Below are 133,892 nucleotides of genomic sequence, written 5' to 3'. Positions count from 1 at the left end.
TCTCGCAGAGCCTGTGGACTCTAAGAATTCTGCAGACGTTCATATTAGCTAAAGACAGATTATACAACAGTTCAAAAACCTTGAGAATATTACCGTTGACGTTTGCGTGCATTACACAGATAACAGCAAATAAATGCTAAACTCAGTTTTTATGAGAAGATGTAAAAATCAGAGTTTCTGTGCTTTGTGGATTCTGATACTTTAGCTTGTTGAGAGCAGAGAAATAAGAACACACACCAACACACACACACACACATGTTTGCTTGAACAGGGAAACAGTAGCTGCAGGGGTTGGCGAGCGGTGTGTGTGTGTGTGTGTGTGTGTGTGTGTGTGTGTGTGTGTGTGTGTGTGTGTGTGTGTGTGTGTAGAGGGGGGGTAGTGCACAAAAGAAGTTTGAAGTGGGACAGAAAGGGATTCTGGCCAGCTGAATCAAAGCAGGATGAGTGGAGAAGAGTCAGGGGGTGGGGACCTTGTGAAGGTCTGCCAAGGGAGCAGAGTGTAGGATGGAGGTCGGGGTGGGGAACAGGGGCTACACAAAAAACACAAATCCCACGTTCGAAAAGCATTCTGGGCACATTCCTGCACATCAAGCACACCATGCGTTCAAGAACTTGGGAAGCAACAACAAAAGACACCAAACAGAAACAGGTGGGGCCATCTCCATGGTTGGGTGTGACCACAAAGCAGGAAAGTTCAATCTACTAAATATTTCAAGCTAAATATTTTAGTCCTTTACTATTACAGAGAACCAAACTCTTTCTAAAAAAACCTGCAGTATGGGTAGTTATAGTCAAATGTGTCCATGTGAGGGCTTTGTAGATTTAGAATTCTTTTCAGTTTGTTAAATTTAAAAGCAAGTTTCATTTTATAGGAAGATATTGGCCAGAGGCTAAATTCTTTTGAATGGTGTGTGTAAAGAAGTATTAAAACCTCAGATGAAGGTTTTTGGATTTTCATAGCTGGAATTTTAATAAAATCTGGTATTTTTGACTAGTGCGGCAAAAACAGAAACTAGCTTACGGTCTAAGCCCTGGGCAGCTGGTGATGCTTCAAAAAGAGATCTGCAGAATCAGCTATAGAACACAACCCCCGACTCCGGTGTTTCTGCGTTAGCGTAATAGCAGAGAACAATGTATCATCAATCAGATGTAGCTTCTGAAGCCTCTGCTAGTCGTTTTGTTTTTTCTCTGGGATATGGCAACGAGAACGGATCTTGGATTACCGGAGAAGTTCAACCGAACTCCGACCCCGGTGCTGGCTGAATATCACTACCAGAGGTGCAGACGTGTTTCAGACCGTTTGACTCAGAAGACCCGTGACCCGATTTGGACACCGGGGAGGAGTCCGTTAATCTTCAGAACAAAAATCGGAAGTTTATTAAGTTTTGTTAAATATTTCATTTCTGTGCTCATAGCGCTTCTACCGGGAGCTCTAAGCTGACAAGTTTCTCAGCTGATTATAGGTCTTAGCTCCATCATACTGTCCCAATATAATTCAGTAACCAACAGATAAATTAAATAATGCCCTGCCAGTTTTACCACTGCGTGTATATATTGATATAACTCCATACAATATTTAAGCGATTGCTTACCAGAATAAATCTTCCTGATGCTGGAGTAACTCGTTAGTTTGACTCGTTGTTTGCACTAATCCAGGATGGCCCCAGGAGGATCTATTGTTGAAATATGGGCAGGGTTTCCCTTACATAGGCGTAGCCGTGGCAAGCCACCACGGCTGAAATCCCACCGCCACGCCTACAAGATCCCAAGTTTTTTTTTTTTTTTTGTGCTGTTTCCCGAAGAAGCAGCGGGAACTACTATGTTGTCGCTTGTGATCACAGCCGGCGGGCAGCAAGGAGGAGCAGGCAGAGCAAGGTGAAGTTACAGCATAAGTTACTGAGTTTAAAATTAGAAAGGTAGCAGTGGATATAATGCTTTTTGGTTTACATGTTTCAATAGCATTAAGATAAACGAGTGTTGACGATCTTGCCAGGTTTCCTCCCCCCACCAGGCTAAGCATCACTTATTCATGTAAAATTTATTTATTTCTTATTCATGTAAAATTTATTTATTTTTTCATGTCTGACTTTAACCACATCTAATACTGCATTAAGGCGTGAGCGGAACAGCGACAACTTAAGATCGATGTGTGAGCAGCGTGAGAGGTCGGGTGTTTTCATCTGAACCCTTAAAACCTCCAGTAGGCTACGCTGCTCTATTGACGTGTTAGCGCGCGGCGCTAACAACTTAGCGACGTGACATGTCTCGGAGAAAGCGTAAAAACACGTTGGACGCTTCTTCTGAAGTGGGAAAATAACGCTTCTTCTTAAGCAGAGCACGACGTCGCCTCGGCTCGTTCACAGCCGAGCCGGTACCGGACTGGGCTCGATAACTGACCCAGCACAGCCACTGGGTCGTTGGAGCTGCCCCGTGACTGCCTGATGGAAAACCAGCGGGTTTCATCAGACTCGTAGTTTCTTGTTTTTGCTGGGGACCCCCTGTATTTTACTGCTCCCTCCTGCAGTCTTCCCCTTTTAAAATTTAAAATGATTCTGTAAATTCCGTGTATCAATAGAAAAAATCTCTGCCAGCTGCAGTAAATGTAGTTTCCAAATAATAAATAAGAGGTGCATTCATCTGTGTATCTCCTTTGATCCGCATTAGTGATATTCTCAGCACCAGAACAGTGAAGCAAATAAAGATTCCTGAGTTTGTTATTTATTAGGTGCATCTGACCTGTGCTATTTTTCTCTGAAATGAGATCAAATCAGTGCTTCTATGGGTTGTCTCCAATCTGCACTGGAAAATTTTACTTTATTTAGAGATGTGTCAGGATTTCTCCCCAAGCCCCCTCCCCCACCCACACACACACACACACACACACACACACACACACACACACACACACACACACACACACACACACACACACACACACACACACACACACACACACCTGGAAAAATTCCTAGGGGAAACACTGATGGGTATCATCTTTTAGATTGTGGTTTTCCCAAATGACTTGTTTTTCCCTTACCGGAGCTAACAGTTAGCATTGTTGCTGCAGTCATGCTAACAGGACTCGTCTAGAGCAGTACCGGTGTGGTTCTAGATGGATTTGTAGATGTAGGTTATTATTTTAGATCAGACCGGTGTTATTTAAAAATGCGTGTACGACCCGGACATATGGCTCAGACATTTTGCTGAAGCTGTAAATGCAGTTTTCCATAATAAGTAAGAGCACGAAAGTAATCAAAGTACAGTTATTCACAATACTTGCAACAGCAGCTACGTTGTTTTACGTGTTGAAGTGACGTATGCGGAACACAGTCCTTCACTGTTTGGATGAGAAGATTTTGATTTTCTGTAATGATTTATGACAAAAGTTCTTAAGAAAATAAAAAACTGAACCCAGTTCATATTCATATAGATGGTTAAGTGTAGTTATACTGAATTTCTACAATTTTAATGCCGAGTCTGGCCAATACCATTAAACAGTGCTTGATGTGGAAGCTGGATTTTTGCGTACCATTAGCGAACACAAAACTGCAGAAAAGGTGTAGCCTTAACACACCCACCTGTGGTACTGTGTCTGGAGGAACTGGAACTCCTCTTTAATGCGATCCAGAGTTTCTGGGTAGGTAAGTTTCAGAGACTGGGGTGTCCCTGAAGCTGCCGCCGCCGCAGCCGCAGCTGCAGCAGCCACCACCGAGGCAGAAGACCCCGGAGGTGGCTGCAGAGGTGCCTGAATAGACAGAAAATACTACATTTAGAGACAACAATAAGCATAGTTGAAAAACATACTTTCTTGGCACCTAAATTAAAATTTTGTGATAGTAGCCTTGTGGTATTAGTGAGTAGCCTGGCCTGCCAGACTCGTCCTCTGTTTAATTCTGCACAAAGAACCTTTCTCTGTGCAGAATTAAACAGAGGACGAGTCTGGCAGGCCAGGCTAATTAGTGAGGACATTTTATGTAAAATATTCACTTGTTTGGTTAAAAAAAAATGTAGTTGTCATTTATGTTTATGTATATCTGTAAATAAGTCTGTAGGAGGCAGTTTAACACAGAAATCCAGGCAGAACCAGATGTGATAAGGTCAGCAGCAAAGTGGACTGAGCTTCTTAGCCAAATGAACAGACTGATGAACAAAAGAGATTAGAAGAAAGGAATAAAGAGCAAAATCCAGCAGCAGGCGGGTGAAGGAAAAGCACCTCATCATAGATGAAGAACCACCCCCAAACCCTTGCATATAGTCACTCTTCTCTGCAGGACTCAGAGCAATTAGGAAACTACAACTGTAGGGGTAATGCTGCAAGACAGGCAGACAAAAGGAACCAGAGAGCCGGCCAAAGAGGGTGGTCGGGGCTACCCATCTGTCTGTCTGACTGACTTTCAGTCAAAATAACCAAGCCAAGCAGCAGACACTTTCCAGGAGATGCAGTTTCAAGCTGGTGATCATTTTAAGTTACCATACTACGATGTTCTTGCAGCTGCCCACTGGCTCATTTCTGTACAGCTCAGACTTCCAAAAGGCTGATCACTTTTCCATGTACTGTCTCTCACTTTTCAAACACTGGTCTGAACAAACTATTGGTGGTCACAAATTCTACTTCAGTAGAATTATTTTTTACAAAAAGAGACTTTACAAGCAACCCAAAATCTGATTTCCAATGTTTAATCCCAAGTGGTTTTCACTATTGATTGTGCAAGTCACTATTCAGATCTGCAAGGTTAAAAGGGGGTGCAACTGCTTTTTAAGAGTGGACGCCATTAAACTCAGTTGTATTTTTTGCCAGATACATTTTTTGACTGGAGCCAAAGTTGATGTTTTGTTTGCAGCCATTTTTTCTCCTAAGAATGCACTCTATGTAGGAATTTTAACTACCGGTAGTTATCTTGTGTTGCTGCCAAAGGATTAGTTCAAAATGTTTCAACACTATCATGAAAAATGGGATAAATAGGTGAACTGTGTCTGCACGCAATTGGTCAGCGCTAGGACCACTAGAGCAACAAACATTCAGTGTGTTTACATGTGCATCAGAAAACCAAACTGTTGCCTTAAATAGACTGACATTTTATTTAAATGCATGTAAACGTGTTAGTCTTGCTGATGGCAAACTGGTTCTAATCGTGCTGAAGCACCCAACTTCATCTGCATGTAAATGACTCAGTCGGGCTGGAACTGGTAAAAGTGATCAGACTGCAGAAGTGGTCTTCTGATAATGTCATCGCCACAAAGTAACATGAGTAACACCATAAAACAGTACAGTACATACCAAATCAGCTGTGCTGCAATGTTGTTGTCCATTCCTTCGACCATCGTACATTTCCTGTTTTAACTTAATTTGCTTCAATACTGCCAGAGTTTGTTAACTATTTGTGTTGCCATACACTAACCGGAAGAATACACACAGGAAAGGATGCATGTCGCCTTCTATTCCAAAGTGGAACAAACTTAATTTGAGAGTTTGGTTTTCTTACACACATGTAAACTAGGACAAAGGGTTCCAGTTTATTACCTTAGACCAACCTAGATCAACTTAGATTCACTTGTAAACACACTGAATGTGAAATATTCATCACTACAGTAATCAGTCAACAGGGCAGTCTCCCATACACTATCAAAGAAGAAAAAGCAAATGCATCATTTTCTAAATAAATTACTTAAGTACCTCTTTCTGCTCATGTCTTAAAAAAAAGCGAAGGTCTAAATAGTCCAAAGTTGATGCCAAAGGCATTTCAAATGAGCACTGTTCCTGAGCAGGCATTGCCTTTGTTGGTTTTATCCATTGCAGCTCTAACGTTACGTCTGCCAACTAACGTAGAACTCTGATCGGCAAGACACAACATCACTCAGGCCAATGGTAGACCTGCTGACACTCCAATGGTGCACGGATAGATCGACCTGCAAAGCTAAATCTTTTATGACACCTGATTAAATTGGACAAGTCAGAAATGATTCCCAAGAAAAAAGATGCTCAACTAAAAGCATAAATCAAAACCAATATCTGCTTTTTCGATATTAGCAATGCATGATTAAATTCAGCCTTAAAAAACAAACTGCAAAAACACATTATATAGAATTAAGCCAAAGTAACTTCTCTGTCAAAAATAAGTGTTTTCTTGGTATCAAAATGTGTCTTTAAAACTCACGGATATCATATGTTAAATACATGGCACATATCAAACGGAATCCCTCCGTAGACTCCCATTTATGTTTTGGCCCGTATGGGACCCATAGTCCTGAAGTAGTAGGCATGACTTTATGGTGCGGTATGGGGGCCTAAATTAAGACTCATGCCCAGCAGCAGGAGGCTATATAAATTCTGAAGCAAACTACTGACCTGATTAATGATAAGCTGGCGCCGGTAACTGAGAGGGTGGCGCTGCTTACTGAGAAATAGCACCTTTACCAGCGTTACCACTAGATACGCTAGGGACTAGCAGACCTCGGCTGGTCATTGACTGGTTCACACACTCCCTCTGCTGTCCGTTAGCATGGATAGGCTAGCGTTAGCCTGGATGGGCTGGTGTTAGCATCGGAGAGGCTAGCCATTAGCGTGCATAGGCTGGCCACTAGCTGGATTTCCTACCTCCTTGACAGACCATTAGCATGGATAGGCTGGCGTTAGCATCGGAGAGGCTAGCCATTAGCGTGCCTAGGCATGCCACTAGCTGGATTTCCTACTCCCTTGACGGACCTTAAGCATGGATAGGCTGGCATTAGCATCGGAGAGGCTAGCCATTAGCATGTCTCAGAGAGTCACTAGTCAGCTAGTGGCCAGCCTAGGCACGCTAATGGCTAGCCTCTCCGATGCTAACGCCAGCCTATCCATGCTAATGGTCCATCAAGGGGGTAGGAAATCCAGCTAGTGGCCAGCCTAGGCACGCTAATGGCTAGCCTGTCCAATGCTAATACCAGCCCGTCGAGGCTAACGCTAGCCTATCCATGCTAATAGACAGCAGAGGGAGTATGTGAACCAGTCAATGACCAGCCGAGGGCTGCTAGTCCCTAGCGAATCTGGTAGTAACGCCGGTAAAGATGCTATTCCTCAGTAAGCAGCGCCAGCCTCTCAGTTACCGGCGCCAGCTTATCATTAATCAGGTTGGTGGTTTGCTTCAGAATTTATATAGCCTCCTGCTGCTGGGCAGTAGTCTTAATTTAGGCCCCCATACTGCGCCATATGACTTAGGCTCTGTCTTTTCTTTATATTACACTCAACAAAAATATAAACGCAACACCTTTGTTTCTGCTCCAATTTTTCATGAGATGGACTTAAAGATCTAAAATTCATTCCAGATACACAATATTACCATTTCTCTCAAACATTGTTCACAAATCAGTCCAAATGTGTGATAGTGAGCACCTGTGCTTTGCTGAGATAATCCATCCCACCTCAAAGGTGTGCCACATGAAGATGCTGATCTGACATCATGAGTAGTGCACAGGTGTACCTTATACTGCCTACAATAAAAGGCCACCCTGGAATGTGCAGTTTTTTGTTTTATTGGGGGTCTGGGGACTCCGAACCGGTCAGTATCTGGTGTGACCACCATTTTCCTCATGCAGTGCAACACATTTTCTTCGCATAAAGTTTATCAGATTGTCAATTGTGGCCTGTGGAATGTTGGTCCACTCCTCTTCAATGGCTGTGCGAAGTTGTTGGATATTAGTGGGAACTGGTACACGCTGTCGTATACGCCGGTCAAGCACATCCCAAACATGCTCAACGGGTGACATGTCCGGTGAGTATGTTGGCCAAGCAAGAAATGGGACATTTTCAGCTTCCAAGAATTGTGTACAGATCCTTGCAACATGGGGTCGTGCATTATCTTGCTGAAACATGAGGGGATGGTCATGGATGTAGGGCAGAACAATGGGCCTCAGGATCTCATCTCGGTATCTCTGTGCATTCAAAATGCCATCAATAAAATGCACCTGTGTTCTTCATCCATAACAGATGCCTGCCCATACCATATCCCCACCACCACCATGGGCCACTCGATCCACAACATTGACATCAGCAAAGCGCTCACCCACACAACGCCACACACGCTGTCTGCCATCTGCCCTGAACAATGTAAACCGAGATTCATCCGTGAAGAGAACACCTCTCCAACATGCCAGACACCATCGAATGTGAGCATTTGCCCACTCAAGTCTGTTATGGCGACAAGCTGGAGTCAGGTCAAGCCCCGATGAGGACGACAAGCATGCAGCTGAGCTTCCCTGAGACGGTTTCTGACAGTTTGTGTAGAAATTGTTTGGTTATGCAAACCAATTGTTTCAGCAGCTGTCTGAGTGGCTGGTCTCAGACGATCTTGGAGGTGAACCTGCTGGATGTGGAGGACCTGGGCTGGCGTGGTTACACGTCGTCTGCGGTTGGGAGGCCAGTTGGATGTACTGCCATATTCTCTGAAACACCTTTGGAGACTGCTTACGGTGGAGAAATGAACATTCAACGCACGAGCAACTGATCTGGTTGACATTCCTGCTGTCTGCATGCCAATCGCACGCTCCCTCAATGCTTGTGGCATCTGTGGCATTTTGCTGTGAGACAAAACTGCACATTCCAGGGTGGCCTTTTACTGTGGGCAGTATACGGTACACCTGTGCACTACTCACGATGTCGGATCAGCATCTTCATGTGGCACACCTGTGAGGTGGGATGGATTATCTCAGCAAAGCAGAAGTGCTCACTATCACACATTTAGATTGATTTGTGAACAATGTTTGAGAGAAATGGTAATATTGTGTATCTGGAATGAATTTTAAATATTTAAGTCCATCTGATGGAAAATCGGAGCAGAAACAAAGGTGTTGCATTTATATTTTTGTTGAGTGTAAAATGATAAAAATAGTAAATAGAAAAGAAAGTTCTAATCTAAACTGATTTTATAAAGACTTGTCTGTGGTAGTGGGTTCTAATAGTGTTCATTTTTAGCTACATACATCAAACCAATGCCAAATACACATATTTGTTTATTTCCTGCACTAATTTGCTAGCTTAATCTCACTAACCAACACAAAGCCTATTCAAAAGGTTGACTGCTTTAAAAAAATGTTTCCTTTCCAACAACAAGTGTAAGTTGCATATCAAAAATACCCGACAGACTCATTCAATGAAACTCCAGAAGTTCCCAGCAGGAGATTGTTGCCTTGATGTACAACCGTATATCAAATACGGAGGGGAAGAACACAAAGGAGGATGCATGGAGAAAAAGGCTTAGACAGGAGAATCAGAAGTGAAAGAAATGACTGAAAAAAGATAACCATAGAAGATGCATGATGCCACTTCTGAGAATTTACAGAAAGGTGTAAAACACTTTTTCCAGAAAGAACGAGACAGTGTTAAGGGTAAAAAAGGAACAAGGGCAAAAAAAAAAAGATAAATAGTAGACAGAAAATAGGCGTTGGCCTCATTATTCCCCTTTCTTTCCAACAAGCTGCTCCCAATCTGTCTGCCAGATCCCCCACCTAGAGTATGGAGCCACATGCACACACTTCTAAAACTAAACACACTCAAACCAGCCATTACACACTCTCCACCCATAGATAAACATGCCTGCTAGTCAGTCCTGCTCACACAAACGCACACTCATTTAAAGATGGTAGGTAAGACTTCTATGATTCATGCCATCTAGATGGATACATGTGACAGATACATGAACATATTGACCCTGGGCCATCACACATAACCTCTTTCCTGATTCCTTGCAATTCCCATTAACCAGTGCTATTAGTCTGTGCCGTCTCCTGATCTGGCAAACAGCTGAGCAGGTTTTAAAGTGTGAGGTCAGGCCATTAAGACGACCTGGTGACCTCAAGGGAATAGATCTAAGCAAAGAGTCTCACCTGATAATCCCACAGTCAGTTATTACCTCCCTCCCAGCTCGAGAACATGTGAGAGATGTACCGTCTGCCCTTGAACAAAGCTTACATGGAAAATCACCATTACACAATTAGAGGTTCTGCTGCTTAGACAAACGTAAAGTCAGCTTCCATAATACTGACCGAAGAAGAACATCACATGATTGGATGATGTGAGTTAATGCCTTTCTAAAATAGATTATTTGATTATATAAATGAAATTCAAATGTAAAGAAGTGTTGCTAACAGAATGTGTTTAATCTACATAACTATGAACCCCTTCTATCATTCTATCTTGTCAGCAAGTCTGCCGTTTTCCCATTTGGTAATTTGCACACACCAATCAGAGATGACTCCATCAACACTGCGTTGGTGTGTGCTTAAAATCATGAAGGAATCAAGGAACTTAGAGCAAAGTTGTTGCTAAGAGCAGTGTGTGGCTGATGCTGCTCTCCAATTCACACCTAATCCCTACCTTGGCTCTGTGACTACCCTCACTGTTGGCTAAGAGGCGCATTAGTAATGGATCAAAATTAAACCCCAATTTTGCCCATGACATTTCTAATGATGCTAAAGCAGAAAGAAAGTGGCTCAGACATGAGGTGATGGTGTGCGAAAGGGGCTACTGTCAACTCTTATGAGAAAAGAGGCTAACTGAAACAGCTAAAAGACAATTTATGCATCAAGGACATGGCTGAACACAAGGCTTTTGTGCTTTTTAGCATAAACGGTATATGCCCAAGTCTGCAAAATTTCTCACGGATTTCTCAGCTCATTTTCACCCCAAGCAAACCAAAACCTGTGTCTGCCTCATTTGTTCTTCAATTTCTCCGATAACGCATCCAGCTGAAAAAAATGGGTCAAGATGTTTTTTCGAATTTACTGTGATCATATAGAGATAACATTTGAGGTATTCAATAATAAATACAGCATTGTCCAATGTCCAGATTCAATTTATTAATTTGTGGACATTACAGCTTGCTCCATAAAGTTTTAGACTAAATGCTAAGTTTGATAACAGCTAACAGCAGTCTTGTTTGCAGCATCAGGCCAAAGGAGCTGAAGCAAGGTCATTGCCAATCCCCTCCCAATTCTGTGGCTTACACAGGGTCTCTCTAGGTTACAGGTCAGGACTCTTCACCCCACAAATATTTTTGCACAGATGTGACAGAGTGAGCTTCGTGTCACTGTATCCCGATTGATCATGTGCCCTAGCTACTTGGCCAAGGGAATGTCCCTTTGGCTGACTGGTTAGCACACATGACCCTCACCCGGGAGTCTGGAGATCAAATCCTGCCCAGGCCCTCGTTTCTTCACGTTGCCACACATAGAGCTCAGTCTGGTTAAAGGCAGTTGCAAGAGCAACACCCACAGAAGATGATATGGTGTACTAGTTGAGCAAAGGCAGTATGCAGTATGCCATGGCTAAGATAATGTGCAAAGACAAATCTTCACTTTCTGCTGTGATCAAGAACTAATGAAGGACATGAAGCTGTGGAGTGTGTAAAGCTGGATATCCAATGTATTGTTGGGAAAAACTGCACTAAAAAGAAAAGTACAAGGCATCAAACTTCATAAAACCTTAGATTCAAGCCTTGGGTAAAAGAAAACATTAGCTCGAAGCCAGATGTAGCCTGCTGTGGCCTGATGGTGTTACAGTGGCTCCAAGCAGCTCTATAAAGAATACAGTAGACGATGAGAGCATCAAAACTTTAAGGTAACTTCTTCACTGAAAGGGGGGCAAAGAGGTTTTTGTTTTGCATTTGACTGGAAATGGTCAGCTGGACTTAAGCTGGGCGTACACTGTGCGACTTTTTCACTTTTTTGAGCCGATTTTCCACTCGTGCGAGAATCCACGAGATCGGGGCGAGTTTTGTGCTGAGCGTCGTGTAGTGTACAGGGGGTTACGGGAGGCGATTAACACCACGTGACCAGCTACCGATCAGCAATCGTGAGCTCGCACAAACTTCTGGCGTGTTTGATATTTTGCTCGTCCCTCATGAGGGTATCACACTGTTGAAGCGGCGCAGCGAGCAGCTGCGACCCAAAAAGTACCAGAACCGCTCACGGCGCATGCGCAATCATGCATTGACACCGCTCGCCCGCTATTTCCCTAATATTACGTTGTTTGTTTTTATTTCTACACGTTTTTTTACTCACATAGATTGTCAAGAAAGCGTGTTTGTCGTGTTCATGTCAAATCAAACTGATCACAAAACACAGATTTACTTTCTTTATTTCGTTTTCCTCATCCAACCCCCATAAACCCCTGTGTGTCCTCCTGCAGCACTCCCGAAGGACAACAGGCAAAACAAGACAAAAAAGTCTGACGTGTTGTGTAAAAACTGCTATTTTTAGCATATTTTTAGGGCCGACGTGTTGCTACCAGGCGTACAGTGTGAGCAGTCAGGTCGCATCCGAGAACTGGGTCGTACAGTGTGAGCACACGACTCGTGAGATCTGCCCTGCGAGGAAGTCGTACAGTTTGAGCTGAAGCTGAACGCTACGAGTGGAAAAACTCGCACAGTGTCCACCCAGCTTTAGTTTGTTCCGGTCTCTTAACCTGAAAAAACAATTTTTCCAACAAAACATTTTTAAAGGTGCAGCATGTAAAAATATAGTGAGAATTTACAGTGAGTCATTTTGGATCCAGCTGGCCGCAGAGATTGTCAGTTTTTCTCCATTCAAAACTGAGGAAGGAGAGACATAACTAGTAAGTAAGTAAGTAAAAGTTTATTTATATAGCGCCTTTCACAGATATAAATCACAAAGCGCTGTACTACTGGTAATGTTTACTAGTTTACTAGATGGTAAACTACTGTTTACCATCAGTGAGTGTGGGGTTGCCATGTGTTCTGTGGGCTAATACTGTAGCGCCAACTATTGTAATTTGACGACGACCGATAAAAAGCTCCAGAGTTGTTTAAAGTGGTCGCAGTAACCAAATTTAACCACAGTACGTCATGTTTACATAATGCACCTTTAACGTAGATTTTAAAGCAACTCCCATGGGTCTTGGTGTAATGAACCATCCAGAAAAAGACAGCTCTGCATGAAAGAAAAATATTAATAAAATATATTTTGGGGAATAATTGCAGCAATAATATAATTCAATTCAAGTTTATTTATATAGCGCCAAATCACGACAAACATCGTCTCAAGGCACTTCACATAATAAACATTCCAATACAGGTCTATTCATTAAGCCAATCAGAAAAAAGTTTCCTATATAAGGAACCCAGAAAATTTAATCGAGTCACTGACTAGTGTCAGTGACTTTACAGCAATCCTCATACTAAGAAAGCATGCAGCGACAGTGGAGAGGAAAACTCCCTTTTAACAGGAAGAAACCTCCAGAGGATCCTGGCTCAGTATAAGCAGCCATCCACCACGACTCACTGGGGATCAGGAAGACAGAGCAGAGCAGAGCAAGCAGGCAGGCACGCACGCACACACCAAGTAGTGTTTCTATAGTTACATTGTGATTTCTTAGTACATATTCTATTTGGTGAGAGATAGACTATTGTATTCATCCTAGTGAATCTATAATTTAACGGGTAAACTAGTAGTAGCACATTCAATGTCAAGGAAAGTAAAGTGTTATCATCAGGAGAGGGAGAATGATTACCGTATTTTCACGACCATAAGGCGCACCTAAAAGTCTTAAATTTTCTCCAAAATGTACGCCGCGCCCTATGGTGCGGTGCGCCTATTGTGTTGTTGTGAGAAGCGAATGTAGTAGAAGACAAGGGGCGTGGCGTGAACGTGCGGACGTGAGCGAAGACAGACCTTTGGATTTGCCACATTGTCATCAACATCCTCGCCATTTGCCTCAGACTCCGGCTGTGAGTCTCCGTCCACTTCCTCTGCTTCCAGTTCCAAAAACAGCCGTACTATCTGAACTGCCTGGCGGACATTTGTCCTTCTCATCATCCTTTATTAAAACCTAATAAAAGCCTACTAAACTGCAGAGACAATATCTGTCCGGATCGCTCCAAAATATGAAGTTTACCGTCAATATCTGTCTAATAGTTTGTTGATACTCCGTTTGTGCCACTCCTTTCCCCGCGAAGCGGCTCCTTTTTGAGCACATCTCGTTACTCGTGCAGCCTTCCTCTCTCTCTCAGCTACATAATGATACTTTTTATCAATTGAACATGTGAGACTTCCACCAACAGCAAAAGGGTCTCATGTTTTTGTGGGTTTTTTATGTTCACAAGCACTTTCCCTCTCACGTTTTACTAAACTGCTGTTTTGACAAGTTATCAGATTGTCTAAAAATAGGTCGTTTTTTAGTTTAGTGTAACTCCGCTTTTACGTTGCCTATTAACAAAATTTAAAAACTGGGGTGTAGTTCATAATCACCTTTTTAAAGCTGAATTGAAACCGAAACTCAGGGAGGCGGAGTCTTGCTGCTACAGCGTCCCAAATCAGACCTGTTCTAAAGATGCAGAGACGCGTCCATGGACCCCAGAGGGTTAATAAAACACAATTCAAATCACACTATTTTCTTAGGCCTATTAAAAACACACACATGATTTTGTTCATGTGGAAAGTTTATGTGGTTAAATCCACCAACTACCAGTAAACACATTCTGAACTTCAACACAGCGCATCAGCGCTTGAGCGGCGCTGCGAGCAGCTGCGACCCAAAAAGTACCAGAACCGCTCACGGCGCATGCACCATCATGCATCAACACTGCTCGCCCGCCATTTCCCTAATAATACACGCCGTTCGTTTTTATTTCTACAAATTGTTTTACTCACAAAGATTGCCAAGAAAGCGTGTTTGTCGTGTTCATGTCAAATTAAACTGATCACAAAACACAGATTTACTTTCTTTATTTCGTTTTCCTCATCCAACCCCCATAAATCCCTGTGTGTTCTCCTGCAGCACTCCCGGTGTACGCCTGGCTTTAGTAGGAGGGAGACCCGCATGTCTCGTTGAAAATGAATGGAGGAGAGGCGAAGTTGCCTCCCGTGTGTCGAGCCCATTAGAAGAGCACGAGCCGTCAGCGCACGCAATGAGGAAGTGCACGTGTGCTCTAAACCAGGTCTGAACCAGGACTAGAGCAGTAAAGTGAAGCATGCTTTTGGTTGTTTATAATTTTCACAATGTCTGATTTGCACTGATGTGTTCCGAGTCCCGTGCCAGCACAGATGTTTTACCGGTACGTTTTACCATGCCCGCGCCATATAACCCGGTGCGCCTTTTGTATGTGTTAAAGACCAAAAAGACACCCATAACTGAAGCTGCGCTCTATAACACGGTGCGCCCTATGGTCGTGAAAATACGGTAAATGGTTAGCAACAGTGTTCAAGACGATGGCCCCCTCCATGAGGCTTCCACAGCTCAGCAATCAATCAATCAATCAAAGCTTTATTTATAAAGCGCCTTCCGCGACCCTGTCGGGAAGCCCAAGACGCTGAACATGGTACATGAGAAAAATGAAATATGATGAATAAATCGAAAATAAAAGCAATTCAAATATTACAAAAAAGGTAAAACAATATAGTAGAAGACAAATGGGTAAAACAAGGGATAAAGAGACCAATGAAAACAGGGAAATAAAATCAACATAAAAGAGGGCCAAATTCAAACACGTTCAAGGAACGTCAAGCGGAGGAGGTGGGTTTTTAGGTGACTCTTAAAGACTGGCAGAGATGGGGACAGCCTAACTGAGGGTGGCAACTGGTTCCAGAGTGATGGTGCCAGGACTGAGAAAGCCCGGTCCCAGCGAGTACGACACCTAGAACGAGGAACAGCGAGCAGGTCTTGGTCAGAGGAGCGCAGAGTGCGTGATGGGGAATGTCTGTTCAGGAGTGTGGCTAGATGGGGGGAGCACCACCCTGGAAGAAATTGTAAACAAAGACGAGGAGTTTAAAGTGTGAACATCACCACCAGTAAACCTGCAGTCTGACAGCAAAGTGCTCGGTTAGGAACATATGGAACAATCAGGTCACTGGTGTATGATGGAGATTGATTGTTAAGAGCTTTACAGGTGCTGGCCAGTAAATTAGAATATCATCAAAAGGTTGAAAATATTTCAGTAATTCCATTCAAAACGTGAAACTTGTACATTATATTCATGCAATGCACACAGACCAATGTATTTCCGATGTTTATTACGTTTAATTTTGATATTTATAGGTGACAACCAATGAAAACATCAAATCTGGTATCTCAGAAAATTAGAATATTCTAAAGGCCAATGAAAAAATGTTTGTTTCTCTAATGTTGGCCAACTGAAAAGAATGAACATGAAAAGAATGTGCATGTATAGCACTCAATACTTAGTCGGGGCTCCTTTTGCCTCAATAACTGCAGTAATGCGGCGTGGCATGGACTCGATCAGTCTGTGGCACTGCTCAGGTGTTATGAGAGCCCAGGTTGCTCTGATAGTCGTCTTCAGCTCCTCTGCATTGTTGGGTCTAGCGTATTGCATCCTCCGCTTCACAATACCCCATAGATTTTCTATGGGGTTAAGGTCAGGCGAGTTTGCTGGCCAATCAAGGACAGGGATACCATGGTCCTTGAACCAGGTGCTGGTGGTTTTGGCACTGTGTGCAGGTGCCAAGTCCTGTTGAAAGGTGAAGTCTGCATCCCCATAAAGTTGGTCAGCAGCAGGAAGCATGAAGTGCTCTAAAACTTCCTGGTAGACGGCTGCATTGACCCTGGACCTCAGGAAACAGAGTGGGCCAACACCGGCAGATGACATGGCACCCCACACCATCACTGACGGTGGAAACTTTACACTGGACCTCATGCAACGTGGATTCTGTGCTTCTCCGCTCTTCCTCCAGACTCTGGGTCCTTGATTTCCAAAGGAAATGCAGAACTTGCTTTCATCAGAAAACATAACTTTGGACCACTCAGCATCAGTCCAGTCCTTTTTGTCCTTGGCCCAGGCGAGACGCTTCTTGCGCTGTTTCTTGTTCAAGAGTGGCTTGACACACGGAATGCGACACCTGAATCCCATGTCTTTCATGAGTCTCCTCGTGGTGGTTCTTGAAGCGCTGACTCCAGCTGCAGTCCACTCTTTGTGGATCTCCCCCACATTTTTGAATGGGTTTGTCGTCACAATTCTCTGCAGGGTGCGGTTATCCCTAGAGCTTGTACACTTTTTTCTACCACATTTTTTCCGTCCCTTCGCCTGTCTGTTAATGTGCTTGGACACAGAGCTCTGCGAACAGCCAGCTTCTTTAGCAATCACCTTTTGTGTCTTGCCCTCCTTGTGCAAGGTGTCAATGATTGTCTTTTGGACAGCTGTTAAGTCAGAAGTCTTCCCCATGATTGTGGTGCCTTCAAAACAAGACTGAGGGACCTTTTAAAGGCCTTTGCAGGTGTTTTGAGTAAATCAGCTGATTAGAGTGGCAGCAGGTGTCTTCTATATTCAGCCTTTTCAGAATATTCTAATTTTTTGAGATACCAAATTTGGAGTTTTCATTAGTTGTCACTTATGAATATCAAATTTAAATGTAATGAACATTGGAAATACATTGGTCTGTGTGCATTGCATGAATATAATGTACAAGTTTCACGTTTTGAATGGAATTACTGAAATATTTTCAACCTTTTGATGATATTCTAATTTACTGGCCAGCACCTGTATATGTGAGAAGGAGGATCTTAAAATCTATTCTGAATTTAACAGGTAGCCAATGTAGGGAAGCTAAGACAGGCGAGATATGATCTCTGTTTTTAATTCTCATCAGAACTCTAGCTGCAGCATTTTGGACAAGCTGAAGACTTTTAACTACATTCTGTGGACTTCCTGAGAGTAGTGAATTACAGTAATCCAGTCTTGATGTAATAAATGCATGAACTAGTTTTTCAGCATCACTCCTGGAAAGGATGCATCTAATCTTAGAAATATTCTGAAGGTGGAAAAAGGAAATTCTACAAACTTGTGAAACCTGGGATTTGAATGACATGTCCTGGTCAAAGATAACACCAAGGTTCCTTACTTTGTTCTCGGAGATTAATGTAATGCCATTCAGGTCAGGTGAGAGACTAAGCAGTTTCCTTTTCTGGATTTCTGGTCCAAAGATGAGAACTTCCGTCTTGCCTTGATTTAAAAGCAAAAAGTTTAGAGTCATCCAAATTTTTATGTCCTCAAGACAAGCCTGTAATCTACCCAACCGATTAGGTTCATCAGGGTTAATGGATAAATATAACTGAGTATCGCCAGCATAACAGTGGAAGTTTATATCATGCTGTCTAATGATTTTACCAATTGGGAGCATATATATATATAGTCAAAAGAATTGGTCCAAGCACTGAACACTGTGTTACTCCACAAGTAACTTTGGAGTATGACGAAGATTTGTCATGTACGTTTACAAAATGATATCTATCAGACAGGTAGGATTTAAACCAGCCTAACGCCCTTCCTTTGATCCCTACACATGTTCAAGCCTTTCTAAAAGAACCTTGTGATCAACTGTGTCAAAAGCAGCACTGAGATCTAACAAGACTAGAACAGACACGAGATTCTTATCTGAGGCCATGAGGATATCATTTGTAACTCTCGCTAACGCAGTTTCAGTGCTGTGATACTCTCTAAAACCAGACTAAAATTCCTCAAACAGAGCATTAGTGTTTAAATGCTCACATACTTGGATGGCCACTATTTTCTCCAGGACTTTGGATAAAAATGGAAGGTTAGATATTGGTCTATAATTCATTGGGTCATCTGGATCCAGAGAAGGCTTCTTAAGTAAAGGTTTGATTACAGCAACCTTAAAATCCTGTGGTACGTATCCATTTACTAAGGATAGATTGATTATATCTAGAATGGGGGCAGTAACCAAAGGAAATGCTTCTTTAAATAATTTGGTTGGGATTGGATCTAAAATGCAAGTTGAAGGTTTAGATGAAGATAATATTTTTGATAACTCTGAAAGCTCAACTGGATCAAAACGGTTCAAGCACAGATGAGGTTCTACAGTTACCTCGGATGCTGCCTCACTTAAGCCCCCTTCAGACAGGCCATGAAAAACGGAAATGTTCCAGAATCTGTCCGTAAGACCTTTCTGTCTGAATACAAACATCCGGATAACGTGTTCCGGAATTTATCCGGACGAAGCCCCTAGTAACAGGTCCGGACTTGTTACGGACAGGGTGGCTGCTTCAGACTGGTGAGGTAAAGTTCCGGACAAGAGGGAGGGAGAGGAGGAAGGGACCGGGGGACGCCGTGCGCACCTAGATAGCCCGCTGCTGTAGCATGCGGCGAACCATGGCAGCTCGCCTCCTACGGTACCGCCTAGACGCGCGACAGAGCGCTTCACACCGCTTCTGTGATTCCTTTAACCATTGAGCTTCATCATCCAGGTCTCTTATGCGTCTTCGTGTGCGCAGAATTATGCTTAAGCGCCTCGTGATTTTTATCTTGAGAGGCGCTATAGAAATTATGTTTTCTTCTTCTTCTTCTTAACATAAGTCCGATCCCCACCCCCACCCCACCCCACCCCCCCGCCGCTGTCAGACATCTGGAACTTTTCCCTGCTGTGTGAACGCAGCCGAAAGGACAAGTTCCGGTACAAAAGTGGTGTGTCTGAAAACACAGTTCCGGTTAAAAACCGGATTGAATTGTCCGCAAATGTTCCAGAATGTCTATCTGAAAAGGGCTTTACTGAGGAAGAAGAAATCACATTAGGGAGGATGCTAATGCTTTTGGTTCTAATAGAATTAATTTTACTTGTGAAAAATGCCATGAAGTCATTGCTGCTGAGGGCTAAGGGAATAGATGGTTCAGAGCTATGATTCTGTGTAAGTTTAGCAACTGCACTGAAAAGAAATTTAGGATTATTCTTAATCTCTTCAATTAGCGATGAAAAATAAGCAGTTCTAGCTTGTCGAAGCTTATTTTTATAAAGCACAACACTATTTTTCCAGGATAAGTAGGACTCCTCCTGGTGTGTAGAGTGCCATGTTCTCCAATTTTCTAGAGTTATGTTTTAAAGTTTGTAAATGAGAATTAAACCAGGGAGCTAACTTCCTGTCCCTAATTACCTTCTTTTTTAAAGGGGCAACATCATCTAATGCCACGCGTAAAGAAGAAGTAACATTATGAACTAAAGCATCAATTTGTGAGGGGCTAGAAATAAAAACATTGCCCTCTGATACGTTCCACTGAGATGCTGATGATATTAAAGATGGAACAATTGATTTAAAAGATGCAACAGCGTTGTCAGATAGAGACCGACTATAGTGAAATTTACTTTCATGTCTCGAGAACTCAGTTATGAAAAACTCAAAGGTTATCAGAAAGTGGTCCGAGAGGACTGGATTATGTGGAAATATTTCCTCACACTCTATGCCATAAGTCAGCACAAGGTCTAATGGATGATGGCAAGAGTGGGTGGAGCTATGTATTCTTTGGCTAAAACCAATCGAGTCTAAGATATTACTAAAGGCTACGTTGATGCTATCATTTTCAATGTCCATATGAATGTTTAAATCCCCCACTACATTTACCTTATCAGTATTTAGCACCAAATCAGATAAAAAAATCAGAGATCTGATCCAAAAACTCAGAGTAAGGGCCTGGTGGACGATACAAAACTACAAACCATCGTGGTTTTACAGTTTTGCAATCTGGATTAGGAACACTAAGAATAAGATGTTCAAAAGAACTGTAACTATTAATTGGTAAGGGATTGATTAATAGGTCTGAATGAAAAATGGTTGCTACTCCTCCTCCTCGCCCTGTACTTTGAGCAATATGATGATTTAAATCATTTGAAGGAGTCTACTCGTTTAAGCTAACATAGGAGGCAGAGGAGTAACTAAACATCTGACACAGAGAGCAAGAGATAGGAGACGGAGAAGCAGAGACAGTAGTAGCCATAGCCGTGCTGAGGCTAAGCTAACTGGACGAGCAACTCGTTCAACACCAAATAAACTGAGTGCGAACTCAAATCGTTCCCTAAAAGCTAGGTGGAACAACAGAAAATGTGTGTTTTAGCGTGCTTATGTGCTACAATAACTCAGAGATATCCTAGTACAGAGAAATTTAATTAATTTTAGCGAGCCACAAACACCGAACAGCTACACGTAGTGCAACACGGAAAACAGGAAACGCCTTACCGCAGATACTGCCACCTGGTCTCCCCCGTGGCCATTTTCTCTAAAAGGTTACATTTTAAGGCTGGAATCAACTGGTGACTCCACATAAAGATCTAATTCCTTTACTTTTCTTATATGCAAATAATTTGGTTAACCTCTTGAGACCCACGGACCCGATACCGGGTCTGGATTTACTTCCGGTTTTAAAGTCGTTCCAAAACCACACTTAATGTTCACCAATATATGCAAACTACACATGTACATAACGGGAAGAAGCTAGTCTAAACAATAAAGACATAGTTTTCCACCTCAGCAACACCTATTTCACACACTGAGCCTTTAAATCAAAAGGAAGTAAAAAAACACTGACTTCACATATCAAGCACGAGGGAGTGTTTACCTGCAGCGCTGAGTCTCTCTCGCTAGTGTTCATTGACGAGAGGAGCTTTTTAGAGAGTTATCATTTTTCGACATCTTATTTTTACAATGGCTGGAGAAATCGAGAAGTTTTTCACCACTAAAGAGGTCCTGGATATGTTTGCTGATGATGGCGTTACTAACGTGTGTCTGGTGGATTCATCTTCTCATGAAAGGTATGTAACCCTTTTCTCTCAACTCTTTTCTTTGATTTGGTGTAAAATTACTGATAAATTTACCAATTAATATATATTTTATGTTATTTATGTACAAAATCCTGTCTATCTCAGCATTTGGGCTTATTTTCTCTTTACAAATAAGTCTTTTTTTCTCTGCGTTATTATAAATGAGTATAAATTTACAATATAAACTTTGATTATGTGTAAAATTACTGATAAAATTTTCCTAATTATATATATATATATATATATATATATATATATATATATATATACACGATAATTGTTCATTTTTCTCTGTTTCTTTGTTGTGAAAATCTATTTTACATTTTGCTGTTAATAAATTTGCTCCACTAGGAGCCAAATTAATTCTTCTGTATGATTTTCCCTTATTTTGAAGGATAAAATATGTTGGGTGGATTTTTCCCAAAACCCCTCAAACATCTTTTTTTAGATGGAAACAATGGTGCCAAAAAGTGCCCAAAATGGTCCAGAAGAGGTCCGCCTGGATTTCTATCCCCTAAAACCTCTCCAACTTTTCTATACTTCCTTTTTTTTATCATGATTTTCGGATCAGCAAATGTTCAGACCCTATTCTGTGAATTTCTAAATGTTTTAGGCTGCAACTAGGTATTTTAGAAGGAATTTTAACATCATAAATTGGATTTCTTTTAGGTGGAACATGTTTTTTCTCATTTCTGCTGTGTTTCAGATCCTGTTACTCTCAATCAGTGACATAAGTGATGCTTTTTAGATTTTTTGAGTAAACTTTAGAGTCTTACCATTATTTTGATACCAAAACAGCTCAAATAAACCTTGTAGTTTATGAGATAGACTCAAATCATTTTGGGTACATCTTTTTAAAGAAAATCTCTGAAAAATGGCCTGGGGTTCAAGAGATTAAGCTTGGCAAAAAACAAAGAGGATCCTAAAAAAAGGTCATGCAACTTTTTTTCCTAAACTCATTTCCATAACAAAAGAAAATTTAAAATTTTTGAGAGAAGCATCTTTGGTGATGCTTTTTAGACACCTTTTTCTTCTCTCATTCGATTGCACAGCACTGGATCTGATAAAGTGTTCATGGCATTTAAGATTCACGCTGATGAACACACACAGGTGTTAAAATGGCCTTTACAAGTTTAGGACCATCTGTTGCAATGAGACTCTCAGAGAAAATTCAAACATGATTGTGTCAGAGAAAAATATGCAAGCACAAACACATTTGCATTTATTTCTATCATTCCTAAAGAGCTTGAGACAACTGCAAGGGATAAATAACCTGGTGAAGGGAAGAGCCATCTGGTGAACATTTGCAGCGTAACTAACAGCCTTTATCCTAGAAAGGTTTTAATTGAAAATCAAAAACAAAACTGTAAATATGATTGAGAAAATGTAAAAAAAAAAAAATTAAACAATTACTTTACACAACATATCTAACATGAAGAGACCATTAAGAGTGCCATTTCCTGAATGAAATCATTCCTGTTTTCATTTAACTTACCTCTAATTGCACCACAAGCAGCAAACAAGCATGACCTCACATCCTTGGTCTAAAACCCTCCCACCCTCAAAAAACATGTGCACATATACACTTGTTTGTGAGACAACACACCCACACATGTTCGGTGCTGACATTAAGCGGATGATGCAGTTTTCCACAAGTATTTACAAGCACGTGAGCACCTTACTGCATCGACACATGACTAAAGAGCAAACTTCTGAGACAAATGGAATTCCGTCCTGCCATCCAGTTGCTACCACTGTTTGGAACTATTTATGCAGCTGTTTTAACATTTATATAAAAAGCATTCTTCTCAATGGGCTCAATGCAAGACAGGAGGGTTAAACCTTTGGTCCAAACTCTAAATATGCCAACCAGTTCCCTTAAGCCTTGCACCTCAAAACAGAACAATGGTTGAATGTGCTATATAATTTACACTCAGGCCAAAACGAGAGCTGCTGAGTGATTATTTAAAATGTATTATGATGCAAGACAATAATTCTAACCTATTCTTGATCACACTGAAGGACAGGAGGTCAATATTTGAAACAGGAAATGTAACTGAAGCCGAAGCTCCTGGCAAGCGACCAGTTTAGAGCAGAATGACCCGAGTGACAAGACGACGACATGGATTTGTTTTTGGTCTTAAAACAGATCCACACCTTAATGCCAGACACACACTTCCTTGAAACCAGCTTACAATGTCCTGCAGGTCGTTTATTTTATTTACAAGACACAGAGTTTGTTGCTAGTGTGTGATATGCAGGCTCTTCAAGGAAAAATAGAAGCAAAGCACAAGATGGAAAGGAGGAAAGGAAAATTTTATCGTTAAAAAACAAACAAGAAATATTTTGGCTACAAAAGGTAAGTCTACCTAACTCCAACCTGCCTGCCATGCATAAAAAATAAAAACTTTTATTACTTATGCAGACATAAAATAAAAAAACTCTTGATATGACAATTCTATTAACTGACTAATTCATGGAACGTTTTACATTCGTAGAATAATTTGAGTAAAAACAAAATACACCTTTATAAGTAAAAGCAACCATGCATGAGCTTCTTTCAGTAATAATTATTATTCCGTTATTTAACCAGGTGAAAATGCAAATCTCGTTTACAAAAGTGAACTGGTGATGAATGCATTCGTTACATCTTAAAATGACTGAAGGACAAGGGACACCTTCTTTAAAAAAATACCTAAAATTTTCTTCTTTTCTAAAACATAAATCTGAAGAGAACTACATTTTCTAACTGAAGGTGGACGCCTTTTATGCAAGTTTTAACCTGAGATCAACTTATATTTAAGAAACAAGTTTATAGCTCACTATGTCCAATCTTGTATAGTTGTAGGAATAAATGTTATTAGTGCCTCAGCTGTTGCTACTCTGTACTTTTAACATTGATTGAGTAGAAGTAATTCTCTTTAATTGTGAAGGTTGAGCAAGGACAGACGGAAATGTTGGTCAGCCGATCAATCGGGCCAACATTTTACATTTTATATATATATATATATATATATATATATATATATATATATATATATATATATATATATTGGCATTGGCCGGCTTTAGTGAAGCCAATTTAAAATCAGGCACATCCAAGGGTAGCCTGGAGCTACTCGCAAATTCTATTTAAATTAGGAATGTTAGATATTTTCTGTTTGCCATTAATATCAGCCAATATTGGCAATATAATTTATTCAATCTTTTAATGACCCAACCTTTACATACCATACACATATACAAACTATTCAGCAACTTCTCTCTTTCAACATGTCAAAATATGACAGAAAGTTTGTGATATTTTGGGATGGAGCGACAATAATTTGCATGTACTTGATTTTAAAATTTGGTGGTGCAAAAAATTAAGATTCATCACTTGGTTACATTAAAAGTTCTAAAACCTAATTCAGGCTCAGAAATGTTTATTCACTGTTGTTATTAGCAACATTTTGCATGAAACTAAGGCAGAAAACATCTAGATATCGGCCAAGAAAATCTGCAGCACATATCAGCCATCGGCTGATCAAGACCTCACATATCGGCGTCGGGATCGGCAATTGAAAAACCTATATTGGTCGATCTCTATGGTTGATTCCAGCAGTTTCAGATATTTTACTAAAAGTCAAGTAAACACATGAACAAGTGCAGGCAAAAACATGTTAACCCACCTTTCTTCAGAAGGTAATAAATTACAATCAAACCTCAAACCAAAGTCGATGACTAAAATATCTCTGTTGGCCTCTCTGAAAGACACAAGAGTGAATCTCATAAACCAAAGTATGTCTGGGGAACACAATTATCAGCAGGATTTAGATGTGCCACAAATGTCAGACATTACCTTAAAATTATTCAATAACTGCCTATGTGTCTGAATCCACATTACTATGGGGGTTCACCAGCAGATCTATAATGCTGTGCCACTAGCACTACCAACTTTGTTTCTTTCCATGAAGTCAACAAAAGAATTCTGTAATTTCCACCTCCCTGGGATGAGAAGATGACTTGAAGCTGCATCCCTTCATTTAGCCCAAGCCATTAGTCAAGCCACTAATTACACTGCTTACCCACAGAGTCAAACATCAGCGTAAACACCCACCAAGCTCTCTCCCTTTTCCGCCAGATTACTAACAAGGATGCAGTGACAATAGGTCTAAACCAGAAAAGTGGGTCTGAATATGTGTGTGGAAGTGAAAAACACATAAATGCACACAAACTCATCTCTGAGGCCATTCTACTTGTCACGGCGTTGTCTTAGCTCCAAAAGCATTAAAGTCTCGTGTCAAATTATTCAAACGTGACAGTTATTCAGTGCCAGACATTTGAATTGTTAAAGCAGCTTGCAGCATGGAAGAAATGTTGCCCTCCTCCCCCGTCATACATCAAGTAACCATCCACTTGGCTGTGTGCTGCAGAAATTTCCTGGTAATCTCTCAGTGATTACTTCACATAGAGGGTCTGCGAGGCACCTGTTTCATTAATGCCACACATCTTTCTTTCTCAGCCCCCCCCCCAATTCTTGTCGTCTTCTTCCTCCCGCAAGCCTCATTATTCAAATTTCCCTGCTGTCAGCCCACATTAGCAAAGCACTATGATTTGTCAGCTGGCTTAATTGCTGGAGGTGCCTTCTCTTATTAGGTAACCCCCTTGGCTCGTTTGTTCCTTCCACCGAGACGCACTTCCACAACAGCATGTGTAAACCCTTCTTTCCCTTCATTTCCCCTGGCCTTTTCGTTCCCTCTCCCTAATTGCTGGCTGACCAAAGCGGGCTAGCTGCTGATCGATACCTGCACTCCAAACCACTGGACAACAGCAGTGATAAAGAGCTAAAAGCATGGCTTGCCTTATGCTAGCGCTAACGTTTGAGATTCATATTGGCAACTCAAATCCACCATTCCTCTGGGACCCAACCTTTATCAGTTCATACAAATCCAAAATTTACTCCCAGCCTAAAGCTGTTGAGGCCTTGAAAATGTATTAAAATTTCCAAGATTAGACCATGGGATGAAATTGTTAACGTTCCAGGATTATTCCATCTACGTTGTTACTCCAATTTGAGGCCTTTTACAAACTCAAGGACTTGTTTAATGTTCTGTTTAAAGCACAACAGTGATCTGGCAGTATGCTCATCTTTTATGAAAATTGCTCTCACACACATATCAGTACTGTATGTACTGGGGCAAACGTCATCTACATACATACTTTCTTCCAGAGGAATTGCATGTATTATTTTAATTCAAACTTTATTCCAGCTTGGTTTGCAAATAAAAGCACACTAATACAATTCCAGCTGATTCTGGTTTCTTGTATTTTTCTAGGATTTTTCTCTTAGTAATGACACCATTTTTATAGCTCAATTTCATGTGCGAGAGCTATTTATTTAGCACATATGGAAAACTAAATGTTTATTTATAAGTAACTTGTATTTATTTACAGACACCTTCATCCATATTGTGCCAAAAGGTCTCAAACATTTATTCTAAAAATCTTGAGAAAAATATGTTTGCAGAGGGCATTTCCACTATGCAAACATTATTTATACACACTTAGGTTGGAACTTGGTTTTGCTACATGCTGAACACAGTAACCTTACAGCATTGTTTGATGAGGTTGGTGAAAATTACAGTGTAGTTATCTTCTTTTACACCATTATTTAAAAAGGGGCAGTTGACCGAAAAAACATGTTTTAAATTATTTCTGATTATAATCGGTCAATAATTTTCATGCAGACTGATAATGAAAACAGTCTCATCACTATTTCCCAACCCTGGTCCTCAGGTCACATGGACCTAAATGTTTTCTATGTCTCTGCTTCAGCACACCTGATTTACATTGCCTTCTCAGGAGAACATCAAGTGCTGCAGATGCCTGTTAATCACCCAGTCATTTAAGTCAGGTGTGTGGCAGCAACGAAACACTGGAGTTTAAAAAGGCAACGTGGAAAGCATGCAGGACAGTGTGTCCTGAGTAGGGATGGGTACCTTTGACATTTGAATTGATCCGGTACTAATTCCCGGTACCTAAGAATCGATACCGGTACTTAACGGTACCAATTTTAGATACTTTTGAGTGTTTAATATTTTAATTCTCTTTTATAATAAAATATGTATTTTCTCAATATATAACCATATTTGATAAATATCACGATAAATAACATACAACTGTTTGTATTTTAAAGTTAAAGTTAAAGTCCCATTAGTTGTCACACACACAGGTGTGTGTGCGAAATTTATTCTCCGCATTTGACCCATCCCCTGGGGGAGCGGTGAGCTGCAGACAAGCCGCGCTCGGGAACTATTTGGTGGTTTAACCCCCCAATCCAACCCCTTAATGCTGAGTGTCAAGCAGGGAGGCATTGGGTCCCATTTTTTCAAAGTCTTTGGTATGACCCGACCAGGAATCGAACCCTGATCTCCCAGTCTCAGGGCGGACACTCTACCACTAAGCCACTGAGAAAGGTATGAACATCTTAGGTGTGTTCTTGCTGTGTCTTTGTAAATCCATGCTTTCGTTCTTTTTTAAACACAGAAACAGTTTTGTTTACCTGTTTGTAGCTACGGTTTCGCCGACAGCTGCCGGCTTCTTCAGGCTGACGCTGATGGTGGCGCGTCACTTCCTTCTCCGAGGGACGACGGAGTTTACACGCTGGACCACGCATGGGACTGCATCGTCGGAGAGGGGAGAGCGGGCAGTAGAGGGCGACAACGTCCTCTGCTGCCCGCAGATAAACGGAGAAGGAAGTGACGCGCCACCATCAGCGTCAGCCTGAAGAAGCCGGCAGCTGTCGGCGAAACCGTAGCTACAAACAGGTAAACAAAACTGTTTCTGTGTTTAAAAAAGAACGAAAGCATGGAAGGTATGAACATCATCCTTGTAGTTTTATAAGCTGATAATTAAACTGAAGCAAACATCTTTACTGTGAACTAAATTTACTGTGTATCTTCATTCCTTTTGCCGTCCTTATTCATTTGATTTTTCCTACTGGGAAGTTAGAATATCCGAGGAGAAAGCAAACGCACCATTAGCTGATAACAATGGTGGCAATGGAAGCTAATTTATCAAGCTAACATTATCTTAAACAGTTTATTTAGCTGCTGGAGCAGATTAAAACAATGATGCCTCACACTTAGATCGTTGTCGCTGATTTCATGTTCACCCAATCACCCGTCGCATTTAGTTAAGTGAAGCCAAACTTTAGAGCGCGTTCATGTTCTTCAAGTCGGAAATTTGGAGTTCCGAGGAGAAAGCGAACGCACCATTAGCGGAACGGAAGCTAACAAATCAAGCTAACGTTATCTTAAACATTTCATTTGCCTACCGGAGCAGATTAAGATGAGGATGTCTCACTTAGATCGTTGTCGCTGGTTTCATCATCACCCAGTTACCCATCACATATAGTGAAGTGGACCCAAGCTTTAGCTTTCGTTCTTTCTACCATGCTGCTCTGTTTACAACTTGCTCACAGGGACTGACGACATAACGCTCTTGCGCATGCACAGCTGTCTAAGCAAGTTCTCGTTATAAAGAACCGGTACCGAAACAAGGCACCGTTTCAAATGACATGAATCGGTGCTCAGTCGGTACCATGGAATTCGGTCTGTACCTTAAAAAGTACCAAATTCGGTTCCCATCGCTAGTCCTGAAGACCAGGGTTGGGGAACAGTCTCTTACACCCATCTCCTGCAATAGCTTCTGATAGAAATTAGACTGTGAAACTCTAGGAGCTGAAAACCCTCACATATCTATGTCACACTGAATATGCATTCATAGCTTCACCCTTCTTGGCTCATGCTCACCCACAGGAAGGCTTTTGAGAAATAATTTGCAGTGAGGAAAGAGAACAGAGTGTCTTGGCGGTGGTGACTTGGCATCATGGCTGAACGCATTCTGTTAGCTAATCAGAAGCGAGGTGTGTGTGCTTATCATTAATAATAATGAGTAATCCTGCTGTTTTAAGCCCACCTCTGCACAATCAAATTCTGCATCTCAGAACAGGAGCATCATAGCTTTTTTTAATGACTCATGACTCAATGAAGTCTATTCTAATCTATAAGGCATTAATTTATACTAGAAAACAATGAAAATGTACTGATTTAATGAGTAAACCACACCTTTAACATTGCATCATGCAATGGCAAATGGCATTGAAAGAGAACTAGACTTTTCTCTGGTCCATTCATAAAACATGACACAATAATTGTTGCTCTCAAAGACCCTTCTGGGAATGAAAACCAAAGGGATTTAGGTTTGAACAATTGGTTCATAGCTTAATCGGTCACTTTTCTTTGAATGCTAAACATCTGAATAAAGCAGCATGATACAATGTGTAGTTTTTAACCATTAATCTCTGGAAACATCATTGAAATGTTTTTGAAAATGAATGAAATGATGCCCAGTTGTTGACAATTATTGGCAGCTTCATAACATACTACTAAAATTGGGTCTAAAATACATAGGAGTGGGTTTAAGTCTCTGAGCGACACCATATTAGACGCAACGTTTCCTTCTACGGGAGCCCGTGAGGACAAAATGCATTTACTGATTTGTAACAAGTGCAGGGTTTCCCCCAGCACTTTACAAGCCATTACAAGACTTTGCTTGGTCCCCCGCCAGGCCAGGCGTTCGTCCACCCCCTGCCAACAGTCATGGACGTCACACAGTAGCGGAACAAGCCGCGCGCTCCTCCTCTGCTGTCACGAACAATGGAGGAACGAACCGCATGATGTGCGTGGTGTCATCTGAGTACTCTAATCGTAAAAGAAAATTCTCCATCAAGCCCTGATGTTAAAGGAATAACAATGGCAGCTCCAGGGCTTAGGAAAACATGTAAGGGTAATTTTACTGTTACATATTCCTGTGTGGATATCAGTCCCAATAAGGTCACATTCTTTGCTGACAACAACTTTTAAAAGCTGTCTTGGTGTAATTTATCATCTTTACCAATCATCTAAACCCAGTGAGAGCCTAAAGAGCACTGAGGCCAAACAAATTATTTAGATGCAGAGCATGAATGCTTAGTGTCTGTGATATAATAGTCTATAATGTATTTCAGTCCAAAGAAATCAATACTGATATTCTGGACATCAATATCACAGCAAAAATACCTTTTTATATCATTATCGTCGTTTTTATTATTTCTAGAGAACTATTCAGTCACCCCAGAGGGGTAAAATACAACACAAAACTATGGGAGCAAATACTGGTGTATAAAAACCATTAAAGTAAGAAAAATGTCTTCTAAATCACGACACAGCAGGAATAACAAAAACAAGACGAGAACAAAAAAAGCCAATTAAACCTAAGAGTTAGTGAATAAAATCGAGTTTTAAAATATTGGAGTGAAGAAGCTTGCCGTACATTCAGTGGAAATGCATTCCAAAGGTTTGTGGCCATAACAGAAAAATCCTGATCACCTTGTGGCATTGTGCCTTAACCCAAGAACCAAAAGGCCCGACCCTTATGCAGCCCCAGGAAATACCAAAAAGGCTAAAAGTAAATGATCAAGTGTTTGAGTTGTGTCCCTTTTAGCGTTTGTTCTAAATGTTCCTGGATAACAAGACTTTACACTTATTTCAAGTCATAATCAAGAACCTGAGCTTCTATTAAGAATGTGTAGTGATAAAGTGTAGATCTTAATTCTGTTTCCAAACCTTTGACAGAAAAATGTCGATGGAAAAAACTATGTAAACTTAACACATGATGTTTTGTCAAACTCATCTTTGCATGAACGCTTCATGTTATTTTATTTTGCCGTCCCAATGAAGTCAACTTCCATGCCTTCTGGTGGCTTTAAATAAGAATCAGCACAGAAAGAGGGGAAAACCTCCCCAGTGACATTAGATGGGCATCAAAAAAGTGTGTTCTTTTTAATTATGATCTCAATACAACTTCTGGAGCATCTTACATCAATATTTTTCTTTGTGTATCTTTTTCAGTTTGTGTTTTTATGCACACCTACTCCAGGTTCACCTACGTCTATTCCAGTGCTCTCTATCCATGTTTTGTTGTAAGCCAATGTCTCGATGTCACAAAATATCCTACAAATGTGTAGCTTTAACAAGTATCTACCAGCAAGTTTAACCTTTTTATCAACAACTTTTAAAAGAATCAGTTGTCCACAGTTGAGAATCAAACACAAAAGATACTGCTAAGTGTTAAGACCAACCTTACTATGACCTCTGTCCCACAGACAATGTAAAAAATGCCTTTGAAAGAACACCGAGGATTTAAGGGAGCCAGTCATGCCTGTAGTGCCCAATACCAAGTATCTGTTTATCTGCTGCTCTTGGCGTCAGGCTGTATCCCAAAGTCATCTGAGAACCTACAAAAACTTTAAGCTTTTAATGGAATTCACGTGGCGTTTGTAATTTTGACGCCACAGTGAGGGGGGTTTCAATCATTAGCATGTAATTAGATTGTTGTTTTCTGTATTATTTTCACCATATTTGTGAGATTTGTCAAGAAAAACAGTTAAGTTCTGCTCCTTAGACTCAGGTAGTGTGTGTGTGTGTGTGTGTGTGTGTGTGTGTGTGTGTGTGTGTGTGTGTGTGTGTGTGTGTGTGTGTGTGTGTGTGTGTGTATTTGCCATGAAAAATATAACGTTTCCGCTTTACATAAAGAGTCAAAAAGAAGGCTTGTTGTATAAAGATTAAGTTTAGTTAATAGCTGAAGCGTCTTTTTTCCTCCCATGTTTAAAAAATGCAATTTAATAGAAAAACTGGGTCATTTTTGACACATTATTCTAAGAAGTGTGAGCTACATACTTAACGCAGTATACAGGTCAACTCCATCACAACACTTGAATAGTCAGTGATGACAGGTTACTGCCGCTCTCGCGTTTTCACAGATTAAATAGTTTGCAGGATCGAGTGGCCCTTCACTTCGAGGTTCAGACAAGAGCTCCTGATGGCCGGGGACTGTAGTGACGACTGTTGAGATTTGTGGAGAGCTGAAATGAGACGGAGCCGCCGGTCAAAGCGTTCCACCCAGACCCGCCGCAGTCACATACTCTCACCCCAGGACGCCTGCCCATACATTAAGATGTGGTTTGGAGCTCTCACAGGAACACAGCAAGAAGAAGGCTGGATGAGAGGGATTGGGTTTACAGTGCAAACCACAGACCCACAGTCTGCCTCCTGTGCTGCCTTCCTGCACTTAGCTGTACTACATACACAGCTGTTGGTGTGTGCATGTGTGTGATGTTTCTGTGTGTTTGGGGAAGGGGGTCTCTTTATCAGACAAAAATAGAACTTTGTTGAGCATTTTTGGCATTCCACACAAACTCTACAGAAATGTAAAAAGATCATGCCTTTCTGAGTTCCTCTACTTCACTGTGTGCATAATCTGTCACTGGCATAGATGTCAAAACACTGTGAGGGGGTGGGGCACAGCGTGGCACGACTGAGGGATGTAGAAGAGGGTTAGGCAAATGAGCAGGTCCTAATTAATACTTCTCAGTAGAGGACCAGTGTTTATGTATTTGAGTCAGCTGAAAAGCTCTTCATCCAAACTTGACTAAAACAAATTAGAGCCATGCAGCGTGATTATTTTCTCCTAACCTTACAGAAATGAATCAATAAATCAGGGTTCAAACTGTTGACCTGATTGTTTTATCTCCACGAGTCACTGGAGATGGGTAGATATTCAGAAGAAGGCGAGACTCAATTCCTCCCCCACCTCTCACAACTCCTCATCAGGGGACAAAACACTCACTTTCATCATGTGGGTCACCTGAACAATAGTGAGGAGATGGTAGGAAGTTTCTGACCAGGTGGTGGTGACCAACACGAGTCACACTAAAGATAATCAGCAAAGTTCAACGTTGTTCGAGCAATACTTAATGCCACATGTCTGGCCATCATTTGTTAGATTATTTATTAACAACAGCCTGTTCAGAGTTCTTTATGACAAAAGAAGAAGTCAGAAACCACCAAGAACAGGAAAAAGCACATTTATACTCCTGAATTAACTAAATGGTTTTTACAGCCTTGTATGGCATGGAGACACATTATCATAGTAGCACAATTCAATGTTACATAGCAGCTAGAGCTTCCTTACCGGTGGTCGGTTCTGAGGAAACATTGTTGCCGCCGACTTGCGCGCGAGCCTATGTGTGCGCGTGTGTCCTCGCCGTGTTTTTGTCCTTCTTCTTCGTCTCTTTGGGGACAGCGAGCTTCGTCGAGGAGAAACCCGAGCAGCCGACGTACAACCGAGTCTCTCACACAGGCATTTGGCCTGCTTTCAAAGATAATGGCAGAGCTAGTCTCGACTCGTTCCTTCTCGTGCTCAAGACTCCTTTGTTCTGGGTTATATATCTCTCCCCAACCCCACACACACTCACACACACACCAACCACTCGACGAGTAGAGTAGAGGACGGGGGAGAGCGGAGGAGAACCGTCCGGTCAGAGGGAGCTCTCCTTTCCCAGAGTCCGCAACTTCGCTTCCCGGTGATTTCTGGAACGAGAAGGATCTCCCTCTTCGGTGTGTTTGTGCTGCATAAAGGCCAGAGGAGGAGGAGGGGGGTGCGGTTAGCTTGTGGCTTCGTAGACGGACACACCACCAGCACACTCAATACAGCCGCAGCCTCTTTTGTCTCTCTCGTTGGCCTGCACTCCCTTCACAATACTCTCCCAGCCCCTCGCTGCTGCTCCCACTCCCCCTGCTCTCTCATCCTCCTCCATGGGACCTTCTGAGACTCCCAAGACGCTCCTTCTCCTCAATAATTTATTCTATAAATCCAATACTCATTAATGCCCTCTTCTCTGTCGTTTAACAGCAAAATAAAATAACATTTATAACAAACGCATCGTGTTTTTCCTTCAGAGCAACCTCGGTAGCTTGTGCTGTTAGCGTTGCTATTAGCTTCACCCGCGCGCAGCCACGTAATTGAAAACCCATCCGATCAAATGGGACTTTTTAATACATAAAATGTCCAGAAACTCATCCTAACAACGAGTTTCTGAGGAATTGTTAGGTGATTGAATGAAGTCTCCACGTGGGGCTCGGACACGGCACGGTAAACACTGGTGAAGCGAACCAATGAGGTTTCAGGAAGCCCCACGTGGGGTGTGGTGACCGTTTGCTGATTGGACGAGATAGCTGGCTCAGTGCTTCATACGTCAATCACACGGGGCTGTGTGAGGTTAACCCTTTCCTGGGTGCTGCTGGGGTGATTGAGAATGAGACTTGTGCGGTTTACTGTATCAAGATTCAGTGGTTTCCCCATTTTCTCCCCACAAAACCGAGTAAGGCATTAAGAAATATTAGTTTCTTTCATTTTATGGAGATAAATTACCTGTGCACTAACACCTGATTCATTAATTTAATAGGCGGAGCATAAATCATACACACAAAAATGCCAAACAGAACAAAACAGAATTTCAGTGAGGAACCAGGAGCACTACAAGGATAATGACTCATGGTGAATATGCATTTTGTATCTTCGTAGAAAGACAGATTATTCAGGAGAAGAAGGGAAAACACGGTGAAAAAATTTGGTATTCTGGTGGCATGACCCCTTTAGCTGGGCTCATAATTAGAGAAAGAGATATTGAAAAAGCAATTTCTGACAGTGGAAATCACAACCTGCCAGAGGTGGAGTTGGAAAATATAAATGTGTGTGTGTGTGTGTGTGTGTGTGTGTGTGTGTGTGTGTGTGTGTGTGTGTGTGTGTGTGTGTGTGTGTGTGTGTGTGTGTGTGTGTGTGTGAGAGAGAGAGAGAGAGAGAGAGAGAGAGAGAGAGAGAGAGAAGGCAGCAGGGGGGTGGGAGGATGGTGGGGAGGAGGAAGAGAATAAAGGATGAAGGACGGCAGGGGGGATGCTGAGAAAGACGAGCCAGTGGGAGGGTTGGGAGATTGAACGAGAGCTGCACACGGGTGATGAAAAAAGTGTGTGTGTGTGTGTGTGTGTGTGTGTGTGTGTGTGTGTGTGTGTGTGTGTGTGTGTGTGTGTGTGTGTGTGTGTGTGTGTGTGTGTGTGTGTGTGTGAGTGGTGGGCAGAGAAGTGAGGGAATGAAAATGAGAGAAGGGAAGAAACGGGAAGGAAGGAGAGGAAGAGAGAGAAAGAAAAATTTTATTGGAATTTTTTCCCATGAATTTTAATGCACAGCTCTGGTCTCCCTCCAGGATTCTGGGATCACATTTATTAGAAAAAAGTCATGAGGAATGCAATGCTTTTCGTCTGTTGCTGCACAGCGGGACTCTTCATGTTGTGTGCGTTATGTGGGTTGTTGTTGTTGTTGTTGTTGGGGGTGGGGGTGGGGGGAGGGGGTCTTTGGGATGTATGAGTCTGTGCTGTGTGGTGCTGGAGTGGAGGGTTTGATAATATAGATGCTAGAAAATGATAAGTGAAGGACACATATTATTGCTATTGGCAGGTCAGATGAGGGAGTGTTCCAGGTCTGTGTGTGTGTGTGTGTGTGTGTGTGTGTGTGTGTGTGTGTGTGTGTGTGTGTGTGTGTGTGTGTGTGTGTGTGTGTGTGTGTGTGTGTGTGCGTACTTTGGCAGAGCTCCAATGATTGAACACACTACAGCTCAGTCAGGACAAAGCAGTCCCACAACAAGAGGGAACAGCCATAAATGTGCATATCCTTTTGGTTTTAGCTCATTTTTATGAGGATGATAGAAACATTTTGGTCAAATGCATCTGTAATGAACATGTGCTGCCTCAAAAGGTGAAAGAGTGGACAGTGTGTTAGGTATCAGGTGGTCAAATTATCACAGAGCAGCAAAATATCAAGTGGGACAAGAATAAATGAAAAGCGTGTAAGAAGAAGAAGAAGAAGAAAAAATATTTTCTATACTACCTCTCAAGAAAAAAAAATCATGAGGTGCTTCACAAAAACAAAAATAATTTTTAAATAAATAAAAGAATTTAGAAAATGATTAAACATATGTTCAAATGAGCTAAGATAGACAAGTGTGATTAAAAAATATGCAAAGAAAGAGAGCGAGTGAATAGGAAAGAGGGAAATCAGTGGATCCTGAGGAAGCTGGAATAGGTAGGAGAGCAGAATAAGGAGAGAGTGGTGAAGAAGTTCATACAAAAGCCAGCTTGAACAGGTGAGTTTTCAGCTGTGTAAGAACGATAAGTCCAGACATTTGTTTGACGGCCACAAGCTACGAATACAGTCGTCAAAAACGTCATCTACTTGCACGAAGACTTTGATCTAACTTCTCATGCAAAGCAAACACATTATATTTAAACAAACGTTCTGATTTGTTGGGAGGAAAGGGATTTACAAATGAGTCTGCATGTAACAACATGGATGTGTGGAGATGAGAGAATCATAATGCACAACATTCACGCGTTTATAATAACGCTCCATGACGATGACCAAAATGTAAAGCAGAAGCACCGTTTTTATCTGCCTTTTCCATGACTAACATAAGAATATAAGAAATGTGGGACATCTGTTTACTGTGTATTCTAACGGAGATCACACCTGCCCCCTATACAGAACTTGAACTGGTGGTTTATTTATAGGTCACATTGGATTTTATTCCCCTGTTTTTTTTAAAGATTAGAACAATGTATTCAGATGTGGAACTAAATGAAAAATAATTTAAATCTAAAAAAGGAAAGAAGAAATCAATGTGAAAAACATTAAATGTGGCAGACGCTGACCTTGTGACCTTTTACTGTGTAACATTATGTCTGGACTCCTATTAGGTAAAGACACCTGCACAACTTTTTATTGCAACAAACAAACGCAGGCATGAGCAGAGAAACTGTTTTGACTCTGTTTTCCAAAATAAAAGAACAAGGCTAATTTTGTTATATCCACAACTTTAACATAATCACCTGTGTGCAGAAAGGAAAACGTGCAAATGTGGAGGAAATCTGAAGCTTTAAGAAGTTCAGCTGCTGCAGAACATGGTTGTGTTTGGAACTCATCTTTTGGCTGAAGGACTGTAAAATGCCATAAAATAATACTTTTCATCATTCTCCTCGAATTCCAAAGGAGAAATAATGATAAAACAAAAAAAATGGTGTTGGAGCAGTTCAACGATAAAATCACAGTTAAGCCCTGATTGAAGGCAGCCAGACTTTAAAATGTCCTCTCATGGGAAACGGGTTGATCACAGAGCGCAGGTCGTAAACTTTTATGGGATTCCACCTTTTACCAACACCCCCACCCCTCGTTACCTCACCCCAATCTCCCTCATGCTTTCAGGTTGGGGTTGAGTGACGGGAGGACAAGGCCACAGCGTTGTCACGATGCTCCCCCCTCCAGTCCTATCCTCTCCCACCCCTCCCCCTCCCTTGTCCCTCATCAGACAAGCTGGGTGTCAGAACATAGACGGCATGGTGATTTATTGGTCTCTACTCCTCCGGGACCCCACCTCCCAACACTCACACACAATCTCAACCCTCCTTACAACTCCCTCCACCTTCCTCAATCCCCCCCCCCCCCCCCCCCCCACACACACACACACACCCCAATCCATTCTCTCCCCTTCTGTCCTCTCCTGCTGCATGGCCCCTAAGGGGAAAGAAGAGGTAATGACCCACATCAGCAGCAGCCATGCTCACATGCACACACACCCACATGCATGCACGCACACGCACACACACACATACATGCACACACCCACACACAAATGCACGCATACACACACACACACACACACACACACACACACACACACACACACACATGCATGCACGCACATGCACAGACACACACACACACACACACACACACACAAATGCACGCATCCACACACATGCCCCCCCCCCCCCCACACACACACACACACACATTTGCTCACATAAAACAGGCGCTGACACATTTACACCCACAGGCATGTGTATCTGGGATCTCAGGAATTCCGCCGCTGTGCCGTAACGTTGTTCCTGCTCAAAGGTCTCCTTCAGTCTTTGGACCACATAACACGGCACAGAGGAGAACAATGATGATCCGTAAACATAAATAAATAAACAAAACAAGGTTCTGTTTGAAAACAGGCCTGTGACTTAATCACAAGCTGTTGTGGAATCAAGACGATGGAACGCAGGCCTTCGGTTTGGAGTTTATGGAACAGAAGAAAAGAGTGACTTGAGTCTTCCTGCAGTCAAGAGGAACAAGATCGTCCAAACGTCTGTAACTGGAGCTGTTTGCACAATTTGGCCATGAAATAAAAAACTTATGTGCAGACACAGGTAACAATCAAGCGAAACTACTCTTTTGGTGTCTTGTTGCAAAGTAACTTTTTATATCTGAGAGAATTTCCTACACAAGGTCACTCATATTCTCCCTTTTCAGCTGCCGCTTTCATCTTCTCTGTTTTTTTAACAGTTGAGAGAGAAATGAGCATCTTTTCAAATGTGGACTTTTGGATGCAGGCAGCAAATCCACAAGTGAAGGCAAAATGAAGAGGTTCAATCTGAGCATTGACTTGCAAATGCCCCTGACAGCTCTCTGCTCACACTGTCACTCATCACACACAGCTGAGTGACGCTCTGCTGAGAGAAGTATGCAGCCAGTGTTGGAGGTCTCCACTTTACCTGAGTGCTGGCAGGCTACAGTTCAGGTGTTCGTGTAAATGTTTACTCATCACAGGAATGGATACATCAATTTTTTTTTTCATCCAGAGAAAGGAAAGAAATGTCACAAGAACTTCGTCACCAGAATTTTGCTGGAAATGTACAAAATCACAGTCGTTTGTGTGTGAGAAAGTCTTCAAAAGTAAAGGTTTTGTGGATTTTTGAGTTATAGTTCCTAAAGATTATTGCTTATTGCATAATATGGAAAAAAACTACTTTTGCATGTTTCTCTAGCTGATAAATCATAAAATAAACCCTAAATGGGGCACTTCTTTCATCAATATTATCAAGGGTTTAATTTCAGGATGCAGCGGCAACAAGGTGGAACACTGCGCCATGCTGCCACCTGCTGTTCAATAAAAAATAATGCAACATGCACGGGCTGAATCTTTGGTCTTTTGACATTTAACATTAAAATTTGCCTTTTTTAGTCATTATTGATACATTTGCTAGTAGTTCATATAATCAGTAGTGATGTAGTGAAAATGCAAACAAAAAGGTGGACGATTTTCAAACTGGCAGATATATTTATGTTGACTTGTAATCAATTGGGGACAGAAAAGTTAAGAATAAAATATTAAATTCCCATTAGCTGTCTCACACACTGGTGTGTGGTGACACTTGTTCTCTGCATTTGACCCATCCCTGGGGGAGCGGTGGGCTCCAGCAGTGGCTAACCCTCCAATTAAACCCCTTAAAGCTGAGTGTAAAGCAGGGAGACAACGGGTCCCATCCTTAAATTCTTATAAGACCGGACCGTGGACCCACGATCTCCCAGTCTCAGGGAGGACACTCATACCACTAGGCCACTGGCAATAATGGGACCTGGTACTGAATGCTCTAGTGCAACATCTCCATAGTTTCTGTGTAATGCACCACAAGATGTCACCATTACACCACAGACACTCAGTTCACTGGATTTTTTTTTTAGTTAGATTTAACACTTTACATTCAACCTAACAACAAATCTACAATTTTTAGGTATAAATTATACTTCAGTTTGACAATATGTGGAATGAGGTCAAGCTGCAATACAAACAAATGAAATCTAGGTAAAACTAAACCTGATTTAGAAATAGCCCATTCTACACAAGGAGTGCTTTAACTTTCTGTTGTTTAAAGAGCAAGTCACCCCCTACCAGATTCTTACTCAACTCCCACTTCCTGTTTGAAAAATGCAACAAATGCTGTTGCCTAGCAGACCAAGAGGGCAGAGACACTAACAAATACACACACGACATTGTGACATCATAATGTACCATCTAACATCATAGTGTACCTCTTAGCCAATAGCGATGGCAGATTTAAATTTAAATGCAGTGCAGTTTTTACCTGACAACGGCACAACACTGACAGTTTTAGGCAGAATATTTAAATTTTAACTAAGAAGAACTAAAATGCTGAATTATTGACTACATTTGCCAACAGCACGATCAGACACTCATTTATATAGTTTATCAGCCAAAAAATGTTGATTTGGAGTGACTTGCTCTTTAAGTGGAGTTTTTTTCCCCTTTTCTTTTTTTGCTGTAGTGTATCCTACTCCCATGTGAGAAGTAGAAGTGAGTTTTAGGTTTTCCAGATGCATTTCGCCAGCACAGCTTTGCTCGCTGCAGAAGTCTGCAGAATTCAACAAATATAAACCATCCTTTCCCAGATTCTTGGCACACAGGATCTCCACCGACATTTTCCTCGCTTACACGCTCTGCTCCTTCTCACTCTGCTGTTTTCTGGCACGGGAAGTCAATTTGCATTTTCCAGGGCAGACCAGATCAGATCCAGGCCCCCCACTTCCCCTTGTGGTCCTTCTGCTGCAGCTTCAATGATGGCAGCTGTGCGACAAATGAGAATGAACCAGTGCATCACATTCTCCACTTTTTCTATTCTAATGGTTTAATAAATGTTGTAATATTGAAAATAGCCCAACTATGAAGTAAAGAGAAACTCTGTAGTTGACAGAGTCAGAGCCATAACCCATCGACAGAGCCAATTTGACATTACTACCCCTTTTTCACACGTTCATGTTTTACTCAAACAATAGGTATGCATCAAATCATAAGTTTTAACTGTTATTATATATCTATTTGCATTTCTACTTGCATTGTTGTCCAAATGAACACATGCATAAATCCATCTAATGTCTGTAATCACATTAAATTAAAGTGGGATTCTAAAGTTTAGGCAGCCCCGTTAATCTTTTATTTTTTTTACTTAAGTTTTTTATTAAGTTTTTTAAATTTTTACACACAACCAAAAACAAAATACCAAAATAACCCACCCCCCTCACAGCACAGGCTAGCTCAAAACCACACACATCCACAATTCATAATAATTTCAAAACATACTGTCCAACAACTTTTATATCTTTTTACCAATAAAACCCAAAAAAATCATTCCAGGTATCAAATATGAGTCTTTTTTCCCTTCATTTTAGCAATTAATAATTCATAAGATGCAATCTCCAGCAATCGTTATTATCCAGTCTCTGTAAACGGGTAACTCAAAACTTTTCCATTTACTCAGTATGACTCTAGCTGCTGAAATAAAACCAGTCAGAGCCAGGGCCCCTGCCGTTGTAGATATATTCGGTACACACGACGCGTCTCCTAATAAACAAAGTCGAGCAGTTTCCGGGAGCGGTATATCCAACCACTCTTGCATTATATTCAATTTTGTTTTTCCAAAAAATGCCTTGTTAATCTTCATGATTTTCCTGTTTAAATTGTTGGTTGTTTTGATAAAATATTTCAGTAAAATCTATCATATAGAAGACACAGTGAAATTTGAGAAGTGATATGAAGTTTAAAGGATTTACAGAAAGTGTGCAATAATTGTTTTTTTAGACAGGTGCATAAATTTGGGCACCACAAAAAATAAATAAACTCAGTATTTATTAGATCTTCCTTTTGCAGAAATAGGGTTAGAGTTAGGGTATACTAGCTTCTAAATGTGTCCTATATCTACTAATGACAGTCTGGAATCTGGCTGAAAGTATTTTGGACCATTCTTCTCTAGTTCATTCAGGTCTGATGGCTTCTGAGCACGGACAGCTATCTTCAGGCGTGTTGCAAGCTTTTCAAAAGTGTGGGTGTTGAATCCCCCACATCCCCCACGGGTGTGACGCCCATGGCTATCTTTAACTCACACCACAGATTTTCAATAATATTCAGGTCTGGGGACTGAGATGGCCATTCCAGAACCTTCTACTTGTTCCTCTGCTTGAATGCCTTAGTAGATCATGAGCAGTGTTTAGGGTTGTTGTCTTGTTGAAAGATCCAGACCCGGTGCAGTTCAGCTTTGTCACTGATTCCTGGACATTGGTCTCCAGGATCTGCTGATATTGTGTGGAATCCATGCATCCCTCAACTTTAACAAGATTCCCAGTCCCTGCACTGGCCACACAGCCCACAGCATGATGGAACCACCACCATGTTTTACTGCAGGTAGCAGGTGCTTTTCTTGGAATGCTGTGTTTTTTTCCTCCATGCATAACATCCCTTGTTATTCCCAAATAGCTCAGTTTTATGTTTATGTTTATGTATTTAGCAGACACTTTTGTCCAAAGCGACTTACAAGTGATTATCGGTATGTTGCCCTTGAAGCTAACAACAACAATAACAACAACTTGACATCAATCATGGAGAGGAGGGAACAAGGAGTGGACGGTAGAGAGGGGGGACAGGTGCAGGAAGGTGCTAGTTAAGAAGAAGCTCTCTGTGTCATGGTTTTTTCTCTGTTAAGATATTCGACCCACATACAGTATGACTCTCAGGAGACCAGGAGATGTAGTAAAAAAATAGTTTATTAGAGGTGAGCGGAGGCTGGCAGGGATGGGCTGGTTCCGGAGCTAGAGATTGGATCACTGGAAGAAATGACACATGAAATGATGATCGGGACGGGGAGATACTTATATATATAGTGGGGAGAGTTCTTACTGAGATTTGGTTGTAGCAGAGCGTGGGTGAGCCGGTACCGGGGCTGTGGGTCGATGTGGAGGTTCCGGAGCAGTGAGGCGAGTTGTTGGAGGGTGGACAGGAGACGCACAGGAGGAGAACAGGGCCAGGGAGGATTCAGCCGTGGTTCAGAAGATCCGAAGTGAACTGCAGAGGCTTGTATGAGACTTCCACACAAAGGCGTAATCCAGAACGGGTTCTTAGGAATCATGTGATGACAACAGAGGTTTCAGGGAACAAACTAGAATAGGTTTCAATAAACAGGAACAGATTCAGGTGGCTGGACGTTACCACTAAGGCAAACAATCTGGCGCTGAGTGGCTGGTTCACTGGCTCCTTTTTTCCTCCCGTCTAATTACATGATGTGCTGCAGGTGAGCAGGATGACTCTGCAGCCGAGGTAATTAGCTGGATGGAGTCTCCTTAAGTGTCTCCCTAGCCCTCCAACAACCTGTGAAGAAGAAACGAGAACCCACAAACCCCAGTACCTGACACTCTGAAGAGCAGGGTCTTCAGGAGTTTCTTGAAAATTGAAAAGGAAGCCGCAGTTCTGGTAGTGCTTGGAAGGTCATTCCACATTTGTGGAACGATGCATGAGAAGAGTCTGGATTGTCCTGAGCGTGGTGTAGGCACTGCTAGCCGATGATCCTGTGATGACCGGAGCGGCTGGGCCGCTACGTTAGCCTTTGCAAGAGGATTCAGGTAGATGGGAGCCGTACCATCTTGGACTTGGTATGCTAGTGTTAGCAATTTGAATTTGATGCGTGCTGCTAGCGGTAGCCAGTGGAGCTCAATGAACAGAGGGGTGACGTGTGCTCTTTTTGGCTGATTGAAGACCAGACGCGCCGCTGCGTTCTGGACCATTTGAAGAGGTCTCACAGTACAGGCTGGAAGACCAGTTAGAAGGGCATTGCAGTAATCGAGGCAAGAGATGACAGTAGATTGCACCAGGAGCTGGGTGGCATGTTGTGTTAGGTATGGTCTGATCTTTCGTAAGTTATACAGTGCAAAGCGGCATGAATGAGCAACAGAGGCAACATGATCTTTAAAGGTCAGGTGTTCATCAATCACAACACCCAGATTTAGAACTGCCTTTGAAGGAGCCAGAGATAGGAAGTCATTTCGGATTGAGATATTGTGCTGTATGGATGGTTTTGCTGGGATGACAAGTAGTTCAGTTTTAGAGACGTTGAGTTGGAGATGGTGGGATTTCATCCATTTTGATATGTCAGAGAGACAGTTCAATATTCGTGCTGAGACAGTGTGGTCGTCCGGTGGAAATGACAGATAGAGCTGGGTGTCGTCTGCATAGCATTGGTAGGAGAAGCCATGTGATCGAATGATCTCACCCAGTGAGGTGGTGTATATGGCAAAGAGAAGAGGTCCTAGTACAGAGCCCTGGGGGACTCCTGTGGCAAGATGGTGCACGGTAGAGGATTGTCCAAGCCAAGATACTCTGAATGATCGTCCTGTGAGGTACGATTCAAACCAGGCATGTGCTTTCTCTGTGATGCCCATGGTAGAGAGTGTGGACAAATGGAAGCCATGGTTGACAGTGTCATCAGTCCACAGCACCTTTTTCCAAAATGAAACTGGCTTGTCCAAATGTACTTTAGCAAGCTGCTCTGTTTGTGCTGTGGGCAGAGAAAAGACTTCCTCTGCATCACTCTCACATACAGCATCTCCTTGTGTAAAGTGCACCGAATGGTTGAACAACCCACAGTGACTCCATCTGCAGCAAGATGATGATGCTGTAGATCTTTGGTCTGTGGGTTGACTCTGACTGTTCTCACCATTCTTCATTTCTGATTATCTGAGATTTTTCTTGGTCTGTCAGTTTGAGCCTTAAATTGAACAGTGCCCGTGGTCTTCCATTTCCTCAATATGTTTCTGTGGAAACAGACAGCTGAAATCTCTGAGACAAGCTTTCTGTCTCCTTCCCTTAAACCATGATGGTGAACATTCTGTGTTTTCAGGTCATGTTAGAGTGGTTTTGAGACCCCAATGTTGCTACTCTTCAGAAAGCATTTAAACAAGATGGAAAATTACAATTGACCCCCTTAAATACTCTTTCTCATAATTGGATTCACCTGTGTAGGGAGGTCGAAGGAACAGAGCTCACCAAACCAATTTTGAGTTACAATAGTTTGTTCTAAAAGTTTTGGAATCAATACAATTACAACAGTACCCATATTTATGCACCTGCCACCTACTCTATGTCTATAATCACATACAATTACACATACAGTGGGATGTGAAAGTTTCGGCATGATTTTCCTGTATAAATCATTGGTTGCTACAATAATAAATTCCAGTTAATTACGTCAAGTGAAGCGAAGTTTATAGGATTTACAGAAAGTGTGCAATAATTGTTTAAACAAAATTAGGCAGGTGCATAAATTGTGTGTGTGTGTGTGTGTGTGTGTGTGTGTGTGTGTGTGTGTGTGTGTGTGTGTGTGTGTGTGTGTGTGTGTGTGTGTGTGTGATTTCCCCCACATATCACAACATGCCCTATAGGTTAAAAAATTGTACGCAGCTTTGGATAAAAGCATCTGCCAAATAAATAAACACAAACTACACGTGGGTCTCTTTGCACGCAGCCTTTACAATATGCCCCCGTGTATTAGTACACCACATTTCCTGAGTACACATAAGGAGCAGGAACCCAGCTGATTATTTTTAATGGAAACTAATAACTCCAACATCCACGAGTACTTCCTCCAGTGGTTACTTCATTCCAGTCTGCAACAGGACGTGGGTCTGCAACACATCATTCAAAATAAGTCACAAAGATGCTTGTTTACCTCTCTAGTCCACAGTGGGACATGTTTCCCCCTCGCTCATAAATCTATAATGTCTCGCAATAGTCACAAAGCTCAGTGGCAAAAAGAAATATGTGTGTATGAGTGTGTGAGAGCGTGAATACATACATATATAAATCTCTCACCAGGGTCACTGGTGGCGAGGATGGCAAGCAGCCACATGAGCTGCTTCTGCAGCCTCTCCCTGGTCTGCCTGAGAGAAACGTGCCATTATCCACTCAGGCCCCTGCAGCCGGGCCCCAGAGCACAGGACTTCAGTCCACGATACAACACGCCAACTCCAAGTGACTTGAGACTGGAAGCTGGAAAAAAGGGAGCATCAGAGTCCTTTTTCACAGCTCTCGAGAGAAAAATGTCCCCGACTCAGTCCCTTTATGACACCTCTCTGGACATAAGACACGTATCTGTCTCATCAGAACTTGAGACAGTGATGTCATCAACTTCACCACACATCAAACGGCTGTGTTTCTCTGTTTATTATCACCTGCTACCAAAATGTGGGTGATTTAATGAAAGTGTCAGAGAATAATTCCAGGAATAATTCCAGGAAACAAGACTTTGGGGAAATTTTCTTAAGGAGAAAAAAAAAAGAGAGTGACAGTCTTAATTAAATAAGCAGCACATGGTGGCGCTCAATGATTCGCTTGTATCTCTTTTGTTACATGTTATATTCATTACAATTTTTACTACTTTCTTTGTCAGGTCTAAAAAAAGATTATAATCTCAATCTCAAATATTAACTTTGGTAATAAAGGGAATGAAGATGATTTTGGTTTAAAACTCAACCTCTCGGCTACTGTTTTCTGGATGCTAGTCCAACAACAGCTTTCCCTGTCATGAGTCAAGATGAGTGAGTTCATGAATGTTCAGTGACAGTGTGACGTAGATCTGTCAGGTTTTTCAAATCCTAGAGTTTCACCGCCTGTTTTCTATCAGAGGCTAATGCAGGAGATAGGTGTAGGAGACTATTTTCATGTTCAGCCTCACTGTGACCGATTATATGGCAGCCTGGACAAAAGGCATACACTCCTGTATAGATTCAGACAGAATGAAGTGGATGACAAATTATCCATCACATCTTTAGATTGTATTCACTCTGGTTTATTGAGTTTCAAGGACAAACAACTGCAAGTCTGACAGAAAGCAAATCAAATGAAAACAAATGTGCTCAGAGTTTGAAAACAAAAGCAGAAATAAGTTTTCAGCTGCAGCTGAAGGTTATTTAATGAGTGAAAATGAAGAAGTTCCAAACGTAGTCTGTATTTAACCAGAGTTTAATATCATATCATGACATACTTTAGTGTAAAAAACTAATTTTAAAATGAGTCTGGGATTATAAAGTTTAATAGTTTTAGCTCCATTAGACAAATTCCATTGCTTGGTTCTTGTCTAAGAGTAGTAAAGATTTGCTTTTATCTTTGAAGCTGATAAGTTTCGGCTAACACTGTAGCCTTCCTCAGAGCACTGTTGACCGCCGAGCTTAAAAGGTAAAAACAAGTCTTTACTATGCTGGGTTTAGAAAAGAACCAAGCAAGGGAATTTGATGGATTACACAGAAAAAACTTACAAAACATGTCCATGAGATAAATGCTTTGTTTGTCTCTTCTGATGCCCCACCATGATAAACATGTTACAAAACTGCTGACCAGGTATAGCTCGTCTGACCTGCCGTAAAGCTTCTGACTTGAGGGGAGCGGTCCACAGACTCTGAAGCTGAATTCCTGCTGCCGGGGCAGAGAGGGCTGAGTGACCTTTAATTAACCCAGTAAAGCAGTGGTGTTCAGTTCCAGGCCTGGAGGGCCGGTATCCAACACATTTTAGTTTTAACCCTGCTTCAACACACCTGATTCCCATCAGCAGGTGATTAACAGGCATCTGCAGAGCCTGATGAGCTGCTGCACAGGTGATTCAACCACTGAATAGTGTGTTGGACCAGAGAAACCACCAAAACGCGCTGGATACCGCGACCTTTGAGACACAGAATTGAATACCCCAGCTGTGCAGGGTCCTTTTAGCACATACTGACTCAAGAAAATTATTTTAAAATCTGAAAAACGTACTTCAGAATCAGAATCAGAATCAGAGAGAATTTTATTGCCAGCGCTCCAGCGATCCAGAGCATAGGAACTTGACTCCACAGTACAGCCTGAACAAGATTACACACACACACACACATAGACAGGACAGATACAGGCAGACCACGAGAGCAGCCATAACGGCGCTCATTTCAGTAGATGAAGAGGGGATTACATGAGGAGAGTTCGGGGAGGGAGAAAAAGGCATTAACAGAGCTACACCGGCAGGGTGTAGCTCTACTATGCAAAAAAACACCCAACATACAAGCACGAACGTCACAGTTCACAACATGAGACCCGGTAGGTAGGGGGGAGGGGCTGGGACCCTGGTTTCCTTAGATTCACTTTAACACGAGTCAGCCTGATTTGCATTGTCAAAAACTCCAGAAGACACAGATGGATGCTTCAACAATCACCTGGATTAACAACTACCTGACAAAATATAGCTTCTGAAACTGATTGTGTGTCTGACCAGGTGGTCGGCAACACAGGAGCATCACAATGTTCTTTAGATGATCAAAACCCATTTTAGTGGTGTTTTAATATGAGGGTTAAAAGACAGGAGATCAGCACATTGAACAGACATGAAATAATATGAGATTGTTAGTATTATTTTATTGTTATTATCATCACTTGAAAAATATGAGTTAGAACATTTGATTCCCCTCTGGGGTTTTTTAAAGTGTTTTCAATGTCAGTATTTTTGAATATCAAGTTGGATAGAACAAATTTGAACATCTAATATGGATTTTACCTGATCTTCTTCTACACTAATTTTTATGCAAATATGGATATAAGTATCCTCACCTTCACATGTTGCTGAATACTTTTAGTTTCATGGTTCATTTTGGACCAACACAATCAGATCCCGCCTCACTTAAAGGCTGTTTGGAACTGAAACACAATCTCGTCGGGTTTCACGGCACAATTCCTGAAACTTTGATCATAAAATAATTCCTGTAACAGTTTTGTCAGGTTCGGTGGGCTGAGCTGGAGTGGTTATGAGACCCAGGCGCGGAGAGAATGGTGGATGGAGACTGATATGTGGCAGCGTGGGAAGTTCTCTTCCCGTATGGTTTGTAGAGTTAGTGTCTTAGGTCTTAGAATGGCTTGGCGTCTATCGTTAGATGATGACTGAGTGCCGGCTCCGCTGTGACAGGTCCTTAAATAGGCTCAGCGGGATGACGTCACCGGGAAGCGTCGGTGACAGGCATGCTGGGAACTGGAGTGCAGCGCCAGCCCGGCCCGCAGAGGAGGTTAAGAGGAGGAGTTCATGACAAGTTTCGGGTCAGAGCAGACGGCTGCACAGCTTACTGAAAATCCTGTGGGCTTAATTAAGTAAAAAGCATTTCTTGTATTACGTGAAATTATGGCGGGCCGTGACACAGGTTTCTGAACCTGCATTAATAATGTGTGTGTGGGTGAGTGTGAACGTTGTGTGCAGATCAGAGTGAGGTTAATTAGTAGGCCCGTTTGCAGGAGCAAAACTTTTGGCGTTGATGCAGGAAGAATAGCTGCTTGGAAGCAGGAAAACAACAGAGACTAGCTGCTCATTTCTGAAGGCATTTTAATTGCTAGAATACAGCGCCAAGATAAAAACGTCTGCTGGCTTCCTGCATGAGAAAGTTACCAAAGATCCTCTATGACATGTGTCCGTATTAATGCTGGAAACAAAGTTAATTGTCAAACTTCTTTGAATTGTAATTTAACCCTTTGATGCATAATGGTCACTACAGTGGACAGGTACTCAAAATTGTTATTTATTTGTTTTTGCTATTAAGCACAGCTGTTGAAGACTTTATTGCATTTGAGCCCCTCCATTTGGACTTCAGTAAGCCAAGCCAACATATTTCATGCTCAGAATGCACGCTGTCCACTGAGGTGGACATGTAATAAATTATTTGTAAATTATAAAATTTTACAAAAAATATTTGTTGAAATTTGTTTCATTCACACCTAAAGATGGATGAAAAAAATTGTTAAAAAATCATGGTTGAAGATTTCATAATTCATGCATCAACGAGTTAAAGACAAGTGTGATTTTATTCTATCTTACTGTTATTTGAAAAGTTTTAAAGGGGGCATACAATGTTTTCTTCTCATAATAGTTCTATGGTCAATACAAAACCTGCTTATGTTAAAGCTCTTTGCATTAAATCCCTCTCACGTAAAGTGATCTCGGCAGTACCTTCCAGAATTAGCCATTTAATGGCTCTGTCACTTTAAAAAAACAACATGGCCACGCCTACCCATCCCCCGCTCATGCTGCTATGAGCTGAAAAGCTCCTCCAGCAGCTCTATCTTGTACGTGAGAAGTGGTTCTATTCTACTTTCCCAGTTTGTGATGTCACAAATGGGGACTTTTTGAAACAGCTTGTTTTAGACACACAATTCTTAAAACCAAACACTGACAGAAAATGGATGGACAGTTTTTTTTTCCATGTTGGAGTTAAAGGCAGTACAGACTCACATGTCAGCACAAACAAATGCAAAGGGTGAGTTTTGCATTTATCTTTTTCAAATCTGAGCTCATTGAAATTATTGATAAAATTATGTTTTTTTAATTCATGCTGGACAGCAAAAATGATCTCTTCTTCAAATGAAGTATGAGATAATTAGCACTACAGGATTCTAGACTTCTTCCTCATGTGCAGCTGAATGGAAACCACATGACACATTTGTTGCTTGTTAGCTATCAGTTTTATATTTGATTTCTAGAAATACCATAAAACCATAAAACTGTTTGAATGATGCTTTTAGAAGGGCTCTCTACTACAATGAACAAAACAAGCCTTTGTCTTTCTCTTCATAACTAAAAATCTACTGTCAGTTTAACCAAACCACAGTAATCCAAAGAGAAAACAAACAAAATATCCCTGTTTTTGGTCCAGATAAATTCCAGTTTGAAACCATGGAGCCATCAACTACAGGAACATTGACCAAAGTGGGTTTAAGCATTGAGTATAACCTCCACCGCAGCATCCAAATATTGGCAAGCACGCCTTTTCTGTCATGCTTTACTGCTTCCAGTTCTGAGGTTTCCCTGAACCACTCATCTTAAGAGCCACATCTCACAGCCATTCACAGAAATCCATCCTGGAGCAGATCACTCATGGCTTCTGATGGTTTCTAAGGAATGATGTTGTTGCTATTTATATTTCTTTATTGTCAGCAGATGTAATGTTTCACCCAGGTCCAAAACAACAAAAGAGCGACTGGCAGCTTTTCCTTTCTTCCCTTTGGCTCCCCCTACAGTTGTGAGGTGCAACACTACCATCACTAAAATGATACCTTAGAATAAAATGTCTTTTTGCTTGCCATACGACATTCACAAGATGTTTAAGTTAAAGTAACTGAATAAGAATCTAAAACAATAAGAATTTTTTTTAACTTGGCTAAAATATTAGTGATAAAGACAAAAGAACAACAAACAAAACAACAAAATAGGAACATAAGAAAATATCTATATGGCAATATATCGTGATTTTTTTCAGTGGTATTATATCAATATTCAAATGCTGTGTATTGAAAATATTGATATCACAATATATCGTGATATTTTTTCCTGCAAAATTATATCGATAATTAATAGCCCTGTATCTAATTTTTGGAAGAATTTTATGCAAATTTTTTTATTTATATTCTTTTCTTTTGGTGCAATGCAAACGCCAACTGCTAATTGGCAGCACTGTGCGATGGGTTTTATTTCCACCAATGAAATGTAAATCCCTCTATTATACTGTTTATTGAATTTTCCTACAATAAATTCAGTCTAAATATAATATCATCTGGTTGAATGCATGACAATATATCGTGAGACATATCGTATCGCCATAATTTCACCAATACACATTCGTACAATAAAATTATTGAGTTTCCCTTCTGGCTTACATTCTGAAGTGTCCTATTGTGGCATGTGGATGTCACACGCTTAAGTGTAAAGTTCTTTACAAAAATAAATTCTTTGCAACATGTATAGTCCTGTGCAAAAGCTTTAGGTAGGTGTGAAAAATTCTGTAAACAAAGAATGCTTTCAGAAGTATAAGTAAGGATAGTTTTTTACTCTTTTTTTATTTTATTTAGAAAATGCAAAGTGAGTGACCCCAAACATCCAGTCAGTCATTCAGAACTATCTTCAGTGTAAAGAAGAACAAGAAATTCTGGAAGCCCGGATTTCAGCTTCACTGAGTGTGTCTGGGATCACATAAAGAGACAGAAGGATGAGAGAAAGCCTTCATCCACAGAGCAGCTGTTTGGAACCACCTCCCAGCCCAGTTCCTCCAACAGCCGTGTGCAAGTGTGTCTGGAAGAATCTATACTGTTTAAGGCAAAGGGTGGTCACACATATATTGATTTGATTTAAATTTCTCTTTTGTTCATTCATTGTTTTTATTGATTTATGACGATCAATGATTAACACTTCCATTTTAAAAGCTTTTTTGTCTGGGGTCTTTTTTTCCACACTTGTCAAAAACATTTGCATAGTACTGTATAGTAGAAGCTAGAAGATAATTAAGAGAATCATCAACCACTTCAACAACATTTGAATAAACAATTTTACAGCCAATTCTGCCATCTTCAAAGGCTTTAATGGGCAGCATTTCTGAGTGGATGCCTGCATACCACTCTTCATTTCAGCAGAAATCCTAAGAAGCTCCTGCCAGATGTGCCTTCCAGCTGCATCAGAGCTATATTCGGCTGCAGGTGATATATCTACTACTTTTCAGCATTCAAAGTAAATTTTATTTTAGTTTGTTTTTAGAATGCAGCTACAGCTTTCAACAGGTCTTGGTTGTGTTCAGACTTAAAGTGGGTTTACACATTATTTCAATACATTTGCACGGGAAATGAATGCCTCGTGAGTAGTTCTCTGTGGGAAAAAAGCTCTGGCACACTTGTTTCAGGAAGTAAAAGTTAGCTGGAGGAGTTGAAGCAGAGCACGGCGGGATTCGATGTCTTACTCACTGATATTCACAATATGCAAACATCTAGCCTCTGACTGTCTCACAGAAATACAACTCTACCACTGACTGTTTGCTTTGCAGCTGAGTTCTGCCGTTCTGTGGTGTTGCTAATGTACAACCGTTAGCTTTTACTGGCCAAGACCAGTCTGCTCTTCTGGATGCTAAATCAACAATAGCCTTCACTGTCATGAGTCAAGATAGGTGAGTCCAGGAATGCTAATTTTCAATGTGACACAGATCTGTGAGGCTCTTCCCGACCCGAGCTTTTCCTCGTCTATTTCCTATCGGCAGCTAATGCAGGACATTGGGGTAGAAACCTATTTTCATGTTCCTCATGCATGTGAAACTCAGAGTGACCAGTTGTATTTCTCTGTGAACCATACCTTCAACCTCCTGTAGGACAAACTCTATTTCTCCAAACAGAGGCTGTTCAAGAAGCATTCTACAAAGGGAAACGGTGAATTATTTATAACTTTAACAGAAAAACATAATGAAGTAGGGCTATTGTGCTGCAGCTGAAGCTGAGACTGCAGCAATCCCTCATCACTTCCACGGCCATCTCATTGTTAAGCTCAGTGATGTGCTGCTGATTCAGGACCTGCAGCAAAACTTCTGCCTTATACCCTAAAATACATTAACCACACACAGCTGGATGATTCAGTCATGGCTGTTGCTACTGAGACAGATCCGAGTCAAAACAAAAACACAACAGTTCCTTGCTTTGAGCTGAGGCTGCGACTGCAGCCGTTTTCACCTTTCCTGTGATTCGAGACACACAATGAGAAAATGCTCCTCAGGCCACATGTAGAAGTATCCATAGGACCCAAGATGCTGAAGCCTGAATGTTGCCCTCCCTGGGGTACAAAACATCAAAAGAGCACAACATATCCCATCCTCAGAAGTATCTTTTAGTGTTCTTTTTGATTTTTCAACCTAATTTTTAGACAAGCTTTCTCAAAGAGTCTTTTAAATATTCAGTCAGGTGAAAAACCTGAGTTTGGGTTTTGAAATGTGCGTGTGTGTATGCTTTGAATAGATAGCAATATAATATTATATTCAATAACTGTCCATCGGTCCACTGCCAACTTCTGGAAGTGTATACCATCATCGACCCCCACTAGAAATATATGAACAGCTGTAGTGACCACCAATCTGATGCTAGATAAAAGATTTCAGATGCAGTTTCATTACTTTAGCAGCATGACATCATCTTTTACAAAGTGATGAGGTTGCGTTTTGTTTGGGTCTTAAAGGTAAATACATCCAGTAAAGGAAGAGATTAATGACTCAGCAATGAACTCACACGTTATAAATCACCCAGGAGCTGAATAGCCAAATATTCCTGTAAATAAAATACCTTCATGTTTTACACTCCACCTTGTTTTGACATAATGTTAAAAAATGCCCCTGTGTACACACAGCTTTCACAAAATACCAGTGAGTAATACGGTTTTAAATGAGGGGTGACAGTGGTTTTCAATACTAACGCCAACAAAACTCCCGCCAGTGTCCCAGAGGATCCAGTCTTTATGTTGTTATAAATACTCACATTAATTTTTGTGGCTCATTCCTTTCAGCCACACCGAGGCAGCTGCGGGAAAACATAACAACACTTGGTTTTAATTATTCTTGTTGCAAAGGATCATTTAGTGTGCCAGAAAATTGTGTCATAAATTAAGAGCTTTCCAGTGTGTTTCCAAACAGAAAAAGATTAATCTTGCAGAGAAATGCAGGAAAAGTTAAACCACAAGTTCTTACTGTTGGATTTCACACAGAAATCTGGCTTTGTCTGACAACTGAACTTTGTTTTTGTGTAAATCAACTTTCTGTTTAAATAAGGAAGAAATTAACTTTTGTGATTGTGTACATGAAGATATATCAGTTACTCATATTTATGGCAGAAATCTAAACTCATAAAAGTTTAAAAAATGTTGATGACAAACAGCCGCGTTAAATATTTAATCTTTTTATTTTATTTTATTTATATTACTACCTTTTGTATTTTAATTTATCTTCAATTTGTTTTTATGTTTTATTGTTAATTTATTAGTTTTTCATGATAAATTTTCATGTTTGTGATTTTCATTGTAGACCACTTTGTGATTTTTCTTTCTGGTGTATAAAAATACATTTTCCTTACCTAAAGTCTATTTTGTGTTTTCCCCTTTAAAAACAGCTAAATAAGTATTTTTGATCAGTTCTGACTTTATATTATAAAAACAATTTGTGCAAATGCATTTGAAGGTCTCCTGCATTGGCTTCTGATAGTGAACAGTGTGATGTCAGGATTTTCAAATCCTAGAGTTTCACCATCTATTTTCTAACATTCACGGACTCATCCATCTTGACTTGTGATGAGGAAGGCTGTTGTTGGTTTAGCGTCCAGGAAAGAGCAGAGAATGTGTCAGTTAGTAGAAGCTAACCGTTAGCATTAGCAACTTTACCACACAGCAGAACTTTTCCAGGCTTGTGTTATTTGTGGGGATAAAACCACAAACATCATATATATAGACGCCCCATGGACTGACACTGCCTGTGTGAGCTGCTGTAGTGGCTGGCCGCCATCTTGCATGGGTCTTGATAGAATAATTATTCATGTTTTCTTTATCATGCTTTATGCTTTTATTACATTTAAAGATTGTTTTCATTTATCATGTTTTATGCTTAATGATTTTACCACTTGATGCTTAAACAGTTGCTCTATTGTAAAGTCCCCTCATGAGACTTTAAGAGTGTTAAAATCTGACCTAATGTGACCCAAGGATGTTCTGAGGAGATCTGCTGATCTGTCAATTGCTGACTCGTGCAACTGCTTGCTACTCATCGTGTGATTAGACACTGAAAGTTCTTTGTGTAATAATGAATGCTCTTTGTGTGAAACTTGTAACAATAAAAAACTGAGAGCTGTGTTTTCCCCCTCCCTTCTCAGGCATGTAACTAGGGAGCTCCCAGCTTGTAATAAATAGAGGTGCTCGGATTCCAAAGGCCAGAATGGTTTGGAGGAACTGTCAGCTCAGTGGAGACTGAGTTGGTGCGGCCTTATTCCATTCTCCTCGAGCTTAAAGCAGAATTCTGACTTTTGTGTCTCTTTCCTTGTGTTGTGCTGTTATATAGTGTCTTAGGTGCTTAAACATGACAGGTCTCCTTTTGCCCTCACTGCATTTATTTCTACTGAGGGAGGTGTTTACCCAACTAAAAACACATTTTATTATTCTTTTTCACAAAATCAAACTCATGTTGGCATAATAATTAAAATATAAAATTCAACAAAAATTAATTAAAACCAATTGAAATCTAAAATCCCAACAGGTAGGCCAAAAGATTCAATATCCACGTGATCGATTTTCAATAGTACACCGGTTGTTGCAGCTGTGGGCTGCACCAAAAACGAGCATAAGGGCTCACCCTGCGTTAACTCCAGGTCGGTTGGGAGAGTGAGGAACCCATCCAATATGGCGGTGATGCTGCTACACTCTCCAGCGCCCAATGGGGCATTTACACATTCATATCTATGGATAAAACATCTACGTTACAAGTCTGTGGTAGAGTCGTGTTGCTGTTATCCAATCAGAGACGAGATTTTCAAACATCAGTAAATAAGACTCCTGCTGTATTTTGCCACTCTCTACTGCAGCAGATCCAAGCGATTGTTTTGCCCTGATTACGACTTGCAAGGCATTCATTCCTACCAGAGACCACTGCAAACATGTTTCCCACACTGTTAAAGGTTCTTTAGCAGTGAAATATATGCAAATATTGCCTTTTAAAACAACACTGATATTTTTACTAAAAAGACATATAAAGACAAATAGCTCCACACAAAGGTGAACAAAGTCCAGCATTGCTTTTTTCTAAAAACCTGATTTCAGTTCAGAGCAACACAGTAGATTCACACTTAGTTACAAAGCTGAAAATGAAGTTTGCTATCTCAATAATGTTGCAGCAAGTTGAGAACAACTGCAAAATGAAGACGACATGTCTGTCTGACAGGGAAATTACAATTTGTCAAACTTTGTTTCAGTGAAATCTTGTTTCAAAAGAAAAAGAAAGTCACACAATCTGAGAAACTCCACTTAAACATGTTTGAGGGTAAAACACATTTTTATTTAAAACTCTTAAGCAAAAGTTTGCAGGTATTACATTTATAAAGACAATAAAAATGGCACAAAACCCACACATTCTATTCAAATGAAGGATGATCAAACTGTAATATGTCAACATTACCATATGCATGTGTTTGCTACCAGTTTCAGCTAATTCTCTCATGCTTTGAGTTTTCCACCATCTTTCCTCTCTTTAGCGCTCCACTTCAGTCTCAGGTGAGGTTCTCAGCATTCATGTTTGTCTCTGATCGGTCCGATGATGTTAGTGGTCTGTCTGATTAATTCACCAGGGGTCTGAGTTATGTACAAGAGACACTAACAAGAACCAAAAATAGAAAAAGTAACAATCTTCAAAGTGTCAACAGCTCCAAAAACACAGTTCTAACATATCTTTAAAGGTTCTGCCGAAGCATCGGACTAATGTCTGGACCTGGAACCTAATCCGTTTGGTGGGGCTGATCTACCCGTCTGAGAAAGCACGAGCAAAGCAGACTGCATGTGGGAAATTAAAAATGAAATAAATGCTAAATAAAAATCTTTCACAAATTCTTTTGCTGACAAAGTATTTGTGGCTCATAGTGGCAAGCATGATTGCACAAAAACTTCAACAATTCCAGCCTCGTCAAAATTAATATATACATTTTAAATTAAAAAAAAATAAATTATTTTTAAATGGTTATTTTGTTTTTATTTTGTGAAATAAAACATTATAATAAAAAAAATGGCAGCCAAATTGCTAAATATTTCATATAGTGGTAGCAGAGGAATAAAATGTGAGCTTCATTCATGGATGATTTTTACTTCTGCAGTCAGTTTTCACACCGTTCAAAGAAATCATTTTAAACTATTACAATTAAAATGATGGTTTATTAAAAAGAGCTTGCATTAATCAGGAGTTAAAGTAAATGGTCATCATCTAGTTTCAGATTATTTGAGCACAAGCCTGTCAGAGATGTGAATGAGTATAGAGGGTAGCTCTAACGAACGCTGCTCGTTAACAAATGGTGCTCATGTTTGAACTCTGACCCGTGTGCTCGTGCAACATCCCTCCTCTCTGGTGTGTAGCCAGTTTAAGGTGCACTAAAATCCTTCACACCAACATTCATGACTGTGCGACTCTCCTTTTCTAACACAACTTCTAACAATTTGCATTATTTTTATACAAAATTGACAAACATGAGCTTCATTGGATTAAGAAAAATCATTTGCTGCTACTTCAATCTTGCTGTCAAACAGGATTTCAATGCTTTTATCTCATATTTTCTGGTTGCTACTGCCACTATCACGTCATAAAGCTAAACTCCGACTCATTAAATATAACAGATCACACAAATTCTGCCAAAAAGGAAGAAAATACTGCTATGTTTCTTTTCCTGACTTTAGAGGAGAAAAGTGACAGAAAAGGCATGGATGTTCCACATTTAGGTAGAGACTCCTTCCTATCCCACGGCTTTAAGCCAAAGGAAGTCATCATCGTGTCTTTGAGAGGGGGAGGTTTGATGTGACCCCCTCAGTCAGTCCAGTGGAGCAGGTGGGGTGTGAGTGGCTGAAACAGAGGAAAGAAGCCTTGCAGGCCAAAAGCTGAAGAATCCGGCTCCTTCCCTAAGCAAATAGAACCAGAGGGGAGATATTTCTAAGAAATTGTAACAGTTCCAGCATAGGACTCAGCCTGCTGAGTCGAAGGACCCAGGTTTGCCTCTTGAGTGAAACACAGCAGACTGAGAGGTCTTAGCTCCGGCACTGGAACTGATCACACAGGTTTGGGGTTCTGCAGGTTGCAGCCAAGCATCACAAAGTGCCAGGATTGTTGCGGAAGTTGTAATGGTTCCCGTGCTCCACGTCCGTGATCTGCAGGTTTGGCTTCCTTCCCGACTCCTCGCCATCGACCGCGTCCGACTTTGTGCAACGGGGAGGACGCTTCTTTAAAAAATCTGACACAAAGCGAACCTGAAAAAAAAAAGGACAGGAAAAAGAGTGGGTTACATGTAAGGGATATGGAGGATGTAAGGGCAGGGCTGGAAACTGTGATTACACATGTCTGGTGAGGTTTATGCACAGATGTTAAATAACACACTTATTCACACTCACATGTGAGCGGAACACACAGAGAGTTGGAACAAACCTTGTAGGCTATTAAACCCCGCCTCGAAGGGGCTATTATGGCTTACAGCACACCGAAGACCAAAGCCGTCAACTTAGGACCTAATTAATCACACACACAAACACGCACGTACATATGTACGTGCACGAACCCACACAAAGTTTCCACCGGGAACTTCTGACAGCGGTTCAGTCAAAACAGGGAAGTGGCCAGAACAATAAAGGAGCCCAGCTGGATGAAGTTGAGAATGGACATGTTGGCAGCTCTGAGTTTGTGAGTGTAACCCCAAACCCTTCATGCTGCCGTGTTACACTTTACCAACTCTCTGTTAAAGATGAAAAAATAAACGGTGGTGCGCTTTGAAGGGAGTATCACTAACAGCAAGATTTCCATTAAATGTAATTTTGATGTTGGCGACTGTCTCACCCATGTTTGCTTTTCCAAAACGATGGATTCAAAAGTTAAGATGATTCAAATTGCACAAGGCTGAGGTCACTTCACAAAAAGATCAACTGACAAAATGTCAGAGTGTTTTAACCCTTTGATGCATAATGGTCACTACAGTGGACAGGTATTCAAAATTAGTATTTATTTATTTTTGCTATTAAGCACAGCTGTTGAAGACTTTATTGCATTTGAGCCCCTCCATTTGTACTTCAGTAAGCCAAGCCAACATATTTCATGTTGTGAAAAGACAACTACATTGTTTAAAAATGGAATGCACAATATCAACTTCCGTATTACTGGGGTTCTTTTTAAAATGTTTTTCTTATTTTTTATATTCTCCCTGTGATTTATTGATTTTTAACTGTTAGTTCTAGGAATTTTGTTGTTTTTCCTTTTTATCTTTTATCTCTGTTCTACTTGACGGTCTGATGCCGGTTTAATTAACTAACATTTTTAGTGTACAGCGCCTTGTTTGGTTGTAATGCCTTGTTGAATGCGCTTTATAAATAAAACGGTATGGTATGGGTATGGTATGTTCAGAATGCACGCTGTACACTGAGGTGGACATGTAATAAATTATTTGTAAATTATAAAAATTTACTAAAAATATTTGTTGAAATTTGTATCATTCACACCTAAAGATGAATGAAAACAAATGTTACAAAAATCATGGTTGAAGATTTCATAATTCATGCATCAAAGGGTTAAATAACCGAGGAGTTTATACCAAATGAAAGAGGTCTTTGGTGGATGTGTGAACCGTCATCTGATGGGATCAGGAGTGGTTTGAAGGTCGTTGTCTTAGAGACTCACATTGAGTACAGCAACAAGGGCTCCCTGCAGCAGCCCCACCAGCACATCGCTCCAGTGGTGCTTGTAATCAGAGACTCGGGTGTAGCCCACATATACGGCGAAGGCCACCAGGAAGAACTGGATGGTAGGTCGGAGAAGTCTGGCCCACTTAGCCGCAAGTCTGGCCTGCACATAAAGCTGTGATTGGAGACAGAAATAAAAAAAGGGCTGTTAGCAAAACTGGACAACAAAAAACACACGGCCACACAAAAAATTCCCTAAAACAACAGATTCAACTAAAAAAGTGACTTCATACCTAATTCAAAATCCCCAAATTGACTATAAACAGTGTTGGGCAAAACAGTAATTTATTTCCAGTATGAGTGAATAAACTCCTGAGTGTTCCATTTTAAAATAGAACTAAATGCCAAAAAGTTTTATGAATCTGGCAAAAGCATAAATGTCCCAAAGTTTCCTCTCAGCTGCTTTTGAAGGTGCGATAACTGGCATGACACCTGCGTCCCTCTGCCATGCTTCACACTGCAGCGCACTTAAAACGACCCAAAGCTTGAAATCACAGCTTAGCTTAGTTTGTTTGCAGTTTTTGCCAAACAAAACATTACAGAGTTAAATATTGATGTAATTCAACAGAAGCTGGAGTTCGCCTGTCTGTCCTTTGAGCTGAAATCTGCTGGCTAGCTGGGTTTTACACACGGATATTAAAGTTTCAGGGCTAAAACAGACACAGATGTTGTTGTATAGACCAGTTATAACCAATCAGTGTACTATTACTTACAGTAGATGGTGAACAGAATTATCTGTTTAACTAATGCAGCTAATTAGCTAATATTGATTTTGTCCATTTAAAGATATGGTTCAATCACTTAACAGTGCATTTGGAGTGGTCTCTAGTAGGAATGAATGCCTTGTAAGTCGTAATCTGGGGCTAAACGCTCAGGTGAGCCTGTTTGAGGATGGAGAATTCAGCTGGAGCAGAAAGCAGCTTCAGGCTGCTGGATTTGGATTCTTCTTTCCTGATATTTGGACATCTCACCTCTGATTGGCTAATGGAAATGTGACTCTACCACTGACTTGCTACACAAATGTTTTATCTCCACAATTAACATAAGCCTGGAGAAGTTCTGCTGTGTGGTGAAGTCGCTAACACTAACGGTTAGCTTCTACTAGCCGAGACGCTCTCTGCCGTTTCCTGGATGCTAAACCAACAACAGCCTTCCCCATCGTGAGTCAGGATGATGCTGTCAGGCTTTTCTAATCCTAGAGCTTCACAGTCTATTTTCAGATTTTCTATTATCAGAAGCAAATGCGTCTTTTACACTTGATCAAGAAAAATGAGACACCTCTAATTAATTACAAGAGATGTTTCATAATCTAGTTTATACCTCTTAGTATAAAAGTTCCCCTGGATTTTTGAAACATAATCTTATCGGACATGTTTCAACATTGCTGTGAAATGGGCAGTATGTGCTAAACTAAAAGTTCTGAATTTGTAAAATTAGATAAGTGTGTTTAAATTGTTTTTGGTGTCTGCATGAGTAGCTCTTTGCTTTCTTCCTGAATCTTGAAACCAAGGTCATACTGGTCGCCATAGAAATGACACCGACTGCCTGACTCATCCGAGACAGAACACTGCTTTGAAAAAAGGCTGCAGAAGCTTCAAGATCACATTTGTCCACTGAGCCCTTCTCTGGTCCTTCTTCATGTCCACAAGCTTAAAATGGCTCTGTAGGTGTTTTCTTCTCAACAACTGGCCCTTGGTTACAGTTTCTAACGCACAAGGCTGTCCTCTCATGGACCTATCAGGAGACTGTCATGCTAGACACAAACTGAGATTTTTGTGTTTCAACTGCACACAGAGATGCAATGTTTTAAAGACTCAAAGCTGTGCTTACCGCCAGGAAGAGCATGCAGTACATTCCAAAAGAGGAATGACCGGAGTAGAAGGACAATCTGTGAAAAGGAAACAAACAGGATACTTATTTATTTACATACCTTTAGAAATGGATGAAATCCCACCATCTCCAACTCAACCTCTCTAAAACTGAACTACTTGTCATCCCAGCAAAACCATCCATACAGCACAATATCTCAATCCAGAATGACTTCCAATCTCTGGCTCCTTCAAAGGCAGTTCGAAATCTGGGTGTTGTGATTGATGAACACCTGACCTTTAAAGATCATGTTGCCTCTGTTGCTCGTTCATGCCGCTTTGCGCTGTATAACATACGAAAGATCCGACCATACCTAACACAACATGCCGCCCAGCTCCTGGTGCAATCTACTGTCATCTCCCGCCTCGATTACTGCAATGCCCTTCTAACTGGTCTTCCAGCCTGTACTGTGAGACCTCTTCAAATGGTCCAGAACGCAGTGGCACGTCTGGTCTTCGATCAGCCAAATAGAGCACACGTCACCCCTCTGTTCATTGAGCTCCACTGGCTACCGCTAGCAGCACGCATCAAATTCAAATTGCTAACACTAGCATACAAAGTCCGAGCTGGTACGGCTCCCATCTACCTGAATCCTCTTGTAAAGTCTTACATCTCGGCCCGGCCGCTCCGGTCATCACAGGATCGTCGGCTAGCAGTGCCTACACCACGCTCAGGACAATCCAGACTCTTTTCATGCATCGTTCCACAAATGTGGAATGACCTTCCAAGCACTACCAGAGCCGCGGCTTCCTTTTCAATTTTCAAGAAACTCCTGAATACCCTGCTCTCCACAGAGCATCTTCTTAACTAGCACCTTGCCTGCACCCATCCCCCCCTCTACCGTCCACTCCTTGTTCCCTACTCTCCATGACTGATGTCAATGTTGTTGTTGTTATTGTTGTTGTTAGCCTCAAGGGCAATATGGCGATTATCACTGGTAAGTCGCTTTGGACAAAAGCATATGCTAAATACATAAACATAAACATAAAAACTGTCAAACATTGCCATGAGCCATCTTTTGCACAGATTTGTAGCTGTCGATTGCACATGTCTTCTCCTACCTTGACTCTGTGACGTCAGATAAACTGCCCGTGCAGTTGATCACCTGCATGTACCCTGAGCAGAGCTTTGGGGCACACACGGCCATGAAGTTAGGCCTCGGACGGCCAATTGTGTACTTGGCGAGGTCGGTCAGCGACTGGCTGACACTGGCTCCAAACAAGAAGGTGCCCACCACCTTGTAGAGCGCAGCAACGTACTGATTGAAGTGCGAATTTGAGTAAATTCTCTTTCTGTAGACAAGGTAAGCCTCTCCAGATGAGATCTAGGAGGGAAAAAAAACCACTTATCTGTTTACACACTTTTATTTTCAGAAAGAATTTAAGAATGGAGATACTTACAATGATAATAATGCAGGAGATGGTGATGGCTGCCAGCGTGCCGTGGGTGATGGTGTCTGGCTTCAGGGGGTACATGATGCTCTGGTCATCACAATAAACCCCCCTCTGATATGGTTTGGACACAATAGTCAGAATTATGGAGGGCAGCGACGCTGAAACAGAAACAAACCAGCAGGTTGGCCGGGACGACTCAAGATATTTGAAAAAGATGAAATATGAGTAAAAGAAATGCATGCATCCATCAGTAGCACTGGTGTTTTGGTTGCAGTAAAAAAAACTAGAAAAATACCATATTTGCCTGTTTATTTAAAAGTCTTCAGACATTACATCACCTCCTGCTCTGAGCTGGTAGTGAAAACATTTCTCTAAGGAATCTGTTCCACTGCTGCAAGACTTCAAACTATAAAAAAGCCCAGAAATATAAAACAACAACGACAACAAAAAGATATAAGTGTCAGCAAGAGACAATAAAAACCAAACTGTGGGAAATGGTTCTCAGAATTATAGTTTTTTCATCAATTCTTTTGCAAAACACATTCAAGACTGTTAACGTTGTAGAGTCCGGATCACTAAAAACAAGTCAGAGTTTCAAACTGAGGCTGAACGAAATGATGATGTCCTTGACTTGTTTGGAGACATCGACCCAAAAAGAAGTACACAAAGTTCTTTCTGTTCGAGTTCATCTAGATAAGCAAATGTCATTTTTGTTTTCTTTTACAAAAGAAAAAAAACACAAAGATGAAAAAAGTCGGACACTGTAGCAAGAAAAATATGCACAAGTTCACGATTCCTTTCTGTTTTTCACCATCACGATCTATTCCAGCTGCTGGAAATTACAACTGCTCTGCAGGCTGTCCATCACCGTGTCCCCCCTCCAGGCGACGGCACGGACCTGCAGAGTTGGACTTGAGACGGATCCAAGCAGCCTGTAGGAGGAAAGCCTCATCCCCACTACGACTAAACCAGAAGTGATTTACCCGCCTTTGGGCTTTTCAGAAGCAAGCGTGGGTTCATGTTCACAAACACGAGGAGTTTCCACATATTTTCTGAAAATGTATCTGTGTGAATTCTCATTTTAAATAGTTGTTTGTTTGAAGAGGAGGCACATCTTCCAACTGGGATGTCATTTTTGTGTGAAAAGAGGAAAACATTGTGATGAAAATCTGTGATTTGCAGCCCTGGTGAGGAATGTGCTCTCCACCCTCATATCAACTATTCAGTCTTGGGACCCCTGTGGAAATGCCAACCAGCTGCAGACTAAATGCAAGAAAAACAGATACAGAAAATCACCGAGCCAACTTCATAAGTGTGCTCGCCAATGATATTACATTTCTGCGTAAATCAGTGGTGCACCGCTCCCATTATTATTTCAAACATAATGTCTGCAGCTGAATTCCCGAAAGATTTTCAGCGAGACTGGATGATATGAGCGTAAAAGGAAAATACTCAACAACACAGTTATTCCATTTCATATGACGGATGAGGTCAACATGTTTATTGTAAATAAAAGTTGAAGTTCTGATTAATAGTTTGTAGGTGGAAATTAGCATTAGCTGGGCTGGTAAAATGAAATTAGGTGCACCCCACTAGTGAAAAAAACCACGATTGCATGTGAAGAAAGAAATACAGATCTGACATACCTCTGCTTCTGTCTGGCACATTACTTCAGGTCAGCTGACCTTCTGTCTATCAGTTGGCTTGTTTATCAAATGCCTTCTGCAGTTGTAGGTTATAAGTGTGCATGAATGTGATAAAACTGCTGAGATACAAGGCTGTTTGGCTTAGTGAATCAAACCAACTTCTTTAGTATCCTTACAGCCTCAACTGTACTAACCTATGACAAGCCTTAATTTACAAAAGCCTTCACAATAAAAGATGCACTGAAATGAAAACCTCTCAAAACATTTGAAGGGGGTTTAGATGACATTTAGTTCCACCAATGAAGAAGAATCTGAATCAGGGTTTAATTGCCAGATGTGCGAGAATGAGAATCACAACATTAGGAAATTGCTGCAGTACTTGGTACAAGAAAAAATAAAAGATAAGCAAAAATTAGAATTAAGAAATGAACAATGAAACGATAATAATATAGGGTGGGAAGAAGAAAAAGAAGAATAAGAATTGGGAGGTTTGATTACTTTTCTAAGTGATCTGATTTACCATGGCAAAATTATTTGCAAAGAACATCAACAGGTTTCTCAATTTTATGCAGTAGGGGGTCCCAAGTTGGTTTGTAGCATCTTAGACTTCTTCACCGGAGGAAATAATGTCTTGATTTGGAGCATGCACCCGCACAAATGAAACATCAGTGTCCACTACCTTGTTTATGTTATGTTTATGTTTATGTATTTAGCAGACGCTTTTGTCCAAAGCGACTTACAAGTGATAATCGGCATGTTGCCCTTGAGGCTAACAATAACAATAACAACAACTTGACGTCAATCATGGAGAGGAGGGAACAAAGGAGTGGACGGTAGAGGGGGGGACAGGTGCAGGGAGGGTGCTAGTTAAGAAGATGCTCTCTGAAGAGCAGGGTCTTCAGGAGTTTCCTGAAAATTGAAAAAGGAAGCCGCTGTTCTGGTAGTGCTTGCAAGGTCATTCCACATTTGTGGAACGATGCATGAGAAGAGTCTGGATTGTCCTGAGCGTGGTGTAGGCACTGCTAGCCGACGATCCTGTGATGACCGGAGCGGCCGGGCCGAGATGTAAGCATTTGCAAGAGGATTCAGGTAGATGGGAGCCGTACCATCTCGGACTTTGTATGCTAGTGTTAGCAATTTGAATTTGATGCGTGCTGCTAGCGGTAGCCAGTGGAGCTCAATGAACAGAGGGGTGACGTGTGCTCTATTTGGCTGATCGAAGACCAGACACGCCGCTGCGTTATGGACCATTTGAAGAGGTCTCACAGTACAGGCTGGAAGACCAGTTAGAAGGGCATTGCAGTAATCGAGGCGGGAGATGACAGTAGATTGCACCAGGAGCTGGGTGGCATGTTGTGTTAGGTATGGTCGGATCTTTCGTATGTTATACAGCACAAAGCGGCATGAACGAGCAACAGAGGTAACATGATCTTAAAAGGTCAGGTGTTCATCAATCACAACACCCAGATTTCGAACTGCCTTTGAAGGAGCCAGAGATAGGAAGTCATTCTGGATTGATATATTGTGCTGTATGGATGGTTTTGCTGGGATGACAAGTAGTTCAGTTTTAGAGAGGTTGAGTTGAAGATGGTGGGATTTCATCCATTTTGATATGTCAGAGAGAGACAGTTCGATATTCGTGCAGAGACAGTGTGGTCGTCCGGTGGAAATGACAGATAGAGCTGGGTGTCGTCTGCATAGCATTGGTAGGAGAAGCCATGTGATCGAATGATCTCACCCAGTGAGGTTGTCACGCTGCCCCCTTCACAACCCTCGACATCCTCCGGGGGAGGACCACACACCCACTCAGGCCAACCGAACTCCACTACCCAGCATTCCCAGCGTCAGTCTTCCGGCCCACGTCACCCGCCACATCTACATAAGGAAGTACAGCTCAATGCCAAACCACTCAGTCATCGTTCTAACCGAACTGTGCTCCGAGTTCCGACCCGATCCAACCCGATGACTCAGCCCGTTCTGACCAGATCAGCCCGTGCTACTCACCCTGCCGACTCAAAGTATGTCAGCTTGTTACCTTTTGGAGCCGCCGTGCTCTCCAGTCATTATACGGTTTGACTCCTAGAACAAACCACGTGTCAATCTGCCCGGCGTCAGTCACTCCGTGCTTGGGTTTAAAAACACGCTACATCCCGAACTCTTGCTCCGGTTCAGCTCAGCTCGAGTCAGGCCTCACAGAGGTGGTGTATATGGCAAAGAGAAGAGGTCCTAGTACAGAGCCCTGGGGGACTCCTGTGGCAAGATGATGCACGGTAAAGGATTGTCCAAGCCAAGATACACTGAATGATCGTCCTGTGAGGTACAATTCAAACCAGGCATGTGCTTTCTCTGTGATGCCCTTGGTAGAGAGTGTGGACAAAAGGAAGCCTTGGTTGACAGTGTCAAATGCAGCCGATAAGTCGAAGAGGATAAGCACTGAGGATTTGGCAGTCGCTCTAGCTTCTTTTGCCAGCGGGAAGGTCCCTTTTAAAACTTCTTCAGGAATTTTCTAGTTATTGTTATTATAGTAGTTATTGCACATTTTTAAAGGTATGGATCACTCGTTTAATCAATACATTTGCAGTGCCTTGTAGGCAGAATTCAGGGCACAAAAAAGCCCACAAAACACTGTCTTAGCAGGCCAAGTCTGCAACATCGCAGTTGAGCTGTCCCCTCGGATTGGATTGGATAACAGCAACTCTACCACTGACTTGTTACAAGGATATTTTATGACCACTAATACAAGCCAGGAGGACCTCGACCATGAAGATGCTAATGCTAACAGTTAGCTTAACTAGTCGAGATGTTCTCTGCTGTTTCCTGGACTTAACAACAGCTTTCCCTGTTGCGAGTCACGATCGCTGAGTCCATAAATGTTATTTCACAGTGTGATGACAATCTGTGAGATTTTCAAACCATCTATTTTCTACCAGAAGCTAATGCAGGAGATAGGTGTAGGAGACTATTTTCATGTTCAACTTGCATGAAAAACTAATCAGAAAAAATAAATATTAAGAAAAAAATATTTTTCACTCAACCACACCTTTAACACATGGTTAACTGACAAGAAAGATTATCCACACAATAATCTTTAAACAACATATTTAAGTTTTATTCCTAAATACTATGACTATTGACAAAGACTTGAGATCAAGCCAACAGAAACAGAATATGTTGGCTTGATCTCTTGTATCTGGAACAATGAGATTTTGTGAGAAACTTGATCGTGTTTCTGGGCCTTTCCTACGCTACACGAGACTAACACGATCATTCTTTAGCAACAAACCAACAGCAGACATTTAGTTTTACTCACAACCAGAAGACAAAGGCAGCAGTTAAACACTGATGAGACTCTGCTGACAACATAAACAATAGAACTCAATAAAATAAATACAACTGGACTCTGACTCCAAGAACAACCCAACCTCAGAGGAACTGGACTTAGATGAGACAAACAAGAGGACAGCCCGCAAATGAGACACCAATGAGACACAAAGGCAAGGTAGGTAGAGTAACTGGGATCAAACTGGCAACCCTCCACTTACTGGACAACCTAGTCCACCTTCTGAGCCCCTGAGTCCATTTATATGTATACATGTACAGGCAGAGCAAACACCTGTTGATGGGTTTTGACTGCTGTTCATTTTTAGCAGCTGCCAGGTGCAAACAGCTGTATGACAGGCACGCGCATGCCGTAGATTACCACCAAACACACAAAACCCAGTTTGCACATCTACCAGCCATGTCGGGACGTGGAACCCTGGGATTATAATTTCCACTGATTTTCCAGTTAACACCACAAAATTGTGTTTTCAGTAACCACAACACAATTAACGATCCTGTCTGCAGTGTTTAACCAGCCTCCTGTTTGAAGTGCCACAGGCGAACAGCTTGATATGGATTTACAGATGTGGCTTTTGGGTGGCAGCGCCTGCATCGCGCTTCCAGCTGCTGGATTTCTTCTCAGACCAAGGACGGAGACATATTCTGAAAAATGATGCAATGACATAAACGGTGTAGCTGTAAAACCTGCAGGCTCTTGTGAAATTTTAAAGAATAGTGTTAAATAAAACCTAATCTGATATTATGAATAAATAATAAGCTAATAAACATATCAGCAAAGATATTTTGTTGTTCCGCCACATGGCAACAGCCAAAGGATTTATCAACAAATTTAGTATTAAAAACAAAATAAAACTTTTTTTCTAGTTGTTCTTTCAAAGAATACGTTCAAACAATTTGGTCAGATGTAGAAATTTTTATTTGTTCTAAATTGGGAATAAGAGTTCAGAATAATCTTTTTGACTACATGTTATGTCACGAACTATCGAATACTGTAAATTTTATTTGCCAATGATGGTAGAGCATCTGTCCTATTGATACTCTACCTCAGTGCAGCATTTGATACAGTGGACCACAACATACTCCTCGACAGGCTCACAAACTGGGTGGGGCTATCAGGCACAGTCCTTGCCTGGGCTATGTTGTCTCTATTGGGGATCACAAATCAAAGCTGATCACCATGACATGTGGGGTCCCCCAAGGCTCAATTCTAGGACCGCTACTCTTCAATCTCTACATGCTCCCCCTGGGCCAGGTCGTACTTAATAACAACATCGCCTATCATAGCTATGCTGATGACACCCAGATCTACCTAACCTTATCACCTAGTGACTGTCGTCCACTGGACTCCCTCTGTCAGTGTCTAAAGCAAGTAAACGACTGGCTGCAGTCAAACTTCCTTCAACTAAACAAAGAAAAGACTAAAGTTATTGTCTTTGGCAACAAGAAGGTTAGGATGGATGTTGTTGTTCAGCTGGACTCCAAGGGAATAAAGACAAAGACCCAGGTTAGAAATCTTGGTGTTATTATTGACTCAGACCTGAGCTTCTCTAGACATATTAAGGCTATAACTAAATCAGCGTTTTATCACCTTCATTAAATATCAAGAGTCCGAGGTCTCATGTCCAGACCAGACTTAGAGAAACGTATTCATGCTTTTATTTCTAGTCAGCTGGAATATTGCAATGGTCTCCTAACTGGTCTTTCCAAAAAAACCTGTGAAGCAACTGCAGCTTGTTCAGAATGCTGCTGCTAGAGTCTTAACAAGAATTAAGAGAATGGAGCACATTACTCCTGTTCTTAGATCTTTACACTGGTTACCAGTAAACTACAAAATAGATTTCAAAGTGCTCCTACTAGTTTATAAATCACTCAATGGCATTGGACCAAAATACGTGTCAGATCTCCTTCCAGGAGCTCTGAGATCATTAGGAAACAATCAGCTGGTAGAACCTCGGGTCAGAACCAAACAGGATGAAGATGCTTTTAGCTACTATGCTGCTCACATATGGAATCAGCTTCCCCAGAACCTCAGATCTGCCCCAACTCTAGTGTTGTTCAAAACAAAACTTAAAGCCCTAATGTACTCATCAGCCTTTGAATGAATTGTTTCTTATGCTGCGTTGTCTCCACTGTAATCTGTGATGTAATTGCTCTACCTTAATTCTGTCTTTTCCTTTTAGCTCTAAACTATAATTTTATCTGTGTATATTTTTAGTTTGTGTTCTCCTGTTTATTGTTATGCCATTTAATTCATTTGTAAAGCACATAGAATTGCCCCATTGTTTGAAATGTGCTACATAAATATCAGATCAGACAGAATTGCCTTTAAAATAATTTAGGTCATGTTTGTGAATAAACTCTGGACTAAAAGAGTTTGAATTATTTTTTAAAGGCAACCCCCCCAATTTAAATATTTAAATGCATCCAGATGTTAAAAGTAAAGGTGAGTGAAAAATGGCCCTGTTTCAGCGTCTGCAGTGATGCGGACGCTGAGCCGATCTGTCGTGGTGAAGAGGGAGCTGAGCCAGAAAGCCAGGCTCTCGATTTACCGGTCGATCTACTTCCCAATCCTCACCTATGGTCATGAGCTTTGGGTAACGACCGAAAGAACAAGATCGCGGATACAAGCGGCCGAAATGAGTTTCCTCCGTAGGGTGGCCGGGCTCAGCCTTAGAGATAGTGTGAGGAGCTCGGACATTCGGGAGGGACTCGGAGTAGAACCGCTGCTCCTCTGGATCGAAAGGAGTCAGATGAGGTGGTTTGGGCATCTGGTCAGGATGCCTCCTGGATGCCTCCCTGGGGAGGTGTTTCGGGCATGTCCTGCCGGCAGGAGGCCCCCGGGTCGACCCAGGACACGTTGGAGAGGTTACATCTCCAATCTGGTCTGGGAACGCCTTGGGGTCCTGCCGGAGGAGCTGGTGGAGAAGACCGGGGAGAGGACGGTCTGGAGCTCCCTACTTGGGATGCTGCCCCCGCGACCCGGACCCGGATAAGCGCAGGAAGAAGACGACGATGAAAAATGGCCCAATACGTCAAATACCTAAAAGTGTGATTTGGATAGATACTATCTGAATATTTGCATTCCTATGAAAACAATTTTTTCTTGCATAAGCTTTGCATGGAAAATCCGTATTTGTTGTTATTTCAGGTGACAAGGACAAGGTAACTAATCTGTTTCTACTCCACATAGTCTTCGGTCATCCTGGACCAATTTCTATTTAATACCTCTGAGAATGTTTGTGTTTACATTGTAAATAAGCTAAAACTTTAGCCTGGGAAGGAAACAGTTGTTTGACCTGATATTAAATCAGCGAATTTTAAAAGGTTTGTGTAAGTGTGGCCAGCATGGGCTGGCGTTTGTTCAACTACAGCATGGTAAATGTCAGCACAAAGCTACAGAAGTGAGTGAGTTTTACTTTAAATGCTCAACGGAGCAGAGCCATTCATCACAGCAAAGTGGCAGAAATATAAAACTTCAAAGACAGGAACAGCCAAAACTAAAACGTGCTGTATTTTTCTACATAATGAGCTCACAAGAGCCTAAATACCTTAAATATATGTTTGCCTAGTAAGCCATATGCTAATGGATCGTACAACTTACTAAGGTCTCTTAACAAAACATGGATTTTGCCAGTTTCCCACACAGTTTATGGATGGAGTGAAGTCAGGGCATCTGGCTGTAAAAGATCCTCTCCGGGCTCATTAAGAAGCTTTTAATTTTCATTTCTGCGTTTGTTCATAAAGCGTTGATTCAGTTGACGTCTAAATTCTACTTGTAAGTCAATAAAAAACATTTGGATGAAATAAAAAGATGATGTAAAGAGTTTTGACTGGATTATCGGTACGCCCTGAGCTGTGTGTGTGTGTGTGTGTGTGTGTGTGTGTGTGTGTGTGTGTGTGTGTGTGTGTGTGTGTGTGTGTGTGTGTGTGTGTGTGTGTGTGTGTGTGTGTGTGTGTGTGTGTGTGTGTGTGTGAGTGTGTCATGAGTATAGCCTCCTAGGATAATATCTAGCAAGAAACAAACAAGCCAGTCTCTTGAAAAGCAGGCATACACAGATCGCAGACAGAAATAGACGACCAGCACACAAAATAAGCCTCTGGCACACCACGAGACAATCCCACAACCCAAACTGACATCTCCGAGGAGCTGCTTCCACTTAAAGACAGACTGTCTCGGACTCAGGCTGAACTCAGACATCCACAGCTGAATTTTTAGCCTAGAAAAAAAAAAAGAGCTTTAAAATACATGTCCACGGAGGTGCAGAGGATAGGGGCAAAAGCTTCATTTTAGACTCCAGATTTGATGAACTAAAGGTGGATGCCTTTCTCTATTTGGAATGTTTCCAGACAGCTAATCTACAGGAAGCCAACCTGAAAACTTTAATAGGGCCTGTTTGAAGTAGGAGGATGCAGCCTTCCTGTTGCACATTTAGGAAGGCCCATTTTAAAGGCTTTGCAACCACTTTTTGGAAAGCTACGGCTTCTTTCTGCTGGCTGTAAATCAACGTTCATCCTCCCCGGCACCTCGCTCAAAATAGAAGTGCAATAGAAAAACACAGGAAGGGAAGAAGAATGACAGAAAAGCAAGTGATCATAATCAGAGAGGCTTTAAGAATGTGCTTTTTATACTTTCAGAGTAATCAATCCTTCCCTGCAACTTTTTCTTCCTCATTCATTTCAATGCAGCTGCTTCTAAAAACGTTCCCCTCTGTTGTAAATGTAGACGCATCAATGAGTGAAGCTTTATTTAGCTGACAAATGTGCAATTATGCATTTGGACCACAATCTGAGCCGGGCTGAGAGTCACATCCTCACTCTGTTTAGCCGTTTGTCCTCTTCCTCTCGTCTATTATTCCATTTGCCAAGCCATGTTCATCTGGACGTTGCTGCAGCGGTTTCCTCTGACATAACCTACTGCACCTGCAGAACCGTGCAGATGGACAATTACTCTCCTCAACTTGAAAAAAAAAACATAGTCTGGGTTTTCACTCTTGTGTGTGTGTGTGTGTGTGTGTGTGTGTGTGTGTGTGTGTGTGTGTGTGGTGTGTGTGTGTGTGTGTGTGTGTGTGTGTGTGTGTGTGTGTGTGTGTGTGTGTGTGTGTGTGTGTGTGGTGTGTGTGTGTGTGTGTGTGTGTGTGTGTGTGTGTGTGTGTGTGTGTGTGTGTGTGTGTGTGTGTGTGTGTGTGTGTGTGTGTGTCATTCTCATGCCCCTGGGCTGCCCTACTTGGTCTAAAACCTTCCTTCGGGGTCACAGCTGGAACATTTGTCCCTCCATCAAATTCCTTCCACTCTCATTTCCTGCCTTTTCAGCGTGAAGGTCACTGAACCAGTTTCCTCTTTCTGTTTTGTTTCCTGCCAATCTTTTCCTTTTGCTTCCAACTCCCTTTCCCGCATTTCAAGTTAAAAAAACGACTGTTTTTACTCTTCATTAAATCATTTGGCCCAACCGTATCGTTTCTACCACCGATTCTCGACGTTAAGGCATTCTTTTGTTTTTGTAAATAGTTCTGACGTCCCTTGCAACAGAAACAAGTTCTGTCAACGGAACCAGGTGATGGTACAGATCTTAAAAATTTGCCAATAATAAAAACATCTAACCCCTCCCTCTTTCTAGCTGTCTTGCACCAAGCCACACTGACTAATATGGAAGGTATGTGCTGAGCCTTCAACCTTGGCCAGTATTGGCCTCTGGAATTCCAGTTCACAGGAAGAACGCCCAGTTTTACCAGTCACACTAAATCCTGCTGCTGCTGCTGCGGCCCATTCTTTATTTGTAATCCCTCTGTTTCACTCCGTCCATCACTTACGCATGCTTAGGCTCAAGCAGAGCAGAAGGAGACGAGGTTGTGGACAAGCTGCTAAATCTGGGTCAGCTTTCAAAGAGTCTGGGTTTGGAGGGGATCAAAGGAGTGGGCCACACAGGTTTTAACCTGTACCAGAAAGTTCTGCAAGAGGACTTAAAAGTCAGGGAAGTCCTCTCAAAAACGTCTAAATGTGCTCCTGACAATAGCACTGGATATGTCTTTTCTCATATTCACTTACAAAAATAAATCATGTCCAAAATCAACCTTTTTCTATTTTTAAATATGGAGTATGTATAATATATATATATATATATATATATATATATATATATATATATATATATATATATATAGATAGATAGATAGATATGTCATCTATCTATCTATCTATCTATCTATCTATATATATATATATATATATATATATATATATAATCTGACCCAATATCTTTAACCTAATCCTACAAAGAATTCTGCAGACAGTAGAGCTGAAACTCAAAAAATTAGAATATGGTACAAAAGTTAATTTCTGTCCGTAATGCAACTAAAAAGGTGAAACTAATATATGAGAGACTCCTTACATGCAAAGCCAGATATTTCAAGCATGCATTTGTTATAATTGTGATGATTAAGGCTTACAGCTGATGAAACCCCACATTCAGAACCTCAGACAATCAGCTCCAGACTCAAAGTGCCACACTCTAATCAGCTAATGAATCCAAAACACCTGCAAAGGGTTCTTGAGCGGTTCTTGAGCCTTATGGTCTGTGGTGTGAATCCTTCTCAGGCCCAATCTCAATACTCGCATTTACACCCTTGCGCCCTTCATTGCGCGATGCCGACCAGAGGTGCGAGTGTGTAAGAAGTTGATCACGCCCCTTTTGCACCCTTGATCCGCACATCACCCAAGTCCGCAGCGATGTGGACTTGGGTGATGTGTATTACCCACAATCCATTTGTCTCATGTTCTTTTTCTGAAAATATGTGTTTTCTAATTAAAGTAGTTCATTTTAGATTGATTAGTTGATGCTCTGAATGTTTTAGACAAAGCAGCAGTGAATGTAATTTTTTTTTTCAAATAATTGGTTGGTTGTTTGAAAGTTGTTAATAAAGTTGTATTTTTAAGTATCACAGTGACCAACATCCTGGCATGCTTTGTGGTCAATGATGAAATGCTCCCTATATCAATTTGGCAATTATGTGCACACTTGTGTACTATGCACTCGAAGCCTTACTGCGCACTTTCTCCAAGTGCACTTTGCTGAAGACCACAGGGCACAGTGCGAGTATTGGGATTGGGCCTCAGACTTCTGCGATGCACCATGATGTTGCTCAGTGTGAAAAAAGTAAAATAATTGGGGTTCTCTCAAGTATTTTGTGTATTTTAACAAACCCATCATAACATCTGATAAGTCTAATGCAGATAAAGATTTCTGTGTAGTTACAAATGTAGTGGCGATGCTCTGGTCATTCAGACAGAAACAGAGAGTACAGTAAAAGAAACATGAAACAAGCAAACTCAGAAATTCACCAATAAAAGAGTTTTTCCTCAGGAGGCATACAAACAAAGTCATTTTGCATCATTACATTTCCTTTGCATTTAGTTTTGATACTTTTATTTTAAAACCTTTCCATTTCTAGCTAAATGACACGCGACACAGAACATCTAAAAAACAAACAAACAAGAAAATAAAACCTTCAGCCAAAATATTTCTCTCTTGTTTGCCAGAGGTGAGCTGTGGTCAGTTTGATGCAATCTGCATCATCACAGCTAGGTGGCACTAAATCCCACAGAATGCTCCTTGGATCCTACCAGTTGTTGTGCTTCGGTTTTATTGTGACATTGTTCTCCCGTGTTTATTATCCAGCTGTTTCCTGTCATGAACTGATGCGATCTGTTAAACAAACAAAAAAGATCTGCTTCCATCTTACTCTGTTATTACTGCATTAACACAGCAGAGGAATAACCAGCGGGAAAACAAAGGTCTACACTAAGCTACCACTGTTCCTTTTTTGATGTTCATGTTTATCTTTACCCAAACTGACTTACACTTCTGGAGATACTGCTGCACTGGAGTTACTCGACATGGGCTACGGGAGGAGACCGGAGAGTCTGGAGAAAACCAACACGACCTTCTGTAGCCGTTGATGATTCAGACAGGCAAAAGAGCTAGTGCTGCTACAGTCGTGTGTGTGTGTGTGTGTGTGTGTGTGTGTGTGTGTGTGTGTGTGTGTGTGTGTGTGTGTGTGTGCGTGCGTGCGTGTGCGTGTGTGTGTGTCCAACTGGTATCCTGGAATTCACTGACTGAAATCAGTAATGGAAAGATCACAGTGCTTCCTCCTACATGCCATGATAAGTCGAACATCAACATCTGATAACTGACTTCTTATACAGATGGCACTTCAGTCACAACATCAAAGTTTTTAATGCATTTTGAAAAGAAAAAAAAAGATAAAAATGATAGGATATTTTAAGCCAGGCTCCAAAACTAAAAAGTATCATGCTTTTTAATCTAATCAAATTTATTACTAGCTTCTATTGCCGATACTGATGTGGATGTGTAGAGGTCGGGGTCAGCCAATGGCCGATTTGTGCTGCCGATTTTTTAACCGATTTTTATGGACAATATCTAAACATTTTCCACCTATTTGCATGCTAAAATGTCACGAATAGCAACAGTGGGTGCGCAAATTTCTGAACTCTGAATTTATCCAACTCTGGAATCTTAATTTTGAGCTGAAATCAAACAAAAATAAACACATCAATAAAATGACCAAGTATTAAATATAAAACTGTCGAATATAAGGAAATGTCAGCTGACAATAACTTTTAGAGCATTTATTTTTAGAGGCTGCTCGTGGGTGTGCCTGACTTTAAACTGGCACTACTAAAAAGGTATATCAGCAGTGTACAATATATCGGCCAACTCAAACATCGGTCTATCTCTACTTTGAGAAAGATTGTTCCCAAAATTGACAGAGCTAAATACTTTCCCACAGCTTGTTTGTTCAAGGCTCTGTTTCCGTGACGCTGCTCTCCTGAGGAAAACCATTCCCATCACGCATCTTCACTGAGAACACGGAGACAATCAATCTCATCCCCAACAAAGCCACAAGAGACGCTCAGCAGCTCCCGGGAGACGCTCCAACCCTGCGTCACCATCTGACAAACAACACCAACACAAAGCCCAGTCTAATGAGAGAGAAAAGGTGGGACTAAATCATCGTTTTTGTCTTTTATAGAACGTTCTTTAGTTTCGGGTCAAGAGTGATTTTTCATTCCTTCTGAAACAATCTGAGATCAGACTCTACACATCAGTCAATTTCATACAAAAGGTTTACAAACAACAAATATCTAAAAGCGGCCTAGCTGCAGCTGCAATTATCTTTTATGCAATGCCCTGCAAAAAAAAACAACAAAAACAAGCAATTTTTTTGTCTGCAACTAGGTTTGTACATTCCAAAAGAGCTGTGTAGCGCTGGAGGAATGTGTTGACTCATTCATTTTACTGACGGCAGCACCTGAGTCACGCAGCAGTCTGCAACTTCTCCACCTGTGGGTTAAAGCTGGGCAGGGAGAGGTTAAAGCCTTGGTGCTCTGAGCCAACACCCACTGCCTATCTGAGTGTGGATTACACAAATGGGAGGTGAGGAGGAGGAAATAAACATTATAATGAAAGAAGAGCCAGGAGAGAAAACGCAAACGAGCTCACGGTGACTGACAGCTTCACGGCAGAACCAACTGGTCAATATTTAACTAAAGCTTGGTGTGTTGCAGTGAAGAAAAGAGAAGAAGGAGGCACGACTATTAGTGTGACATCAGTAGTTGTGAGTTTGACCTGGGCAGGGCGGGGTGGCACTCCAGAGGAATCACCCTGTTATTGTGGCTGTTGTGGCTGGAATGATTCAATAAACGCTGGATTTAATCTGTAAAGGTCTGATACATAATTCAATTTAAATGGTTCCAGCAAGCAGACAGAAACCATCTGAACTCTGTTTATGTTAATGGTCAGAGTAATTACTAGCTCTGTCCTGCAGTTATTCCCCAGCTGAGGAAACCTCGTATAAGCTTGAGGTTGGCTTGAAGATAATATTTGGAGGGGTGACGTGGGTGGTAAGAGGGATGCAAAAGGGTGGGATGCTGCAAAGCCAGACCGAACTGACCAAAGCAACCCAACCCAGACATTAACCCCAGAACTGGGCGACCCAAAACATGTGTGGATGTCATAACACCGTCACCCCCACCTCCAGAAGATAAAACAGTTTAAGGAAATGGAGAATAAACAATTAAATCTCGTTTAAAGAAAAGAAAACCTGAAGCATCATCGAGAAAGAGAAATGATTAAAAACTTTTGCACAACCCCGTCTGTCAGGCAGTTGGAAGTTTCGACACAGAAAAGCAGAGTTTGAACCCAAAGTGGCACATTCCACACAAGCACATTCCCACTGAGGCCTAGTCCACACGTAGCCGGGTTTTTTAAAAAACGAATATCCGCCCCTCCAAAAACTTGCATCCACACCACCTTGTTTAAAAAAAAACTCTGTCCACACATACCCGGATAAATACGTTGTTAAGGACATGTCAGACCTGTAGGCGGCAGTACTTCCCCCGTTCTTAACCTCGTCCTTCGTCTGCGGTCTTCCGCAAGGAGCAGTAATTCCACTTGCAAAAACAAACAAGCAAAAAGCGCTTGGACAATTGATAAAGCGAGCGCAGCTCTGAGGGCATCCATGCTGTCGGCTAGTGTAAACACAGGTCGCACACGTGATGTCAGCATTTTTTGTCGCGGAAGGTGACGTTGCGGACCTTAAAACTCCGGTTTTGTCCGTCCACACGCAGACACCCAAAACGGAAAAAACACAGATCTTCACTTTGGCCGGAGTTTTTAAAAAGATTCGTTTTCGTGTGAAAAAAACTCCGCTTTCGTGTGGATGACAGGCCAAAACGTAGAAAAATATCTACGTTTTGGCAGATCCCCGGCTACGTGTGGACAGGGCCTGAGACTGGCTTAGGAAATCACCCCGCTGCTGTTGAGCTGTTGATAAGTCCTGAAATGATTCACGTAACAACATTCCTAATTTTGCTTCTAAACAGACCAACATTATTGTGTAGTTTTAAATTGATTTTGACCATCTGAGGGCAATTTTGTTACGAAGAAACAGGAATATAATCCACCAAAGACCCGATACAGGACCTGAAGATGCATCATCCTTTAGTTCAATAATGTATGACAGCTTTCCATCTGATGACTTTTTGGCAATCACTTTGGTGCTAAAATAAATATTTTTTTGGGCTAAACTTTGTTTTCTTTGGCCTTTAGTTTCAACCAGTGCTTAAAATATCCTGGACTGGGTTGGGGATGGGCCATACAGGTGTGGGAAGTGCCTCTGTGGACAGATGATGTTTACCTGCAGACGGTAATTTTTTTCCCGGGTAAATTTAAGATTACGACTGATAAATGGCCTGAAAAAGTACAGGTATGCTGAGAGGTCACATTTTAAAGTGCTGTGGGTACCACACGTGCTCTGGGTGCCAGATCAGCTTGTTTGATGTCACACTAAATAATTGGCTGGACATTGGCACCTTCATTTAGAACACATAGGTCAGAGTCATAGCGGCCAGATGCGGCCAGATGCGGCCCGCGGAGCATTTTTATGTGGCCCGCGAGATAAATATCAAAAATATATTAAAACTGGCCCACTGGCCGATTTTACCGCAAAGACTACAACTCCCATGATGCTTTGCGGCGCCAGCACGGAGCAGACGCGCCCCCTCCTTTGTGTTTTTTCAGTGCCGAGGCAGTCAGAGGTAGTTGGGTGTCTGCAGCTCCGCTGTCTCGGACAAACTACACTCCTCTCACTCAGCGCCGAGTTCACTCAGCTGTTTTCTGACGTTGAAGCCCAGAAACGGAGATTCTAGCCGCTCAGTAATGTGTTCACGACTGAAAGAGAAAGTTTTCAAACTAACTTCCAGACAGAGCTGATATAACTCCAGCGAGCAGCGACACGCTCAAACCAGCATGACTCTGTGGCTGCTGTCGTGTTTCCTCCACGACACACAACAACGTGGTCAAGCTGCTCAGACATGTTCATCAGCACAAACCTATGTGAGCACCTGTTGTCATCTAATTTTGTCATTATTATGATGAAGATGAACAAAACAACAGGAGTCTCCTCCTCAGCTCAGATCCATGATGCAGGTATCTAGCTGGAACAGGTGAGCATCACAGTAAACCAGCGGAGCAAACTGAGCTTTAAATATGTTGGTTTTATGCTCTTTTTCTGCTCCAAAAAATGAAAGTTAACAGGTGAGATGTTGCATTTTCATTTAAGATAAAATGATTTTTTTATTTTGTTGTTGGCCCGTGAGAAAAGATTTAACCTGCAGTAAACAGGAAGTGGAAAGGCTGCAGATAGATGAATAGAATAGAAAATCCCTTTATTGTTCCTCAGTGGGGAAAGCTAGATGTCACAGCAGCGATGACACTTATTACAGGAGAAAAAAGGAGAATAAAAAATAAGAAAAATGAATAAACAAGAAAACATAAATCCTGAATAGATTTTAAAAATGCTGATTATACCACAAGTAATGAATACCACTGATGCCTTTATTTAAAACTGACTTGCTCGTGTGTAATTTGGTTATTCCACATTCAGTGTTAATGCAGAAATAAGTTTGTTTCCAAATTTAAAGGTTCAAAATTGCATACATGTTGATAAAGAAAACGTGCAAATTTACCGTCACTTTTTCAAAAAAATATTAAGTTTGGCCCTCGACTCCGTCCCAGATTTTCATTTCGGCCCCTTGTGAGTTTGAGTTTGACACCCCTGATTTAGAAGATTTTGGTTGGTCTGTGAGCACCAGTGGCGGCTGGTGAAATAATTTTTGGGTGGTGCGGATTTTTGTAAGTCAGTTTTCAGATGCACTAACCACTTATCACCACTAGGGCGTGCCAAAGTCTCATTCTTATTCATCACACTATTTTAAAAGATTAAATTAAAGCTAAATTACAATGTGTTTTCAGTTAGTTTAAATGTGTGATCCCTGTCTGAACCCAGGCTTTATCTGTGCCAGGCAGCTCAAAGAGGAGGCAGCAGAAACTTACGCCGGGGACACACCGGCTGCGGAAGCGCCTAGAAAATGGGGCCGCCTTCATTCGGCGCCCTTGTTAAGCTATTCTACAGACCACATGGGCCGCCGAAGCGCCGCGAATCGCCTCGCGCCGGCGCTCCAGCCCGCGCCGTGCAGCGATCATTTCGGCGTCTGCTCTATTTTTTCGCGAGCCGCGGGTGAATCGCGTCAATTCTGGCAGGAAGTCAAACCTAGACATAAGAGGCAGGCTGGTAAATTTAACAAAATAAAGCATTTCAAAATAAAAATCCGCAATAGTCAAATGTGTTCGTAATCAGACACTGCAGAAAAAACACACGAACACACACACATCGAACTTGCGAGCGTGTGTGATCACTTGAAGGGGTGTGTGGTTTTGGGTGTCTTTTTTCCGGGGCAAACAGGACAGAGAGGCAGAAAGTCTGAGGCAAGCAGTTAAGATGGATGACTTTAAATTAATTATGGAAGTTGAGAAACACAAGGAGCTGTACGACCCCCGAAAAACATGATTGTTTACGTACCCATATCGGAAGAAACTGCTAGGATACAGCTGCAGAATTGTTGCGGGTTCCATAAGATTCAACGGGCAGAATCAACTGGTTCATACCATAGGTTCTCACACACACACACACACACACACACACACACACACACACACACACACACACACACACACACACACACACACACACACACACACACACACACACAAACGTAGAGGAAAAGAGCTGAGAAAAGGCAGAGAGGAAATGGAGGACACCAAGTGTTTAAAAGAAAAACTACAGCAAGGCCGCAGCATGCCTCGACTGGGGCGCGTCTGATCTGAACTGAGGAGCGGCGAGCAGCGGCCGAATTTCGTGAGCGATTCGCTTCTCGGCGCTTCGCAGCTTCCGCGGCCAGTGTGTCCCCGGCGTTATCTGGCCCTGACCAATAGCTCATCTGCCCGGTGAGAATGATTCCTGTTTCTCCTAACTGAGGTTGTTCAGTCCATCTTTTTAAAACGGAAACTCACATCAAAAAGATCTAAACTAGCCCTTTAAATACCTTGAGTTGAGTCTGGGCTTAACCATTAATGAGGGATCCAGTTGCAGACAAAATATTTCAGACATCGGTGAATATTCGGGTTCCACACACGCGTATCATATTCCCATAAACAAACATCCAACTTCCCGAGGTTCTGTTTGGTCACGTGCAGTCTCTGCTGCAGAGATCTGCAGAGATAAAGACACAAGACTCTCTCCAAAAGCTACAGAGATTTCCCAAACTAAACATTTCTTTAACTTTGCTAAAAGGCCGTTTCCACTGTGAGTCGTGATGAGGCAGAGTGAACTTACAAAGATGACCAGTGGCCTCCTGATAACTCCATGCACAGATAAAAGCGCAGCAAATGCTGACGTAGATTAATATGGAGTTCAAAAACTCACCAACAAGAACGCACAGCACATCCATCAGCACGTATAACTTCTTCTTCATCAGGTCGTTCATCTTTCCCGTTTATTACTCGCTGAACATGAGAAAGAATCTTATTTTTTTTAGGAGCGTAACCATCAAGTCCATCGGTGTTGGTTCACATTGACATGAAAGAGAAAGTTGTGCTAAATAACCTGCAGAACGGGTTCTTCCGGGATCCTCTTCTCTCTACCTGAGCTGACATCGAAAGCTTGACGTTCCTGAAACTACAGCGATCAAAAGATTTCGAGCAGAAACGCAGCGCTCCTTCCTCTGAGGTCCTGCGCCCCTCAGTGCGCAGTTTACAGCTCTGAAGCAGATTCTCCAGTTTCTCCGCTCAGGAGGATCCAGCTCGTCTCCAGTCTCACACACCCTCCACCCCTGGTCCCTCCTCCTGACTTTCTCCTCCTCCGTGCTCCCCTTTGGATCTGGAATCACCACTGGTGTTGACGCACAGGCGCGTAAAAGAGCGCAAACGAGTCTGTTCTCTGCCTGATTTTTTCCTTAATTATTCGAAGAAGAAATAAACAAATCTACACGGTGATATTAAAATAATGACACTAAACAAAAACCACAAATACATTTGAAGGAACCAAAATTAAAGTAAATGTTATAGCTGTTGTCAATGGCTCAATAGGGTTTCCATGGTAACCTCACATCCTTCTCAGTCCTTGACAGCAGATCTAACAAGAGTCTGAAAGGAAATGAAAAGAAAGCCTCTAGAAATGTTGCAGCACAAAAACTAGAAGTTTGTTTGAAAAACGTCTAGGATTGTGTGCATCCGAGCTTTCAAAGGTTTTCGTCGATGTGACAAAAAGATCAATCACTTTCAGTCTTGGGGAGAATAGTTGAGCTCTGCGCATTAAGGAGGTTTCAGAGAAAAGTCCTTCATCAGCAAGAAGGATGGGTGAAGGACAAAATCCTGTCCTACATTTTGATTCATGCTTTGACTAAACTTGTGGCAAATCTGCAAAGAAGATGGGTTTTAAACGCAAACACGGTGATGGAACACTCACCCGTCCCTCTTCACTGGTTCTGCATCCACTGGAACCAGAAACCCGCATTGACAGAGGAAACGAGCTAGCGCTAAACTCCAGTCACTGTTTTCTAGGTCCAAACGTCTTTTGTTGTCCGTCACTTCAAATGATGCTTTTCTTTTCCTGGAAGATTGTCCTAAATTTGAAGAGCAGAAGTGTGGTGGTTCGGCGAGACCAACGATCAGTTGGTCCATTAGTTAGTTTTGCCCAAACCGTGTTTATGGTGGGGTTTTTAAGACATATGCGAGATTGTTTTTTAAAATCTCCACAGTATATTTATAGCTACACTGTATTAGAACGTTGTTAAGAAGCATGACAAAAATGTTTTAGGCTAATTAGTTTTTCACCTTTACTATTGTAGATTTAAGCAACTCGTGGGAAAAAAATCTGCAAATTATCATGATATTTTTTTAAGAAACTGTAAAATATGTCAAAACATCAATTCAGTCATTCAAGTCCAACTTTTTGTGAATTGTTTAAACGGAACGGTGTTTCCAAATGAGTTTTTGCGGCTGAATATCCTTTTCTTTTACTAATTTTGTCTACTCTGTGTGACATACCACAGGCAGATATCAGCACGCCATTTCTATACCTTACAGAACTCATCAAACACATTCATCGGGTACTTTTGTTGGAGACAAAATCTATCCCAACAAAAGTGCCTTCCTGTCAGAGTGGCGTGATGTTCACATGACTTTACAGCAGCATGATCCCAGGCCTCAGTGCTTTCTCCCCCACACAGAAATAGACAGACAGGCAGAGAGACAGAGAGAGAGACAGACAGGATGTTTCCATGGCAGCAGCCACCACAGGGCCACCCATTTGACTCCACATATCCAGCCCTCAGTGTGCATTAACACTTAATTCATGCTTGCGTAACAAACATGTACATATAATTAGTTCAGCGCCCTGCAGTTAAGGTGATCTCTCTCTCACACACACGCACCCCCACCCCACCACACACACACACACGCACTGAACTGCAGAATTAAATTCATTAGAGTAGATTGGCCCAGCTGTAAAGGATTGAAAATTTACAGCAGACAAATTAAATGTTACACCATGAAGGGGTAAAAGGCATCAAAGAATGGTTTTATCATAGAACTATACATTATTTTAAACTTGGACTTTTCTGCCCCCTTCTGGTAAAAAAGTGCATTCTATTAGCCTGAATGTCTGTTCATGTTTTCTAGTCCTTTTTTTGAGTGAGTGCTGCAGCAATTAAATAGGTGAGTTTTATGGGCCAATTTAGGGTTTTGTGTGTTGTTTCTAGTATAAGATTATCTGTTTTTAGATTTCCTGGGAGTCCCTTTTTATTTGTATTTGCTGTGTTTTTGTGGTGGTTTGACCAATCAATGAAGACCCAAACAGGGCTCAAGGCCCTTCTAGTCATTGGTTGATGGACTTATTTATTAAGGTGCACATAATATCATTAAATAAAGACATAACACTTAAAAGTTGAGCTTTTCTGCATGAATTTAACCAAAACTGAACCTTAAATATAAATTAAAATGAGATTTTAAAGTGCTCTTTTGTACTAAATTACAACAGAAGAGATCTTTTATATAGCATCACTAGATAAAAATCACAAGGTGCTTCACGAGAAACAATATAAAAAAGAACATTAAGAAAATGGGAGCAAAAATAAATAAATATCAAATAATATATATCATAATGAAAAAGAGTAAACACATGTGCCAAAAAAAAAATACAGAATTGCCAGAAACAACAGCATGAACAGAAGCTATGAGGAAAACGAGGATGAACAGAAGGTCACCAAAGCCAGCCTGAACAGGTGAGTTTTCAGCTGCCCTGATCTCAGGGGGAGAGAATTCCAGAGTCTTAGGGGCCACAGCAGCAAATGATCTGTCACCTTTGGTCTTTAGCCTGGTGCTGCACAACCAGTAGGCTTTGATCACTGGACCTCAGGGACCTGCTGGGGGTGTGGGACTGCAGATCCCCAATGTATGATGGTGCTTGTTCATGTAAGGCCCTATAGACCAGAACCAGGATCTTGAAATCATGCAACCAACGAATGTGTTGTTGAAATGAACCCTGAAGTTGACTGGCAGCCAGTGAAGCTGCAGGAGAAGCGGGGTGATGTGGGTGTGTTTGGAGGACTTGGTCAGAAGCCGAGCACAGGCATTCTGAACCACCTGTAGATGGTTCAGGGAGGTTCTGCTCAGACACGTGAAAAGAGAGTTACAGTAGTCTAAACGTGAGGAGATGAAGGAGTGGATAACTGTCTCAAGTTCAGAGCAGGACAGAATGGGACTCAGCTAAGTAATGTTCCTGAGATGTAAGAAGAAAGAGCAAACAAGAGAACTGGCATGAGAATCCAGGGTGAGAGCTGGGTCAAAGGTCACACCAAGATTCCCGACAGAGGGTTTGGTGTGAGAAGAAAGCTGACAAAGAGTGGCTCTGACATTGGAAACCAGCTAGTCTGGGGCACAGATGAGGATCTCAGTCTTATCTCCATTAAGCTGTTGAAAGTTCCCAGCCATCCTGGTTTCAACAGCGTCTAAGATGTGTAACAGCTGCAGCTCAGACATCTCATGGGGCTAAAAGGAGATGTACAGTTCAATCAATCAATCAATCAAAGCTTTATTTATAAAGCGCCTTCCGCAACCCTGTCAGGAAGCCCAAGGCGCTGAATATGGTACAGTAGAAGTACAAATATAGTGAATAAATCAAAAATAAAAGCAATTCAAATTACAAAATACATATTACAAAAAAAGGTAAAACATTCTAGTACAGGACAGATGGGTAAAACAAGGGATAGAGTGAACCAATGAAAACTGTGAAAGAAAAGCCCCATTCCCACCTGTACCGGGTCGGCCCGGGCCGGGTAGCCCCAGTCGGCCCCAGCCTGGCCCGGTTGATTCCACACATCCTTGCCTTAAGCCCATGTGGGCTGATTCTACCCACCAATCAGAGGCTTGCTCTAATGGAAGGTGTGAATGGGCTGATTCTACCCACCAATCAGAGGCTTGCTCTAATGGAAGGTGTGAATTTGCTGTCAGCAGTGGGCGTGTTGGCCCTGGTCGGCCTGAAGCAGTACCCCTCGGGAAGAGGGCCGAGAATGAGCCTTGGTTGGCCCGGGAAAATTCCAGGCCACCCAGATATGTAAACAACCTATGCTACCCGGCCCGGGCCGACCCGGTACAGGTGGGAATGGGGCTAAATTCAACGTAAAAGAGGGCCGAATCAAACATGTTCAGGAAACGCCAAGCGGAGGAGGTGTGTTTTTAGGTGACTCTTAAAGACTGGCAGAGATGGGGACAGCCTAACTGAGGGTGGCAACTGGTTCCAGAGTGACGGTGCTAGGACTGAGAAAGCCCGGTCCCCGCGAGTACGACACCTAGAACGAGGGACAGCGAGCAGGCCTTGGTCAGAGGAGCGCAGAGCGCGTGATGGGGAATGTTTGTTCAGGAGAGTGGCCAGATAGGGGGGAGCACCACCCAGGAAGAAATTAAAAACAAAGACGAGGATTTTGAATTGTGCACGATAGCAAACTGGAAGCCAGTGCAGGGAGGCCAGAACCGGACTGATGTGGTCCCGTTTCCTGGTCCCAGTCAGGAACCTTGCTGCGCTGTTCTGCACAACCTGTAGGCGACGCAGTGATGACTGACACAACCCTGAATAAAGAGAGTTGCAGTAGTCAAGCCTAGAAATAACAAAGGCATGCAGTACCCTCGCCTCTGTCAGACCTCCCCAGGGCGGCTGTGGCTACAAGTAGCTTACCATCACTAGCAGTGTGTGAATGTGAGAGTGTGTGAAAGCATCTTTGGGTGTCTAGAAAAGCGCTATATAAGTTCAATGCATTATTATTATTATTACCCGCTCCAGGTGGGCTCTCGACAGCATAGGCTTGATATTTGCAAGGCGTCTCAGGTGAAAGAAACTGGACCGGATCACTGAGTTGATGTGAGCCTCAAATTTAAGTCCTGCATCAATTTTCACCCCCAAACTGGTAACAACTGGTTTTGAGTAGGGAGAAAGAGGGCCAAGATCAACATAACGACCCACATTCCTGCTGTTGGGGTGAAAAACAATAAGCTCTGTCTTTCTCTCATTCAGATGCAGAACGTTGGCCATTAGCCAAGACTTCACCTCGTTAATGCAGGACACAAAGGACTGGATAGAGTGACCTTTCTCCTGACACAATGGAGAGTAAATCTGGCAATCATCAGCATAGAGATGGAATGATAGGCCATGTTTACGAAAGATTGACCCCAGAGGTAGCAGATGAATGGCAAACAAAAGAGGACCAAGGATCGATCCCTGCGGGACCCCCAGCGGAGCCCCTCCCAAGAAGAAAAAACATCATCCAGTTCAACGCAGAATGTCCTGTTGTGGAGATACGATCTAAACCAATCCAGAGCTGACCCTTTGATCCCAACCCATCGTTGCAAGCGATCGAGTAGAATCGTGTGGTGGATTGTGTCAAAGGCTGCCGTCAGATCTAACAGAAGCACCACAGATGTTCCCTGATCTAGTGATAGATAGATGTCATTTAAGACCCTCAGTAGAGCCGACTCCGTGCTATGGCCAGACCTGAACCCTGATTGGAAAACCTCAAACAGATCAGTCAGCTAAATGTGAGACCAGCTGCTGATAAACAACTTTCTCAAGCAGTTTAGATGTAAAAAGCAGGGTAGAGATAGGCCTGTAATTTGCGATCACAGAGACATCAGCACCAGGTTTCTTCAGGGTCAGCCGAATAACTGCTGCTTTCAAAGCAGCTGGGACCACACCTGTGCTGAGGCTCCCATTGACAATCAGACCAAGTGATGGGCCAAGACACGAAAAGGCAGCCTTCCAGAGACGAGGTGGCAGAACGTCAAGTGGAGAGCCAGATGGCTTCTGCCTTGCAACAAGCTTACTCAGCTTACAATATGAAATATTATTGAGGGAGCTCAGGGTGGGTGGTGATGGAGGAACTGGAACAGGGTCAACAGAGTTACCAGAAATAGCTGCTCTAATGCCCGACACTTTATCAACAAAGAATCTGTGAAAAGCTTCAGAGTTTCCAGCAGCAGTAGGAGACATGAAGCTAGGCTCCTGATACACCAGAACAGAGTTTAGTGTTTTGTAGAGAATCTTGGGATTCTTGGAGTTTGTTTCGATGATGTCTGCAAAATAGGCCATTCTGGCAGCCCTCACAGCATCCTGATAAGCAACCAGAGATGCTCTGAACAACTCACGCGAGACCTGTAGGCCATCCTTTTTCCACTTTCTCTCAGAGGATCTACACGCCCGCCTACAAGCCCGTGTGACATCAGAGAGCCAAGGCTCCTTCCTAGGCCGAGACTTGCACAGTTTGAGAGGGGCAACCACGTCCAGGACCTGATTACAAAGTAAATCAAAGTGTTGTGAATAGTGTTCAGTGTTAGATGGATCTGGGTTAAAGGTCTCAGTTGGATGTCATCTGCATAAAGATGGTAGGAGATTCCTTTAAAAGAGCTCAGGATGTGCTGGAGAGAAAGCAAAATATGGAGGAAGAGTAGAGAGGCCCCAGCACAGAACCTTGTGGCCAGGGAAGTGGAATAGGACCAAAAGTTGGAGATGGCCACAGAGAAGGAATACTCAAACAGATACAGGAGAACCACTCCAGAACAGTCCCCTGCATCACTGTGAGTCAGAAGGTCATTAGAGACCCTAAAGAGCTGTTTCAGTTGAATGAGCTCAACAAAAACCTGACTGATAGATGTTATGTTCATCGAGAGCAGCTGTGAGTTGTTTAGCCACAACTTTGTCCAAGATCCTGTTGGGAATTGTTTTCATTCCATGTCCAAGAATTTGAAGATGTGAAGGTAAAAAAGGAATAAAAAGTGGTCTTCATGGGTTGTTAATACTTCTAACATGATACTAATGTGCCCAGAGCTCTTAGCATTTTTGTTCTGACCGGACAAGGAGTTGCATAGATTAGCACTTTTTAAAATGTGATATTTTCTAATTTATTCAAATGTCTGTATGTTCCCCTTTGAGTGCATTCATTATCTTCATTTAATTAGAGTGAATTAAATTCAGAGATGCGTTTTTTCGGGAAGCAAGGCAACGAAGGAAGCATCAGAACTCATTTCATTAACATTTTAGAGAAACTGTTTATTTTGTCATGCTTGCCAAAACAAACTTTCAGGTTATATTGTTTGAATAAAGAAATAAGCCCCATTTGTCCCAAATCCCAGTTAGGGATTTTTTGACTTCACTGTTAGATAATCTTCTTTTTAAATAGACTTTTTAATGAAGCGTTGTGTTAGCCTAGTGAACTAGACCCAATTCTTGCTTTGCAAAGAATGGCCTAGGAATGCTCCATTGGAACCTCAGCAGCTCCTACCAGGACTCTGGCTAGCCAATCACAGCTCTCTAGAGGGGTTTCAAACACATAAAGAGCTGTGATTGATCCATAATGGTGGGCCAATCATAGTGCTCTAACTGCTTAGTGAACAAATCACAGAGCTTTATCCGCTTTGTGGGCCAATCAGGGCACTCTATATGCCTGGTGGGTGGGATGATGCAACAGAGTGAAACAAGAGTATGTCACATTCATTGTCCAGTGGAATGCGGAGATCATTTGAAAGACAACGGTAGAACCCGCCCCACAATCGAGAGCGTCAATGGAGCATGGCCAGACTAAATAATACATTTATTTAGTCTGGCTTGCCAGGCTAGCGTTGTGTGACATTTACAGAAATGTTCTGAACCAACATAAAACTCTGAAAATAAAACCCTTCACAATAAAATAAAATAAGGATACTAAATTGTTTCTGGTTAAATTTTAACTGAAATCAAAACTGAAAAAATAACAAATTGACTGGTGCATGATGTATTTTATCCTAAGCAATAATAATTAAGTGGCACAAATGAACTCATTGCCACAAACCTTAAGAAACCATAGATTAACATGAACTGAGAAGACAATGTTGAATCACCAAAAATAAACCCAAATGCATTTATTTAATCTTCCCCATGTCCTGTCCGGCTGTAAAGCAATCAAAATTTAGGTCTGAGTGCCGACGTTTTACTCTCACAGGTGGAGCATCAGTAATAATGCCTTGCCTGAAAAGTTTATTAGAAATATTTTTGGTTGTTTTAAATCCCAACGAACATGGAGAGAGAAGTGAAAGAGAATGGGGGAGAAGAAAGGAAGAGGTGGGGGAAGAAGGAAAAAAGTTCACAGAAATAAACAGTAAAGGATGTAGAAAAATCTGCTTCTAGACCTGCAGACAAATAGAAAAGAAAGGTGACACAAAACACAACAGAACCAAAATGACTAACTTTATATTACCGTGCCAAACGCACAAGGATATATCATTTGCTGAAAAGCACGCGGTAACGACATTACTTGGTTCTTTTAACACAGAAAGACGTGTCGACTACTACTGCAGTCCTCTTCAGAGCTCGCCGCTCTGAACCAAGTAATGTAGTTAGAAGAGACACTCAGAATGAACGCACAAAACACGGTAAGTATTTATAGTGCATTTAGTGCCAACAACCCTAGGTTGTGTTAAAAATGCTCTAGTTCATACTGTGAGAGCATCATGCGAGCACCAGTGTGCATATATGAGCTTGTGTGTGTGTAAGGTTCCTCTAGTGTTCAATAATAAGTGTGAGGGGTCACACACCTGCCCTCAAAGACCTGCAGAAGATGTAGGATAGATCATTTTGTCATATGTTTTGCTTTTTATGTTTTTCTAAATTGTAAAATGTTTTATCACTGAAAATACTTTATGTACATTTCTAAAATGTTTATAGTAGATATTAAAGCCTTTGAATTAATGCATCTTGTTTGCAAGACTATTTTTGAAATAATTAACAGATTTTTATGAAAGAAACCCTGCGTTGTTTTCCCTAAAACCACTTAAGTTTAATCAGCGGTGGAATAAAACAAATGACACATTTAAAGCAGAAAACTCTTTATATTTGTATTTAAGGAGTGATCATTTGGCATTACAGGAGAGAATGAGAGGGTTTTCTAATCTCATCCACTGTAGAACTTCACAAAAACAGCTGAGGTAAATAACTTTTTAAATATTTCAATCTTTTGTAGTTTACCTTCATTCTTTAATAACTAAAATCTGATTTATTACACAAAAATATGGGATTAGTTTCACAAATAGTCCAGCTAACTCATTCTAAGTGCTGGAGTTAAATATGTCCCGAAAAGAAAAAAAAAACTCTTAAAGCAACACATTTAAAAAAATATTTCCAATGAGGTTATTTTTCATTATTCTTCACGAAAAAAAAAGAATACATCATGAAGGTAGATGGCAATATGGGAAACAAAAGGATAAACAGTGAGTTTTGTCGCCTTCGTGGGTTTGTGTCGAAGCGTGTGTTTGTAAACAAAAGTCATCTGGAACAGATCAGGGCAAAATCCTGAACATTTACAGAGAAATAAAAGCTAAAAAGACCAGAGAAAGGAGGAAAATCTTCAGCGATTCACCCTGAAACAACTGAATAAAAGTATATTAACACTTACATCTCTCAGTATTACTGTATAAATAATCACATTGTTTACTGACAGCCACTCATCCTAGTCGCTGCAAATGGCTCCAGTCACACGTACTCTGAACGTGGATCAGGATGAGCAGCTGCTTACTAACTTATCTGAATAAAACAGAATCCTCACGTATATGACCAGTTTCTTCACTGTGACACCCGCTCAGAGACATGATGCACACTCATCAGACATTTATATACACTGTACAAGAATTTGATGAACCTGAGAAACAGTTTGTACATGCTCAGATGGGAAAGTGTATGAAAGCATATGAAGTTCAACTCGTGACGCTCTTCAGGTTAAAAACACAACAATAAAGGAAGAGAGGAAGCTACAGCAAAGAACCGTATCTTTAGATTTTATAATTACACTGACAAAAACTATGAAGCTCTTTTCAGTTGCTTTGTCGTGGCCCGATTCCTAAACGACTCATGCAAAGTATCTTTAGGGTTCAGGTATGAAGGATTTCTATGGCCAACACCTAAAAAGGAAAGAAGCCCCAGGAGACGGATTTGGAGTTAAGACCTCCACGTTAAAAACTAGAAATTCAAGCATCTCTTGTGGATGGTTCAGTGACAAAAGTGCTGAGTGAGGGACAACAGGGACAAACAGCCGATTGGCTCTCATTGCGTTAAAGGGATTTTTGACCATTTTAAAGTGTTTCTAAAGATAAATTATCTTACAGGTTTGGATAGCTTCCTAAATGGCCTCTGTTTGGAGAAATAGAGCTCAGGTTTTTCAGGAATGGTAAGCTAATGACTAGTTGACATGTAGCTGCTGTTTTAAAACAACAGCTGCATGTCAAAGTGGTTTCTATTTTATAAACTTCTACACCACTGTTATGACTTCAGTCAATCAGGAATTCCTTAATAACCGTGTAATACCAACTTTACAGTGGTGTAAAGGTTTCTAAAATAACTTGGATCGAATACTGGAGCACTGATGCCATTTTTCTAATAGAGGTCATTCAGGAAGCAATTTACAATAGACATGATGCAAAACACGTCTAAATGACCCCCAAATAAATCCTTAAAGAAATTAGAAAATACCCGAGTACCCGTGAAACATTTCCTTCTGTTAAAGAGCGACAGAGGAGCAGGCTCCATTATTTTCACTGTGCTTTTTACACATTAATATAACTTTAAATTGATCGGGCCCACTCCAGTGAAACAGAAAAAAACCCCAGATAAACACGTAAAAGAAGTGATTAAATGTTACGTTCATGATGGATGGAGGTTTTCAGTGGCTGAGATGTTGGTAAGATCACTCCCAACACATTAGGTCCAGCGTTCTTTCCAAAAAGCTATGTAAATGCACATTTAGTCCTAGATTCTATGGCCAGTAGAGCAAATTGCTAAGTAGACCACTCAGTTTCTGACTGCAAGGATGCAGGACAGGCTAAGGGTGCAGCAGGCTGCCAAATGACTGAAAATGTGAGGAGAGAACAGCAGGTGAAGAAGGTGAGGTGGTAGGTAGGCTAAACTCCACCTGGAGCCGGGGGGGACAAACCCCACTGCCTGCTGGGTCAACGTCAGAGCCATCACAAACAAAAGGTCCACCTCGCATGTGTAGCTGGTAGAAGCAGGAGTTTAGGAGGCCAGGGTCATCATGGTGGGACGGTGACACCCACTCAGAGCACCGTGCAGACCGCTGAGAATGGAGCTGGACTGGAGAACGATCGGAGCTGGATTCCTGTAGGTCGTCCGTGGATCGGAAGGAGAACGGACACTCAAAAAGCTGCTGAGGGCATTCATCATCACACAGCTCTGACAGACTGATTCCCAGCTCTCCCTCTGGACACACACAAGGAGAATAAAAAAGGGAAATCAAACTAATAATCTCATGTATTTTATATTCAAGTACTTATTTATATTTTTTAGTGTTTTTAACCAAGAAGGGAAGTTAAATGTAAAAGATTTACTATATTTAGCCAGCCACCGCATCCACAAGCATAACCTGAACCTATATTGTAAACTAAAGATGGATAAATGTGCAGAAAAGGCTCATCTCAGATGGACACAAAAACAACAAAAATCCATTCTTGATTCAAAATAAATTTGTGTCATCTCACTTTTAGAAAATCAAACATAAAAATGTGCAAATGCCAGCATCTCTGGTAGCACCGAGCCTTGCAAAGCAAACTCAGGGTCTCGCAAACGAAAGTTGGGATCTGAACATACACCCCCCCCCCCACACACACACACACACACACACCCCCACCATGAGAGAAACCTGCATGAACATTAAGGGACCATGGATAGAAATGTTGTAGTTCAAGTCTGTTTTCTAGTAAAAGTGTCAGGCATCAGGAGGAAAGTCAGAGAGCACTGCTGAGTGTCACAAATGACAGATTTTTCTTGCAACTATACAATAAGTGGAAAATTTAGTTACTAAACAATTAAAACATTGTATTTAAATGGAGGTGTCATGTTATGGAATTGTGTCCACTTCCTAATTTTCTATGTTCCATGTTTAAATGTCTCTAAATTAAACAACAGCAGCATCAATTTGTTTCTTGTCTTTTATAAAAATGTTCAATAGATTATTTTTATTTAATGATTTGCAATCATCAAAATAAGTAAACAACAACTGTTTTATGATTCAAATGAAAACAAGGCCACCTGACCAGATAAGGCTCGTAACTGTTCTTTAAAGGTAACCTTGGTAGTTTGGCTTGCTTTTAACACCCCAGTGTCCATTTGGTAGAACCAAAACCAAACCGTACCTCCTCGCTGTGCACTCGTCCTTAATCTAAATGCTGAAATGTCTCCCAGTCTTCATCAGTGTCTTGCGGCTCATCACTAAATTAAACAAATCAGCTGTGTTCTTGATCTAAAGCATACAGGGAATGTGCTGGAAGCAGACTGCAGCGCCAGGCATGTAACTCCTTTTTTTTTTAGTTCAACAGATTGGACTAGCACTCTGAAGTTGCAAATGCCATAATCTGGCCACAGAGGGCGGTGGGGGTGTGCGTAATTTTAATTAACTCTGTCATTTTAGCACATACTGGTTCAAGAAAATTATTTAAAAATATTAAAAAAATTGCCTTGTGTGGCTTTAAGCTCCAACTAGACATTAAGAACCTAAAATAGAAAAGACCATGTGATTTATTAAAAGTAATCAGAATACTTCTTCTTCTTTACCTGCAGGCCCAGCCTGCTTTCAGTGGCCTTTGTGGACTGAGATCATGGCTTTAAGAGAAAGCGAGGAGTTCGTCTTCGCCTGGAGCGGCCTTCGTCTTCTGGACCACAACGTCAACATTCACCATGAACACGCACACACACACACACACACACACACACACACACACACACACACACACACACACACACACACACACACACACACAGCGATGCAAGACAGATGTGACCACAAAGAGGGAGAAAACAAAGGTGGGGAGACATGAAAATGTTTCAAAACAAAATCTAATGATGTGACGTTGAATTCAAATGTAAATCGTGTGATTAAAGAAACTTAAAAACTCAAGAAACTGCTTAAATGTTGAATCTGACAGCAAAATGTATGACGTAATATAAACGTGTGTGATAGTAAATGATGCTATTAACATTTATGTAAAACAACAGCAGTTCCACAGAAACACAGATGAGATGTTTTATGAATAATTAAAAATGAAAACTAAAGCCAAAGGCTCCACAATCTGCTTTCATTCAGAGTTGAAATTAGATAAAACATGCCTTTTCCACAGTTTTGTCAGCGTGTGATCAGAATAATAGTTGAGACTTTGTATTTGATGTAAAACATCTGTGGAGGAGCTTGAACAATTATCTTCTAATTGTTACCTTGTTTGCTTGGATCCATGTTAGCATGTGGAGGTAATGGAGACTCTAGCTGCACGGTGCTGATGGAGGTCTGTGACAACAACCCAGAGGAAATGTTTCCCTCCAGATCTCCACCCTCCTCCTCCTCCTGGTCTCCGTCCTCTCTGAAACACACAACACAGTCGCTCTAAGCTTGAGAACTGTAGGACTGTTTGACAGCAAACACAGTTTTAATCCTTTATCCAGTTCAATGTCTCTTCTCAGCTTCTCTCTTCTTCACGTTTCTTTGTTTGACCATTGAAGCTGAAGAAATTCATTATTATAAGATGATAAGCCCCATCTTTGTAAGAAAGAGACAAAGAAGCCTTCTGAGTTTACTTGATTTTGTTGTAAATGTTTCTATTTCGTGCCACGTCACTACAATGTGTAGCAACCCGGCCATACTCACATGTTCCCTGACTGCAGGTTGTACTTCCTTCGGCTCGTCCTCGTAGCCTGTTGGTTAAAGTACGCGTGGCGTTCAGATTTCTTCCACATGTAGTAATACGCCACACACTCGCCCACCGAGCGCGTTCGTACCTGACAAACACATGCACGTTTTTCTTTGAGTCATAAAAAATTAACGCAGCAAATTCGTAGAGTAAATAGAGTTTACATTAGGCATGCTTCTACGATCAGAACTTCAAGGTATTTTCACCAGAACTTCCCGGCGTGGGTGTCTCCACTTCACCTGGCTGGCAGAAGGGACCATTTTTTGGGCCATTTTCATGAACTAACTAAGCACCTGAACAGGGATAGGCACTCGGGAAGGTGCGGAGGAGTCGGAACTTTTGGTTAACTCACGCTGATTGGTTGTAACTCAATAGGAAATGACATCAGCAGACACCATGTCAGGGACAATTTATTTAGAGCACATTTCTTTGTTGCTCACGCAACCCAAAGTGCTGTACATACCAAACCTACGCATTAAATTATGGGCCATTCCCATCTGTACCGGGTCGGCCCGGGCCGGGTAGCGTAGGTTGTTTACATATCTGGGTGGCCTGGTATTTTTCCGGGCCAACCAAGGCTCATTCTCAGCCCTCTTCTCGAGGGGGTCTGCTTCAGGCCCACCAGGGCCAACACACCCACTGCTGACAGCAAATTCACACCTTCCAATAGAGCAAGCCTCTGATTGGTGGGTAGAATCAGCCCACATGGGCTTAAGACAAGGATGTGTGGAATCAACTGGGCCAGGCTGGGGCCGACTGAGGCTACCCGGCCCGGGCCGACCCGGTACAGATGGGAATGGCCCATTATACACAATAGAGACACCAAAGAAAAAATCTATTACATAAGAACAACACAGCAGTATTAAAAACACAATAAATAATCTTGAAAAACAACAACAATGAATGAGGATAAAATAATAATGGCACTTCCACACTAGGCTCAGCTCCACTCCGCCCAGACACGATGAGAAATGTTCACATCTGGGTAGCCTGGTTTTTTCCAGGCGCTCTGCTTTGGGCCAAACTGGTCCAAATACACACACTGCCGACTGATAGGCTGGCTCACAGTCACACCTGCCATTAGAGGCAGGCTCCGACTGGCAGACTGAATCAGCCAGCGGGGGATTCCCGCATTCGCAATTCATGTACACACACACACAATTGCACAGCGCACTGCCAGGCTTGAGCTGCCCCATGGGAGGACACACAGCAGTCTGGATGCAATATCAGAGTCAGATGGTGTTTCTCAAGGCGTCTGGCCTTGTGAGGCAATGTCTTGTGAGGCCAGGCGCCTTGTTTACAAGGACACTGTTCTTCCTTGGTCAAAGAAAACGGTTAAATGGAACAGACTTGCATCACATGACCGAGGCTTCCACTGCGGTCACGCAACGCCGCGTGACACGGGAGATAAGATTATATTGTATATACATTAGTTTCAATGTAAATATATAATGAGACTTTTACTTTTTTAATTGTGTATACATGTTTAAAATGTTTAAAATGAGATAAAATAAATAAAAACTATAATAAAAAAGTAATAATGTCAGGAAAGAGAGAGAGAGAAAATGAATAGGTAAGAGGGAAAACCGTAGATCGCGGGGAAAGTCGGAATAAGTAGAAAGAGCAGAATAAGGACAGGGTGGTGATGAAGGTCACGCAAAAGCCAGCTTCAACAGGTGAGCTTTCAGCTGCTTTTTAAAGGAGACCACTGAGTCCACTGATCTCAGGCTCAGGGGGAGAGAGGTGTTAAAAAGATGAATGCACAGCGGGGAGGTAAGTTTTGCTTTTGGTTCTACAAACAGACACTAGGGGGTGCTACAAGCAAGCCAAAACTGCCTAGTTTCCCTTTAATTAGGCATTGGACAAAGGAGGCGACTCAATCAAAAGTCCATTGCCCAAAACAACTGGGTTTTGTAAAATTAGAAGAGTTACAGGCGAAGCAGAATGGAAGCACAACCAAATAAACACTTGTACTGCTTTAAAATTGCTGTTACTAAACTTCCAACACCAAAAAAAAACAGCAGAATTCCCACCACAACGTAATTCACAGGGCTTTGTTGTTTCATAGCGCTACAAAACGGCGCCTCTTCTGGTCACAGACCGCCACATTTTTCACCACAAAGTCGCTCTCCCGATCCTCCGAATGGATTAAATTATGCTGTACTTCAACAGAGTAAAACTTTTAATGTTTTAGTGTCTGTGGATGCTTCTTGGTGCTCATCAGTGACATTGAGACGTCGTGATATGCTGATGTCTATGCAAGGTCCTGAAAGGGCTGAATTTGAATGGAAACAACAGCCAAGAGGAACGAACCATCGTATCTCCCGGTTATCGTCCCACTTCCAGTAATTAACCTAAAGTTCCAGGGATACAACTATTTAAAACTGACCTTATTAGCCTGAATGAGATGGAAGTCTTTCCCATAAACACGATAGCCGTGCTCAAAGTTCCTACACTCCTCCTCACTCCAAGAACACAGCTCCTCTACAGACAGGAGGAGAAGAATATTAGTGCTGAGTGTCAAAAGAAATCAGACATTTAAAGGTGGAAAAAAATGCTAGCAATCATGCTCTACAGCAAATGATGAACTCTAGTTTTGTTGAGTTTTCAAAAATGAGTCGTAAAATAGAAAAACGAAGTTTTACCGCTGAACACTTTCACGTTGAACCGTAATCGTCTCAGTGCTTCTTCTGCATTGAAATTGCACTTCACTAGTTCATACAGAGCCTGCAAGTTAAACAAAAGCAAGCAGAAAAGTTAAAAACAACACTTTCATACAGGGCCTCACCCAGCAACTATAATCTGCATGGTATGAGTTACTAAATCATGTTAAATAGAAAGTTTGGTAGCAAATCAATGCCAATATATTGACCAGAAAAGCTGTAAAAGAAAGAAAATGACAGTTTTGTCAAGGATATAAAAAAGCCTGTACCTGCTCATTGTCTGGAACAGTGCCCCCTTGGGTCCATACTGCCCCCTCCTGGCTGTGAGATCTCTGAGTATTCAGCAGAAAATCCTCTACTTCCTGCAATGGAAGAACCTCAGGCTTCCACAACAACTGGTCTTCACTGAAGCCCACTGGCGCAAGAAAGACAGATTAAAACAGAATGAACAAGACGAAGACGACAGAAAGAGCTGCAATCTTACTTTATGTAAAAATGATTGCCAAAGCTGCATTTTTGTAGTTCTCCTGACTGACCCAGGATCTGTAGTGTCAACTATTTTAGACACTGGGGATTTTCTCCTGGTTGTGTTATGGCTGCAGCAACGAGCAGGGGTGTGAGAAGGGGGTTATAGCATGGGCGTCGCACCCGTGGGGGATGTGGGGGTTTCAACACCCACACTTTTCCAGCTGTTTTGCAAAAGGAATAACTGAACGCTCCTTCTACTGAATAGTTTTTGTTGTCCAACTTTAAAGCCAGCTTTGTTAACATTCAGTGACGAATAAAGTTTGTCGAAACCGCCCCGCCTATACCCGAGTACATCCAGAATAAAGTATCCAAAAATGTTTCAATAAATAATAAGGCAAAGCATTTTCTCAGTTGTAAATCACTATTTATATACTTTATTGTTCATTAATTATGCCTTATTTAATATATTGTATAGAAGTGTGGGGTAATAATTATGTTCATCACAACCCCTCTCCAAAAACATGTAATAAGGAACATATATAAAGTAGGATACTGTGATCACACAAACATAATATTTCAGAACTATATATTATACTGCTCAACTGTTATTTTAGGCCTGTAAAAATGCATTGTCAAGAAATATCCAAAGACTATTTTAAAGAGAGAGAAGGAAGCTGCCGCCTTAGGGGATGTAGCAATTTTAAAGTGTAACTGGTGAGGACAACAAGGAAAAGTATGTGGGTATCAGGGTGGGGCCAAACTTTGGCATGGTTTGGGGGAGGAGCTCAAACAATGCTCAGACATCAAAATATTCAAAATATTTAAACATATTCAAATATAAACATATGTCACTTCTAAAATACAGAACAGAGGAAGGAAGGTTGTTTATTAAGCACTTAGGATACAAAAATGTTGACACTTGTGACAAATTATACTTTTTATTGTTTGGTTTCTTTTCATTAATTATGAATCTGATATAATATCAGGGTGACCTTATGTTAAATGTAAGAGAATGATGATAGTTTGCTATGATTGATTATCATATTTATTATTAATATTATTAGTATTAGCATTGCTGTCATGGAAAACTTATGTATAATTTTTCTTTATTAATAATGCTGTCCTTGTTATTTTGATTACTGGATCAGAAATAGATGTTATGATCTTTAGTCGGAGGTTAAATATGAACATTGTAAATGTGAGGTTGTTGCAGGGTGGGGTAAAGGGGCGGGGTTAAATAAGCTCTGGCTTCTCCCCACTCCCTTTGGACATAGGCTTTTGCTTTCTTCTTGGTGTTTATTTTTTTATATGACTATTATATATATATATATATATATATATATATATATATATATATATATATATATATACATATATATATATATAAGGTTTTTCCTTGAAAACGATCATAGATGTTATGCTCATCAAGTTGTTGAGCCTATAGAGCTGGGGAGATCGCTTTAGTTGAGAGTTTTGTGAAAAATACTTCATAAACACTATCATATATCTAGAGAGATATGTCCCCTAATAGTTGCTTTAGGGATTTTTTTTTCAGTCTAATTATAACAATAATTTGATGAACTGTCTAAAACTTAATCAACAATATCTTTACCAGCAAGACTGAGCAATTTGCCATTAAGCTAAAGTGACAACTCAGGGGCTCAGGGGATCTGTCACCACAAAACTCCTCTGGCCTTAGTCCCATCACAGTTTGTGGTCAACCCTAGATAGTTGGACAAACAATAACCCACAAATTCTGACACAAGCATTTTATTTTTGCAAGAATGGGCAAATATTCTGAATTTGGCCCTTAATTTGACTGACATAATGTATTTATTGACTGTAAAATGCTTGTAATTAACCTTCAATAAACCATAAAAACATCTGACAAAAATAATCTAAAAACTCTAAACCAGAAAACTTTGTAAACAATTCTGTCTTTCTTAAAACATTTGGCCACAGTTGTACATAAAACTGTTAAACGTACCCGTTTGCTGGTAGATGTAGGGACTTATTGGAGGGATTTTTGCTTGATACATGGAGCCGACCATAATCTCCTAAAGAAAGAAACAATTATGGAAATCAGACAAGTGTGTAGAAGTTGTTTAAGGAATCTGCAACTGCCACAAATCTGTTCTGCGTGGTTGGTATTCAAATGAAACACAGAGTCCTGCCAGATGCAAAAACCAGCACTGAGTTAGTGTCACTTTTAAAGAAATTATTAGTATCAAATACTTTCAATGTAAAATCCATTTTAAATTGAGGATAGGATGAATCTCAGCCTCTCAATATCTTTGCATTTTATCATAGTGATGATCCACATTTCTTAATTCCTTAAAAAGCATGAATATAAAGGAATTTTAGCCTTGTTATTTGATTTTACTCAAATTTTACTAACTTTTACATGAGCTGTCTTTACTGAACACAAAGTCAATTTTGTGACAATAAATTATCTTGAATCTTGAATTTAATGAAAGCCATGACTCAGGAAAGCCTCATGTCTGATCATCCTCCAATAAAGCACATTTCTGCTCTTTTAAAGCGTGTTAGAGCAACACGATCTCTAGACTACAGAAGGTTTGAAGATAAATGCTTCTGACAAATAACAGAACATTCCATCAGATGTCTGTGGAATGTTTGCGTCCTTCATACAGAGGAGGAAGGAGTCTGTTATCATAAATAGTAAAGGGTGAACTTTAGTATCCCAAACAAAATACCACAGAAGAAAGGCCTTGTCACTGAATATAGTGACAAAGGATCAGTCATTGTGAAATAATCTCACCCACCTTGTGCTCTTCATTGGAGGGAATAGAAGCATCATCAGAGTCCTCATCTGATGAACTGACAGACGTAGCTTTATCTCCATCTGAAAGAGACAAAACATGCAGAAAGTACAGGCAGAGATCAGATGTACACTCAATGGCCACTGTATTGGGTACACCTGTCCAAATGCTCAACACAAATTACTAATCAGCCAATCACATGGTGGCAATTCAATGCATTTAGGCATGTTGACATGGTCAAGACAGTCTGCTGCAGTTATAACCGAGTTTCAGAAAGGGGAAGAAAGGTGATTGAAGTGACTTTGAACGTGGCATGGTTGTTGGTGCCAGACGGGCTGGTCTGAGTATTTCAGAAACTGCTGATCTTCTGGGATTGTCAAACACAACCATCTCTAGGGTTTACGGAGAATGGTCTGAAAAAGGAAAAACATCCAGTGAGCGGCAGCTCTGTGGGTGAAATACCTTGTTGATGCCAGAGGTCAGGGGAGAATGACCAGACTGGTTTGAGTTGGTAGAAAGGCAACAGTAACTCAAATAACCATTCGTTACAACCAACGTATGCAGGAGAGCATCTCTGAATGCACAACACGTTGAACCTTGAGGCAGATGGGCTACAGCAGCAGAAGACCACACCAGGATCCACTCCTGTTAGCTAAGATCAGGAAACTGAGGCTACATTTGGTGCAGGTTAACCAAAATTGGTCAACTGAAGATTGGAAAAATGTTGCCTGGTCTGATGAGTCTCTATTACTGCTGTGACATCTGGATGGTAGGATCAGAATTTGGCAATAAGCAACATGAAAGCATGGATCTATCCTGCCTTCTATCAACGGTTAATGCTGGTGGTGGTGGTGTAATGGTGTGGGGGGCATTTTCTTGACACACTCTGGGCCCCTGAGTACTAATTAATCATTGTTGCAACGCCGCAGCCAACCTGAGTATTGTTGCTGATGAAGTCCATCCCTTTATGACCACAGTGTACCCATCTTCTGATGGCTACTTCCAGCAGGATAATCCGCCATGTCATAAAGCTCCAATCATCTCAGACTGGTTTCTTGAACATGACAATGAGTTCACTGTATTCAAATGGCCTCCACAGTCACCAGATCTCAATCCAATAGAGTACCTTTGGGATGTGGTGGAACAGGAGCTTCGCATCATGGATGTGCAGTCGGCAAATCTGCAGCAACTGCCTGACGCTGTCATGTCAATATGGACCAAAATCTTTGAGAAATGTTTTCAGTATATTGTTGAATTTATTCCACAAAGGATTATAGGAGTTCTGAAGGCAGAAGGGGGGTCCAACCCGGTACTAGCAAGGTGCACCTTGCCTAAGTCACACCCATCTACTTCCGGACCATGGGTCCCTGGACTAACGAAAAATTGAATGCAAATCAACGGGGCTAAAAACGCTATTTTCTAATTCTGCTTGTTATGTGCCATGGATTTCACATGATGCCTGTGAATTTTAAAGGTGCATTTTGATACCAAAAACGTGTTTATTTTCGAATGGGGGGAAAACGTTATTTTAGGTTTTGTGTGAAAATAAGTCCAGGACTACAAATGCGCTTCACGAAAGTGAGGTCATCGAACCCGACACGGGAAAGAACAGAGGGAAAATGGCTGTAAGTTCAGCAAACTTGAAATCCTTCCTACTGGAGGAAAAAAAGCCACCATTAATCTGGCCATGTGGTAAGTAGCAGGTAAGCTAGAGGAGATGAGATTCTGTGGTGACGTTACATATATGCGACGTCTGATTTGTAGTCATGCTAACTACAAACTTTTACAAGCTGATAAATCTCCAAAGTACATGACTGGTGTGGTCAAAACACACATTATTAGTTTTCATTTAAATTGCAGTACGACATATGTGCGATCCAGGGCATAAGGCAAAGCGGACTAGAAAATAGCTCTTTTAGCCTCACTGACTTGCATTAGGTTGTTTGTTCTTCCAGGGACCCATGAGCCAACCGGAAAGGGAGGACACTTAGGCTCCCTATTATGACAGAGCTTTTTTCCCACATGTTTGAAATGGCTTTGGCATCAACTTTGAAAGATTCAGACTTGGGGTCTTCTTGGAGACATGAGCAAATAACAGCACATAAGTCATTTATTTAAAAAAAATAATATATGCCTTCATCTTTGATGGTTTATAGCAAACTGCCTCCATTTCCACAGTGATGGATTCGTCAAGTTGTTCATAGCTCTGATTTGTCCTAGCGCTGTCCAATTACGTGCAGAAACAGTAAAAAAAAAACAACTGTAGATACCTCCCCTACGACTGAGCTCTAGTTGCAAGACTACACTATATAGTCTGGCTTGCCAGGCTAGTAACTACCAATAATCTAATGAGGAAAAAAAAAGAGTCCATCACACATTTATTAACACCTTCTATAAATGTGAAATGGGTGCTTTTTTTAATGTAATTTATTTATGTGTTAATTTAGAAATCTTTTACCTTGGAGGCAGCAAAGCACATCTGAGGTGTCTGAGGAGGTGAGATCATAGGCTGACACTTCTTTTTCTTTCTCCCCATGAAACAGATCCTTAGTTATCTGATCCTGTGAATCAGGGAAAAAACACAGGAGATGATGGTCTAAATTCAGCAGAACAAAGTAAAAATATGTACATATAAATGTGCTTTACATGTGTAATTATCAACTTTATATTTCTGGCTGATTCAAACCTGTAAACATAAGCAAGGCCATTGTCATGTGTTGACTCTTACCTTGTCCTGTGGTAAGCTGGTGGTTATAAAACATGTTTCCTTCTCTGGATCTGATACTGTGTAGCCATACAAAGCCAGCAGCTCCTCCAGGGGAAGGTCACTGGCCTACAAACAATTTAAAAAGACAAACAATAGATAAAGGGACACGAGAGAGGAAGCAGAGAGAGCAGACCGAGACAGGTTTGAATTCTTTTCCATGTTTTTGAAGATAAGAACTTGGGTATGATATATCTAGTTTACATGGTGTTTTATATAAAAATACATAGTAATTGTGGTACTGAAGGATTACAGTCTGGTGGTTTTACACAAGAGAACAAAGGCTAAATTGGTTTGGACACAAAAATGAAAGGTTAAGAACTCGATCAAAGACACAAGACAGACATATTTTTATGTCTTACTAATGTTTCAGAAATGTCCAGTTTAAGTCTTAAATAGTTTGACATGAGAGACTCATTGAAATCAACTCAATATGAATGAAGCAATGCCAATTTTATGTTTCATGCAAGACATACAAGACTGTTAAGCCACGCCTAGTATATGTTTGATCACAGCTTCTTTGAAAGACATGCCACCTGCATCACAATGTTCATGTTAAAATGGTTGGTTAGTAATGTGATAGGGCAAAGCTGGTTTTGTTCTCTTGAGAAACATACGTGATGGGTTAGGGTAGTGCAGTTACAACTGAATGTAATCATTTTATGAAATAATATCCAGTAGAGTGGAGAGATATAATCTAGTTTTTGGTGCACTGTGTTGCAAACACAAATGATTCTGGATGGATTTTAAAATCATGAAGAATAACTATCTTATTGTAATTAACAACACCATGTTGAGGAATGATTAAGGTGGAATGATGAAGCGGGGAGGTGCAGCACCTGTCATGGGGAGCACATGACGGAGTGCAACATTAATCAGGTTATTCCAATGAAACAAAGGTGAATAAAGCTTCATCATTTACAAATAGGAAGAAAATTGTCCAGGATAAGATAAAAAGTACTAAATTTAGCACCATTAATGGAAACTTCATGAAGAGGGGGAAATGTCAACCCCTTAAACGTAAAAATTTTAGATTCAAACATCAAAGAATTTAAATGAGGAAATATCAGAATATTCTTTTATTTTATTATTTATTTATTTTTATTATGACTTAACTAGATTGTTGTGTCGGTGGGCAAGACACTTCACCCTTCCTAAATGGTAAATGGCCTGTATTTGATATAGCACCTTCTAGAGTCCAAGAACCCCCCAAGGTGCTTTACAACACAATCAGTCATTCACACACACATTCACACGCTGGTGGGGATGAGCTACATTGTAGCCACAGCTGCCCTGGGGCGCACTGACAGAGGCAAGGCTGCCGAGCACTAGCGCCAGCGGTCCCTCCAACAACCGGCAGCAGGCAAGGTGGGTTAAGTGTCTTGCCCAAGGGCAAAATTACAGCGACAAACTGAGCGGGGCTCGAACCTGCAACCTTCCAATTAATGCATTTAACTCCTGTTTCCCCTTGCCTGCTGGTGGTAGTCAGAGTGCCATGTCTCGGTGGACTCACCTCTTGTCAGTTCACCCTAAGGCAGCTGGGGCTACAATGTAGCTCATCATCACAAGTGTGCGAATGTATGTGAATGGGTGAAATACTTTAGTGTCCTCAGACTCAGAAAGGCGTCGTCGTCGACTTCCTCCGCTTATCCGCGTCCGGGTCGCGGGGTCAGCATCCCAACTAAAGAGCTCCAGACCGTCCTCTCCCCGGCCTTCTACACCAGCTCCTCCGGCAGGACCCCAACGAGTTCCCGAACCAGATTGGAGATGTAACCTCTCCAATGTGTCCTGGGTCGACCCGGGGGCCTCTTGCCGGCAGGACATGCCTGAAACACCTCCCCAGGGAGGCGTCCAGGAGGCATCCTGACCAGATGCCCAAACCACCTCAACTGGCTCCTTTCGATCCGGAGGAGCAGCGGTTCTACACTGAGTCCCTCCTGAATGTTCGAGCTCCTCACCCTATCTCTAAGGCTGAGCCCGGCCACCCTACGGAGGAAACTCATTTCGGCCGCTTATATCCGCGATCTCGTTCTTTTGGTCATTACCCAAAGCTCATGACCATAGGTGAGGACTGGGACGTAGATCGACCGGTAGATTGAGAGCCTGGCTTTTTGGCTCAGCTCCCTCTTCACCATGACAGATCGGCTCAGCGTCCGCATCACTGCAGACGCTGAACCAATCCGCCTGCCGATCTCCCGGTCCCTCCTACCCTCACTCGTGAACAAGACCCCGAGATACTTAAACTCCTCCACTTGAGGTAGGGCCTCTCCCCCGACCCGGAGTTGGCAAGCCACCCTTTTCCGGTCGAGAACCATGGTCTCAGATTTGGAGGTGCTGATCCTCATCCCAGCCGCGAACCTACCCAGCAAGAGCTGAAGGTCAGAGCTGGATGAAGCTAGGAGGACCACATCATCAGCAAAAAGCAGAGACAAGATTCTCCTGCCACCAAACTAGACATACTCCACACCACGGCTGCGCCTAGAAATTCTGTCCATAAAGGTAATGAACAGAACCGGTGACAAAGGGCAGCCCTGGCGGAGTCCAACCCTCACCGGGAACGGGTCCGACTTACTACCGGCTATGCGGACCAAACTCACGCTCCTCTGGTTAAGGGACTGAATGGCCCTTAACAGAAAGCCACCCAACCAATATTCCTGGAGCGTCCCCCACAGGGTGCCCCTGGGGACAAAGTCATAAGCCTTCTCCAAATCCACAAAACACATGTGGATTGGTTGGGCAAACTCTCATGCCCCCTCCATCACCCTTGCAAGGGTATAGAGCTGGTCCACAGTTCCACGGCCAGGAAGAAAACTTGCTCCTCCTCAATCTGAGATTCAACTAGCGATCGGACCCTCCTCTCCAGTACCTTGGAGTAGACCTTTCCAGGGAGGCTGAGGAGTGTGATCCCCCTATAGTTGGAACACACCCTCAGGTCACCCTTCTTAAAGATGGGGACCACCACCCCGGTCTGCCACTCCACAGGAACTGCCCCCAATGACCATGCAATGTTGCAGAGATGTGTCAACCATAACAGCCCTACAACATCCATAGCCTTGAGATACCCGGGACGAACCTCATCCGCCCCCGGGGCTCCGCCGCTGTGTAGTTGTTTGACTACCTCAGCAACTTCTGCCCCCGAGATTGGACAGTCCATCCCCAGGTCTCTGGTTCCTCCTCGGAATGCGCATAGGTGGGATTGAGGAGCTCCTCAAAGTACTCCTTCCACCGTCCGACTATAGCCTCAGTTGACGTCAGCATCTCCCAATCCCCACTGTAAACAGTGTGAGCGAGTTGCTGCCTTCCTCTCCTGAGGTGCCGGACAGTTTGCCAGAACCTCTTTGGAGCCGATCGATAGTCTTTCTCCATGGCCTCACCAAACTCCTCCCACACCCGAGATTTTGCCTCGGCAACTGCCACTGCTGCACCCCGCTTAGCTATCCGGTACCTGTCTGCTGCCTCCGGAGACCCACAGACCAGCCACGCCCTGTAGGCCTCCTTCTTCAGCCTGACGGCTCCCCGAACCTCTGGTGTCCACCAGCGGGTACGGGGGTTGCCACCACAACTGGCACCGGCCACCTTGCGACCACAGCTAGCAACAACCACCTCAACAATCGCAGAGTGGAAGTCTGGGAACAGTCCCAGTCCATATTAGATCTCACATTCGGCCTGGAGACGAGTCCGCGGGTGGCAACACCCCCCACCCCCACCACTCTCCCAATGGGGAGGGCCAACTGAGGGTTGACGATTCGTAAAAATGCCAGGGCTGAATTTTGGTCCCAGTCCACCCCTGTTGGTGTGTTTAAAGCTTCAAACCTGTCATCAATTTTATTCCACTCCACGTCTGTCTTTACTTAGTAGTTTAAAGACTAAACCCCATGATGTAAGAATTGCTAAATTCATCTGTTTTTTTGTAAAGTATACCAGCTTCTTTAGGGCTCAGGAGAGGCCAGTCAATGCTGCCCTGAGGGCTGTGGTGTTTCCTGATCAGAAGATTATATCCCTGACTTTCAGCCTCTCTGATGTTAACCATTTTTCTGATTTGATCAGGTGGTGGAGGTTTCAACACCTATACAGTGGTGAAAAAAAGTATTTAGTCAGCCTCCAATTGTGCCAATTTTCCCACTTAAAAAGGTGAGAGAGGCCTATAATTTTCATCATGGGTACACCTCAACTATAGCTAGTTTTACAGGAGCACTCCTCAGCCTAAAACAGCTCTGTACAGCGAGGTTCGAGTCAGCCTGTCTGAGTGTAGTTTTGTTCCCATGCCAGCTCCGTGACAAGGGGGTGCGGCCCTCGTAGGACCGGGGGAAGGAAGGGGGGAGCCACGGCACTCGCAGGGTGGGGGGTGGGTGGGGTTGCGTGATTTTTACTCATGACAAAATAACATGAGGTGATCAGTAACTTGTAGGTAACTTGTATGCTTCACAAAAACACAACTCAGCACAAAAATGGTGGTGTTGCTGGACATTTTGCCTAGTTTTATGGATTTTGGTCCTTCTCTGAACCAGGAAATGGATGCAGGCAGTGATATTGAAGGAAGAAAAAAAAAAAGGGGGGGGGGGGGGAATGCAGACCTGCAGAGATCTGGGACCACAGTTACAAAGGCTACCATCAGTATGTTTATGTTTATTTATTTGGCAGACACTTTTATCCAAAGCGACTTACAATTAATAACCTATAGGGCATGTTGTGATCTGTGGAGGAAACCGGAGTACCCGGAGGAAACCCACGCATGCATGGGAAGAACACGTAACTCCACGCAGAAGAGCCGCAGCCGAGTTTCGAACCTGCAACACACTATGCCACTAGGGACTCAAATCCTGCAGTGCCTGTGTTCCCCTAGCCAGACCAGCCAGACCCATGCTTTCTTACAGGAAGCATTGGGTCTGGGAACTCTCCCATCCAAATAACCCCACCCCCGGAGAATTCTAACTGAGCCAATCAGCACTGAGTAGCATATGTCACAACGCTGAGTTTGTCATAAACATGGCGTCTGTAGCGGAGTTTTCTGCTGTTCTTTCCTCTGTTCAAAGTGACTTGAATGTATTTAAAACCAGAAGTTGGTAATAAAACTGAATGTCATGTTTAATTTGTCTCCAACAGCAGCTGAATGTCATTCTCCTTCAGATAATCCTGACTAATGCTCTATGATGCCTTTAGGCCTCAGATAATTAATCAATCAAATCAAAGATACTTTATTAATCCCAGAGGGAAATTAAGAGTTTCAGTACACACAATTCAGAGATCAGACATACATGGGCAAGACACATGACAAGAATTGGTGACTGTGGTCATTCGCAACCCTGAGTCACGCTACCTTAATAGAGATAAGAGGGGTTACATGAAGATTAGTTCAGGTGGAGGGGAAAAAAAGGCACTTCAGAGTTACCCTCCCACCAGGAGGGCAGCTTTGCTCTGCAAAAAAACACCTCAAACATATATGCAACCGACTTCAGACAACAAAACATAAGTGTCCACTAGGTGGGGTGGTGGGTTGGGACTATCCCTACTTCAGTTCCTGCAGCCATGATAAGCAGCGCATATCACCTCAGTGTGTATGGGGGGAGAAGCATTGAGGGTTGGAGGGTTGCAGTGACCCTGGAATGTTTCAGCGGTCTTCCCACAGTCCTGCCCAGGCTGTGAAAGGATACAGAGTTGAGCTGCCATAGCGACGGTACATTCCACTATCTTCTGAGGGGGGAGTTTTCGTTGGAGCCTTGCTGGCTCAAGGGCGCCTGATTCCGATTAGAAATTGTTTTGGGGCCAGACAGAGATAATTTCCTCTCTGTCTTAGTTTGTTGGTCCTCAACCTCTCAAAATCCCAATAATGGACATTAATCTATCCCAATCCGTGCTGATTCGTCCACTCTCTCCTTGATGGCATCCATCTTTTGTGCCAAAGAATGAATCTCCGCCAAAGTCCCAAGCTTACGATTCATCGCGACAATTATTTGAGTCTGTGAATTCACAGTGCGGTGTAAACCATCTCTGAGCTCCGGGATCAGGCCAATATTCCTCAACAGCTCGTTAATTTTCCTGTAAGCCAGGTAGCCTCCAAGGCCAATGAGCAGGAAACCTGACACCAACACCACAAATATCCACACATCTTCAGAATCTTCCACAGACAGCTGAGAAAGACAGATCAAGTTCCACTGTTTCCAGGAGTCCATGATGTGTCCAACTGGGTCTGTCCCGGCGGGGCATCCGGGAGCCCCTTCTCTCGTTATAATCGTTGAAAAATTTTTTATCAATCGCATTGAGAGACCAACTGACAAGATCCATTTAAGTGAATTTCAGTTTCCAGTAAAATGCAGAAGCAGCCATGCACCCAGCACACACAGACAGACAAAGGCCTTGAGGATAAGATATGGAGGAGAGGAGGAAAAAAGCGTCTGCACCCTCCAAGAGCCGGAGGAAGAACGTTCATGATGGGAATACATTTGATTAATAAGTTAATAAATAGTACAAGGGAATTCATGATAAAAAGGTTCAAATGATTTAGGATTTGAAAACTGATAAAAGTGAGCCATCCCTGATTAAAACAATCTTTGTTATATTGTCTGTGTGAAATGTGATAAAGTGAGCGCTCTTAACTCAGTCTCAGAGCTATCACAGATGCGGTTCCGTTTTCTCCATTGGACCACCGCTCGGTGTGTTTACACTTTACATTTAGGCAAAACACGATAATAAACAGATCATGAACAAGCCAATTTGCTTTATACATTCGTGCCTTGGAGAACACTTGTCTTCGTAAGTATCGATTTGTTTGGGACATTTTTGTGTGTGTGTTAACCAGCTCAGTGACCCAGTGGTATAAGTGTCCGCCCTGGGGCTGGGAGATCAAGGTTCAAATCCTGGTCGGGCCATATCAAAATCTTGGGACCCAACACCTCCTCGCTTGACACTCAGCATTAAGGGGTTGGCTTGGGGGGTTGACCCACCAAATGGTTCCTGAACGCGGCTGTGTCTGGAGCTCCCGCTTGACAGGAATGGGTCAAATGCAGAAAACAAATTTCACACACCAGTGTGTGGCAACTAGTGGGACTTAAGTTTTACTTAGTTGATAAAATATAAGCAGTGTGAGCATACACATGCTGAGTTAGGCTAATTGCTAAGCACAACGCCAAGATGTCTGTTGAAGTCAGTAATGTATTTTTTCTGGTTTTGTTTATTGTAGGTACGGTGATAAAACATCTAGAAAGATCTTCATTTAAGAAAAGCAGGCCTTGGGTGAAGATCCTTGTGTTTGTTTTAGTTGTTTGCTGGCTAGCTACACACAGCTACATGCTCTAAGAACAGCAGATCCTCACTACACAAGGAAAATTCCTAAATATTCACAAGCTGAGCCAAATAAAATTAAAATAACTCAAAAACTAAACCTCAGATCTGTCATGTTTTGGTATTTTGAGAGAGAGGAGATGAAGCCGAAGAGTTTGATGGGTAATATGTGTATGGTATGTTAAAGGTAGGTCACTATGAAGTAAAAACCGATTCCGATATTACATTTTAAGGCCAATATCGGCAGACCAATAATATCGGACATCCCTAAATATATTGGATATTTGTTAGTGACCAAATACTTATTTTCCACCATAATTTGCAAATAAATACTTAAAAAGTCACACGGCGTGATTTTCTGGATGTTTTTTCTCATTTTGTCTCTCATTGTTGGAATGATGAAAATTACTGGCCTCTCATCTACACAACTGGAGGCTGACTAAATACTTTTTTGTCCCACTGTACCTATCTAGCCCTGCAGACACCGTAAAAAAGACTGCTAATTTACTTGTTTACATCCCTCAAGTTAGTATCTCCTCAATGAGTTTTGCTTAATAAAACTGAGTTTGAAGATAAATTCTGGACCTGGACATTCTCGCATTTCATGTGAACTCACCTGAACAAATACAACCCTGTCCTGACCCGACACTCTGAAGTGACTGGTTGTCCACCTACAAACCAGTTATAGTCGCTACACGGATAGTAGTGTTGACACCATAAATGGAGGGGAAAACGTTGTATAATTTTAAGGCATGAATATTAGAATTCTGTTGCCAAACTTTTCTCCTCTAACCTCCTCTTTTCCACCTTTGTCCTGTCTGCGATCCTCTTCAGTAGTGTCCCTGCTACCATCTCCTATGATCGCCAGACTCTTTTGTCCTTCCTTTCATTCACAATTGCCCAAGATGCACCGAGAACGAACCTCCCTGTTTGTTTATCTGAGTCGCGCACTGGCCCAGAGCCAAACGACAATTCCAACCAGGGCGCCTCCAGCGATGTTTATCCGGTCCCAGGAAAACGTCGGAGGAAAAGAGGTATACGAGCAGGAATCCAGGTGAGAATAAGACTTCTCTTAAAGTGTGGTTTATCTAGTAAACATCAGCGTGATCTTCTAGCTTCTTGTCCTTTGTTTGGCGACTTGAGCACCACTTCCACATTCCCGCCAGGCCGCGTTGTGGCGCGGTTTCTCCGTCCAAGTTTTTTAAGGTCGGTTTATCCTCGTTCCTCAGTGGATTCTCTTCCTGTTCCCTCCATAAGTGTTTTTTATAAACACAGTGGATCTAACCCTGCTAATTTACGTTCACTAACTTCAGCTGTTTCTGTAGTTTCTGATTCTTCCACCTCACTCAGCATGGCTCTATTAAATACCCACTCTGTTAACAATAAGTCCTTCCTGCTCAATGATTTAATTCTCTCTAAAAACCTGGATTTTCTGTTTCTGACTGAAGTTTGGCAGCAAACATCTGATTATTCTGGTCTCATTGAACTCTGCCCGAGTGGTTCTTCTTTTCTTAGCCAGCCCCGGGGTTCTGGTCGTGGTGGAGGCCTAGCTGTTGTTTTCAGAGACCATCTTCCATGTAGCTCTACAACCTCTGGTCACTTTGCTTCCTTTGAACTGCAGCTGATTAAAGTCGGACGTTCTACTGTGCTGTGGTTTATCGTCCACCTGGTCCAAACGGTGCTTTCCTTCAGGAGTTTAGTGACTTTCTATCCTCCACTGTGAAACTGTCCAGACTGGTGATTGTGGGTGACTTTAACATCTACGTTGATGATCCCTCTGATCACTTTGCCATGAATTTCTCCAGCCTTATGGACTCCTTCAGCTTTACCCAGCATGTTTCTGGCCCCACACACACCAGGGGGCCCACTCTAGTCTAGACCTTGTTTTTTTCCCTGAGTCTAAATGCTGACAGTGTTTGTCCTGAGGACGTTTATTTTTCAGATCACCATTGCATTTTCTTTAACTTGTCAGTTTCTGCGTCCCCACCTCCTGCTCGCCGTATGGTTAGTTCTCGTTTTCTTAATGAGAGCACAGCTAGCAATTTTTCTGCTGCTTTTGATCCACCCTGTTCTTCTGATAACAACCCAGATTCCTTAACTTCTCAGTTTAACAAGCCCTGCCTCTCCATTCTGGACAACATCTGTCCTGTCAGAACCAGATCAGTTCCTGCAGTGAACCCTACTCCCTGGTTTAATGACCGCTTTTGCAGCCTAAAGCGCCAATGCAGAAAAATTGAGCACTTGTGGAAGGAAACCCATCTCCACGTCCATCTGCTGCACCTAAAGGATCTTCTGACATCCTTTAACTCTGCAGTCAGAGATGCTAGGGTTTCCTATTTTTCCAACCTGGTGTCTCAGAGCAAAGAGAACCCCAAGGTGCTGTTTAACACCATCAGCAGCATCATCTCTCCTGCCTCTCTTACAGCCTCCATCCACTCTGTTGCAGACTGTGAGAACTTTCTGTCTTTCTTTGTGGACAAAGTCAATAAGGTTAGATCTAGCATCTCTCCTTCAGCCTGATCGCTGCCTCTCCCGACTCCAACCAGGCCCATCATCCTAGATAGCTTTGCTCCTGTTTCTTTGCCTGAGTTAACCAAACTAGTTAACTCTATGAAGATCTCTGCATGCCCCCTAGACATCTTACCCTCATCTTTGTTTAAATGTGCTTTTCAGTCCATCGGTCCCAGCGTGCTCTCTATAATTAATGCTTCTCTGGTTTCTGGTCAGGTCCCTGCTTACTTTAAGAATGCTGTAATCCACCCGCTTCTTAAAAAACGGAGTCTTGATGCCTCTCTCCATAGCAGCTTCAGACCCATCTCTAAACTTCCGTTCATCTCCAAGATCTTGGAAAAGGTTGTGGCTAAATAACTCACAGCTGCTCTTGATGAACATAACATCTATGATTGCTTACAGTCAGGTTTTCGTAGAGCTCATTCTACCTGAAACAGCTCTTCTTAGGGTCTCTAATGACCTTTTGACTCACAGTGATGCAGGGGACTGTCCTGTTCTGGTCCTGCTGGACCTGACTGCAGCCTTTGACACTGTTGACCATCACCTGCTACTGGAGGGGCTGAGATACTGGGTAGGCCTATCAGGGACTGCTCTGGAGTGGTTCTCCTCCTATCTTTCTGAGAGCTCCTTTTCTGTGGCCATCTCCAAGTTTAGGTCCTCCACCACCTCCCTTACCCATGGCATCCCACAAGGTTCTGTGCTGGGGCCTCTGCTCTTCCTCCTCTATCTGCTACCTCTTCAGCACATCCTGAGCTCCTTCAAAGGAATCTCCTATCATCTTTATGCAGATGACATCCAACTGTGCATCTCCTTTAAGCCCCATGAGATGTCTAAGCTGCAGCTGTTACACACCTGCTTAGACTCTATCAAAACCTGGATGGCTGGGAGCTTTCTACAGCTGAATCAAGATATAACTGAGATGCTCATCTGTGCCCCAGAAAAGCTGGTTCCCAAAGTCAGAGACTCTCTTGGTCAGCTTGCTTCCCACACCAAACCTTCCGTCAGGAATCTTTGTGTGACCTTTGACCCAGCTCTCACCCTGGATTCTTATGTCAGTTCTCTTGTTCGCTCTTCCTTCTTCCATCTCAGGAACATTGCTAAGCTGAGTCCCATTCTATCCTGCTCTGAACTTGAGCCCATTATCCACACCTTCATCTCCTCACGCTTAGACTACTGTAACTCTCTTTTCATGTGTCTGAGCAGAACCTCCCTGAACCGTCTACAGGTGGTTCAGAATGCCTGTGCTCGGCTTCTGACCAAGTCCTCCAAACACACCCACATCACCCCACTTCTCCTCCAGCTTCATTGGCTGCCAGTCAACTTCAGGGTTCATTGTAAGATCCTGGTTCTGGTCTATAGAGCCTTACATGGACAAGCACCATCTTACATTGGTGATCTTCTCAGTCCCTACACCCCCAGCAGGTCCCTGAGGTCTAGTGATCAAAGCCTACTGGTTGTGCAGAGCACCAGGCTAAAGACCAAAGGCGACAGATCATTTGCTGCTGTGGCCCCCAGACTCTGGAACTCTCTCCCCCTGAGCCTGAGATCAGTGGACTCAGTGGACTCCTTTAAAAAGCAGCTGAAAACTCACTTGTTCAAGCTGCCTTTTGTATGACCTTCTTCACCCCTCTCTGTTTATTCTGCTCTCCCCACCTATTCCACCTTCCTCAGGATCCACTGATTTCCCTCTTTCCTGTTCACTCTCTCTCTTTCTTAACATTTTTTAAAATCACAATTGTCCATTTTTTGCCCATTTTAAATATATTTTTAACCATTTTCTAAATTCTTTTTTATATTTTTACAATTTTTGTTTTTGTGAAGCGCCTCGTGATTTTTATCATGAGGCACTATAGAAATGATATCTTTCTTTCTTCTTTCTCAGCAAATGAGAATGGAGTCACAAGCAGGGCACGGTGTGTACCTCCTCTGAGTGGCAAAGAATATACTGTAGTGACAATTTTGCACTGTGTTCAAATAAAGACGGTTTTGTCTGTCAAGTTGGTCATATAAATTAGTGTCCAACCGCTCTGCTGAAGTATGACAGCTCAAATTTCAACATATGTCCTATCAGCAAACAGCAAAGATGGGGATTTGTGGCGTCAACAAGTCATAGCCATGCCATGTTTTTCTTCAGCTCAGCAACTAAACCAGGTGATATCAATCAGCACAGTGAGTGAACCTGGTTCAGTTACTGAACAGAACAGAACAAAAAGACGGCGTGAAGATGAGTTGTCGATGCCACAATTCCCATCTCTGGCAAACAGCTTTGAGTGAAAGAAGAGGGACTGCCCTTTCCCAATCAACTAGGGGGCAGAAGTTCCCCAGTTTGCAAACACTGTTCAGTGCACATGTCGAAGACAAAGAGCTGAGTCCTACCACTCTGCTAGAGCTCTTCCTTAAAGGTATTAAGGGCCAGCCATCTTGCAGCAAACCTTCCTCTCTTTCACATATACGCTATGTCCCTGTGGGTCGAGCATACCGTCGCCATGAGTTACCAACTGTAGTTTTGGGTCAAGCCACATGTGTTGACCTCCGTTGTGCAGACTATGGTGAAAGCCAATGCAGCGGTTGTGTTGAGGAAGGAAATTCAGATGTGGTTAATGAAGGGAGTTATTCGAGCGGTACCCGCCAACTTGGTTTGTACAGCCGCTACTATGTCATTGCGAAAAAAGGGGCCCGGAGTTCTCCTATATGCCTACCCAAAGGTGGAATTAATCCATAATGTGTTGTGTACACAATGAGCCTGTCCCTGATTATGGTGGCCCCTCTGTGGACCACGATGTTCAGGAACCCAGAGGTAATCAGTCTAATGGCGGCCCTGCCCTGGCGGCTCCCCATCAGACGTGACCTTCTGTCTTAAGCTTGGTTTAGGCTTGACGCATCCGCGAGGTTCGCACGGCAAAATTGCGTCATTTTAACAACCACGCCCCTCCACTGCGCCTCCGCACGGCCCAGAATTTCCGCACTGTGCACCTAGGAAATTTTCTAACCACGCGGATGGTCGGACGCGGAAAAACATGGCGGACTGGCAAGAACTAGTGTGGCAGAGGTTCGTAAATACAGACATTTGTATGATTCAGTTCTCAAAGATCACCGTGATCAACATGTTGTTAATAATTCTTGGAGAGAAATAGCTCGCACTGTCGGAAAAGTCGAGGACGCTGTTAAAAAAATGCTGGAATGTCATGTAGTAAACAACAGTAATTTTTACTTCTACTATGGTGTAGTGTTGGATGCATGCCGTAGAGCTCCATGCTGCCCCGTTCAGTTTGGGAGAATATTGGCTCACCTGAGACAAGCCGCATGAACCATAAACGCTGCAAGTTGTGAAGCGCATTCCATCCGCGAGCCGTATCACCAAGCGGAAAGTAAATGCGTCAAACATAAACCAAGCCTTAAGCAGAGAGCGAGGTGCTGCACCCTCGTCCAGACTTGTGGAGACTGCATGTTTATCTGCTGAGAGGTCCAACCTACTAATTAAGGGTCTTCCTCCAGGGATGGTATCCCTGACTCAGAGCTCGAGAGAGAGTTCCACCAGGGGCTTGTAGGCTTATAAGTGGAGGGCTTTTGAGAAGTGCTGTCTAGACGGAACTATTGTGGACTTTCTAACATTTCTGCAGTAATTGATGGACAAGGGTTTGTCCTTCTCAACTTCTAAAGTTTATTTCTGCTCGCCTCGAGACTTTTAACAGGGTTTCTCCTGGCACCTTTAGCAAACAATTGTGTGATGTCCCATAGTCCATAGTACCTTTGTAGTACCTTGTTACTCTCCATGGAAGAGTGGTAATATACATAACCTAACGTTTAATCTCTCCAATTGTTCATTCATAATTATATGTTACAAAAAGCAGAATGAATAGCTTTGTTGTGAGTTTCAGGAGGAAAATTTGAAACACCTGAGAAGTTTCCCTGTGCTTATAAAGAAAAAAGCTTTAGTTCTGACCAGGCTGTTACAAAAACAGAAACATAAGTGTTTAAAGACAGAACTGGATCATACGGTTTGGGATTGTGCTGCCATCTTCATGGGGCGAGGAATCTTCAGCACCAACTCTTCTAGGATTTCTTGCAACTGCTTATTCTTCTGCGGAGGGACTTCATCGCTGTACTTTGTCCAATCTCCACTACGCTACAAGCTCGGCGTTGATGTTCAGATGCTTCTTACCCATCTACACACACACACACACAAAATAATTTGTATGCTGTATGAAAACACAGCACAATGCATCGGACAGTGACATGTACACACAGAGTATGTGGCTGACCGTGGCTCATTTCGTCACAAATCAGCTGACGTTCAAACCACATTGTTTAAAATTTAAGACCTGCTGCTATTTGAGCTCAAATAACAGTGGTTAAGGAAAGATGTGAGGTGGTGGTTTACATGAGAAGCACATGGATGAAGTTAAAAACAAAAACACTCACCACATGTTAGTGGATACTTTCGTTAGCAGCAGACTCTTGACTTCACTCCTAAAACACAAGATGCATCACTCATCACCAAATCTTGGCCTCTTGGTGTCATGCAAAGGTGAAGAAACCGTCCAGCTGAATTGCTCTGACTGATATCAGCTCAGCCTGATCAATTTAATTTTATAAAGTTTATATTCAACGTGTTTCCTAATTTTCTTATTAGTGTTAAATCTGCCCTTTAGGAAAAATGTATGTTATTTTGATGAGTAAATGCAAAACACATTTTATATAAATACAAGTTAGACCAGGATTATGAGGTTTTTATTTATCTCTAGAGTGATTGTGCAGTGAAATGATGTACAAACCCAAATCAGAGTAAAGTTATAGTAGCATAGTAAAAAATAAAAATAAACATGAAGGTATAGCACAGACTTTTGTGTTTAGCTGCAGTTTGAACCATTTTACATTCACTACCAACTTATTTTCTTTTTCGTAATATTAAAGCTGCAATAGCAAATTTGGAAAACAAATTAGCTAAAAGAATTTTCTTCATGCCTCTTAAAAATGTTCTAACATAGTATAGCAATAAGTATACTGTGGAGACGGTGTTTCACAGTCGTAGCACGTGCAGGTGTGTGTGTGAGTGCGGACCGTTTTACTGCTGTGAGTTGAATTTTTATGCTCGCGATTGCCCCCTCAGGCAAAAAGCGTAACGGCAGCTTCAATAGTAGGCTCGTGCACGAGGCGCGCATGCTGTACGTGCACACTCCTTAACGAAAATAACAGCTGAGACAGTCAGCTCCGTGTGTGTGTGGCCTGGAGGACAGAGGACAGGAGAACGTGCAGCTAATTAATTAAATAATTTGGTTCTGTACCTTTCTCTTCAGCACAGCCGACTAAGGTTTAAGATGGGTCAGTCTGTCAGCTTCACAGAGCTTCCCTTCCCTTGCTTGAAAAATTGTTCCAAAATGAAAGTTGAACCCACATCTATGCTTTCGTTCTTTTTTAAACACAGAAACAGTTTTGTTTACCTGTTTGTAGCTACGGTTTCGCCGACAGCTGCCGGCTTCTTCAGGCTGACGCTGATGGTGGCGCGTCACTTCCTTCTCCGTTTATCTGCGGGCAGCAGAGGACGTTGTCGCCCTCTACTGCCCGCTCCCCTCTCCGACGATGCAGTCCCATGCGTGGTCCAGCGTGTAAACTCCGTCGTCCCTGTTCATGGTCCCACATCCACGTCTCCTTATCTCTATTGCTTCCTTGATCCATCTTTTGTATTTTTGTTGTTCAGTGGTTATGATCCGTGTGTTGTCCCAGTCCATTATATGGTTTTCTCTTAAGCAATGATCTGTTACGGCTGACTTTTTTATTGTACTTTCTGCTTCTTCTTTTGCTGCTCTTGTGTGTTTACGATTTGCCTCTTTCTCGCACTCCTTTCTGTGTTCTATTGTCCGTGTATTGAGTTGGTGTCCGGTTTCTCCTATGTATGTTTTATTGCATATTTTGCATGGGATTTCGTAGATGACTCCACATTTTTGTCCAGCTGATATTTTGTCTTTTGGGTGTACTAATCTGTTTCTAACTGTTGTGTATGGCTTTGTTGGTGTGTTTATGTTGTGTTTTTTCATTGTTGCTCTTATTTTTTCCATTATGCCTCTGATGTATGGTAGGGTTATCACTGGTTTTGGTTCTTGTCTTTCTGGGTTTCTGGTTCTTTTTTTGGGTTGTTCTTTGCTTTCTGTTTTTGTTTGTTGTTTTCCTTTGTTTATTGCCCATGTCGGGTATCTGCAGGTCTTTAAAGCGTGTTGTATGTGTTTGTCCTCTTGTTTACGGTCTCTCTCTTCTGTTATTATGTTTGCTCGGTGATATAATGTCCTGATTACTGACATTTTGTGTATGGTGGGGTGTTCTGATGTCCATAATACATATTGGTCTGTGTGTGTTGGTTTCCTGTATGTGTTTATGTTTAGGGTCCCGTTGGTCTGCCTGGTGATTTTCATATCCATAAATGCTATGCTGCCTTCTGTTTCTAACTCATAAGTGAATTTTATGTTGCTCGTGTCGTCAATATTGTTTAAGTGTTGTGTTAGTGTTTCTGTTTGACCTTTTGGTATGATTTCCAGTATGTCGTCTACGTAGCGTTTCCATAGTTTTATTTTGCAGTTTGGGGGGGCGGTGGCTATGGCTTTTTGTTCCAGGTCTTCCATGAAAAACTCGCACAGGGTGGCTGATAACGGGTTACCCATGGCGAAGCCTTCCAGTTGTTTGTATATTGTGTTGTCGTATGTGAAGTAAGTGGAGTTAGCTACCAGTCCTATCAGTTGTGCTATGTCATCTGCTGTGAGGTTTGTCCTTTTATGTAAAGTTTTGTCTTGGAAGCAATAGAGATAAGGAGACGTGGATGTGGGACCATGAACAGGGACGACGGAGTTTACACGCTGGACCACGCATGGGACTGCATCGTCGGAGAGGGGAGAGCGGGCAGTAGAGGGCGACAACGTCCTCTGCTGCCCGCAGATAAACGGAGAAGGAAGTGACGCGCCACCATCAGCGTCAGCCTGAAGAAGCCGGCAGCTGTCGGCGAAACCGTAGCTACAAACAGGTAAACAAAACTGTTTCTGTGTTTAAAAAAGAACGAAAGCATGGATTTACAAAGACACAGCAAGAACACACCTAAGATGAACCCACATCTTTTTTATCTGTGAATTCAATGCCGTTCGGCGAGTCTCAAATAAAAATTTGGGCATCTTACTGTAAAAAATATACCATTAATGTAAAAAATAAACTCTAAATAAATTTTCTTCACATCTAGATTCGAACCCAGATCTTCTGCACGGGAGTCCGTCATCTTTCTAGATTAGCTAAAGCGCCAGTGACGTCTTTTGTATCTGTAGCTTTTATATCCTTGATGACAGCTGAAATAACGTTCAAAGAACGGTTCGGAGTGAAAATGGCTATTTTGTTGCTAATTTGCAGGAAATATCTAGAAGAAAGTAGCTGCGGGTCCTCAGAAATGTAGCTAGGTTCATCACTAGGCGTTAGGAACAGCGACAAAGTTGCTGAGTTGGCACTACCTCACTCTCTGCTGCTAAAGCTACTGATAGCAAATGCTACGGGCTATGCCTGAGCGTGAGCACGCATGAAGCAGCCTGCTCGACCCGAGCAGCTCTCTTTTTCTGTGATTTTACAGAAAAACAGGCAATCACAGTGAAAATGCCAGGGCTCATTCTACAGGACCAGGGCATTGCAGGAGAATGTATGAAGAACAAATTTATTATTTCTATACATGTTTTGGCTGTCAAACTTCCATAATGCCCCTTTAAATTATAGAATTTCATTAACAGATGAAAGATGATTACAAATTTGAGTTAAAAATAAGAAAAACTAATTTGTAGGTAAAAGCAGCTTTAAATAAAAAGGTCTTTAACTGTTTTTAAAAAGTGTCCAGACTGTCAATACTATGTAAGGATAAAGGAAGATCGTTCCAAAGTCAGGGTGCAACAGTCTGGAAGGAGCGATCACCTTGACTTTTGTATCTGGTCTTTGGAAATTCTAGAAGATTCTGGTGGGTGGACCTGAAGGCTCGGGTTGGAGCTGTAGTGATCTGTAGTTTGGCTTTAACAGTTCAGTAATATAGGGAGGAGCTTGACCATGTAGAGCAGTGAATGTTATAGTCAGGATTCTAAAATGAGCTCTAAAGTTAACGGGTAACCAGTGCAGAGACATGAGAATAGGAGTGATGTGTGCTCTTCGGTTTGCTCCAGCTAGGAGCCTTGCTGCAGAGTTCTGGCCCAACTGAAGGCGGTCAAGGGCTTTTTTTGTTAATGATGTTAATGTTTGGGATGGAGTAAGATGGCACTCGCGCAGGGTCACGCTGCGAGCTGCTCGTCCTCTTTACGCACTGATACCTTGATTTTTACTGGCTTTTATTGGCGTTTTATTGGCTTTTATGCATTTTTCTTGTCGCTGATCCCTTTTTTGAATGGTGTGGATCCTCTGCTGACATATGATCGAGCTGCGCTGCTGAGGCTTCATCCTTCTGTTGATGTAGCTGGCAGCGCGCGCTGGGAACCGGGCTGTGCGAGCTATGAACCTCACGGACGAAGCTGCTGGTTGGACTGCCCGTTTGCTCTCTCCCCTCGTCATGATGTGTCGGCCCTCTGTCCGCCCCAGCTCGAGAAGGAAGCATCGGAGAAGACGAGGAAAGAGAGGTAGCCGGCGCGTGAGACGTCGGCCTGGATCCCTGAACAAGCGGCTGGCCCGATTCGGCCCAGCTTCTGACCCGATGGTTCCGAGATGTCTCCTGGATTACTCGGCGCCCTGCCCAGGGAACTTGGCCGACTCTGAGGGTGAACCGGTTACGGGCACAGAGTTAGAGGGGACTGGGTCCGTGCACGATCTCGGTGCTGCAGCCCCACTGCAGATCCGGTTTGGTCTGGTCAATGCCAGGTCTGTGCTGAACAAAACTTATATTCTTCGTGACTTTTTTATTCAGCATGACCTGGGTTTTCTCTGCATCTGTGAGTCCTGGATCCGTTTGGTGACACAAGTGCCCTACTCGAGCTCGTACCACCTGGCTGCTCGTGTTTTAATACCCCCAGATCACGGGGCAGAGGTGGAGGGCTGGTTGTTGTTTTTAAATCCAGCTTCCCTTGTAAACAGCCAACACCCACCATGTCATTTTCTTCCTTTGAACTGTGCTTATTTGAACTGTGCATCTCCCCCCGCCTGCTCGTTGTGCTGATTTATCGGCCTCCAAAGACTGACTCTAACTTCCTTAATGATTTCTGTGATCTTGTGGCAGACTGCATCCTAAAATATGACTATGTCCTATTTTTTGGTGATTTTAACATCCATATCTGCTGTCCTGATAATGTGCTTGCTAAAGGTTTTTTTAATTTGCTAGATTCATTCAATTTAACTCAATGGGTATCTTCCCCTACTCATGCCAGGGGTCACACCCTGGACCTGGTTCTCTCTTTTGGTCTCCCTGTCATGAACCTGGTGACTTTGCCTCCTGTGTTCTCTGACCACTCTCCAACACTCTGTGATGTTACGTTGCCATGTCCTGTCCCTGTGTGTGAAACTCCAGCTACTAGGTTCAGAGCCCTGGATGCAGAAACTATTTCAAAGTTTGTGGACTGTATGTCTGTAAGGTTAGAGACCTTTAACCCTGATCCATCTAACACTGATCATTACTCACAACACTTTGTAATCAGGTACTGGACGTGGTTGCCCCTCTCAAACTGTGCAAGTCTCGGCCTAGGAGGGAGCCTTGGCTCTCTGATGTCACACGGGCTTGCAGGCGGGTGTGTAGATCCTCTGAGAGAAAGTGGAAAAAGGATGGCCTACAGGTCTCGCGAGAGTTGTTCAGAGCATCTCTGGTTGCTTATCAGGATGCAGTGAGGGCTGCCAGAACGGCCTATTTTGCAGACATCATTGAGATAAACTCCAATAATCCTAAGATTCTCTACAAAACGCTAAACTCAGTTCTGGTGTATCAGGAGCCTAGCTCCATGTCTCCTACAGCTGCTGGAAACTCTGAAGCTTTTCACAAATTCTTTGTTGATAAAGTGTCGGGCATTAGAGCAGTCATTTCAGGTAACTCTGTTGACCCTGTTCCAGTTCCTCCATTACCACCCACCCTGAGCTCCCTCAATACTGTTTCATACTCTGAGCTGAATAATCTTGTTGCAAGGCAGAAGCCATCTGGCTCTCCACTTGACGTTCTGCCGCCTCGTCTCTGGAAGGCTGCCTTTCCGTGCCTTGGCCCTTCACTTGGTCAGATTATCAATGGGAGCCTCAGCACAGGTGTGGTCCCAGCTGCTTTGAAAGCAGCAGTTATTCGGCCGACCCTGAAGAAACCTGGTGCTGATGTCTCTGTGATAGAAAATTACAGGCCTATCTCTACCCTGCCTTTTACAACAAAACTGCTTGAGAAAGTCGTTTATCAGCAGCTGGTCTCACATTTAGCTGACTCTGATCTGTTTGAGGTTTTCCAATCAGGGTTCAGGTCTGGCCATAGCACAGAGTCTGCTCTACTGAGGGTCTTAAATGACATCTATCTATCACTAGATCAGGGAACATCTGTGCTGCTTCTTTTGTTAGATCTGATGGCAGCCTTCGACAGAGTTGACCACGCAATTCTACTCAATCGCCTGGAAGGATGGGTTGGGATCAAAGGGTCAGCTCTGGATTGGTTTAGATCTCCACAACAGGACATTCTGCGTTAAACTGGGTGATGTGTTTTCTTCTTGGGAGGGGCTCCGCTGGGGGGTCCCGCAGGGATCGATCCTTGGTCCTCTTTTGTTTGCCATTTATCTGCTACCTCTGGGGTCAATCTTTCGTAAACATGGCCTATCATTCCATCTCTATGCTGACGATTGCCAGATTTACTCTCCATTGTGTCAGGAGAAAGGTCACTCTATCCAGTCCTTTGTGTCCTGTGTTAATGAGGTGAAGTCTTGGCTAATGGCCAACTATCTACATCTGAATGAGGGAAAGACAGAGCTCATTGTTTTTCACCCCAACAGCAGGAATGTGGATCGTTATGTTGATCTTGGCCCTCTTTCTCCATACTCAAAACCAGTTGTTACCAGTTTGGGGGTGAAACTTGATGCAGGACTTAAATTTGATGCTCACATCAACTCAGTGATCCGGTCCAGTTTCTTTCACCTGAGACGCCTTGCAAAAATCAAGCATATGCTATCGAGAGCCCACCTGGAGCGGGTACTGCATGCCTTTGTAATTTCTCGGCTTGATTACTACAACTCTCTATATGCAGGGTTGTGTCAGTCATCACTACGTCGCCTACAGGTTGTGCAGAACAGCGCTGCCAGGTTCTTGACTGGGACCAGGAAATGGGACCACATCAGTCCGGTTCTGGCCTCCCTGCACTGGCTTCCGATTTGCTATTGCTCACACTTCAGACTCCTCGTCTTTGTTTATCATTTCTTCCAGGGTGGTGGTCCCCCCTATCTGGCCACTCTCCTGAACAAACATTCCCCATCACGTGCTCTGCGCTCCTCTGATCAAGGCCTGCTCGCTGTCCCTCGTTCTAGGTGTCGTACCCGTGGGGACCGGGCTTTCTCAGTCCTAGCACCGTTACTCTGGAACCAGTTGCCACCCTCAGTTAGGCTGTCCCCCTCTCTGCCAGTCTTTAAGAATCACCTAAAAACACACCTCCTCCGCTTGGCGTTTCCAGAACATGTTTGATTTTGGCCCTCTTTTATGTTGAATTTATTTCACAGTTTTCATTGGTTCACTCAATCCATCCACTCAATCCAAATGTGTTTCACACATTTGGCCTGTACCAGAATGTTTCATCCATCTTGTAATTTCCATTTTGTATTTTGAATTGCTTTTATTGTTGATTTATTCAATATATTTACCTACAACTGTACCATGTTCAGCGCTTTGGGCTTCCTGACAGGGTTGCAGAAGGCGCTTTATAAATAAAGTTTTGATTGATTGATTGATTGATTAAAACATGTGAAGAGTGTGTTACAGTAATCTAGACGGGAGGAGATGAAGGCATGGATAACTATTTCAAGTTCATGTTTTGACACCAACCTTCACAGTTTGGAGATTTTTCTTAAGGGTTAGGGACCAATAAGTGTAGCGGTAAACCCCGGTAAACAACAGTTGACAATAATAATAACCGTCTTGTTTTTAAAAAAACTATATTATCTCGGTGGGTTTACCGTGGCTGCGGTGTAGGCGCGGTGGCCCTTACCAGCCACCGTATCATCTGCTGAAGTTGCCGGCGGCACATGTGCACTTTGTTGTTTACAACCAAAACTTTCTTGAAGCTAAAGCTGAAATAATGGCCAAAGGAGGAGACTGCAGTGTTCAAGAGGACATTTTTTATCCCTCAAAGAAGACAAAGTCGGAAGTATGGGCATCTTTTGGATATTTGAAGAATGCCGAGGGACAGTTGATAGAAGATGGCTATCCTGTTTACAGCACGTGCAGAAAAAGAGTCTGTGAAAGGCAGCAATGCTTCAAATCTCATGACACATCTGCGTGACCATCACCCACAACTCTACAGTCAACGCAAGGCAAGCTAACGTTAGCGTTTTAGCTAAAACGCGTGATCCGGGGATTTGGGTTGAGGGAGAATGCAACGAGTCGCTATATAAAGCAGCCGCAGCGCCGCTACCTGCATATAAACCGTGTCGCAGACACCGCCATGTTGAAATGACTCTATGCATTACGGGGTTCCCAGGGGCAGATAAGAGTTGGTCTCTCTCCGAGAATAATTATGAATTTAACAATGATTACTGCCTGATGACATTTTCCCAAATCTGCAAAGCTCACCGTAAGGACACAAACCGAGGACAATATTTTCCTGATATACGGTTTATTACTCAAGTAAGGGTAAAAAAGTATCTGATTAGAAGGCTACTTGAGTACTTAGTATCATCTGATCTAATATTTTTAAAATGATGACATCAAACAGACATAAAATAAGAAGTTATGGGCAAATATTGGTGTTTTAAAGACTAAAGGGGAAAAATGTAAACAAATAAACAACATAATTGCAAAATAACACATTTTAGGCAAAATTTAGACACAAACTGAGGACTATATTTCCTGACATACAGGGTTTATTTAATTGTGTGAAAATGTAGCACGTTTAAAAAAAATACCGCGATAATACCGAAAACCGTGGTAATTTTGGTCACAATAACCGTGAGGTTAAATTTTCACACCGTGACAACCTTAATAAAGACCATTTTAGATTAGGTTACATTTCCTTTATTCCCAGATTTTGTAGTTTGTAGCACTCATTATAATGTTGTAGAAAATTTCTGGCCAATCCACGTGATCGGTATCGGTATCAGTGATCAGCATTCTTTGATATCGGTATCGGCAGCAAAAAAAACTGATCGGTGCATCCCTAGCCATGTGTGTGTGTTTTGTGTAGCTACTACTGCAAGAAAGTACTGTAAAATGACTGAAAGTCATATAGCCATGAAAGTGTTCGCTAGGGCTAAATAATCTTGAATAAAGTTCTACTAAATGAATAAGCTGTCAATGTGTACACATTTTGTGTCCATCTTATAGAAATGGGTAACATTTAAATAATTCACATAATATGGAAACGTTCTAGTGTGAAATTTCACAGGTGGCTCTGAATCAATTCAATTCAATTAAATGCAAAGATACTTTATTAATCCCAGAGGGAAATTGAGTTTCAGTACACACAATTCTGAGATCAGACATACGTACAGGCAAAGACACATGACAAGAATTGGTGACTGCGGTAATTCGCAACCCGAGTCGAGCTACCTTAATAGAGATCAGAGGGGTTTATATATGAGGATTGAGTCAGTTGGAGGGGAAAAAAGGCACTCCAGAGTTACCCTCCACAGGGAGAGCAGCTTTGCTATGCAAAAAACACCTCAGACAGAAATGCAACAGACTTCGGACATTACACAACATAAGTGTCCACTAGGTGGGGAGGTAGGTAGAAGACTCTCCAAACATCAGTGCATGCAGCCACAATAAGCAGCGCTCATCACCTCCGTTTGGACAGGGGAGGGAGGTCGTTGGGTTTAGAGAGCACACAGCCTTCACCGGTCGCAGTCCCGCCCAGGCTGGGATAGGGGGACAGAGTTGCCAAGGCAACGGCAGCATTCCACATTTCTTCTGAGGGGGAGCTATCGCTTCAGCCTCACAGGCTCAATGGCACATTAAAGCTTGTTTGAGCTATGCCAGTTTGTACCTTGAAGTTTCTGATGACAAATAGAAAAAGGTGTTGTGGTCAGATGAGACTAAAATTAAACTATTTAGCCTCTACCTCAAATGTTACACTTGGTCTAAATCCAAGGCATCTCCCCATGCACAACACGCCATACCAACAGTAAAGCATAAAGGTGGCAGCATCCTGTTGTGGGGGATGTTTCTCTTTCTCAGCGACTGGGGCTTTTGTTGGGTAGGAGGAAAAATGCACTGGGACAAAATGCCATCAAATTATTGAAGAAATACAGCTACCCTCTGACAGAAAGTTGGAGGTGGGCAGCAGATTAACTCTTCAACATGACAACGATGCGAAGCAAGCAGTATAATATAGCACATGGTGGCTGAAGGAGAAACGTGGATGTCGTCATGTGGCCCAGTCAGAGCCCATACCTAGATCCCATCAAAACTCTGTGGAGAGATTTGAAGATTGTAGTCCACCAACACCTACCATCCAGTATGACCAAACATGAATGGTTAATAAAGACGTGTGGGCAAATATTGCTCTATCTAGATGTGCCAAGTTGATAGAGAAGTATCCTACAGATTCAAGGCTGGCAAGAGGTGGTTCAAATAAATATTGACTTTGGGGAGTGATCCTTTCTAATTCTCAGCCTTTTTTTTTTTGGTTTTTGTTTGTTTTACTTGTCCTGAACTGTACTTGTAACATGTTTTAGTTGGATGTTATAAGTTGTGTTGGATAATTAAAGCTGGTATGAGATTGTTTTTTGTTTGTGTTTCCATTTGAGACTGTAAAACAAAGATTGAAGTCTCACCTGCTGTATGTGCACTATCAGCAGTTCAGACCTGTCTCCAAAATAATGTTTTGAACTAAAATACTGCAAAATTCACTATTCACTGTTGGGACGGAAAAATCATGTGCTAAAAGCTGTCAGTTATTTTGTTTTTCAGAATATGTTGCAGACCTAAACACTACAGATGTGTAAAACATTTGTAAAAGCCTCCTTTACACTTAAGGAGCCAGGCTTTCTTATAACATCTGTGATTTCTCCTTTCAGCATTTGCTCATGTACGTATATAATCAGCGTTTTAGGTTTTGCAATGTCACTGCCTGCGACAAAAATATTCTGATGTCACGTGTGACCTGTGTTTACACTAGGGTTGTCACGGTGTGAAAATTTAACCTCATGGTTATTGTGACCAACATTATCACGGTTTTCGGTATTACTGCGGTATTTTTTTAAACGTGTTACATTTTCAGACAACTAAATAAATCCTGTATATCAGGAAAATATTGTCCTCAGTCTGTGTCTAAATTTTGCCTAAAATGTGTTATTTTGCAATTATGTTGTTTATTTGTTTACATTTTTCCCCTTTGGTCATTAAAATACCAATATTTGCCCATAACTTCTTATTTTATGTCTGTTTGATGTCATCATTTTAAAAATATTAGATTAGATGATACTCAGTACTCAAGTAGCCTTCTAATCAGATACTTTTTTTGCCCTTACTTGAGTAATAAACCCTATATCAGGAAAATATTGTCCTCGGTTTGTGTCCTTCCGGTGAGCTTTGCAGATTTGGGAAAATGTCATCACGCAGTAATCATTGATAAATTCGTAATTATTCTCGGAGAGAGACCGACTCTTATCTGCCCCTGGGAGCCCCGTAATGCATAGCGTCATTTCAACATGGGGGTTTCCGCGACACGGTTTATATGCAGGTAGCGGAGCTGCAGCTGCTTTATATAGCGACTCGTTGCTTTCTCCCTCAACCCAAATCCTCGGATCACGCATTTTAGCTAAAACGCTAACGTTAACTTGCCTTGCGTTGACTGTAGAGTTGTGGGTGATGGTCACGCAGATGTGTCATGAGATTTGAAGCGCTGCTGCCTTTCACAAACACTTTTCCTGCACGTGCTGCAAACAGGATAGCCATCTTCTATCAACTGTCCCTCGGCATTCTTCAAATATCCAAAAAATGCCCATACTTCCAACTTTGTCTTCTTTGAGGGATAATAAATGTCCTGAGCGCTGCTGTCTCCTCCTTTGGCCATTATTTCAGCTTTAGCTTCAAGAAAGTTTTGGTTGTAAACAACAAAGTGCACATGTGCCGCCGGCAACTTCAGCAGATGATACGGTGGCTGGTAAGGGTCACCGCACCTACACCGCAGCCACGGTAACCCACCGAGATAATTTTTTTTTTAAAACAAGACGGTTATTATTATTGTCAACTTTTTTTACCGGGGTTTACCGCTACACCGGTTACCGTAACAACCCTAGTTTACACTCACCTGCTTGTTTTTTCAAGCTCAATTACTGCTCTACGTAGAAGACTACAGGCAAAGGACACCGTTAAGGATGGTTATTGCCCTCCACATCCAAGGAAAGGTTTTCTGGCAAACACGCCAACAATTTGGGGAACTACTGCCACCTATTCACTTGGCATGCCTATGAATGTGCTTCACATTGAAAACACACACTGATCAGCTGAAAACAAGGTGATGTAGAACTATATTTTCCCTAGATGGGTGGGGTAGGATACTCAGTTTTACAAAAACCCAGCTACATCTGTACATTAGTGATGTGTCGGTCGCGAACGAACCGGCTTTAAGAGCCGGCTCTTTGAAGTGAACAACGGGAGCCGGCTCGTCATTGAGAGCCGTCCCCTCCCCTCTCGCGTTGGTGAAAGCTACAGGCGATTGGTCAACATGTGTAACTGCGTGTCCAGACTGTCCACACACAGAGCAGTAGAGGTGGGGAAGAGGGAGGATCAGACTCAGAGACACAGCAGAGCACATGCGGGTGGAGGGAGACGAGATGGAATGAGGAAGAGGAAAAAGGCGAGCGAGAGAGAGGAAAGTGTGAAGAAGACGTGAGAAGATAAGCGCCAGCAGTCGGAAAGTGGAGATTTCTTAAAATGTTCAGTTATTAAATCCATAGAAATTATACATATTTGATATATTGCATTTTTTACATCAGTAAATCATTTTACATATAGTTTTGCATTATTTTGGTTATAAATGTACTCTACGCAACAGAAAATCTGAGGAGCCACTTGGTGAGCTGAGCCAAAAGAACCGGCTCTCTAAAAAGAGCCAGAATTCCCCTCACTACTGTACATGACCTCAGAAAAAGCCCAAAGAAAAGAAAATCTGTATAAATTATTGCTTTGAAGATTACAATGTAAAAACATAGTTTGGTTGAGAAGTTGAGGAAAAGGCCCAAGCTGCTTTTAAACACATAAATCTGGCATACTGCCTCGACTTTTGTGATTTAATGAAAGCAATTTCCTCAAATCAGAAAACATCTTATTTTTTCACTTTTTGGATTTCCTGCTGAAGTAGCATGTTTCTAAGTCAGGCTGTAGTAGGCCTCTGATCCACTCTGTTTCATCACTTTGATCAACAAGAACAAAGTAGCGCAAAGAAGAAAAACTCTGGATGGCAGAAAGTCCGCACGAGGATTTAAACACAAACACATAAAGTTAAACTCGTCCTACTTCAAACGACACAGAAAGTCCTCAGACATCTGTCCCGGTCCGCCGGACGCTGTCTGTCTCTCTGTCTGTCTGACCAGGGGCGCTTTCCTGTGACTTGGTGCTGAACGGCTCTTCCTCCACCCGGCTCGCGACGAGCCACGAGAAGGAAACAACTAGTTTTCAGCCTTCCCGAGGAACACGCTCGGACTTTACCGCCACCGGCTCGTGTCACGTCCCCAAACTTTTAAAGTCGTCGAAAGGACGCACCTGAAATAGTTCAGCACCACCGTGTTTGCCCCGACCGGGATCTCTATTGTTTTCCACGGCTGGCGCTACCAAGGCGGAGGGGGAATGGCTCTTTAACGCCAAGAACGCGGAGAGACACGATACGCCGGAGAGGCTCGCTCTGCCTTTCTGCCCCCTCCCGCTTCCCGGTCCTAAATACCTCAAGAGGTCTCTTTCGGTCGGCGCTCACCAGCCGGAGAAATCGTCGCCAGTTCTGCGTTCCGTTCGGGTTGACACACGGGTCTAATTCTGCCCGTTTCTCTAACATTTCGGGTCATTAGATTCCTCGTTTTCGCTCACTTACCTCCGCCATTCCGTTTCTGCGCAAGCTTACTATTGCCCGGATGTTGTGTGTCTGTAGCTCCGTTTATTGCCGCAACGATTCAGCGGCTGTGCCACAACTTAGTCCACACTTTTCTCAGAGATGTTCTTATTTTTCCATTTCTGTTTAGTGATATTTAAGCGTTGCATTATAATCGAGCTGTTACTTTAAACGTCTTGAATTACCATCAACATTTTAACGTAGCAACCTAAAATTACAAAGGTTCTGGTGGTTTGATCACTTTAAACAAAACATAAAAATACAGTAGATGTTATAAATACTGACTGGACCCTGTTGCCTGTATTTTAATACAATTGGCGTAATATAGTCCGGATGTCAAAAGTGTATAACTTTAAATGTATGT

At 42.2% G+C, this 133,892-nt stretch overlaps 3 protein-coding genes across 15 annotated transcripts in view; all 3 read right to left on the bottom strand.

Moving 5' to 3' along the window:
- Positions 1-34,096, bottom strand: part of tle2a (TLE family member 2, transcriptional corepressor a) — a 62,235-nt gene extending 28,139 nt beyond the window's left edge. For 6 of the 7 annotated variants that reach the window (XM_015971398.3, XM_015971399.3, XM_015971400.3 and 3 more), the window contains exons 1-2: positions 33,604-33,774; positions 3,579-3,745 (exon numbers count right to left, since the gene is read on the bottom strand). In XM_015971398.3, coding sequence (XP_015826884.1) covers positions 3,579-3,745; positions 33,604-33,627 — 191 coding nt within the window. In that variant the 5' untranslated portion in view covers positions 33,628-33,774. Of the gene's footprint in view, positions 1-3,578; positions 3,746-33,603 lie in introns of all 7 variants that reach the window. The other variant, XM_054752409.2, reaches the window with a different exon arrangement.
- Positions 34,097-58,580: 24,484 nt separating this feature from the next.
- plpp2b (phospholipid phosphatase 2b) lies at positions 58,581-83,348 on the bottom strand. 2 transcript variants are annotated; one of them, XM_015971405.3, is made up of 7 exons: positions 83,205-83,348; positions 83,025-83,104; positions 63,704-63,855; positions 63,365-63,627; positions 62,265-62,322; positions 60,373-60,549; positions 58,581-58,958 (listed from the first exon to the last, which is right to left on the bottom strand). In XM_015971405.3, the coding sequence occupies exons 2-7, from the start codon at positions 83,083-83,085 to the stop codon at positions 58,800-58,802; spliced, it is 870 nt and encodes a 289-aa protein (XP_015826891.3). In that variant the 5' UTR covers positions 83,086-83,104; positions 83,205-83,348; the 3' UTR covers positions 58,581-58,799. The 2 variants fall into 2 exon arrangements, with proteins under 2 accessions (XP_015826891.3, XP_054608388.2); XM_054752413.2 differs by having other exon boundaries at positions 83,025-83,306.
- Positions 83,349-91,988: 8,640 nt separating this feature from the next.
- Positions 91,989-133,566, bottom strand: mier2 (mesoderm induction early response 1, family member 2). 6 transcript variants are annotated; one of them, XM_015971407.3, is made up of 14 exons: positions 133,511-133,566; positions 119,752-119,799; positions 119,327-119,495; positions 105,505-105,609; positions 105,235-105,337; positions 102,780-102,859; positions 101,981-102,050; positions 99,795-99,940; positions 99,508-99,589; positions 99,252-99,346; positions 96,820-96,950; positions 96,393-96,535; positions 95,736-95,833; positions 94,240-94,385 (listed from the first exon to the last, which is right to left on the bottom strand). In XM_015971407.3, exons 3-13 carry the CDS (start codon positions 119,351-119,353, stop codon positions 95,778-95,780), a joined length of 1,038 nt encoding a protein of 345 aa, XP_015826893.1. In that variant the 5' UTR covers positions 119,354-119,495; positions 119,752-119,799; positions 133,511-133,566; the 3' UTR covers positions 94,240-94,385; positions 95,736-95,777. The 6 variants fall into 6 exon arrangements, with proteins under 6 accessions (XP_015826892.3, XP_054608389.2, XP_054608391.2 ...); XM_015971409.3 differs by having other exon boundaries at positions 95,736-95,830; XM_015971406.3 differs by lacking the exon at positions 95,736-95,833 and having other exon boundaries at positions 91,989-94,385.
- Between the last annotated feature and the right edge of the window lie 326 nt (positions 133,567-133,892).

Source organism: Nothobranchius furzeri, chromosome 8 (genome assembly GCF_043380555.1).
Source record: "Nothobranchius furzeri strain GRZ-AD chromosome 8, NfurGRZ-RIMD1, whole genome shotgun sequence".
NCBI classification, from domain to species: Eukaryota; Metazoa; Chordata; class Actinopteri; order Cyprinodontiformes; family Nothobranchiidae; genus Nothobranchius; species Nothobranchius furzeri.
This window is presented reverse-complemented; position numbering and strand designations above follow the sequence as displayed.

Bases quoted from the DNA above. Each gene is read 5' to 3' on its own strand.
- plpp2b (XM_015971405.3), bottom strand. From the start codon at position 83,085: ATGAACGACCTGATGAAGAAGAAGTTATACGTGCTGATGGATGTGCTG. The intron at 63,628-63,703 runs GTAAGTATCTCC...TTTCCCTCCTAG, and splicing joins TCTCCTGCATTATTATCATT to ATCTCATCTGGAGAGGCTTA. The intron at 62,323-63,364 runs GTAGGAGAAGAC...TCCTTTTCACAG, and splicing joins TCTGACGTCACAGAGTCAAG to ATTGTCCTTCTACTCCGGTC.
- mier2 (XM_015971406.3), bottom strand. From the start codon at position 119,353: ATGAAGATGGCAGCACAATCCCAAACC. The intron at 99,941-101,980 runs GTACGTTTAACA...TTCTTGCGCCAG, and splicing joins CTACATCTACCAGCAAACGG to TGGGCTTCAGTGAAGACCAG. The intron at 96,951-99,251 runs GTCAGTTTTAAA...TGTGTTTGTCAG, and splicing joins ATCTCATTCAGGCTAATAAG to GTACGAACGCGCTCGGTGGG.